Source organism: Bos indicus x Bos taurus, chromosome 9 (assembly GCF_003369695.1).
Source record: "Bos indicus x Bos taurus breed Angus x Brahman F1 hybrid chromosome 9, Bos_hybrid_MaternalHap_v2.0, whole genome shotgun sequence".
NCBI classification, from domain to species: domain Eukaryota; kingdom Metazoa; phylum Chordata; class Mammalia; order Artiodactyla; family Bovidae; genus Bos; species Bos indicus x Bos taurus.
The window spans coordinates 102,765,846-102,904,388 of record NC_040084.1 but is presented as its reverse complement, the minus strand read 5'-3'; the positions used below and the strand labels follow the sequence as shown (position 1 = coordinate 102,904,388).

The window sequence follows — 138,543 nt, the reverse complement described above, 5'->3', positions numbered from 1 at the left end:
AAACTAAGATAGAAATTAAACAGATAAGAATAGCTAATTCATAAAAATTAGAAAAAAACATGTAATTGTATCAGGAAGATACCTCAGCCATTTTATCAAACAGCCTTGTTTGATTTAAGGGAGCAGGTTTTTCTCCTATTACCACCTGAATGTGCTTATCCCCGGGTTCCTGCGCTGACCCCCTGACCTCCCGTGGGATGGCATTAGAGGGGGTCCTGGGGAAGAGACGAGTCCTGAGGTGGGGGCCCCGGGGGAACTGCCCACGTGGGAAGAGCTCACGCGGGCGGTGCCCCTGCAGATCCAGAATAAACCCGCGCCCACAAGCACTGCCATCTCAGAATCCCTGTAGTTTAAACCCCAAGAGGGGGTGGCTCCACACCCACAGCCCGTCAGCAGGCACAGAGCGGGAGGGGGAAGAGCTGAGGAAGAGAGCACAGACGGCTGCAGGGAGGACAGACTCGCCCCCTGCCTACTTCTCTCACAACCAGGGGGTGGCTGGGTGACCACCCAGAGCCTGTCTTCACCGCTGCCTGCACTCAGGCCCCTTCACTGAGCCCCTGCTGTTCACAGGAACCGCACCAGCTGCTAGGGCTTGGGTACGGAAACCCAAGACGCCGGTTTTGGGGAAGCTTTGTCCACTTGGAGGAAACGCAGCCAGCAAGGGTGACCTGCTGCCGCTGCTCTTCGGAGCTCAGTCGTGTCCGACTCTGCGTCCCCATGAGCTGCAGCACGCCAGCTTCCCTGTCCCGCACTGTCTCCCAGAGTTTGTTCACACTCATGTCTATCGAGTCGGTGATGCCATCCATCTCATCCTCTGCCGTCCCCTTCTCCTCCTGCCCTCAATCTTTCCCAGCATCAGGGTCTTTTCCAATGAGTCAGCTCTTAGCATCAGGTGGCCAAAGGATCGGAGCTTCAGCTTCAGCTTCAGCATCCGTCTTTGCAATGAGTAGTCAGGACTGATTTCCTTTAGGATTGACTGGTTGGATCTCCTTGCAGTCCAAGGGATTCTCAAGAGTCTTCTTAAGGATGACCTAGCAGCCCCTGAAGAGGTCAATGCCTGGCACCCGGGCCCAAAGGAACAGTGTTTGGACTCCACGTAGACAGCGCAGTTAGAGGTTTAGCTGGGGGAGATGGGGCAGTGGGGAAGGAGGCCACGGCCGAGCAGGCACGTGGAGCTGGGGTGGGAGGGAGGCTGAGTGGGTCCAGCGGGGTGCTCCCAGAGAGTCCCGATCTCATCCTGGACGTGGGAGTCCTCGAGGCGTGGGAGTGAGAGAAGACCACCCCCAGTGGGGGCTGTCCACGCAGGGCTGCTGAAGCCAGGGGTCAGCGTCCGGCAGAGGCTGGGCAGACAGGGGTGGGGGAGCTTCCTGGGAAGGAAGGCAGGAGTACTGGAGGCAGAGGGGGCGCTGCAGGGGTCAGCAGGAGTGGGGGTCCCATGAGCCTGGGAGGGCGCACTCGGGGTCCTCCGGTTGGCCCTGAGCTGGGAGCAGGACAGGAAGTAGGCAGCATCTGCCGCAGGTCAGTCCTGCGGGGTCGGGGCGGCCCGTCACAGCCACGCCTGGCACCCCGTCGTGGACGACCCGACATCCTGCAGGCTGGCCTCGGGCTGCTTCCTGGGATGTTTGCTGAAGATGAGCCGGAGCGGGGTCTTCCTGGCAGGTAGGCGCTGGCTGAGCCTCCAGCCCCGTGCTCACGGGAGGTCTGGCCGCTGACCTGTGCGTGTTCAGGCTCTCAGACACCGGGAGAACTTGCTAGGCTCGTGTCTGGAGAGGCCTGTGACCACCTCTGCAGAGGTGGGTCTGAGAAGTGTCAGGAGGTCTGTCCCTGTCGAGGCGGGAGATGCTGAGGAGAGGTGTGCTCGAGGCCAGACACGCAGCTCACGGCCCTTCTGTGGTTTAGGGGCGCGGTGCCCTGCAGAAGACACCCATGAGCAGAAGCGACTCAGGGTCCAAAGGAGACTGAAGCATTTTCCTAACGTCATTCCCTTACCCCAGTAAGAAGTGAGAATTCTCGCTGAAACAAGGATACGTTCTTATCTCTAAGAAGAACCTCCCTACAGAAACAAGAACTCCTGGCCAACATTTTTATTACCACGTTTGCATTTTATTTCCCTTTTATTATTTCATTCTCTTTTATTGTTCATTCCATTTTATTTCCCTTTTTATGTTTCTCTCAGCCATGATCTCCTAACCAAGGATAAAGCCCCCAGCAAACAGAGCAGCGAATCATTAACCCCCATGCACTTTGGAGAAGGAAATAGCAGCCCACTCCAGTGTTCTTGCCTGGAGAATCCCAGGGACGGGGGAGCCTGGTGGGCTGCCGTCTATGGAGTCGCACAGAGTCAGACACGACTGAAGCGACTTAGCAGCAGCAGCAGCAGCCATGATCTCCTAACCAAGGATAAAGCCCCCAGCAAACGAAGCAGCAAATCATTAACCCCCGTGCACTCTGACTTCATTTTCCTTAATCGTCTTCCTCCATCTCCATGCCGTAGTCCCATCAGACACCACTGGACCAGTTTCCACACCACTGGCTGGATGACGCACACAGCCTGGAGTCTCAGATCAGTCTCTGTGACACTCATCACCTCCTGGGTGGCCGGTGTGGAGGGGACAGCCGTGGTGTCAGCCGGGGCCCTCCCTGCGGCCTGCCCGCCAGCAGGCGTGTCCCCACTGCAGTTTGCATCCTCCTACGGAGAGGGAGGAGGAGCCTGGAGGCCGGCTCAGCGGGGCTGCTGCATCACAGGGAGGAAGCCTCTTCCTCTGCCACCCCCCACCAAGGAAAGTCCGTAGACAGAGTCATTTCTAATCCCCAGGGACACTGAACAGACGCACCAGGGGGCTTGTTTTAGCACTAAGTGCTCAGCTGATGCTCAGAGGCCAAGCAAGGACTCCGCCCCAGCTTGAGTAGGTCTGGTACCTACAGACGCCAGGGCGCTCCTGCCATGTTCATCTCGCAAAGCGCTTCTGACAGTGGCTCTCTGAGCCACATCTAGAGAGCAGCTTGTCATCAGCTGGAAAGCGCTTGTTCCCTGCCATTTGCTCGGCACCTGTATGGTCCTAACAGTCCTGAAGAGCACGCCTTCCCCTCCTTGACACTCCCAAACTTCACGTGTCTCCAGGCTGTCTCCCCGGGTCTCCGAGATCAAGCCTTGGAGCAGCCCAGCACTGCGGCAGCTTCCTCCAGAACGGGTTGGTGTTTGATGACCAGACAAGCTGCTGAGAAATCGTCAAACACAGAGTCTCACTTTGGGGCGTTTACAAGGACGGCCTCAGAGGCCACAGACAGCGAACGCCCCCTGTGCTGCCGTGTATGTCCTCGGGCTGACGGGTTCCAGACGCAGCTCCCTAAGGGCGCCGTGGAAACCCTGTGCTTGGGAGGACCAGCCATGGTGATTTGCTCGATTCTAAACCAACACTTGTTTCATCCGACTCTGTCACGGATCCTGAGACTCACTCCAAGTTGTGAGTTTCAGTTCAGTCGCCCAGGCGTGTCCGACTCTTTGCGACCCCGTGGACTGCAGCATGCCAGGCCTCCCTGTCCATCACCAACTCCCGGAGTCCACTCAGACTCACATCCATCGAGTTGGTGATGCCATCAGGGAGGGAGAATGATAGTTCCTGGAGTTGAATTTCATTTAAATTGTTTTTCTATTTATCTTATTTGCCATCAAATATCTTTTCATTTTGTCAAACTGTTGGAAGCAGTGGCGTGGTTAGGATGCAGAGATGGGCGGGTCCACAGAGTCTATTGTGTTTAAAACTGCTACTCAGGAGCTCTTATAAGTTCACTCAAAAAAGACCGGAGGTGGTCAGGAAAGACAGCAGAAAATAAAAGAGTTAACTTCTCTGTGCAGCTTACCTCCATCATGACTCACACGGAGGCTGTGGAAACCCAAACCGGCCCCTGGATTAGCTGGGAAATGGATGATATCAGAAGCCCGTTTAGGGTGAAGATTGTGCTTTTACATATAATTTAGGAAAAATAGTTAATCGGAGGATTATTAGAAGCCTATAGCTGAGAGGAAGTCAGCTCTCTGGGTTGAGAGAGGTATTAATTAACTCAGACTCACAGCGTACTTGGCAATGACCGGGGTGTATTATTTGCTGTTTATCTTTAACAAGTACCTACGGTTAATGATTAATGTTCACTTAGCACCTTTCACATGTTGTCTCCCCAGGGTCTCCCTGTGTCTCTCAGGACAAAGGTGTGAGGCAGACAAGGTGGATTCTTACCCTGACACCACACGGGAAAGCTGGGGGACCTAAAGCAAGCGCACGGGCGGGTAGTTGGGTCACCCCATCTGTCGGGGGCGTCTTGCCAAGGTCAGGCCGTGGCTCCCGGGGGAGGTCTGCAGGCCCACCTGGCTTTCACTAACCATGTAATGAAAGTTAGTGTGCATTCTTTTTTCATTGTAAAGTAAGCCTTTCTAATATCTCACAATTTTTGATTGATTTTTGGTAAATATATTATTTTTAGATAAAGGAAAAATTCTCTTCTGACTTGTATACACGAAAGATATTGAAAATAGTGTGAAATTTGAGTATTTTTGAGACAATCACGTTCTTTTCTCCTTTAATCTGTTAGTAAAATGAATTGCATTAAGGAAACGTTAACCCAACTGTGCGTGGAATGAAGAATACTGACTGTGAAGGTTTTGCTCACACTTGTAAATCATTGTGTTGTGGAAAGTTTTAAACATACGCAGAAGTAGAAAGCAGGACTTTCAAAATGCCAAGTGGTTTCAACAGAAGTCTTTTCATGTTGTTTAGTCACTTGGTCGTATCCAGCTCTTTTGTGACCACATGGACTGCAGCCCGCCAGGCTCCTCTGTCCATGGGATTTCCCAGGCAAAAATACTGGAGTGGGCTGCCATTTCCTGCTCCAGGGGATCCTCCTGACCCAGGGATGGAACCCAGGTCTCCTACACTGTCAGGAGGATTCTTTACCATCTGTGCCACCAGGGAAGCCCCTCTTTTCATCTTACCCCACCTTACTCCCACCCCTCATATTTTTGCCAAGTCAAGACTTGAAATGCTTATATGGGCTTTTTGAGTGCATTGCTGCAATCAGTCTGCTAACATTGTGCATCTCCTGCTCATAAATGAGACTGGCCTATAAAATCCCTTTCTGTGCTCTGCCAGTCTGATTATCACAACAAAGCTCTCCCAGTCCCTGGGCTGCTCCCTGGAGGGTTCCATCTCTTGCTTGTCAGAGAGCAGTCTTTGAAAAGCAGGAGCCCTTTGTTCGCCATCATACAGGTGGACCGCCGTGTTTAATCACCTGCGTGTGGTGGGGAGGGGCGCTTTTCAGAGCTTCTTCATTTTCTTTACGCTTGTCAGCCGCGTCCTTTTCTATTGCCTCTCGAGTCAGCTTGTAAATGTATACTGGGAAATTTTCCATTTCATCCAAGTTTTTAACCTTAGCAACAGACTTGCTCACATTTTCCCTTGAGATTTAAGCATGATGCCTGCACTCATGGCTCCACTTCTTAATTTGCATCATTGCTCATTTCTGTTTTCCCTGGTTTTTGTCCTTGTGTGGTCTTGCCAGAGGCCTAGCAATGTTATTCAGTTTAGCAAAAAGAAATTGTTTTGGTCTTTTAAAGTTTTTTTGTCTGGTGGACGTTGCCAGAAGTGGATCCATGGAACCCCGGTTTCCGAAGATCCCGCCTCACGTGTGCGGTGCTCTGGACATCACTTCCTGTCCTGTTTCGTTAACTTCTGCTCCCATTTCATCACCCCCTCCTCTCTGTTTTTCTTAGGGTTGAGTCTGTGCTCAGCTGAGGCTCAGCCTCACACTGCATTCACTAAATCCTGCAGCTCTGAGAAGCCGTGCATTCCCGGTGCCAGTGGGAAATGTTTTTAGTTTCCATTATTCCTTCTTCTCTGACCTGTGATTTACTCAGACGGCCTTTAGAAACTCACAAACAGCAGTGGGCTTGCCGGTTGCCTGGGTGTTGCTCATTCCTCAGGTGTTGTGAGGTCTGAGAACCAGCCTTGACTGCAAGGGCTCTCCTGTTTCGTTGCTTCTGGTTCCTGTTTGTGGAGGCGTCTCTGTGGCCTCCTTGGCCAGTTTTCGGAGACCCTCCAGAAGGTGTCTGGGGCAGAGCTCACCTGCCTCTACTCAAAGTGAGTCCCTGAAGAAGGTGTGATGACAAGTCCCTGACTGTGGATTGGCGGCTGCCCCGTCTGCTGGGCGCACTGAAGCCTGTCCTGCGAGGTCTCTGCCCTGGAGCACTCTATTTCCCTGGTGAATGGCTCCTTTCATCACTGCGCTGGAGGCTGATGTCGCTGATAAGGCTTCTTTCTTGAAAATCTGTTCAGCCCGTCGCCTGTCACAGCCCCCGCCCTCTGTGCTTTGTGCTTCCTGACAGATCTATTTATACGTTTACTTTCAACCGGCCTCTGATGCTGTTTTACACGGGTTCCGTCCCTCATATTTTAATGGCTAATTAAGTCCATTGAAGATTATTGAGTTTATTTGAATTTGTTTTCAATATTTTATTTTATGTTTCCTAATTGAAATGTTTTTTCTTGCTTTATGATGGCTTGATTATTATACTTTTGTTCATTCTACGACTTGGAAAAGGTGTGCTTTTCAAATATAACCTCTCCTGTGTCAGTGGTTAGCGTTCACATTCTGACACGCGAGCATGTGTGCTCAGTCGCTCAGCCGTGTCCGACTCATGGCGACCCCATGGGCTGTAGCCCACCAGGCGCCTCTGTCCTTGGGATTACCCAGGCAAGAGCACTGGAGTGGGTTGCCGTTTATATTCTGGTACACACTCTTGTTTAAGAAAGTTTAAATTTAACAACTATTTCTTTCCTCTCGTGATACAAGCGCCACAGACTGCTTTAAACCCACTCACTCCTCTTCCGATCCTCACTGCGCCGGTTCGCCGCATTTCAGCTCCGCCGTGTTTGAGTCTTCCCCGTCAGAAGGTGCCGTTGCTCTTGTGTGGTTCAGCCTTGTCTGGAATCACTGCATTTACAACATATTTGACCAACGTTGCTTCTTGTGCTCACTCTTTCCTTCTGGTTTCATCTCTCTTCATCCCAGTGAACACCTTTCAGAAGTCCTTTCCAGGGAGGGGTCACAACCTCACTCTTGGTTTGGCTGAAATTATCTTCAGTTCACTCTCAGCCTCAAACGATGACTCGTCTGGTGTAGACTTGCTGAAGGACTGTGATGGTTCCTTCTGTGTTCACACCGTCACCTCATGGCCTCCTGTCTCCATAGTCACAGGTTTCACTTTGAGATGGATGTGATTGCATCTTATAGTGAAGCATCTTCTTATTGTATAAAGTGCTAATGCTCCTTCTAAATGAGGCTGCCTTAGAGTTCCTGACATACAGCGTCACTGATGGGCAGTCTGTGGCTCATCCATTTTCCTGTCACTACTGGGAAAGAATCCACCTGCCAGGGCAGGAGATGCAAGAGACGTGGGCTCCATCCCTGGGTTGGGAAGACCCCCTGGAGTAGGAATGGCGACCCACTCCAGTGTTCTTGCCTGGGACATCCCATGGACAGAGGAGCATGATGGGCTACAGTCCATGGGGTCCCAAAGAGTCAGACACGACTGAGCGACTGAACATGCAAGAAGGAAATACACTAGACAAAGAGAAGAACAAAAACTCTGAAGCAATCTATCACGGCCGCCCGTGTGGCCTGTGCGCCCACCTAGACACCCCGCTGTGGGCCTCCCTGTGTAACCACCCAGGTGTCCACCCAGACATCCACCAGTGCCTGTACCCGCGCGTCCATCTGCCTTGGTTAGAAAGGGAAGCCTGGCGCCGCTGGACTCGAGGCCCCCCTGCGGTCAGACAGCCTGAGCCCCCGGCTCACAGCGCGGTCAGGAGCCACCCACGCTGCCGCCACGTGGTTTCCAGGGAGGTGGTGTTTGGGGCGACAAGGAACGTGAGAGCTGAGAGTCTGCAGCGCTGATGGGAGCCCCAGCAGGCGGGTGGGCGACAGGTGAGTATGCACGGACGAGTGTGTACAGGTGTGTGCACACGTGTGTGTGTGTGCGCGCACGGGTGAGTGTGTACAGGTGTGTGCTCATGTGTGTGTGCACGGGTGAGTGTGTACAGATGTGTGCTCACGAGTGTTGTGTGTGTGTGTGTGAGCACGGGTGAGTGTGTGTGCACGGGGGAATGTGTACAGGTATGTGCTCACATGTGTTTGTGCACGGGGGAATGTGTACAGGTGTGTGCTCACGAGTGTGTGGGTGTGGGTGTGTGTGCAGATGCCTTCCTGCCCTGCTGGGTGGAGGTCACAGCTGAGAAAGTGATTTCACAAGGCCCCTCCCTCAGTGACCCCTCCTGCCACCCCCACCCACACCAAGTCACCCCTTGGCTCCATTTGTGCTGAACCTCAGGGCTGGGCTGTGGGGCGGGGGGACCTCTGGCCGCGTCTGTGCTCAGGCAGGGCGGCCTCGCTGGACCTCAGGCTGTAGGAAGGGGTGTTCCTCCGCAGTCGGGGGCTGATATGGGGCCAGAGGGGAAGCAGCGAACATCTCCATCTTCAAGCACAGCCGTCCCTGTGGAGGTAGGGTGACGCTGGATGGGGCCAGGGGATGGACAGGGCATCCAGGTCCTGGTGGGGACTGCACGTGGCCCGGCCAGTGACGGCCCTGAGCCGCCAGCCCCCGCTGGTCCCCAACCCGCCCCACGGGCCGCGCCGTGGGCCGACCCACGCAGCTGCAGAAGCGAGTTCTGCTGAGCTCAGTGCTCGAAGCTGGCCGTGCCATCTGTGCGGCAGGACGACTATTCCTGTACGAAACTTCTTGTTTCCATGGCTCCTTCTTTTTAAGTGTTAACACATCAATGTGCTCTTCTCCCCCAAACATCCTCTAATCCCAGCACCGCCCTCGCCCAGAGGCCTTGCTTGCAGCTCCTGAAGCAGGACCTGCACTTACCGCGGACCTGTGGGACTGAGAGCCAGGCTCTGTTAAGAAGGAAACGTGACCCCTCGCTTCCAGAAGTCTTGGGAGGAAGGGGCCAGAACGCAGGGCACACGTGTGGCCCCACCCGCTGGGGACGGCGGGGGGTCTAGCTGCTGAAAGAGCTCTGAGTCGTCGCTGACCCCTTTGTATAGTTGAAAGGCAGTTTTCTAGAAGCAGAGACGGAAAGAGAGGGCAGTCAACCCCACAGAGAGCCAAAGGGAAGCTGGACGTAGGGAGGGCTTCCGTGTGGCTCTGTGTGGCTTTGGGGAAGTCGCTTAACCTCTCAGAGGCTCGATTTCTGGCTCAGGGAATGATGATGCTGGTCGTCTTGGTACAACTTTCAGAAGCGGTTTTGAGCCCCTTGCTGCACCCGTCCCACAGCAGAGCGTAGGGCGCTGTCACCAAGCCTGGTCTTCTCGGAACCCCTTGTAAGTTTCCTGGTCTGAATTTATGTTTGCCTAATGTTTACCAAAACAACAAAATACTCACAAGTTGGTTCACCCGCCAAAAGAAACAGCATTTCCAGTATCGAGTCAAAGGTGCCTACGAGGTTTGAAAAAACCCACATTGGCCGTCTACATCAGATAACCCGAACAGGCTTCTTTTGAAGTGGAAAGCCCTGTTCTGTGCACGGTTTCTCCTGGGCGGGGTGTCGATTGTCCGCAGGCAGCCCAGGGGCCCGGGAGGCATCTGTCCTGCTTTTACAATCAGCGCAGGAAGCTTTTGAAGGGGCAGAGATGCCTCTGAGGGTTTATCTCTGAGGCCCAGTTGGGTCCCATCTGGTTGTTTTCAGAGCTGGCTGGAAAGAGATCTTTCCGGATACAGCACACGGAGTCAGGGTGCACCCACGGCTCCCACTTTCTGATGAATCCCAGATGGTCAGGAGCACAGCTCTCCTCCCCGGGGAGATCACCAAGTGAAAGGACTTCAGACTTCTCACGCCAGCCCCAACCTGCCGCAGACCTGCACGTCCCCTCACCCTCACCGCTGCTGGGCGCCGATGGGCGGGGGTCCACACTGGTCCGTGTGGGGACCGAGGGGCCGAGAGCAGGACAGCCCCTGCCGGGGGCCCCAGGACTCTGAAGGGGAGGCGGGGTGGTGTGCACCCTGGGCCGGTTGGAGTGGGTCTCCGGACCCTGCTCGGTGGTCCCCCGACCCTGCCCTGCCCCGGGGGCCCAGCTGCCCCTCCCCTGGGGGTTTGCTCTCTCTCCATCTGAGGACAGCTGTAGTCTGGTTCTCAGCCTTCTTTCTCCGCAGAGTAGAAATGGGGGCAAACTGGACTGCTGGGTGAGAATGAAGGACTCCACTCGAGCCCACGAGGAGCTCCCCCATCACAGCGCCCTCGGAGAGTGGCAGCCCCTTGGCTGGGCAGGGCAGAGTCCGTCTCAACCCCAACCCTCACCCCACACGGTCCCCAGGCTCACCCACCCCGGGGAGTGGCTGCCTCTGCCTGGGTATGTCCTCTGGTGGGGGTGGGTGCTCCTAGTCCCCTGAATGGTCAACTGGACCTCAGAGGCCCTCAGGACCAGAGCCAGCCCCTCCCACACCTGGAGAACCTTCTGGAGGGGAAGCCCGTTTCTCTTCCACAGCAGCCTCTGCTCCAGGGGTGGACGCCTCTGCTCCACACACACACACGTCCAGCCCAAGATGGCCTCCCTCCAAGGACGGTCGTCTCACATCCCTGAGAATTGGGGATGTGCAGGAGACCCATGAGGTCTGGAGGTCTAGGAAATTCTTCATCCACGGGCAGGTCAAGATGTTCACTCTATACCTCTGGGGGTCCCCCTCTTGCCAGATCTGGGTGAACAGTGGGCTCAGGGGGAGCCCACTTTCCCTTTTCTGGGTGTCCACCGTCTTCCCCCTTCCTCAAGGACCCCACTTGGAGGGGTCTTGACGTGCTGGTCCATTCACCACCAGGAGGACAAGGGGCTGGACGACTGGCCCGGGCGTGGCTAGTGAGACAGAGGCCCTTAGCAAGTGGCCCAACACCAGGCAGACGGGGACAGAGGTGTTCTGCTGGGTCGCCTTTGAGTAGTGGGGCCGGATGAAAGAAAAAAAAAAACATATCAAAATGAAAATCAGCAAACATTTTAGCCAAAGGTATGAGATACTAGGACTTCCCTGGTGGCTCAGACAGTAAAGCATCTGTCTACAATGCGGGAGACCTGGATTCGATTCCTGGGTGGGGAAGATTCCCTGGAGAACGAAATGGCAACCCACTCCAGTACTCCTGCCTGGAAAATCCCATGGACGGAGGAGCTTGGTGCAGGCTACTGTCCATGGGGTCGCAAAGAGTTGGGCACGACTGAGTGACTTCACTTTCACTTTCTATGAGATCAGTTCAGTTCAGTTCAGTCGCTCAGTTGTGTCCGACGCTTTGCGACCCCATGAATCGCAGCACGCCAGGCCTCCCTGTCCATCACCAACTCCCAGAGTTCACCCAGACTCACGTCCATCGAGTCAGTGATGCCATCCAGCCATCTCATCCTCTGTCATCCCCTTCTCCTCCTGCCCCCAATCCCTCCCAGCATCAGAGTCTTTTCCAATGAGTCAACTCTTCTCATGAGGTGGCCAAAGTACTGGAGTTTCAGCTTTAGCATCATTCCTTCCAAAGAAATCCCAGGGCTGATCTCCTTCAGAATGGACTGGTTGGATCTCCTTGCACAGTCCAAGGGACTCTCAAGAGTCTTCTCCAACACCACAGTTCAAAGGCATCAATTCTTCGGCGCTCAGCCTTCTTCACAGTCCAACTCTCACATCCATACATGACCACAGGAAAAACCATAGCCTTGACTAGACGAACCTTTGTTGGCAAAGTAATGTTTCTGCTTTTGAATATGCTATCTAGGTTGGTCATAACTTTCCTTCCAAGGAGTAAGCGTCTTTTAATTTCATGGCTGCAGTCACCATCTGTAGTGATTTTGGAGCCCAAAAAATAAAGTCTGACACTGTTTCCACTGTTTCCCCATCTATTTCCCATGAAGTGATGGGACCGGATGCCGTGATCTTCGTTTTCTGAATGTTGAGCTTTAAGCCAACTTTTTCACTTTCCTCTTTTACCTTCATCAAGAGGCTTTTTAGTTCCTCTTCACTTTCTGCCATAAGGGTGATGTCATCTGCATATCTGAGGTTATTGATATTTCTCCTGGCAATCTTGATTCCAGCTTGTGCTTCTTCCAGCTCAGCGTTTCTCATGATGTACTCTGCATAGAAGTTAAATAAGCAGGGTGACAATATACAGCCTTGACGTACTCCTTTTCCTATTTGGAACCAGTGTGTTATTCCATGTCCAGTTCTAACTGTTGCTTCCTGACCTGCATACAGGTTTCTCAAGAGGCAGGTCAGGTGGCCTGGTATTCCCATCTCTTTCAGAATTTTCCACAGTTTATTGTGATCCACACAGTCAAAGGCTTTGGCATAATCCATAAAGCAGAAATAGATGTTTTTCTGGAACTCTCTTGCTTTTTCTGTGATCCAGCGGATGTTGGCAATTTGATCTCTGGTTCCTCTGCCTTTTCTAAAACCAGCTTGAACATCAGGAAGTTCACGGTTCACATATTGCTGAAGCCTGGCTTGGAGAATTTTGAGCATTACTTTACTAGCGTGTGAGATGAGTGCAATTCTATGAGATACTAGACGCGTAAACCAGTAAGATGGAAGCCACTGAAAGGTGGGCAGGTGCCGGGTGGAGGACTCTGCGGGACAGAGAGGAGGCCCGAGAAGACAAGGCTTGAACGCGAGGAGTGGAGGCTCCCCGGCTCACACCGTGCTGAGCAGGGGGGCCACACCACGCCTCTGTTCTGTAAACGTCTTCTCTTTACAAGCCTCCAGGTACTGCCAACCTGGGTCTTCCTCCCGCTCTGAAAGCAAAGTTAATGGTCATTTTTTAAGCTTTTATAAGACATCACATGAGACAAAGCTCTGGTGATAGTTCTGGTACTCAAAAATAGAGAAAATCTGGAGTGAATAATTGAATTTCTTCAGAAACTCAGGTTACCACTAAATTTATTTTCTTGTAATCCATCAGATATAGATGAACCCCAATGGCATAACCTTCAAAATCGGGGTTCCATGATATCATGGCAGACGAGGGCTTTGACAAGCCTCTAAATCTCTGCCATGTGGACACAGGATGGCCAGTGTCCTTGACCACAACCCCTCACGTTCCGTCACGTCCCCTTACCCAGCCCCGCCCCCGGCGGCTCTGGGAGATGAAGGAGCATGCCCAGTGCTCCTCCCTGGGGTCACTTCTAGGGTCTGATCACAGTCACAGAGAGCAAGAGGGGACTGGGCACCCCAGGATGGAGTTTAGGACGTAGGGGCCCCAGGACGGGATCAGTGGGGCAAGCCGCTTGACCTTGGAGGCCCCACGACTGCCCTCGGAACCCCGACCCAGGCGTCCGGCCCAGGCCAGGCGGGTCCCCAGCCTACGGGCTGCCACAGTCCTGGGCCTCCGTCAGGAAGGGAGGGCCGCTCTGGAACCGCGGAGCCTCTTCCAGAGGAGGTGAGCCCGAATGCCGTGGGCAGAAAGTGGCCTGCAGGGACATGCTGCCTCCCCACCTGGTTGGGGGACGGAGGAGCTGCCGTGGGCAGAAAGCAGCCTGCGGGGACGACGCTGCCACCATGGACTGGGGGGACGGGGGAGCTGCCGTGGGCAGGAAGCAGCCTGCAGAGACGACGCTGCCGCCCCATGGACTGGGGGGACGGGGCAGCTGCTGTAGGTAGCAAGCGGCCTGCAGGGACGACGCTGCCGCCCCCTGGGCTGGGGAGATGCAGGAGCTGCCGTGGGCAGGAAGCAGCCTGCAGGGACGACGCTGCCACCCCCTGGGCTGGGGGGACGGGGCAGCTGCTGTAGGTAGCAAGCGGCCTGCGGGGACGAGGCTGCCGCCCCCTGGGCTGGGGAGATGCAGGAGCTGCCGTGGGCAGGAAGCGGCCTGCAGGGACGACGCTGCCGCCCCCTGGGCTGGGGGGACGGGGAGCTGCCAGCCACATGGGTGCCCCTCCTGGTCCCACACCCCTGGTGTCCCCGGAGAAGACTCTGTCTCTCAGCCTCAGTTTCCGCTGCTGTGAGATGGCCCTGGCAGTGCCCGACGCGGGTGAGTCTGGGAGGGGAGGACAGGGCCCTGCCTGCTGCTCCCCCCGCCTCGTGTCCTCCTGCTTGGGGCCGGGGGGCTTGGCCGACAGGAGGCCCCACCTCTCTGTCCTGCCCAGGGATGCCCTTGGGCGTGGGGGCTGTGACACCAAGCAGGAGACGGGCCCACTCCCGACTGTGGCCATTCGGCCGACGGCATCCTCATCTCCCAGTTCCATCTCTGCACCAACAGGCGAGGTTCCGCCCAGCCGGCCGCCGCGGAGCCCAGCCCCACAGCCCCGGCTCCGAGTGCGTCCATGACAGGACATGGGCCAGCTTGGGGGCGCAGGGCTTCCTCACTGGGAGGAGCGGAAGCAGCCTGACCACACTGCTCAGAAAAGCAGGCTTCATCACCCAGCCAGCCGCTGCCCTCCTCAGGCTGTCAGCCTGGACTGCAGACCACCGCACTGTCCCGTCTCACCACTCCTCTGCTATCGTCGCCGGGGCCGTCAGGGTCACTGAGATGGACCCTCTCCTGAATGTCAGCGCTGGTACAACCCAGCCGGAGCAGGTCTGGGGCTCAGCAGCTGGAAGCCTCTCAAGCAGGACACTGTGACGTGTCCATCTGGAAGGCCTCAGGCCTCTGCCCAGGCCCCGGGGCTCAGCGTTCCGCCGCCTGCTCGCGGAGGCGCGCGCGGAGGTCAGGACTTCTACATTAAACAGTCGATCACACAGGGTTCGGGGTGCACTGTCTCACACGTTAAAGATTAAACCGTTCCCAGGAGGAGAACCATCCACAATGGAGCCCGGGCCAGGGCGGCCGTCCGCCCACCCCCACGAGGACTCCAGGGAGGAGGCGGCAGGAGCCCCCTTGCTGGGCTGAGAACTGCGTCTGCCCCGTAAGGCACCAGCACCCAGAGCTGGGGCGCGAGGTGGAGGCAGCACCTGCTCCTGGACCGGGGCTCTCAAGGGCACCCCGGACCGGCACCCGCGGGAGAGGGAGGGTCTCGGGGGCTCCGTGCTGGAATGGGCCGGCCCCCATGAGTGCTGGCTCTGCCCAAGGGGGTTCCTCCCAGTGCCGGGGCCAGGGGGCTCGGCCAGCATAGCCAGTGGCCTGGGAGGGGGCACGTCCCGGGGGCCCCAAAACTTTGTCTTCTCCCTCTGGATTCACAGAGAGACAGCTGGAGTGAAAGCGAAGTCCCAAGAGCACATCCATGTTGAAGGAAACCCAGAGGAGGGGAAACGGAACCCCACGGCACCTGCCCCTCACCAGCCAGGACCCAGGCCTGGGGACACGGCCAGAATAGAGGAGTGCCCACCAGCCAGGACCAAGGCCTGGGGACATGGCCAGCCTAGAGGACTCCCACCAGCCAGGACCGAGGCCTGGGGACACGGCCAGCATAGAGGAGCCCCCACCAGCCAGGACCCAGGCCTGGAGACACGGCCAGCCTAGAAGGGCCCCCACCAGCCAGGACCCAGGCCTGGGGACTCGGCTACCCCGAGGAGCCCCCACCAGCCAGGACCGAGGCCTGGAGACACGGCCAGCCTAGAGGAGCCCCCACCAGCCAGGATCAAGGCCTGGGGACACAGCCAGCCTAGAGGACTCCCACCAGCCAGGACCGAGGCCTGGGGACACGGCCAGCATAGAGGAGCCCCCACCAGCCAGGACCCAGGCCTGGAGACACGGCCAGCCTAGAAGGGCCCCCACCAGCCAGGACCCAGGCCTGGGGACTCGGCTACCCCGAGGAGCCCCCACCAGCCAGGACCGAGGCCTGGAGACACGGCCAGCCTAGAGGAGCCCCCACCAGCCAGGATCAAGGCCTGGGGACACAGCCAGCCTAGAGGAGCCCCCACCAGCCAGGATCAAGGCCTGGGGACACGGCCAGCCTAGAGGAGCCCCCACCAGCCAGGATCAAGGCCTGGAGACACGGCCAGCCTAGAGGAGCCCCCACCAGCCAGGATCGAAGCCTGGGGACACGGCCAGCCTAGAGGAGCCCCCACCAGCCAGGACCTAGCCCTGGGGACTCGGCTACCCTGAGGAGCCCCCACCAGTCAGGATCGAGGCCTGGGGACACGGCCAGCCTAGAGGAGCAGCCTGTTGGGACCCCTGCCCACAGTCCCCTGCCCCTACTCAGAGCATCAAAAAGAAAGCTTCTGTTGGTATTTTTCTGGAGCAGAAAAGCAACTTAAATGATGAAAATCAACCTGGACCGGGCCGCTAGGAGAAGCAGCAGTGGGACTTCCCTATTCCAGAAACCGGAGACGGGGACCCCAAGGCCCTTGCAGGCCCCCAGCGCCAGCCCATCCACCGGCCAACAGCAGCTCACGCAAAGCGAGGGGAGGAGGTTCGGGAGTCTGGGTGGAAATGGGAACAAACGCAGAAAGTGTCGCGCAAATTGCGTGCAGCCTGCTTATTAGTTCCACTCAAGTCCCCGAAGAAAAAAGACACGATTGCAGCAGCGTCTAACTGCTGTTTTATAAATAAGGGATTTAGCAGAAATAGCTTCCTTCTCTTAAGCCTCTGCTCAGACTTGCTGATGTGACAGAAGAGCCTAGAGTGGAGACTGATCGGATGCTGTTTAATGGGTCACAGCTTTCACGGAATTTCAGCACAAAAGTGCTCATCGCCACGTTCCATTTGGCGTGTAACGCCACTTACATCTCATGCACGGCTTTAAGATAAATTAGGAGAAGTTAAGCTCTGTGTGTAGGGAGGGTTTCACACATCTCTGTCCTCTTAAAAAATATATCTAATAAAATGTGAAATTTTGGCGCTAAAAAGAAAGCAGAAAGAAGGCCCTGTGCCTAGCGCGTTCCCGGGCTGCATCCTGGCTCTGCTCCAGCAGCTGAGCAGTTAGCCTGCTCTGTGAGAAGGGGCCTCTTCCAGCCTAAGTGCTTGGGTGCTTTGTGGTTTGATCTCTTACCAGCTGCCCCCGGGCGGAAGAGAGATGAACTAGCTGGTTTCTGTGGCTTTTAAGCTGAGACGACTGTGAAAATTCTCCAGAATGGCCAAGTAGAGCTGTCGACAGTAATTGGCTGAACTTGCAAGGAAAGGGGCTTTCCAGCTTCTGAAAGGGAGCAGAGGACAGTTTCAGCCTTTAGAAGAGTGCCTTTGTAGGGTGACTCGGGCTTACAGATCCCATCCCGTGTTCCGGCACTGTCTCTGCATCAGGGACTGTCCCCGCTCCCCGCCCCCAGCAGGGACCAGGCCGCTGGCCCACAGGAAGCCTCTCTCGGCTTCTCGCTGGGCTTTACGGTGGCTGGTCTGCTCTCAGTCTAGAGGCATCTACATTTTCCGAGGACGCTTGGGGTGGGGTGTGCTCGGGACAGAGAAGGTCCTGACAGGGAAGCACATTTCCTGAGGACGCTTGGGGCAGGGTGTGCTCGGGACAGAGAAGGTCCTGACAGGGAAGCACATTTTCCGAGGATTCTTGGGGCAGGGTGTGCTCGGGACAGAGAGCGTCCTGATGGGGAAGCACATTTCCCGAGGACGCTTGGGGCGGGGTGTCTCGGGACAGAGAGCGTCCTGATGGGGAAGCACATTTCCCGAGGACGCTTGGGGCGGGGTGTCTCGGGACAGAGAGCGTCCTGATGGGGAAGCACACTCTAGCTCTATCACTGATCTGGGCTGTTGGACGGTTTTCTCTCTGCAGCAGAAATGATGGTGCCGGTTGAACTGCCAGCTCTTCCACGTTGGTGGGTCCCCGCGGTCTGCTCTCTTCTGCACACAGCCAAGCGCTGTGCCTTCTGGACGCTGCGCTAGTCCCTACAGAGGGACCCGGGGGCATCGACACCAGGGCCCTCTTTACTTGAGTGCTATCTTCCAGGCTCTTTGAGTCCGTGCGCTTTCTGCGCCGTGGACATGTGGTCCCCCAGCTTCCCAACAGGAAATGTTTATGTAACACACGGGGCGTGGGAGAGAGAGAGGGGGCAAAGGGTGGGGTCATCACATGTCAGAGGTCCCCATCCCTGACGGAGCTTCAGGAAAACCGTAACCACACTGACCCACAGTCTGGATGATTGGACTCGAGAATGTTGAAGGACATGCTTTTTATTTAAAATTCTCAGAACTTCCCTGGTGGTGCAGGGGCTAGGACTCTGCGCTTCCAGTGCCGGGGGCCCAGGTTCAATCCCTGGTAACAGAGCTAGATCCCAAAGGGCACCTAAGACCCAGGGCAGCCAAATAAAGAAGCAGTTTTCAAAATAATAAATTCTCGTTTCCTCACTTTGGCAGTTTTAAAGAACCCTGTGTCTTTTCTTATCAAAGTGATTTTGGCTTCTCTATAGTATAACTTAATATCCAGCACTGGATAAACAGGCAAGGAAGTATGTCCATCAACTGGCTGGAGTCTTTGCAAATCTAAGGATCTCTAAGAAACACACAGACACCTGGACAGCAAAAGTGAGACCGATGGTGGTTTACAGTTAACCGTGACCACATCTGAGGAGAAACCTTCGCCGGGAACAGGGAGAGAGACAAACAGTTGCTAAAGTGATGAGCATACGAGGGGAAATGGGTTTTAAGGTTCATTTTGTTATTCGAAAAAAAGCTGTGTTTTTAAATCATGCCACAGTTCACAAAGCACGACTCAGCGCACGCGTGCTCTTTGGTCCCAGGTCGCGTGAGCAGGTTCAGACCTGCAGGTTCTGCCCCTAAAGGAGACTGCACTGCTCCTAAAGGGAAAAGGCAGAAGGGAGGACGCTGAGGGCCTGGTGCTGAGCAGAAACGAGCTTGGGATGGGAGGCGCAAACTCAGAGGCTATGTATTGGGCTTTCGTTTTCACGACGGCGGGGATTATTTTGGTTTACAGCTACCACAATCCCTCAGGGTAGCACCGTGCCTCAACCAGACTCTAAGGACAGGCAGCCTTGCGCCCCAAACTACGGTTCACGTCCAAGCCAGGGGACTCGGGCCTCTCACAATACTGACCGCGCTTTATGCTTTATTTCTCGTAAGAAGGCCCTCGGTAAAACATAATAAGCTTGTGTTTGCAGAGGCACAGGACACGCCATGAAGGGCTGTGAGGTGTTTGTGAGTGAGTCTCAGAAGGGGGCTTGGAAGAAAGGCCTGCCCGACGCGGTGATTCCAGCCGCTCCGACTGTGCAAGGACCCCAGAGGCAGAGGAGCTTGGCGGCCGTACGCTGCTGGCCGGGGTCCTGGTTAATTTTTAAAACATCTGTGAGCACTTAGGGACTGCTGGAGAATAAATGAAAAAGCCCTTTCAGCTTTAATCGTCCCCAAGGGAGAAAGCACCATGCCCCTAGGAAGGGGTCACGGAGGGTCGAGAGGAGTGAGGGGCAGGCTTTTCATGGCCCGGCCAGTGTTTGTGTTAAATAAATATTTTAAAAGTCGAGATCCACAGGCCTCCATTTGGGGACCAATTAGTCTTTTCATCTGCAGTTTGTTCAGCCGGACATTGTGCCCGGCCTGTACAAGGCCCCAGACAGCTGCTCAACCCCTGTCTTGAATCTACCCTAAGCCCCCGGCCCAGTGCGGCGGGAATGCAATGCTTCCTCTGAGTGGGTTCTTTGAAGAAGGAGGATTTAAAAGGAAAGTCAGATTATTTTTTAAATTGGGAAGTTTGGGAGCTCCAGAAAAGACTTGCAATTGTAGGATAGTTTATTTAAATTCAGCCTTTCCTTTTCATATTATAATAAGCTAACCTCTTGTCTGAAACTCCTTCCTGTCTTGAGAGCAAGTAGCTTTTCGAAAGGTCGCAGCTTATCCGTTCTTCGGCTCCTCTCCCTCTTCCCGGAGGTGCTCTGTGATTGAAGTGCAGCATAAGTGAAGGTCGTCGTGTCCGACTCTTTGCAGCCCCATGGACTGCAGACTGCCAGGCTCCTCTGTCCGTGGGATTCTCCGGTAAGCATACTGGAGTGGGTTGCCAGTTCCTCCTTCAGGGGATCCTCCCGATCCAGGATTGAACCCATATCTCTTGCATCTCCTGCACCGGCAGGTGCATCCTTCACCACTGTGCCACCTGAGACGCCCTCAGCTACATCGGCTCGGCCCATCTGATCCTCCTGGGCTCCAGGAAGAGAAAAGGCCAAGCTTTCCTTTCAGCAGCCCCTCTGTGGACATCCTCACCCCCACAGAGAGCTCCGAGTTCCTCATAAAATACAAACCCATAAATAATAGCGCGTCAGGGCTGAAAGAGCAGGCTGGGAGCGAGTACACTGTAAGGAAATGATCGTATGAAACTGCAGACAGTGTACTTGCCCCAGGTTGCGTCTGTCCCTGTTTTCGTCTCTGGGTCTGCAGCCGTGTAGGCATTTGTTCCTGGCAGAAAAGCAGCTGTAGTTTTCGTCACCCACTTCTGCAAAGGCCACACGCGGCCCCCGCAGCCTCCTGAGAGTGACTCGGGTGTCACTGAGGTGTGAGCGAGGGAGCAAGGGAAGGGCCGGCCTCTCTGTCCCCAGCGGGACTCCCGCAGCGTCACACACCACCCAAGGTCAAGTGTGCAACCGCGTGCCTGGAGACGCTGACCCGGGAGCCAGCTCTGGATGACACCCCGGCGTACACAAGAGTAGCTCTCATCAAAGCCAGACTCAGGGAGCTTGACGGCTGCCCAGGCCTCTCCGCAGGTGAGTGTCGAGCTTCTGAGCAAACCCAGTTCTTTCAAATTTCAAACCTCAAAACTGTAACGATCACTAGCTGGGACAGCCTCTAAAGGACTGAGTCAGGCAACGGCAGTGAGGTGTCACTGGCTTCCTTTTCATAATTTCAGGCTTTTCACTACGAGAACTCGGGGAAGCAGCATTCATGTTCAGATGCCAACTTGTCTTCAGATCATACGGTCCAGCAGCCGCCCCAGACCTGCCTTTTAACCAGGTGCCCCGGGACTCAGACGCACTGAGCGTCTGGGAAGCAGCTCCTTGTGTCATCAGAGTACACCCTTGGCAGCGTTTCCAATCGTATTGAGGACCGTCTGTGAAAAAGTGATTGATAAAAGGCAGTGACAGTGAATGGGAAGACAGTTCACGGAGCTCAGGTCATGCTTTGCTCCAAAGGGATTACGGTGACTTGGAGTTTTATCTCAGGTAAATTTGGCTTGAGATTGAAAATTTAAGTGGTTATAAATATAAAATGTTAAGATGATCAATAGAAATACTGACAGAAATACATGATTTTAAAAAGTGTCTCTTATTCAAAGGCAGACTTTGATGTATATTTCAATTGTCATTTATTTTCTTTCAATTTAGAGTAAGCGTTTTTTGCTTTAATTTTTTTATTACAAAACAGTTGAAACAGTTGAAATCACTGTAGAAAGTTTAGAAAGTACAGTTAAATGAAGACAAGGAGAGGAAAGGGGGGCGGGGGCAGTCTGTAGTCTACAGTCCAGAGCCGACGCACCCCTGGCATTCCCGTGCAGCTGATTCTCAAAGAGTGAAGCGTCTACATTTACAGATGAAGCGCTGGATAATGAAACTGCTTTAAGTAAGCTTTTCACTTAATAAGTGTAGCAAGAACTTCTTCCCACAGAACTTTGACTTTTTAATCCAAAAATGTTAAAACAGAGCTATCGGTATACTGGATTGAGAGCAGGAGAAGGGGCAAGAGGAGGAGACGGTTCGACGGCATCACCGACTTGATGGACACGAGTGGAGGAGCTCCGGGAGCTGGTGATGGACAGGGAGGCCCGCGGTGCTGCAGTCCAAGGGTCACAAAGAATCAGACACGACTGAGCAACCGAGCAACAACAACCACCAGTTTTAAGGAAATAAGAGGAGAAGAAAATGTCAGAAAAAGTAAAGATTTTTTGGCAAACTTCTCAAACGACACTGCCAGTCTGAGGGCCGATGTTGAAAAGTATTCACCGCAGCAGCTGAGGCCCTCCGTGATGGTCTGGTGCGATCCCGTGTCCGGAAGCAGAAAGCGGCACGTTTCTCCTCCTAAGGGTGGGCTCTGCTCCTGTGGATGCTTTCTCTAGAAGGATGGCTTTTCCAGCTGCTCAGTTCAGGACCTCCTCAGTGGAATCCTGTGTCCTGGCAGGAGCTGGGGTCAGAGTTCAGAGGTCAGCAGGAGGCTGGTCCCATGAAGCCAGATCCAGGTGGGGTGAAGACTGCCATGCCTGAAGCAGGGGGGTTCTGCCTCTGGTTCTGAAGCCAGTGGGATTCAGGGTGTGGATGGGGAGAGCCCCCTGCCTTTCATCCTCACCACCCCTTGCCCCGGGCAGGCAGATGGACTCTTCACCGCCCCTTCCTCTCTGAGCGTGAAAGGACTGCTGCGTCACATGTTCTGCCCATGAATCCTAGAGGTATTTGCTTCTAGATGTGAGTTTCCTCTAAAGTGGAGTCAAAGGGCCCAAGGGGACTCTCCTGATCTTGTCTGAGTTTGCAGTCTTATCACACTGCCCGCCGGCTGGTGACTGCCTCCCCCAGCTGGGGGCCAAAGGGAACTCAGGAGTGTTTGTTAAATGAAGCTAAACTCCATGAAATGAGGTTTCAAGGCAGCCAACTCCATTTTGCCTCAGCCTCCAGGACCGTGAGCCCACGGGCCCCTCATCTCTGCCATGCGCGGTCCTCTTCCTGAGGACGGTCCTAACCTCACAGCACACATCGCAGAATTTCAGGTGGGGATGGCAGGTCCTGCCTCCCAGGGTCCCGCCTGCTGGCCCGGGCCGGTGCCCCTCTGGGGGCGGTGTCTTTGTGGGATGGGGAATGCCGCTTCTCCCCTCGAGGGTGAGCGTGATGAGTGGGACTCGGGCTAAAGCGCTGGCGTGATCAGTGGGACTCGGGTTAGAAGCGCTGGCTTCATCGTCACCGTCTCTACACCAGTGCCTCGCGGTGGTCATGGGAGCCAGCTCCCTAACCCGTCCACCAGATAACGTGAGACTTCTCCTTTTGGATTCCTCTTTGGTCCACAAAAACACACCTGTTTGCAGATACATCTTTGCACCTGTGGGCCACTCAACTCCTGCACTGATTTTCCAGCCGCGAGCACACGGTGCCTCACCGGCTCAACACACAGTCGAGCTGGGTTGCCGGGGAGCACGGCACACACCCCTCCAGGGAGGGAAGCCGAGTTCGTGAAGGGACAGCCCCTGTGAAGGGAGACCCCCGCTACAGGACCCAGACGGTAGGGACCCCGCTCCCGCCCTCAGCATCAGCTTTCGGAGAATGAGAAGCCTGGTGGGCGCCTCCCCTCTCCTGAGCCCGCCTGCCCTGCGCGGCACACGCCTGGCCTGTGCAGACTCTCCTGAGCCAGCCTGCCCTGCGCTGCGCACGCCTGGCCTGTGCAGATTCTCAGGTGACGCTTATGGACCAGGAAGAAAGCGAAGTCGCTCAGTCATGTCCAACTCTTTGCGACCCCACGGACTATAGCCTACCAGGCTCCTCCAGAGTCCTCCTCTTACCAGGATTCCGTCCATGGAATCCTCCAGGTGAGAGTACTGGAGTGGGGTGCCATTTCTTTCTCCAGCTATGGACCAGATGCATTAATAAAAGAGTGAATACTGTCCAGACATCTGCACTCATCCAATAAATAATCAGACTGGTAGATTGAGGTCTGGAGTGGCAATGAGCCAGCTTCATTCTACAAAGCAATGCCTGTGCCTTCTTTTCTTTGATGCACAGCTTGCCTCAGGAGAGCGATTATTTAAAATCCTTCTCCGAGTAGTCAGTAAACATTCCTCTGAAAGTCACCGCCAAGCCTCAGGCAAAGCTGCCTCTTATCGAAGAACCTGTTTTGAAATCAATAGTTTTGAAGGGAGGCACAGGGTTCCTCAGCCACTGATCGGGAGAGAATGACAGCAAGTCTGGGGTCCTCACGACAGACCCCAGGCAGCAGGTCGTGGCCCTGGAACCTCAAGCGTCAGGCCCCAGGCGGAGAGGCAGCCCCCAGACCAGAGGTCGCAGCCAGTCTCAAGGGTGCACTTAGTTCCGGGCTGGCCGACTTCTAAGTAGCTTTGTGTGTTCCTTTAAAAAAAAAAAAGGTAATGATTCTTTCTACACCCAAATCCTAGACCATGCAAGGTTTACTTATAACAAAAAGCTATTTGAAGTTCTGCCCATAAATTGTTACTTAGAGATTCATGACCTACGTCCTACACATAAATTTCTGCTTGCTTCGTTGATTTATTTCCCAAACAGCACGTTTTTTCAAAGTTTGCCTTTTTAACACAAGATGCTCAAGGACGTGCAGTTGTGATTTTCATTTACGTGGCAGCGGGAGCGCTAACTGCACGCCGACCCGGAGGGCAGGTCCCGGCCGCCGGTGGCATCACTCAGCTCCGAATGGAGGCTCTGAGCATGCTCAGAGGCTAAGCCCGACTTGCATTCTCAGATGCTGGGGTGCCCTGGGTGCCAGCCGGGGCAGTGATCCCCTTCCCAGTGGTTACTACAATAACCGTCCCAGCTCACCTGGAGAAGGCAATGGCAACCCACTCCAGTGTTCTTGCCTGGAGAATCCCAGAGACGGGGGAGCCTGATGGGCTGCCATCTATGGGGACACGACTTAAGCGACTCAGCAGCAGTAGCAGCAGCAGCTCATCCTCGGTTTATCAAATGTGCTGAGACTTCTGTTTGAAATCGAAGTCCCGTGGGCGGGCAGTAAGCCGGTGATGATGTGGGTCACTGATAGACCTGGGCTCAGAATTAATCTCCCGATCTTGCCAAGAAGACTGCTGCCAGGGAGCCGCTTAACCCCAGTGCCACGGGGACAGGCGCTCCGCTTTCCTCTGAGAGCCACAACGGAGGATGAAAACGAGCTCCGAGCGCGTCAGGAACCCAGCGCTCGCCGGACCCAATGCGGGAAAGCCTCCACTCAGCAGATGAGACCCTGAGCGCCCCCAGGGCCGGGGAGGACAGGGCCCGGAGAACTGAGTCCTTACCTCTGGAGAGAGTGGTCATCTACTAAAAGTTATTCTTGTTCCACTCATTCTGCTGCCTTAGTAAGTGAAATAGAAAACTGACACTTTAAAAAACTTTTTAAAGAAAGCTGACACTGCTTGCTATATGTAGCTGGAGCTTGGCATCTCAGACCAGCACCGTGTCCCACAGACAAATAACTTTCCCAGGAAATCTTCCAAACTCAATAGACCATTTGGCCTCTCGGGTGACATTTTTTTTCCCTGTGAGTGAATTTTAAAATCTTAACGTCTATCAGCAGACCTAACTATATGGACTCTCCATACTCCCATCCCGGGACGCTCCCCAGGACCCCTACCCCCAACACCCTGCTCAGGAATCCTGACACTGTTGCGTAAGCCCCCACCTGCACAGATGCAGTGTGGTGTCTACTCCAGCCTGCAGCAGAGGCTGCCAGCCCAGCAGACAGAGGGCAGGGGTGGGAGACTTGCTGTCTCCAGGGGAGGGAGCGGCTCCCACAGGGAACTGTTTCTACCATGAAAGGACACAGGCTCTGGGGAGGCCCAGCGGTGGGCTGGGGGCTCTCCGAGCCTCTCTCTTCTCCTCCGTGAACCCGGCTTGTTCTTGGCCCTCATATGTCTGCGCCTGCCCTCCCGAGGCCCACGCGTGACCACAGACGTGTGACCGGACTGCTGGGGTGGGGTTGGCTTCTGGGGGCGCCACGGAAAGTGCCCCCAGGATTCCGCGTGCCCGGAGCAGACGTTCAGGGTCCTGGGCTCTCTCAGCTTCCCGGGCTCTCGGCCTGTTTGGCCCCCTGTGCCCTGCCTGTAGGAAAACCAGCGCTCACGGGCCACTCGAGGCCGTGGCTGGCGCTCGTGTGCAGTGAGCGCGTTTCTCCCGCCTCTCAAACGCACAGTGCACTTTAAATAGAAGAGCCATGTGTAGCAAGCAGACTGGACCCATGGACGGCTAATAAAGCACAGCTCCCCGCCACTGCATGTTGTCAGAACCCTCCAATCTGGGCTTATTTTTGATGACTGCAAACCCCCAAGCCTGGCCTTCAACCCCAGGCAAAGCCACTCTGCCCTGGGGTCTGCAGCCACTGAGGCTGACGGCCTGGCCTCTGGGCTGCAGCTTTCTGAGCAAAGTGGCCCCTGCAGGGCCAGCGTTTGCACCCAGCCCCGCGGCTCTGCGTGTCCCGAGCTCACTCGCCCTGGAGACAGCTGTCTGAGCCAGTGGGGCAGGCCTGCTTCTGCTCCAAGCTGGCCTGGGTGTTCCACGAGGTGAAAACCACTTTCTGTCCATGAGCTGCGATCTCCATTTCTGAAAGGACCACACCGCCAGACCCAGTTCCGTAGAACACTCTACCCTGTGGGCAGGCAGCTGGCTCCAGACAAGCCGGGTCGCTGGCGGCAAGAAAGGGCCTGTGATCCCCCGCCTCCTGGGTGCGGGATGCATGGGTGAACAGGACGAGCCTTCCCCCCCTGAGAAGCCACCCCAGATGCATCAGCAGGCTGGCATGGTTCTCCGGGCCCGGCGTGGTTCTGATGTAGCAGAAACCCACACCAGGAGCCCTCAGGGCCGGAGACCAGGTGCTCTGGGCTCTGAGCTGGACGCTGCCCTCTCCAGGGGCTCAGCCAGGTGGTAAAGGGGCGAGAGGGTCTACGCTGGGTGGCTGGAGGGCCGTGTGTGCAAAGTGATGTGGCAGGTCAACCTTTCCACCTAAAAAAATATAGCCTATTCCTTTAGAATAAATGTTTCCTCCAAAATCAGAAACACAGCAGCAAGGAACAAGAGCTTTTGCCCAAAACAACCTCGGCAGAGACAGAAAGACGATTGCCAGAAAGAGGCTGTGGATATCTGTGGTGGGAACGGGCCGTCCGCAAACACGCAAAGGAAGCGATGCGGGCCCTGAGTCAGGGAGCAGGCGGGCGCCTCAAAGGGAGGAGGCGATGCAGACCCTGAGTCAGGGAGCAGGCGGGCGCCTAGGTGGGGTCTGGGGCAGGCATCTCCCTCCCAGCCGAGGGGCACAGGGGCCTGGCTCTCAGCAGCAGGGAACGGGCTTTCTCTTGGAGATGCAGCGGTTCAGGGTCCAGCGGCAGCTCCGGCCTGAGTTCAGGTTAAATATCTACCCAGGCGTCTCTTTGCATCCGAACTTGCGGGTGGGGAGGCGAGTGGGGCATTCTGCAGGGTTTATCCTTTATTAGTGTCCCTGCTTTCTGCGCGTGGCTCAGTGTTTCACTGGGTGGAGGGTCAGTCGGGCAGGGTCAGGGCTGCCGGCAGTCAGCTGTAAGTGCAGGGCTTTCCCCTTTTTTCCGCTCTCTATCTTGCTCTTTCCGTTTATTTTATGCTTGTTTCTGGTGAGTCTGCTGTTTCAGTGACAGTTTTCGGTGGTGTCTTTATGAGGCACTGATCTGGAGGAGCCACAGCGGAGGTGCCCCTGGGGGTCCCCGAACAGGACATCGCGGCCTCCGCACTTCCCCAGAAGTGTCTGCGAACTGCCCTCGGGGGCGGGGAGTCCAGCAGCCGGTCAGCCGGACCCTGGGGAAGGAGGGCCGCTACCCACCCCGGCTCGGTGCACTTTAAATAGAAGAACCGCGGGGAGCAGAGCAGAGTCTTCGTCCCCAGTCACCGCTAAGGGGGTCCTTGCAGGCTCCGTGGCCTCAGCTCCCGGCCCTCGTCCTCAGCCTTCCCAGACCAAGGTCACCGCAGCAGCCTCTCCTCGGACGCCACCCGCTCCCAGCGCACGGGCGGGTCTGCGGTTCTGCGGCGGGAAGACCTGGACGGGTCTGGGAGAACGATTCCCGGCGGGAGGCCGGCCTACCATCAGTGTGGGCCGCAGGGAAGAAGTCAGCCAGCACCGTCAGGGTGGCTCCTCCGTGGGTGGACGAGGGGAGCTCGGCCTGAGATGTGTTCAAAGCATGTCTGTGAAATTTTACCGTAAGGCCACCATTCCTGAGGGAAAATATTTTGGATGACCTTGTTGAATCAACTTGGAACCAGAGAAATTTAAAGCTGGCCTTCGGGTCCCCTGGCTGTGGGTTTTTGTTGGTTGGTCGCCTTTGTCTCCGTTGCGCTGCGCCCCTGCAGGCCCTGGGCTCGCTCAGCTTCAAGAACCCGGCCTCCGCCATGGAGACAGCACGGTGCAGTGGATGGGGGGCAGCACGCACGTCGGAAGAGGGTCCTGGAGCGGCACCCACCCACCCCGTGCGGCGGGCAGCAGGCAGGGCGTGGGGGAGGTGTTCCCAGTGATGGGGGCACCAATCCCAGGTTGGCTCCTTGGTTACCAGGGAAACCGGCAGAGGGCGGCCCCGCCCCTGCGGTAACCTGTGGTGGGGGCAGAATCCTAGCAGGGCCTGGGGCAGGGCGTGGGCACAGATGGTTGAGAGGGGAGGTGGTCAGGTGAGGAGGACGTGGCGAGGCGGGCCTGGGGGGCAGGGGCCCCCAGGGAGGAGAAGAGCAGCCCTCTCGAGGGGCTGACCATGCACCTCCCCTAAAGCCTCTGCCGTTTCTCCAGGACCGTCTCAGAAATACGCAGCCCCCGTGGAGGCTACTCAGGCTTCAGCAAGCGTCCCCAGTGACAGACAGTTTACCCCTGAGGCTCCACAGACGGTCCTCTGGCGGAACCCCCTCGCCAGCCCTCACTGGCCACCAGCTGGAGGACCGACGCCTCGTGGCGGGGGGCGGGAGGACTCACGGAACCAGCCTGGCCGAGGCCCTGCCCCAGGCGCTGCTCCGGGCCCTCTCCCAGGCCTCCTCCGACTGCTCCTTCCTTCGGCGCCAGGGACAGACCCCAGCCTGGGCCCCCACACCCGGGAACTGGGAATCCCGGCCCCCAGCGCCCCGGATGCCAGGGCCCCGACCCGCCTCTCCGCCAGACCGCCCAGGCCACCCCGCTGCTGGGCAGGCACCCCAAGTTCAAGGCTGCCAATGGAGGAGGGCTTAGGTGCTAGAGGTGAGGATGCGCGTCGCCCCCTCAGGCGCATTCAGGACCCCAGTGCCGGAACGGACACACACGCAGAACGCCGGACCGAGCGTCAAACAAACCGCACCCCTGCGGCCAGCAGCTCACACAGCGGGCGCCCGAGCAGTCACTTCCTGATCGGTGACCCGCTCCCCGCCGCCGGCAGAGACACCCGAACGTGCGCCTCCCCACCGCGCAGCCGGCTTCTAGTGACCCCGCCCCTCAGCGACCCCTTCCCCTCCAGGGCGCCCGCGCACCCCGTCTGCAGTAGCCGACCCTGCGCCAGCAGCGCTGAAACGCCCCTTTTCTGGGCGAGCGGTGAAACGGAGCAGGCCCCGGCGGAGGGGCTTGCGTTGACATCTGCAATCTGGGCGCCACGGTCTGACCCCACCCTCACCCCACACCAGGCAGCAGTGAGACGAGTGACCTCCCGGTGTCCCTCCCGTGGGTCCCGCGGGCGGCACGTCTTCCCTGCAGGCCTGAAGGGAGGAGCGCCCCTCACAGGTCCCCGGCCGCACCCCCGCCGCAGGGGCTCTCTGCTTCACCCAAGGGGCCACCCACGTCCCTGTGCCCTGCTCTTCACTCTCAGTGGGGACCACGGGCCGGCGCCGGGTCCCTGGGGCAGTTTCCAGGCCCTGTCGCCCCTGACACGCAGATTCCGGGGGAGGAGGTGGACAGGCCTCCCAGGAGCGGGGCTGGGCGTCTGGGAGCAGGGAAGGAGTGAGGTGTCTCCTGATACAGCGGAGCTTTTAACCCGAAAACCGGAGGGTAGGTGTCAAAATTTCAAGAGCGTTTTCTGGCTTCCTTTCCCTCTATTACTTTGGGTTTCCAGCGCATAAGAAATTATTGAACCGAGCAGTGTTACATACACACAGAGTCCAAGCTGAATTTTAAGCATTAGTAGCCAAGACTAAAAACTTAGGGTGCAAACTTAGTGACTCATGAGCCCGAGGATGAAGGCATGGTGTATAGACTGCGGTCACGTCTTACAGAAAAAACAGTGTTGTAGATAAGAAGCTTGCGGGATTGAAATCCATTATTAGCTTTGGAAGAAAAATATTTCCAATTTCGTTTTAACACCACTCAGATCCTTCCAGTGTTCGTAATACAAATTCATCTTTGAGGTTCGGGGTTTAAAGTCTAATTCAGCCCAAAGACTTTACAAAAAATGGCAGTGTTTTTATGATTCAGTCCCTCAAATAATAAATGATTCTCTGCTGGTAAAAGTTCAGCATAATTCCCATACAAAAATTGCACTCATTGGTGTGCCAAGTTATTCAAAACTGATGGTAAATTCAGAGTGAGTCAGAATATTATTAACCACAGGATCGAAAGTTTTGATTTGTTCTCAGCATTTCAAAAGTTCTGCTTTTCTGAATTTTAGTCAAATTAACATGCCTGTGAAATTGACTTTTCTTCCAAAGATGAAAAATTCTTGGCCTGACCCTCAGGTCAAGGGAGAAAACGCTATTTAACCCCTCTCTACAGAAGACAGTTTCTAGAATATTCAGTTATATCAGCTCACTTGTTTCTCAACAGTTCTGACACTTGAAAGCATGTAGACTGGGGGAGGCGCTGAGGGAGATAAAACAGGCGTTTGGAAAACAAACAAGTCCCCCAGATGCTGTTAGTAAAACCTGCCATTTCTGGGCTCGGTGTTCGCCTTCCCCAGCGACCACAGTGAGAGATGCTGGAACCCTGAGCCCCAGCCTCGAGCTGTGAGCTGCTCTCCCGGGAAAGGAGAGGAACCAATTGTCTTTGCTCGTGTGGTTCCAGCCACTCACCCTGCCAGTGGCCCGGGATGAAGCCTGAACTGGCACCGAGAACTGAGCAGACTTCTCCTGCTGAGCCGGTGTGGACGCTCGCTCATGTCTTAACAAGCGCCGTTTTGTTGTGCCCAGAAGCTCCTTGAGGAGAATCAGCAGTGTGTGCCCAGAAGCAGTGCTGTCTGCTTGAAGCTGCCGTCTTAAAAGGCAGCTGCTCATCAGGGCCTGTGTTATAAAGGGTTTACGCAGGAGGTACAAGAAAATCACACTTACCTCAGGTATTGAACCGGGAGGAAATTCATGGTGATTTGCATGACTGTGCTTGTGTCTGGGTTACAGGGACCCTCCTCCCCAGACGTGCAGTTTCCCCCCCAAAGTGGAGATGGGGACCACGGGCACGTGGACGATGACCAGGCCGGGAGGGGACAGGTTACACCGACTCAGCAGTGGACTGGAGCTGATCGGAGGAAGCGGAAGCTTTCTGCGGGAACAGCGTGTGCCCTATTGTTCTTTGTGTTACGATACAACGGGCTTTTTTTCCTAACACCCTAATTGTAGAACTGTAAGTTGATCTCTTGGCTCCAGTCTCTTTGATTTGGGACGATTTCTGAGGGAGTGACAGCCGGGCTTTGACTCTCCGTGCTGGGTAAACTCGGGGGTGTTTTCCTTGGCACCTGGGGACCTCGCCTGTCCCAACTCCCGAGGAAGCCAAAGCCCTCTGGGTCTCCTGGGCAGAATGAGCCTTTGAGCTGAAATTCTACATGTAACGCGTCCTGTCAAGGTGGAAAGAAAAGCTTTGAAAAGCTGAATCCGCATGTTAAGTAAACGGGGGGTGGTTGTTCATCCGTGAGTCCCCGGAAGGCGGGCGCCGTGCAGGAGCGTCGAGAATGGCAGCTGTGTCAAACTAGAGTTGAAGAGTTTAAGAAAATAAATCACACTTTTTAAAATCGGGGTATAGTTGCTTTACAGTGTTGTACAACAAAGCGAATTAGCTATGTGTACACGTAGAAAAGACAACCCTCAGAATGGGAGAAAATATTTGCAAATAAAGCAGCTGACAAGGGATTAATCTCCAAAATATACAAACAGCTCATGACGCTCAATTTAAAAAAAAAAAAAACATCAAAAAATGGGCAGAAGACCTAAATAGACGTTTTTCCAAAGAAGACACGCAGGTGGCCAAGGCACATGAAGAGACGCCCCGAGTCACATTTTTTAAACAAAACCATCAGTAAAAGTGCCTTTTTTGACACTGTTCCTATCACATCACTGAGCTTTTATGTCCTTCATGGCAGAGCAGGGAAAGCAGTGAGCACAATCACGGGTTACACGGACAGATCCGGGTCTGGGCGGACACTCGCTGCATGTCTTACACGGACAGATCCGGGTCTGGGCGGACACTCACTGACCACAATCACGGATTACACGGACAGATTCGGGTCTGGGCGGACACTCGCTGCATGTCTGGACTGGGCTCCCCATCTCTGCAAGGCGGTAAGTCCCCTGGAGGCAGAGACGTGGTCCTGGGACGCAGGCAGCTCAGAATCCAGAAGGTCCGCGGCACAAGTCTCGTGTCTGAGGTCTCAGCAGTGCTGGCCTGGGGGCTGGACACGGCTCTGACCTGCGGGCTCACGTTCTGTGGCGGAGATGGGTGTGAAACCTACAACCCGCAGCTGTTTCGTCAGTGATTTACTAAACAGGCTCTTGTGACAGCAAAGGGAAGGACAGGGAACCACGAGCGTCAGCCGGGAGATCTGACTGGGCAGGAGCTGAGACTGAAGGCACCCCTGGGGTCAGGCCTGGCGGGGGCAGAGACGCCCAGGAATGGGAGCGAGGGAGAGGCCGTGTGAACCTGTGCAGGGGTCCCAGTCCGGTGGGTGCCACAGACAGACACGCAGACGATCAGCAAGGCGCTTGGGCGGGCAGGCACCGGGAGCCCAGCAGAAATTCAGGCAGCGATATGTCTCACCACCGACTCCCTGGTCCTGTCTCATCTGGACGCCTGCACCCAAGGGCCATCCCAGCAATGGGAGGTCTTGACCCATGACCTCCGAGTCAGCTCTGCTGGGGGTGCCCCTGGTTCTCCCCCATGGAAGGAGACCAGCTGCGCCCCTCTGAGGCCGCCAGCCCCCCACCATCCCTGGGGCTGCCTCAGTCCCTCCCAGTCGCCCCCTCCCATGCTCCCTCGGCTACCTCCTGCCCAGCGCGTTCCCCCAGCCCTGGCTGCTGGTGTGGCGTCCTCAGCCGTGAACCTCCAGAGGCTCCCCTCCTCTGACTGGATGAAGCTCCCAGGACGTCTGTAATCTGGGATCATCTCTGTTCCCTGCTCACCGACCCTGTCCCCACGTGAAAGTCACTCAGTCGTGTCTGACTCTGCGATCCCATGGACTCTACAGTCCATGGAATTCTCCAGGCCAGAATCCTGGAGTGGGTAACATTTCCCTTCTCCAGGGGATCTTCCCAACCCAGCGATCAAACCCTGGGTTCTATCATCTGAGATTTACTGTTCAATAACATTTTCCCATGGCAATAAATTGAGCTTTGAGTAATCAAATGTGTAGGAGACCTAGCTTTTTAAAATGACATCCACGTCCTCAGGGAGCTGAGTGCACTGTCAGCTTGCCATCCAGGCTCCCTTCTCTGGGGACGAGAGAGGTCAGGAGATGGTGCCCCCACCCCGGGGCCCTGGGACAGGGCAGACGGTACCTCCAGGCGCTGCGGCACTGCGACCAGAGGCCCGGCTCTTTTCCGTGTCCACATTTCAAGTACTAATCTGTTTTTCTGGCTTAGCTTGAAAAAATTAAGTTTGATCTTGTTAAGGGAAAAGAATGATGTGAGGGTGTTGGCTGTTCCTTCATGCTATAATTAAAGATGTCCTGGGATCACAGGCAGTTTAGACGGAATGTGATGTTTACAGGCTTACGGGCTTAAAAACAAATTTCCTGGAGGCGACCGTCTGTGAACACACCTCCTCCTTAGCGGGATCCAGTGGGGACGAGAAAACTGTAATTACGCTGCGGCCTGCTCAGGCTGAATCCAGCGAGGGGCACCCTCCTGCTGTGGGAGGCTCCGCTGAAGCACCGAGAGCAGGACGGAGAACCTCCAGGAAACTAAACACAGCTCCACGTTGTGAAGAGAGAGAATCAGGGGCTGGGGGGAGTCATCCCTGCAGCTCCACCAAGTCCTCCCAGGACGGCGCGGCCCACCCTGGGGTGAGGAAGGTGCTGTGGAGCCACCCACCCCAATGCTGGGCGCCGGGGGTGAGGCTGGGGGCCAGGGCAATGCTGGAGGGCTGGGGCAATGCTGCAGGGTCGGGGGCACTGGTGGAGACCTGGGAATGATGCTGGGGGCCCAGGGCAAGGCTGGGGGCGGGGGGATGGTGCTGGTGGGCCGGGAAGTAACGCTGCAGGGTTGGGCGCATTGCTGGGGGCCGGGAATGATGCTGAGGGCCCAGGGCACTGCTGAGAGTCTGGGGGCGATGCTGAGAGGCCAGGGGACGATGTTGCGGGGCAAGGGGCCAAAGGCTGACCAAGCCTCAGTGCTCACCCTTGAGATCCAGGCTGCTCCAAAGCTTCACCTCGCCTGGGGAGGAGGAGGGGGCACTTCAAGTGGGAAAGGAGACGCGTGTGTGTCTCACCCTCAAACATAAAGCCGAGAGGCAGCTTTCTCTCCAGGGATGAGGCGCAGCAGCCAGCAGACTTCTGAAGGCTGGTTCCCACGCCGGGGAGGGTGGCTCTGGGGCTGTGCTGGGCACGAAACTCAGCCATCCGCTGCTGGGCGCCCAGCACACACCCTCGGGTGCCCGAAGCTCAGGGACACACCTGCCTTGTCTCCAGGACAGTCAGGGCTGGGATCTCACAGCCTCTCCAGGGGCGTCTCCAGCACGAATCAGGTCCTTAGATGGACGCCTGATTCCGTTCATCCCGGCATCCCTGACTCCCACCCCTCCTTCAGCTTTGGCTTCTGTGGGAGAGACCTCTGGGACCCCTACACAGGGCAAGGAGCCACACCGCTCACTCTGTCCACAGACCCCAGGGTTTCAGCCTCAGAGTGTTTCCTCGAAGTCTCTGGGTCCTGATTTGTCTCCGTGCCTGCTCCTTGAGCCGTGGGGTCCACCTCGGGGCCACGGGCAGGCTCCTTGAGCCGTGGGGTCCACCCTGGGGCCACGGGCGAGTTCAGGCACAGAAGCCTACACAGAGCGGCGTTCCCACGACATCACAGGGTTTAAAGCAGCGCCTTAAACAAACGTCTCTAACACGTCCGCGTTCGCCCTCATCCTGCCGCAGGGTTCAACCTCCGGGAGCCTGGGCCCAGGCGGGTGTGGCTCGGGGACAGTTCCAGCGTGGCAAGCAGGGGGCTTGGAGCTGACACCGCCCTCTGAGCTGTGTGCCGCCCCCCATAAGGCTGTTATGATCGTAGCACTGTCTCATGGAGCAGGCAAGGAAAGGCGCTGAACACAGTGCCAGTCAAGTCCACTCAACACACGTCAGTCGCTTTCTTCCTGGCATTCACTGGGCACCTACTGCTGAAAAAATGTGGAGTGCCTCAAAGTGGAAGTCGCTCAGTCATGCCTGACTCTTTGCGACCCCATGGACGCTAATGTCCATGGAAGTGTCCAGGCCAGAATCCTGGAGCGGGTAGCCATTCCCTTCTCCAGGGGATGTTCCAAATCCAGGGATCAAACCCAGGTCTCCCACACTACAGGCAGATTCTTTACCAGCTGAGCCACCAGGGAAGCCCATGTCAAATGCCACCTCCCCAGTGAAGCCTTTATGACATGACCTCCCAGACTGCCAGGAGCCTGGCCCCGTCTCCCCACCCCCACAGCCCCACCTCTTAATGGCCGGTGCCATCACCAGCCTCAGTCGTGGCTCCAACCCCGGGCCTCCGAGTCCACACCCACCCTCCTCCCGTGCCCCTGAACTTGAAAGGTTGTTGTTGAATCATGCGAAGACACCGGGATTCTTGGCCCCTGGAGGAGAAGAATGCAATCTGGGGCCAGAGACGAGGCTTGATCGCTCAGAGCTTTTGTGTAATAAAGTTTTATTAAAGTATAAAGGAGTAGAGAAAGCTTCTGACACAGGCATCAGAAGAGGGCAGAAAGAGTACCCACTTGCTAGTGTTAGCAATGAAGTTATATACTCTCCAGTGAATCCAAAGAATGTCTGGAGGTTGTAAAAACCTCACCAGACCTAGTTGCATAATTTACATTTTAAGATAACAGAAGGTTTAATCCAGAGACTGTCCTTAATCCAGAGACTGTCCTCAGGTGGGATACATTATTGTTATATAATCCTAAGGAATGTAGAGAAGGAAAAAAAGTTTGTCCTTTCTTCCTCCTTGAGAATTCCAGACCCCTCTCTCCTTGGGGACCCCTAGACTCCTTATCAACCTGCCTAGGAAATGACTCTCTCAAACTCACGTTTACTGAGCAGCCACCCCTGCTCACAGCACGCTGGGCACGGAATACCAGGACAGATGAAGCCGTGGAAGCGGGTGGCCAGGCACCAAGCAAGCCGACCCCGCCGCCAGGAAACACAACAGCAGACACTGCGGAGCCACAGGCAGGGGCCAAGCCCAGAGGAGGGGCGGGGGAGGCAGACTGAGCGAGGCCCCCAGGCGGGACAGCGACACTGCCCACGAGCTCAGCCCCACGGGGAAGTCCGGGGAGAGCCCTGCTTCCCTGAACCTTGGAGCTGCCAGCCCCCCACGCCACAACCACCCCCCAATCGTCTACACACATCCACAGGTCCGTGGGGACCACCTGCGTCTGTGGACGGGGTTCCAACTCCACCCTGGGCCCCTAACCCAGAGGACTTCGAGGTCCAGGCTCCGGTCCCTGCCCCATGTGTCCAACAGCTGGCCGGACCCCCTCCCCGTCTCCAGTGGAGACAGCAAAGCCCCCCGCCCTGTTGAAAGTAATGCTATTTCTGAGACCCTCATCCTCCACGTTATCACATCCTTAATTAAAATGAGGCGGCTGTGACCTCGGGCGTCTGCGACCTCGGGCGTCTGCTCTGTGCTCCTGTCCAGTCGACTCTGACTTGGCACTTGCTGAGTGGTCTCGCTCCTCCTGTGCCCTTCTGCCCGCAGCGGCACGGTGAGGCTGGAGGCAGCAAAGGGCCCTAAATTCCAGGAGCTTGTGTCTCCTGACGGCTCTTCAGGGCATTTCCCATGTTTACAGCTTTCCCTCCACCCAGAGAGACCTCCCCTCCCAGCCCTTCCCCCACACCAAGCCCACCAGCCCCCGACCCTAACCTAACCTAACCCACCAACCTCCCCATTCTGCAGACCAGCCAAATGCATTCCCGACCCAGCACCTGGCCAGGCTGGCTCCTCGGAGCTCCCAGGGCCACCGGGGCCCCCCTGGCTGCTGTTGGGGTGTAAATGGGGGGCATGCTCAGGGCTGGCTGCTGTTGGGTGTGAATGGGGGGCATGCTCAGGGCTGGCTGCTGTTGGGTGTGAATGGGGGGCATGCTCGGGGCTGGCTGCTGTTGGGTGTGAATGGGGGGCATGCTCAGGGTGTGAATGGGGGGCATGCTCAGGGCTGGCTGCTGTTGGGTGTGAATGGGGGGCATGCTCAGGGCTGGCTGCTGTTGGGTGTGAATGGGGGGCATGCTCAGGGCTGGCTGCTGTTGGGTGTGAATGGGGGGCATGCTCAGGGCTGGCTGCTGTTGGGTGTGAATGGGGGGCATGCTCAGGGCTGGCTGCTGTTGGGTGTGAATGGGGGGCATGCTCAGGGCTGGCTGCTGTTGGGGTGTGAATGGGGGGCATGCTCAGGGCTGGCTGCTGTTGGGTGTGAATGGGGGGCATGCTCAGGGCTGGCTGCTGTTGGGTGTGAATGGGGGGCATGCTCAGGGCTGGCTGCTGTTGGGTGTGAATGGGGGGCATGCTCAGGGCTGGCTGCTGTTGGGGTGTGAATGGGGGGCATGCTCTGTTGGGTGTGAATGGGGGGCATGCTCGGGGCCCCTTCGGCTGCCCAGCGGGCAGGCGGCACTCCTGGCACAGGGCAGAGCGAGAGCTGTTGAGACAATTAGTTGCAAAGCTTGTAAGTCTAATAGAGCACAAGCCTTGAAAACAGATACTTCAAAGAGATCAATAATGTTGTCAACAATACTATTACTTTTGCAGGCTACTTTAGAAACTTAATTCTTAAAAATACATATATGGGGCTTCCTAGGTGGCTCAATGGTAAAAATACTTGCCTGCCAAAGCAGGAGACTCAGGTTCAATCCCTGGTCCAGGAAGATCCCCTGGAGAAGAGCATGGCAACCCACTCCAGTGTTCTTGCCTGGAGAATCCCACAGACAGAGGAGCCTGGAGGGCTGCCGTCCACAGAGTCAGACACGAGTCAGCCGGCCTCCCTGTAGACGGGCAGGCTACAGTCATGGAGTCGCAAAGAGCTGGACATGACTTAGAGAGTAAACAACACCACATAATAGATAACCCACTTTTACATGGTTCCCATCTTCTTGTGCAGAAAAGGTCGTGATGCATAGATCTTTACAGGAAGCTGGACAAAACACAAGAGATTTCTTCCAAGGATTTCAATCGAAGAATAAAGCGTGAAATAGTAAGGAATTCACAGAAAAGGGAGCAGTTTTCTTGCCAAAAAAAAAGACCACACACACACACACACACACACACTGCTCCATGAAACAACCCATCACCGATTTCCCTGCTTGTACTGTGGACAAGACGAAAATGACCCTTTTTCAGTCTCACTGGGAAATCCTATTTGGTCCTAAATGGAAAGCACATGACCGACCTCTGGAAACGAAATTCATCACGGGGTGGACTCGCACATCCCCAATAGGCAGGAGGAGGGCAGTCACACCGGGAGGGGCTCAGCGGCCCCCCGGAGACCAGGGCCCGATTGCCCGCTAATTGGCTCCGCAGGATCCTGCCACCTCCGACCAAGGCCTGTGGTGCGGCTAATTGGGGAGCTGCTTGGTGTCACTGAGCATTAGCGTTAAAATCAGACACGCGTGCCCAGGGGGCTGAGTCCTCGCTTGCAGACCCGGGGGCGGGGCTCCTCACAGCGCCCTGTGAAGAGTCACGTTTTATCCATGAGTCTGGGCACAGGCTGCCTGGTGACCATCCGTCACTTCAGCAGAGAGAGATGAAACCAGGAGTCCATCACGCCTCTACGGGAAGCTGAAGCAAACCCCCTTTGTGGGGTTTGTTTCCTGCCCGGGTGAAGCCCCTGCCAGGGAGGGCCGAGTTCCTCCTCTGGGGATATGTTTGGGCGGGTTTCCCCAAAGACAGAGGCCTGTCAGGGCTGGAGGGACACCCCAATCTCAAATGACCCCCGAACTTGGCTAGGAATGGAACAGCCGGGGCGGCAGGCACCAGGCTGAGACCAGGACCCTGCTCAGAGAGGGTGAAAGGTTACGTGACTTAAGTGTTCAGGAATAAGAAGAAAAGGCGGTCGTGGGAGCACGGGATGGGAGAGAGCCAGGGAGCGGCAGGTTCCGGGAGGTTCATCCCCGCGGCCACCCTGGTGACCGCTGCCGGAAATCCTTTCCTTACTGTTACTTCAGAGTATCCAGACACACACACACCACAAAATCTCTCCCCAAAACATCTTCAATTATTTGAAAAGAAGCTTTATCAGCAAGTTTGCAATGGCGCTTTGGCGCATGCTTGCGGTGAATTCGCCTGAGAAGCTGCTTCACTGCAGTCGGGGGCCAGGCCGGCCTCTGGGCCCCTCCTTCCCGACCCCACAGGACACACGCTTGCGCCGGCTTCCCTGATTCCCTCCGTCTCATAAGTGCCCGACCACACACCCGCCTCCTGGGGCAGAGGCCGTGATCTGAGCAGGTCCCGCCTGTGTCCGCCCTCGAGTCCAACTCTGAGGCCATCAGTCCCACCCAGGCCCGTCCCCGCCCCTGGGTACCGCGTTGCTCCTGGCGGACGAGGCGTGTTGTGGCCTGAGACACCGTGCCCGGGATCGGCCATCTGGGTGCAGCATCCAGGGCTGCCTGGCCCCAGAAGTGCAGCAGGGAGCCAGGCTGAGGGTGGGGAGACGCGCGGTCAGAGTCCAGCCGCTGGGCACGGAGCCCCTGCATGGCATCGCCGGGCTGCCCAGGCTCCGCTTCTGCGCGTCTGACTGGACTGGACCCCGGGGGTCCAGGAGATTCGCTCTCAAAGGTCACCCACTCGCTGGGCATCTGTGGGGAAGGAGCCCCCAGAATTAGCACGAGAGGTCCCACACTCACCCCACGACAAACCCCTGCTAAGATGTGAGTCCAGCCCCGGTTCCCACGATCCTCAGAGACACGTAAGGAAGCCCTGCTTCCCTGGGGGCCACAGACCTCAGGGCACCCTCTCACCCCAAGCGTCACCCTGGCCTCACACCCGCTACTGTGATGGAGGGGTCTGGGGAGGGGTCTGAGGGGCCTGGGGAGGGGTCTGGGGGCCTGGGGAGTGGTCTGAGGAGCCAGGGGAGGGGTCTGAGGGTCTGAGGGTCTGAGGAGTCTGGGGAGGGGCCTGGGGAGGAATCTGGGGTGGGGCCTGGGGAGGAGCCTGGGGAGGGGTCTGAGAGGCCTGGGGAGAGGCCTGGGGAGGGGGAGGAACCTGGAGAGGGGCCTGGGGAGGGATCCGGGGCGGGCCTGCTCTTTTCTTCTTTGTCTGCATCTTAAGCACACCGCCGCCCTGACTTCATGGTCTCCTGAAGGCTGAGCTCCGCGCTTGTGTGGAGCACGTGTGCCGTGATTCCTGGACACGGCCCTGCTCGGAGGAAACGCCCGGACGTCTGCATCCACCTGAGCGCGTGTGGACGGGCGCCCAGCAGAACCCTGCCCCGGCCTCGACAGTCCTGAAGGTGACTGAGCACAAAGAAGCCTGGGAAGAGCAGCCCAGGATTCCCTGCAGAGCGCGGCCTCCCCGCCTCTCCCAGCCCAAACACAAACATCTGCTCACAGACCCCTCAGACCCCTCCTCAGACCCTCAGACCCCTCCCAACCCCTCCCCAGGCTCCCCAGACCCTCAGACCCCTCCCCAGGCCCCTCAGACCCCTCCCCAGGCCCCTCCATCACGGTAGCGGGTGTGAGGCCAGGGTGACGCTTGGGGTGAGAGGGTGCCCTGAGGTCTGTGGCCCCCAGGGAAGCAGGGCTTCCTTACATGTCTCTGAGGATCGTGGGAACTGGGGCCGAACTCACATCTTAGCAGGGGTTTGTCGTGGGGTGAGTGTGGGACCCCTCGTGCTAATTCTGGGGGCTCTTTCCCCACAGATGCCCAACAGGTGGGTGGTCTTTGAGAGCAAGTCCCCTGGACCCCGGGCTTGTTCAGGCGAGCACTCCTCCGGGTGGTGGCCTGGTCTCAGGGCAGCCCCGTCCGGCACGGTCCACCGCAGAGGCCGAGGACGCGGCTTCATTTGAATGTGTCTGTGGTGGAGAAATGGCGATGACCCTGGAACGTATGTCCTCCAAAAGCCGCAATGCAGCTGGGCGGCCGTCCCTGTGACGCTCGGGCTTCACGCCGGAGCCACAGACGCTGAACGTCGCCCGGGTCGCTCGGGCTTCACGCCTGAGTCACAGACGCTGAACGTCGCCCGGGTCGCTCGGGCTTCACGCCTGAGTCACAGACGCTGAACGTCGCCCGGGTCGCTCGGGCTTCACGCCGGAGCCACAGACGCTGAACGTCGCCCGGGTCGCTTGGGCTTCACGCCCGAGCCACAGACGCTGAACGTCGCCCGGGTCGCTTGGGCTTCACGCCCGAGTCACAGACGCTAAAAGTCCCCCGGGTCGCTCGGGCTTCACGCCCGAGCCACAGACGCTGAAAGTCACCCGGGTCTGGGCTCAGAACGGCGCTTGGGACAGAATCAGATGTGACCCGGATGGAGCAACCTTTCTGAGGGTCAAGATTGTCCGGGGTAATACCGAAAGAGTGTGGCGATGCTTCCACTGGGGACGGTTGAACGCGGCAAGCGGTCTGGGCGTGAGGAAGCGGCAGTTGGGGCCACACAGAGGACGGGAGCTGTTGGCCCCTTTCCAGGAGGAGCCAGGCTGCGGCCCAAGGACACACCTTCCAGCTCACGTCTGCCCTCTGCCAGGGCCCCCTCCCCCGGCTCAGGGCAGGAACGAGTCCAAAAGCCCAGAGAATGTCAGCCCAGCAAAGTATGTTTTCCATTGAAAATAGACACCTTTGGTACATCTGGGCCAATAATAAAGTATTTTAAAGAAAAACAATCTGCTGGGAAAGACCACTAAAGTGACAGCTGATTAGTAGTGTGAGTCCGGGTTCAGGGCGCTCCCCGTCTTATGCTGGGGCGGCCCTCTCTCGGCGGCGGAGCCGGCCGCGGGCTAGGACACCTGTGAAGCCCTCCTGAGGGTCCTGTGAGGGCCAGGACTCCTTCGTGGGAGGGTGTCACCTGTCATCTGGCCGTCTGACCCTGGCGTCACCAGCCAGGCTGCACGTCCACGTGGCCGTTTCCGGACTGGCTCTCGCCTCTGACTTTGCACCGCTTGTCGCAGACCCTGTTTGCTCCTCAGAGAAGGCATCCGACAGCCAGGAGGGTTAAGAGGGGAAGCCCTGGCACGTGAGATGATTCAGCAGGAGACACGAAGGCAAAATGCTCAGCGAGGTGCGTCTGTCACGTTTGGCCCGCAGCCCGGAGAAGGCCGAGGGCCACTGAGTGCCGAGGCCAGCGGCCCGGAGCTCTGAGCCCTGTCTGAGAAGCTGGCCTGAGCAGGAACGTGGGGTCCCTCGGGCGGGGGCCTGGGGGCTGGCAAGGGTCAGAGAAGGCCTGGGGTCTCTGCTCTCTCGGGAGACGGGGAGGAGACCCCGTGTGTCAGGCCGTCTGACTGACGAGGCTGTTTCTCCCATTCAGACTCCACCTCTGACTCCCTGGCGGTCAGCCGGCTCTGGTGGCCTGAGCCTCCGGTGTCTGTGCCGAGGTCCCCCTGAGGCACCGACGCCATTTCCAGCTGGGCGGCCGCCGTGTTCCCTGTGTCTAGTGAGCACACAGCCGCTTTGCATCTGACCCGGTCTCTCCCTGGCCGCCCCGCCCATTGTTCCCTGCTCTCTCTCTCCTGTCGGCCTCTCAGGTCCAGCCGCGCCCAGGATGTGAACAAAAACAATAACCCAGATCCCGACGAAGACTTTGCCGGGGGCCACAGGCCACGCCAGCGATGCAGGCGCGGATTCCAGGCTGCCACGGGCAGAGACGCTCTAGGGCACTTGTGCCCGCAGGCGGGTGAGAGCCTCTGCTCACAGCTTCCTGGCCCAGCTCCCCCAGGGGCTGTGGGGCCGCAGCCCCTCTGCCACATTCAGGAAGCTTCAGTACAGCTTCTCCCCTTCTCTAGCATTTGTCAGTGCTGACCACGCACTGCTGGCCACTTTCGGGGGTCAGACGTCCACAGTCCCCTCCGCTTCCTCCCCTCATGAGCTGTGTGGTCTGGGCAGTTGTCTGTCCCCTCGTCGGTTGCACGGCTCTAACCTCGTGCAGCTCTGTGAGGATCACACAGATGATGCCCATACAGCACCGGGCATCTTGCCCGAGATCGAAGCGTTGTCTGCACCTCCATCCGTGTGACCCACGGAGCAAGGCCTGCTGGTCCCGTCTTGCGTGTCCCGCGCAGAGCGGGGCTCGTGGGAGGCCTTTGTCTGCAGAACTGCAGTGTTTCCAGCCCAGTCCTGAGCCCAGGCCGTATACCCAGCGGCTTTCCGGGCATCTTCACCTGGCTGTTCCGGCAGCTGGCCCCCCAGGGTGCCTGCACTGGCGACCGGCATCTCCCGGCCTCCCTGTCTCTTTTCTGCAGTTTTCACCTTGGGAACAGACACAAGTCCCCCATCTGCCCCACAGGACTTAGAATTAGCCCTGGGCCTCCCCCTCCTCCTGTCTCCAAAGGACTTGGGCTCTGCCGGCGACGTGTCCCTGGTTCCGCCCTGTTGCCCCTTCCCTCCGAACGACAGCCCAGCGGAAGTCACAGGAGGTGAGGGGAGCGGGGGTCTAGCACACAGAGTGTCTCCCGAGCCTCTATTGCCACCCCGGCCCGGCATGCCCACGTCCTCAGTGGCCCCCGCTCCCCGCTAGTGCCCACAGAGGCCCTGCGAGTGACGCAGCTTCCAAAACGCCTCCGCTCTGGGCTCAGGGCCACCCCAGGCACCCGAGGCCGCCCACCAGGGTCAGCGCCCACATCCATACCAGCCTCGGACCGTGTCCTGCGGGCGTCCCTGTCCCTGCTACTTCAGCTGGAACTGAACCAAAATGAGACAAAATCGATTGCAAGTTTGAGGGGCCACCAGACAATTTTTAGCAGACTTTTAGCTGTTGATTTATTTTTGACTAATTACTGTTATGGGGACAGATGAAAGGACATATTTATCATAAACGGCCGCCATCAGGGGCAGGACAAAACCCAGGCCAAATGATCAAAATTTAATAATAGAGCATGAATTTATGTACACAGACTTTATCTCATTTGATCTTTACTGGCACCAAATGAGCTCAAAAACATGTTATTAGTCACAAAAGAGCACAGAGAGCAGGATTCCATTTGTGTGAAATCTGCAGAACTGGCAGATCCACAGAGAGGGAAGGTTTGTGGTTCCCAAGACAGGGCCGGGAGGGGAGGGTGACAGCCGGCGGGGGCGGGGGTGGAAAGGTCCTGAAGCTGACGGGGGCTGGGCGTCTAGAACACCCCCGAGGTGCACGCTGTGGGTGGAGGCCTGTGCGGCCTCTTAAGGGGCGTGTGCTGAGCCCAGGGCAGCCGCCCCGGTCACGCTTGACACTGACCGAGAGCCATCTGGGTGCCGGGGCCTCACGCGCACCACGTAACCATTGGACTCCCAGCACCCTGCCCTCGGGTAACACCCACACCTTCAGGAGGAGCCCAGGGAGACGGAGTGAGGAGCTTGGGAATTTGCCCCGCGTCGCAGAACCAGGGTGCCCGCCCCCCGGGCCATCACTGGCCTGGCCGCAGCCTCCCCGCCCAGCCTACCTGCTGCTGCCCGTCCCGCTCGGCAACCGAGGGAAACTTGGCGGGATTTCGAAAACCTGTGCATCTGACACTTTCTCACAGGAGTCGGCCATCTAGGTAGCAACAGGAGAATTTTCTTGATTCTCTTTGGGGAGATCTTCCATAATTGGCCCTTTTTTGATACATGGGCCTTATTTTTTCAAATAAGGTGGACATAGTTTTAAAAGTAAAGTGCAGTTTGGGAAAACGTTCTCTTTGTGGTGAAAACAGTGAATGGAATATGCCAGGAGGCCATGAAAATTCATTTATTTCATTTTACAGCATTTCATGGGGGTGTGACGGACATACAAAAAACTGCTGAAATTTTAAAGACCTTTTCACGGGGACCAAGTGTCTGAGTGGGCACTTTCAGTTCAGTTCAGTTCAGTCGCTCAGTCGTGTCCGACTCTTTGCGACCCCATGAACCGCAGCACGCCAGGCCTCCCTGTCCATCACCAACTCCCGGAGTTTACCCAAACTCATGTTCATTGAGTCGGTGATGCCATCCAGCCATCTCATCCTCTGTCGTCCCCTTCTCCTCCTGCCCCCAATCCCTCTCAGCATCAGAGTCCTTTCCAATGAGTCAACTCTTCACATGAGGTGGCCAAAGTATTGGAGTTTCAACTTCAGCATCAGTCCTTCCAGTGAACACCCAGGACCGGTCTCCTTTAGGATGGACTGGTTGGATCTCCTTGCAGTCCAAGGGACTCACAAGAGTCTTCTCCAACACCACAGTTCAAAAGCATCAATTCTTCGGCACTCAGCTTTCTTCACAGTCCAACTCTCACATCCATACATGACCACAGGAAAAACCATAGCCTTGACTAGACGGACCTTTGTTGGCAAAGTAATGTCTCTGCTTTTGAATATGCTATCTAGGTTGGTTATAACTTTCCTTCCAAGGAGTAAGCGTCTTTTAATTTCATGGCTGCAGTCACCATCTGCAGTGATTTTGGAGCCCCCAAAAATAAAGTCTGACACTGTTTCCACTGTTTCCCCATCTATTTCCCATGAAGTGATGGGACCAGATGCCATGATCTTCCTTTTGTGAATGTTGAGCTTTAAGCCAACATTTTCACTCTCCTCTTTCACTTTCATCAAGAGGCTTTTTAGTTCTTCTTCACTTTCTGCCATAAGGGTGGTGTCATCTGCATATCTGAGGTTATTAATATTTCTCCTGACAATCTTGATTCTAGCTTGTGCTTCTTCCAGCCCAGTGTTTCTCATGATGTACTCTGCATATAAGTTAAATAAGCAGGGTGACAATGTACAGCCTTGACGTCCTCCTTTTCCTATTTGGAACCAGTCTGTTGTTCCATGTCCAGTTCTAACTGTTGCTTCCTAACCTGCATATAGGTTTCTCAAGAGGCAGGTCAGGTGGTCTGGTATTCCCATCTCTTTCAGAATTTTCCACAGTTTATTGCGATCCACACAGTCCAAGGCTTTGGCATAGTCAATAAAGCAGAAATAGATGTTTTTCTGGAACCCTCTTGCCTTTTCCATGATCCAGCGGATGTTGGCAATTTGATCTCTGGTTCCTCTGCCTTTTCTAAAACAGCTTGAGCATCTGGAAGTTCACGGTTCACGTATTGGACCGGACCAAATGTCCTGCAGGTCTTCAAATAAATTATCTAAACCTATCAATAAGATAGCCGTGCCTATTTGAGAACCACATGTGACGGGTCCGGGGGGAGCGGGCACTGTGACCTTCCCCGGGATCCACAGGCCCGTGAGGCAGGTCCAGCGCACGTCTGTGACCAGGGAGGGGTTGACACTGCTCCGCGCACGCCCCACCCCCGGCCGTGTCCTCACCCTGGGGACCCGGGAGAAGAGGGGCGTGACCGGCCGTGGCCTCGGCCGGCTCTGGTGCTGGCCGGCTGGGCCTGGACGAGGCGGGATGTGGCCCGAGTGGACGTCCTTTCCCCTTGTGGCCCCCACGCACACCTCCCTGCCCCGGGACCGCGTCTGGGCAGGCTCCCTGCTTCTCCTGCCCCTTCCAGGTACGGATGCAGCTTCATCTCGGGTCTTGGATGGTTTAGTTCGAGCTGAGTAAACTTTCAATGGGCATCTGACCTCAGCTCATCCCTCCAGCCCCCAGCACCCCCACCCCGCCCAGGGCTGCCTCCAGTGCAGTGTCCTCAGAGTTGAGCCTGGGGTCCCCCCAGTGTCTGTGCTCCCCTGGGAGGCAGCGCAGGGCATCCAGGGGAGATGGTGAGGGGGCAGGATGCCAACCTCCCCTCCTGGGGACCCCACGCCCCTACCTCTCTGCACACAAGGACAGACAGGAAATGTTCCAACTCTTCTTATTCGAACAACGCTCTTCAAAGACGCCCTCACTGGGCGGGAGGTGGGAGGGAGGGAGGGGACACAGGTGCACCTATGGCTGATTCATCTTGATATATGGCAGAAATTAAACCAATATTGTCAAGCCGTTATCCTTCAATTAAAAATAAATAAAAAAGAGGAAGGCCTCGCTTTCCAGGCAGGTGGAGTGTCCAGTTAAAGTCCCAGGATGGACCCTGCTGACCCTCAGGAGTCTCTCTGCAGGTGGCTCATCCCTGGAGACGTGGGGAGGGCCCTGCTCCCGCCCACCGAGCCTCTGGCCAAGCAGCAGTGCGCCCTCCCACCATCCCCTCAGAGACCCTCTTCCCGAGGCCTTGGAGCATCCATTTAGAGCCGTGGTCACTGGGGCCCAGGCTGTTCTCAGGGGAGTCTCTGGTTCTGCCCTCAGGCACGCCAAGCTCCACCCTACGTCTTCTGTAAATAAGGAAAGCAGTGGACCTTGGAATAGAGACCCTCGTCAACAACGTCGTGAAGAGGGTCTCACCGCCCCACTCCCAAGGAGTCACTTCTTGCCCCCAAGGAATTAAGACGCCAGGTTAGGGCTTTCCCCGGTGGTCCAGTGGGGAAGACCGCCTTCCACTCAGGGGACAGGGGTTTCATTCTTGGTCAAGGAACTAAGACCCAACATGCTGTGCGCTGCGGCCAAAAAGTCCAGTAAGACTCAAGGCGGGGCCACCTCCCCACGTGGCCCCTCAGGAGACGCCGCCCAGTCTGACTGCATGGACCCTCCCCACGTGGCCCCTCAGGAGACGCCGCCCAGTCTGACTGCATGGACCCTCCCCACGTGGCCCCTCAGGAGACGCCGCCCAGTCTGACTGCATGGACCATCCCTCTTATTCCTGGGAACTCCCTGGAGCTACAGCTCTGGACATAACTGTTTCCAGGTGACCTTGTCTGTCCCAAGACTGTCTTATGTCTCATCCGTGTTGTGTACAGACATGTATCACTGCATTTACTCAGTGCATGTTTACTCTACCATATAAATGCACCCACGCTGGGGGGATAGACACACAAACCAAATGAATTTCAACCAATGTCAACAAAACACTTCTGACCAAGAACTGAGTCAACTTTCAGTCACATCAAGCTGAAATGAGATGTATGGCCATGAACGCTGTCGCATGGTCCCTAGACACAGGCCGGATGCACTCAGAGACCCCGGGGGACACGAAGAAAGCCTTCCATAGATGAGCTTCCCCCTTCCCCGACCCCCAGGAGGAAACACCAGCACCATCAGCCTCACAGCTACCCCGAAGAAATCATTCTCCTAGCCCCAGATGTGCCCTGTAACGTGCAGTAACGCTCACACTTGAGGTGCTCAGAAATGGCCTCTAGCCTTTGTGTCTTCTGAGATGAACATCAGTCTTTTATTTATAAATGATATCCGAGACCCTGACTCTGTTGATGCAGAGGCAAACTGCTGCATGGTAGTTTAACATTAGTAGGAAGTTTTGAAAGATGGAAGGAGCCAAGTAGCCTGAAGAGGCAGGCAAACCCCACCCGCAGCCACGCCAGCACTTTGTTAAGCTTCCAGAGCGACGCCCCAGCGTGCTACCCCCAGTACCTCACTAATCCCTCACCCATTTTGTTGAAAGACAAAAACACCACCTTGAGCCAGTGGTGGCAACTGAGGTGTGAGCCAGGAAAGCCCTCACGCTCCCCTACACAACAGTCATGGGGTCGCCAGACCTCTGCCTGCTCGCTCCCCTACACAACGGTCATGGGGTCGCCAGACCTCGGCCTGCTCACTCCAGTGCCCTGTCTTTCTGCAGAGAGAATTACACCCCAAAGACCAGTTCTCACGTGAGGAGTTTCCATCGATTCTAGAGTCCTGTCCTAGCCGTTTCAGAAAGGTCATAGTTACAGAAGCCAATTCCTTCTGTTTCACAACTAACATGTCTCGGTGCCTCCTGGCCACTCCTGTGATGCAGGAAGCTGCCAAAGGGACGTGGTGCGGCATCAGGCTGCAGAGCCTCTCCTTGGTGAGACAGGTGCCTTCTGAGTGCAACTTTATCAACCTGGAAGATGCAGCAAAGGGGCCAGTGAGGCTGCAGGACCTCCTGGACCTGCTGGGATCAGCTTCTTGGGTGAGAGGCGTGGGTTGTGCGTGAGTGTGGTCACGTTGGGTGAGAGGCATGGTTTTGTGTGTGAATGTGGTCATGCTGGGTGAGAGGCATGTTGTGTGTGAGTGTGGTCGTGTTGGATGAGAGGCGCGGGGTGGTGTGTGAGTGTGGACACGCTGGGTGAGAGGCATGGTGTTGTGTGTGTGGTCGTGTTGGGTGAGGGACGCAGGGTGGTGTGTGAGTGTGGTCACCTTGGGTGAGGGATGCGGGGTGGTGTGTGAGTGTGGTCACGCCCTCGGGGTACCTGACCTCCCACCGCCCTCCCTGCCTTCTCGTCGCTTTCCTCCAACAGGTGACGGTGCAGCCTGGAGGAAGCCCCACTCACCCAGTTCGCGTGAGGGCGTCCTTCCATATGACAGAGGTGCCCTTGGGGGAGGACGGGCAGAAACGCCCACCTGAGGTGACCCTCCTCACGCCGCCTTCCTCCCCATCCCCTCACAAAACCGGGAGAAAACCCGGACGGGGGGGACCCCGGCATAGCCGCTCCCCAGGAAAGCGAGGGGTGGAAACGTCCCGCTGTTCCCCCCACTCAGGTCGGGAGGAGGCAGCCGGTCATTGGCTGAGTTTTGAGGGCAGAAAGAACATACTCGGACCTCATAATCACAGCACCACATGATTTAACAATGCTAACGGAGCTCGAATCACTGTTATTCAGGACCTCAGGTATTTCTTCGCACCTACGTTTTCTCCTTCTAGAAACCACCACAGCACATCTAGAACCTTCCACCATCCTGGAGATGCATATAAGAAGCTGACCGTCCTCTGACCAAGCAAAACCCCTGAGAGCGTGACTACTGCATCCTTCAAATACCACGTGGTGAGTGCTAAGAATCATTCTTCAAGGTTTTCCTTCCAAAACTGACGTGTCAGGGAGGAGCACCCCCTCCACCCAGGGAGGAGGAGGCCACGTCAAAGTGAGGTCCCGCCAGAGGCAAGATGAGGTCAAGGCCGCGCCCTTCTGGCCGGGGTGGCAAGAGGGCTGAGTCCCATGATGACAGAGAGAAAATATCCCCCATGAAATAGAAGTGAAGTCACGCGATATGTGGCCCTGCGGCTTCGGGGAATTAAAGTCTTTCCAAACCGTCTTCCGTACTCACGGGGAATCATTAGCCAAACCTTGCATCGTTCAAAATCCACTTTTTAATTAGGCGTCACCGTGTGATGGCCTTGTTAGCAACTAGGACGGTAGGTTAAAAGTGGAAAAATACCGGGTAGAAAGTCAATGCTTCCAGTAATGAGCAAGTGGAATTTGAAAATAAAAACACATTGCCGCTCACATTAGCATCCCGAAAAGAGAATGTGTTGGTGCCCTGTTGACAAGGTACGTATGAGACACTCGTGAGGAAAACAAGGCTCTGATGATGAAATCAAACAATATCTAAATACATGTCCACGGATAAGGGGATTCTGTAGGGTCCAGTTGTCGGTTCTTCCCAGCTTCATCATCCCAACCAAAACCCCAGCAGGTAACTTTACAGAAACTGACAAACTGACTCGAACGTTTACTGGAGACGCAAAGCCCCAGAAATCAAAACTTTTACATCAACCCAAATACGGGCCCCTATGGACCCAGAACCTTTTGAGCTGTCAGGCGATGAGGCGATGCAGCCATGACAGGGAGAGCAAGGCGAAGACAGAGTTGCCCTCCCTCAGGTCCAAGAAACAAGGCCAAAGCCTCGAGATGCCACGCTCTAGTCAGCACCACAGAGAAGGGCCTTAATCGCAGCCTCAGCTGTGGAATCGCAGCCTCAGCTGTGGAAACACACTCTTCGATCCGTTTTCTCCAGGCTCTAGTCAGCACCCGCAGAAAAGGGCCTTAATCGCAGCCTCAGCTGTGGAAACACACTCTTCTATCCATTTTCTCCAGGCCATATTTTCACAGATATCATTCCAGGCTGCAGAACCTGGATGGTTCATGCCAGCTGATCCGTCCGTCCTGCAGCTAAGTCGCTGCTCCTTCAGCTGATGTTCTGGGTGCCTTCAGTGTGTTAGACACTCACCAGACCCCGAAGCCCAACACTGAGAAGACGGACACGGCCCCAGGGGCAGGGGGCGTTGGATTCCTCATATTCAAGGTAGTGGGCGGGAGTGGACACAGGGGGTTCACGACTCACCTCCTCTGGACCCCAGGCTTCATGTCTGTAAAGCAGGCCTAACATCAGTACCCAGCCAGCGTTGTTGCGGAAGTGTGAGCCGGCGCTTGGAACGATGCTGTAACACTTGGGCGCTGCCCACAGCTGTCACTGCTGTTCATCAACACCACAGTTGCTTTCCCGGTACTGGGACCCAGGTCATAATATCCTGTTGAGTCATGATAATCAGCAAAGGAAATATATAGAAAGAAAAGTTGTACTGATGTGGCTGAACAGACATAATTCAAATGCCTTGTTTTAAAAAGATAAATACTTTTATTAAAATTGGTCGATTTTATGAATCAGATGATTTGCAGTTTAATTTTAATCGTTTATTTTCCTAAGAATAAGACTAACAAAACCTACTTTAGAATTGTTTAGTTAAAAACCCAAATGTAACCAAATAATCCAGAAAGTAATGCTCAAAGTAGGAAGAAATAAATTTGCTGTTTCTCACCATCCTTGAAGGTCTAAGGAAAGGCCCAACTCAATCCCTGGTTTTCGTGCAAACGAGGAAGGAGGAGATGGGGTGCTCTGTGACCGAACCCCGAATCAGGACACCTGGAACCTGGAACCTCGGGAGCATGAGGGGCTCCCGACCCCAAAGCTGCACTTAGGATTTCAGGCTCATGGTCACGGAGCCACCTGCCCAAAACCGTCATCCAGTCACGTGAGGTCATCTTCTGGGCTCTCAAAAGCTGCACATCACCCAAAGTCCTCCGTAGGAAGAGGGTGGCACCCACCCCCTTCTGCAGCATCCGCTGTCTGCATCGATTCTCTAATCTTTACCCGGGAGTGATGGAAAAGTGACTGGAAAATTCCCCGCACAGCTGGGTTTCCACGACACTGTTACAAAAACGATTGCGTTTCTACCGTCTCTCAATGTTGGAAGCGAGAAGCCCCGCTCCCCCACAGTCCCCACTGCCCCTGACCTCGCTCCCCAGCTCCCCAGTCTCCCCCACTGACCCAGAGCTGTTCCAAGGCTCTGCTCCTGTAGACAAGACACCCGCCTCTGCCGGGGTCTGGCCCTGACACTGGGAACGCTCCGTGAGCATCCCAGGGCCCACGGAGCCAGGAGCAGCATCGGAGTTCCGTGCTCTGAGCAAAAGAAGAGGCCCTTTCCCACCACGCCCCACCACCCCGCCACCCCGCCCCCCAGGCCCTCCTGACCCCAACACCTGAGACTCTGCCGTGAGCCGGGTCCTCGCGCAGACTTCCCACCCACCTCCGTGGGCCCCAGCCGTGGGAGATGGGCTCGAGTCTGCTTCTGCCCTCTACTGGGGTCCAGTTCCAGACCTCGCGTCAACAAACGCGGGTGGACTTGGATTATACCTGCAAGATGAAAAGGAGCCCCCAGGCCACTGCTGGCCCGAGCTGAGGCATACCCATGTTACCTCTGACCGCCAAGGTCTCACTCTCGATTCTTCTGGAAAGCAGAGACGCAGAAAGAAAGCAACCTCATGCATAAACGTTCTGCATCTGAGCTGGGAGTTCTGAAATAGAGACGCCACAAAAACACACCCTCTCTCTGAACTGAGAAAAGAATCAAGCCTTTTCTCTCTGTGTGTTGGAAAAACAAGCCCCAGGATATAGGCTGGAGTTAATTCTCTCTGTTGGACGACACAGACACTCACCAGCCTGTGGAAATACAGCAGACTCAGGTGCTCGACCCCCCAGCTGGAAGCCTCGCACAAGGTGCTGGGAGGGGTTTTCTCCTGCTTTTCTTTTTAAACAAATGTGAGCTACAGTAGGGAAAAACGATCTGTCACAACACAGAGGATGTTGTTCTAGGAAACAAAGCACAGGGTACGACAGCATCATCACGTCAAATTCTGAAATGAGAGTGGGCAAGATCACGAGGACTAGGGTGGTGTCCTCTGTCCCCTGAGGAGTGGCAGCAGCGGGGCGTCCTCCACATCCCCACGGGTTAGCTGCGACCCGTGGACCGCATCACAGGCTGTGCGGACATCCCTCCCCCCGCCAAACCTCAGTGGCCGCTGAGCGGATGGACCCGGCACCACCGCCTGCCCAGGATGTCGGTGTAGGACCCGCTCCTGTTGGGGGTGGGGGGTGGCCTCTCTCACTGTCCTCCCTGGGTCTGAGCACAGGAGATGCCCCAGGGGTATTTCAGGGCCTCAGAGAGGAACCCGGAGACACCCCCTTGTCCCATGTCCCCCTGGAGGCTGAGGGGCTTCGCCTAGTCTAAATCTTGTAAAATTGGGGGAAGCCAGTCATAAAGTTGGATTCCCATGTGGCGCTGATGGCACAGAGCCCACCGGCCAGATGCAGGAGGCGTGAGAGACACGGTTTGATCCCTGTGTCGGGAGGATCCCCTGGAGGAGGGCATGACAGCCCACTCCAGTGTTCTTGCCTGGAGAATCCCACGGACAGAGGAGCCTGGCAGGCTGCAGTCCATGGGGTCGCAAAGAGTTGGACATGACTGAAGCAACTTAGCACAGTTATAAAAATAGAGAAACAAAGTGAATGTTTTTGGAAGGAGGAAAGGAATTTTACAAATCAGGAGAAACGTGGAGATGCGGGGCCTTTTCTTCTGAGATCTCTGTAAGTAATTTACCCAAAACGTCTTCTGGCTGCAAACACCCCGCCCCCGGGGTCCTTGACGGTGCCCAGCAGCGGCCAGCTCTCCCGGGGCTGAGCCTCACGCGCCTGCTGCTCTTGCACAGTCTGCTCCGGGTCCTGGGCCACAGCCCGAGCCCTGCACACCTGCCCTCCTCCTCGGCCCCCAGGGGGTGGCGGGGTGGGGGGTGCTGGGCTCCGGGGGACGGTGGTCAGCGCTGTCACGGGTGCCGCCCAGGACACTCACTTTAAAGCGCCCTGAATGGACCAGCACCTGACGCTGAGTGGACGCTGGACGGACTCGAGGCCAGCGTCCTCTGCGGCCAGAGTCTGGCCTGCATGGTGAGCCGGTGACGCCTCAATAATGTCTCTGATGCCGTGTGCCTCAGTGAATCACGCTTGGAAATGTTAAGTATATTCTACTTAGAAAAGTGTTAAAACAAAGCAGGTGGAGCCCGGGGCGGCCTCGCTGGGTCTGCGGCTGCCAGAGACTCAGCATCACTGCAGGATTCGCCCCGGTGGCTTGTGGCGGGCCGAGTGTGTGTGTCCCGTATCTCCCAGCTGGAGCTGCTGCACCGCCAGCAAGCCTAGCCTTTCAGTCAAGCTGTGTGAGCTGCATCGTGATGCCTGCTGGTTTGCTCCTGAGACTGTGGGACAGCAGCCAAGGAGAATTACTGGGGATATTTGGTATCTCCTGCATGCAAAAGAGCAGGAGAGAAAAGGAACAAGCCCGCCTGCTGTGTTCAGTAACTCAGTCGCTTTCTTTTATTCTCATCTGAAGGGAGCTTTTAGAGAGAGCAATTAACATACTTCCCACAGGCGTTCAAAGTTTTTGTCTTGATTGATGGACTTAAGGTGTTAAAAGAAAATCTCTAACGGTGGAAACACCATGGAGATACAGCACAAACCGCCACCTCCACCTGCAAAGTCAGTGCTTTTCATGGGACAGGGCCGACCTCCCCCCGAGGGAAGGGAGCGTGTCCTCAGAGAAAGAGGCAGAGTTGTGATTAAGAGCAACACACACGTGTGTGTGGGGGCGGGGGTGGGGAATGTGCATGTCTGTGCATGTGTGTGTGTGTGTACTATTGTTAGTCGCTCAGTCATGCCTGACTCCTTGTGACCCCACGGACTGTAGCCCGCCAGGCCCCGCTGGCCACGGGATTCTCCAGGCAGGAATACTGGAGGGGGTCTCATGCCCTCCTCCAGGGGATCGTCCGGACCCAGGGATCGAACCTGCGTCTCTTACGTCTCCTGCATCGGCAGGCGGGATCTTCACCACTAGCGCCACCCGGAAGCCATTTGTATATACGTCTGTATACATAAGGGTGTGTGTGTGCGTGTGCAAGTGTGCATGCACGTATGTGTGTGTTCATAAGTATGTCTGTGTGTACATGTGTGTGTGTGTGTCTGTGTGTGTGTATGTGTGTCTGTGTGTATGAGTGTGGATATGTAAGTTTCTGGGTGTGTGTCTCTCTCTATATGTGTGTGTGTGTGTGTCTGTGTATAAGTAGGTTTCTGTGTGTGTGTCTCTATTCGTGTCTGTGTGTGTGTGTGTGTATGTGTGTGTGTGTGTCTGTGGTATACCACGGTCTGGGGCTCAGCAGTGCCTGGAAGACAAAGTGCCAGCTCACTCACACTTTAGTCACACTGAGGGAAGGCCCGACGTGAAGTCCCAGGAAGACCTGAGAGGACAGGACTCAGAGGCGCTGCAAACAAGAACGGCTCACCACCGTGACCGGGTCATCCCTCCCCGCTCACTCCAGCTGTCAGTGTTCACAATGGGGAAGGAACAAGTCTCACCCTGAAGCCACTTTTCAGAAACCGACCTCACACCACTGTCGTCTCAGCCCAAAAAGAAACTCGGAGCTGACTCCAGGCAAAGGGTCACTGATAGGCCTGTCCAGGGAGGTGGGGCCCCAGGGGGTCAGGATGAGAGAAGCGTGGGGCTGAGGGGGCCAGGACCGAGCAAGTGGGGGACCAGGCTGGCGCTCCCCCTCACACTCCTCTCCGGGGGCTTCGGGCCAGGCTGGGACTGGGGCTTGGCGGATCCTCCCCCTGGCTGCCTTGGGACAGGACCTTCCTCCACTGGACAGACACTTGGCCCCTGAGAGGAGACACATCGTTCCCTCTGCGCAGAAACAGGCTAAGATAGGAGCTGAGATGCCTGGCTGACCACCGCCCTGGGGTGTAAGCTCGGCCATCAGTCTGTCTCTGCAAAGCTCGGGGTCTTTCTATCACATGAGGGTCCTCAGCCAGGGCCTCAGAAAGCTGGGCGGGGGGACAGGGCGAGGGCAGGGCCCTCAGAAAGCCGGGCCCCTGGGAGACAGGCCGAGCGAGGCCCGAGGGTGCGCCCGCCCCTCCCTGATAGCGCTTGAAGCTCCTGGTTACCGAGATGAGGCTTCTCTTCTGAGGCGGACGTTTCCAGTTGAAAGACGCTGTTGAAGCAGAAGGCGCTGGGTTTTCAGCCAGCATTGCCTGCAAGGGCCCCCACCAGCAGGGGCTTACCTGGCCCTGCCTGGCTCATCCCAGATTCTCAGGCCTTGTGAATTCACGGGGAGAAGGCGTATGACGGCTGCGGGGCACAGGACGCTCCCGTGGGCCAGGCCTCGCTGTGGGCCAGAGGAAGCCCGGGGGTCTTCACACCCACACCGCTTCCTGAGCAGAGGCTGCGGCTGTGCCGGAGGGTTAGCCGCCTTTGTGCAAAGCTGTTGGGTTCATCAGACACAATAGACAGCTTGGTTACTGGACGGCTTCGCGTCTCTGGGCAGCTGACTGTCCCACGGCAAAGCCGGTTTACCTGTGCCTTGGCGTCCCGTTCTAAAGGCCTGGGGTTGCGTCTGCAGTCCCTGCTTAGCACCAAGGCAGGGGGCAAGCCCTGCTCTCACTGTGAGGAGCAGAGGTTTTGGCTGCAGAAGGCGGGGCTGCTCTGGCCGGCTGGAGGGTCTCCTGGGGGCTCGGTTCCTGGGGGCTGGGCGGAGTGGTCTCTGCTCTGTGACCAGCGCCTCCCTCCGTCTGCAGCCATGGGGCTGCTCCTCAGGCGGGGCAGTGGCCGCCGCGCTCCCACATGTAACATAAGGCAGGGGCACCTTCAGCCAGCGGTGTCTCAGGAGTTTGCAGATTTATTTCGTGCGGGGTTGGGCTGGGGGATGTTGGTCCATCCACAGAACTGACATTACAGCGATGAGCTTTGTAAAGTTTTAACTACGTTGGAGGATGCCTGGAGGGCTTCCTGGAGGAGAAAATGGCAACCCAGTCCAGTGTTCTTGCCTAGAACATTCCATGGACAGAGGAGCCTGGCGGGCTGCAGCCCTGGGGTCACGAGGATTTGGACACCACTGGACGACTGCACTTGCTTGCCTTCGTGCATGGAGGACCCCCTACTGATAAAAAGCCAATGCTCGTCTCAGTTCACCCAGGCTCCCATAGCCTCAGACACACGTTTTTCTGAATCCCCCCGTCCTCGCCTCTGAAAGAGACCTCTCTCCTGGAGCTTTCCTGCCAGCTCTTACTCCTGATAACCACAGCGGGCAATGCTGCCAGGCACCTCTGCGCTTCCCTGCCTTACCTGTCAAGGGCTGAGAGGGAGAGGCAGCCCCGTGCCCGGGGTGGGGGCCAAGCCGTGAGCAGAGGCGCGCCAGGGAGTGAGTGCGCAGGGACCCCGGTGCCGAGCTGGAGGGCGCCAAGGGGACGCAGGGGCGGAGCGCAGGAGGGGCCCCAGCCCCCCGGGGAAGCTGGGAGCGGCGCCCACGCTGTGACTGGTACAGGTGAGTCAGCAAGACCGGGGGAGAGGTGAGCTCCTGACGGAGAGGCGGAGAGGCGCAGGCAGCAGTCTCCGGGGTTGGGAGAACTGGGAGGGGCGCTCGGCAGGTACACCCCGAGCTGTCCGGGACACCCGGGAGGAGCCCGGAGAAGCCGTGCAGGGAGGAGCATTCGCATAACGCCCAGGCCATGTTTCCGGAAGGGACTCTTTCACTTAGTAGTGATCGCCCTGGAGCAAAACCTGTGTCCTGTGAATCATCTGCAGGCTGACCCCAGACCTGCTGGGGCCGCAGGGCCGAGAGGGAGATTCGGAAAGCAAGCTTTCGTGGACACTCGCCCGCCAGTGGCCACACTGAAGGGAGGACTTTTTGCTACTCGTTCAAGATGGTTTCAGTCACTCAAGCCAGACTTATCCAGTGGTATAATATTTCCCCCCAAGAACCACCCTGCGAAGCTGAGAAATGAGGCTAGAAGTGATGTCATAAAGTTTAGACTGGAGACATTGGAGGTAAAGCTCAGGATGCTTGGGGAACTTTTTCCTTGAATTCATGCAGTCCAGACAGACCCAGGACGTGGACACTTACCAGGTGACGAAGCCTCCAGGATACAGGGCTGTGATGAATGTGTCATCAGTCAAAGGACTCGCCCTGCACCTGGCTAGGACATCAGACAGAAAATGCAGCAAAAATCTATGGTCGCCATATGGCTGCGGACTGCCTGCCACCTCATCCACATCCCCCTTCCTCGTGGTCTCTCTGAGGGGGCCCAGGAGGCTCCATGCCCACCCCTGTGCAGGTAGCCATGGCGTCCTCCATGGAATGTCCCTCTTCCTCTTTACACTTTAGAAACTTCCTCAGTCTTTCCAGACCCAGCTCTTTCCAGGGCTCCCTTCCTCGCCTCCCACCTTCCCCATCCCCCCAGTCCTGCCCCTGCCTTTGGAGTTCCCCAGTCTTTCCCAGTCGACAGGGCAAGGTAGGTCCCTCTTCATCCTCAACTACCGTGGTGGGAAACGGCAGACCTGAGAAAATCAGGCGGCGGCCCTCCCTTACTGCGGGGCCTCAGCCCAGGGGGACTTCTGTTTCTCCTCTGCCCTCCAGGCTGTCTGCTCAAGTGGGCAGAGACCTCCTCCCACTCCCAGCATCCTCATGCATTTTCCCTTCTCTTTCTTTTATTTCGTGTTTTTTTTGTTAAAAGTTCACCCGTGAGCCCGCGGCGCTGAGCCTCAAGTGAAGGAGTGGAGTGTGCGGAGGTGTTTCAGAGCCTGGAGCACTCACTGCAGCTTGCAGCTTGTCGAGATGCAGATCTTTGAAAAACCAGAGACGCTACAGACTCTCTATCATGCTTGCTAAGTCCCTTCAGTCGTGTCTGACTCTTTGTGACCCCAGGGACTGCAGCCCGCCAGGCTCCTCTGTGCATGGGGACTCTCCAGGCAAGAACACTGGAGTGGGTTGCTATGCCCTCCTCCAGGGGATCTTCCCAACCCGGGGACGGAACCTGTGTCTCTTGTCTCCAACATTGGCAGGCGGGTCCTTTACCACTAGAGCCACCTGGGAAGCCCGTCTACCACTGTAGATTTTCCCGTATAACTAAACCCAGAAAGCGCAAGGAACAGTGCTGTCCTGCTGAAGGCAAGTCCCCCATGGACCGACCTGGGAGGGACCGCAGCAACTGCAGGACTTCGTGGGTCCTGGACCGGTAGAGAGAACCCCGCACCCCCAGAGGCCCCAGCACAATGCTATTTGCAGGCTTGGACTGCCACCTGCTGGAAACAAGCAGAAAGACGACAAAAGGAAAGTAGGTTCTGCCCAGAGAACCTTCCACTCTGGGCCTTTTGTCCTCGGAAGCCTGGCACCAAGGTGACAGGTGCACGAGTCAGGACTTGTGGGACGGGGAGGGGGCCCGGCTCAGAGCTCAGAGAGACACTGCACCGCCCTACGACTCAGCCCAAACGCCAGGCCAAAGGACCAACCGAACACGAAGAATCCATGAGGAAACCGATGGCCGGATAATCTTGTCACACGGGGAAATGCCACAAGCCACACGGACGTGTGTCCTGCGTAAAATCTAAGCACGCGCGTCTTTAGCCTCAGCAGTTTCTCGTTATATGGTGGCCTTTTGTAACCTACTGAGGCATTTTAAGTACCCTTAGAAATAGGATCCAAATGGCACAATTTACAAAATTCCCAGCAAGCACCTCCTTTACCCTGAGATTGAGTTCTGGTGGAGGGTGGGGGGAAGGTATGACAATGATGATTCTGGCCACAGTGGCGGCCGTTTGTAAGAACTTCCTTGGAATCGCTAACATGATGAAGGGGCTGGTCCTGGGGTTATCTCCATTCTATAGATGAGACTGTTCAGTCACTAAGTCCTGTCCTCTGAGACCCCGTGGACCTCAGCACGCCAGGCTTCCCCGTCCTTCACCAACTCCCGGAGCTTGCTCAAACTCATGTCCATTGAGTCGGTGATGCCGTCCAACCATCTCATCCTCTGTCATCCCCTTCTCCTCCCGCCTTCAATCTTTCCCAGCATCAGGGTCTTTTCCAATGAGTCAGTTCTTTGCATCAGATGACCACAGTATTGGAGTTTCAGCTTCAGCATCAGTCCCTCCAATGACTATCAGGGTTGATTTCCTTTAGGACTCACTGGGTTGATCTTGCTGTCCAAGGGACTCTCAAGAGTCTCCTCTACAGGTGAGGAAACAGGCATAAAGGAACTAAGAAGCTTACCGAGGGTCCCGCACTCCTGGAAGTGGCAGAAAGGGACTCTCCACTTTGGCTAAATTTAATCCTGAAGCAATTTATAATTTTCACAGGTGTGTGAATCTGAGAATCACGATGTTCCCAATCTGATCCAACACTTCGGAAGATACTTTCCCAAAAGAAGACAACTTGCAGAATGCATCTCCAAATCAAATATAGGATTCGCTTACCTGTGCCGTTTAGGTGAGGGACACTTTGCTTTTCATCAGGGAGGGGCTTGAAGTCCACTCCAGAGCTCTCCCCAGACTCACAGCACAGCCCAGCTCTGCATCGCGTCACATCTGTTTACGTTCTGGGCGGGAGGGGTTAGGTTCACTTCCTTTGATATCTTCACTTAATCTTCAAAGCACTCACATCATTATTCAGTAACTTCTAAGACACTGCTTGGCAGTTCTATTTAATCCAAGAAATTTAATTAATTCAGGGTTTAGGGTTTGTGGAGACTGGACGAGCTGCGCTATTTCATCTCAGATGGGAGGCACTGCGAGTGCCCCACAGAGGCCACACCGTGGGAATGTTTTCTCACTTCCCATTTCCGAAGCAGGAACCTCACATCCTGTTCAGATTAGGAATTAGACAGGAGCCTGCCACGGAGCTGACAGCTCTTGTGCTTCTTAGGAAAATGTTTGGTAACCACTTGGCAGCCAGAACGTACAGAAAAAAGTCATTTCAGCCCACCTCTGTGTTCTCCACCATCCCTGCTGGGCACCACAGAGAAACCAACCCCAAGCAGACCCACGTCTGAGCTCACACCAGCTCGGGCTTGATGGGCTCATCGAGCAAAACTCCCAGCCCCACGCTGGACCCCCAGCCCTCCCTGCAGAGCTGCACCACAGCCTCCCACATACAGGAAAGGGCCATGCGTGTGACAGAGAATGATGGACGCTGAGGGACGACGAGACCGGGGGCTCGTGTGAGCTACAGACTCAGGTGCCTCCACCTCTCGAGGGCCGTGTGCTCTGGGGCGTGGGCGCACAATGAACGAGGCAGCCCACGGCCCCCACCGCCTGTGCCTCCCTGCCCCATCTGTAAGCCCAGCAGCAGTGGGCCTTCCGGGACCAGATGGTCAGCCTGAGGCCGGAAGTGGACACAGTGTTCACAGGACAGACGAGCCGGGGCCCAAAGCAGATCACCAAGAGCCAGGGAGAAGGGTGCCTAGGCCAGGCTGTGCAGAGGGAAGAGGCGACCCCTGGGGCCACCCACGCTGGTGGCAGGAAGGAACCCAGGGTAGACACAGAGCGACCTCTGGATAGGGGAGTACCCGGGGCCCTGCAGCCAACAGACAGCTGCTCTGCAGCCCAGTACACGGGGGACACCCTGCCACCAGTGCTCTTGGCCCAGCAGGGAGAACAAGTGTCCCAGCTCTTGTCCCCTGAAAGTCTAGAGGTTTCTTTCTCCATCACTGGTTATCCCATGAGAACACATATTTGAGTTTGAAACAGAAGCTATTTCACACATTTGAGATGTGCTAAAATTATTGGTGGATAATGTTGGCAATTTGATCCCTTACTCCTTGGAAGAAAAGCTATGACCAACCTAGACAGCATATTAAAAAGCAGAGACATTAGTTTGCCAAAAAAGGTCCGTCTAGTCAAAGCTATGGTTTTTCCAGTAGTCATGTATGGGTGTGAGAGCTGGACCATAAAGAAAGCTGAGCACCGAAGAACTGATGCTTTTGATCTGTGGTGTTGGAGAAGACTCTTGAGAGTCCCTTGGACTGCAAGGAGATCCAACCAGTCCATCCTAAAGGAAATCAGTCCTGGGTGTTCATTGAAAGGACTGATGGTAAAGCTGAAATTCCAGTACTTTGGCCACCTCATGTGAAGAGCTGACTCACTGGAAAGACTCTGATGCTGGGAAAGATTGAAGTTGGGAAGAGAAGGGCATGAGAGAGGATGAGATGGTTGGATGGCATCACCAACTCAATGGACATGAGTTTGAGTAAGCTCTGGGAGTTGGTGATGGACAGGGAAGACTGGCGTGCGGCAGTTCATGGGGTCACAAAGAGTCGGACACGACTGAGCGACTGAACTGGATAATGACTCCTCTGTGAAGAATGTCACGTCTCAGCTTGGATTCTGCAGCTGCCCCCTCCCGTGTCCTGGGGTCTGGGTCATGGCAGCACTTTGCCCCTTCCCCGCCCCCCTCCCTGATGGGCAGGTTCTGAGCTGTCCGAGGGGTCTAGATGTGCAGAGCCCATGTTTCCCGCAGCCCCGGGTGAGGTCAGCAGCAGACTGAAGGCTCTGTGCCCAGGTGTGGGGGAGGCATGTGCCTGGCTCTATAGTCAGCTCCGTTCACGCGGCTCCCTCTCTCTTGTCCTTGCACTAATTCCCCCTTCCCAGTAGCTGCGCTGGGTTTAAGAAGCTCCTTCAGGGTAAAGGAGTACGTCAAGGCTGTATATTGTCACCCTGCTTATTTAACTTCTATGCAGAGTACATCATGAGAAATGCTGGACTGGAAGAAACATAAGCTGGAATCAGGATTGCCGGGAGAAATATCAATAACCTCAGATATGCAGATGACACCACCCTTATGGCAGAAAGTGAAGAGGAACTCAAAAGCCTCTTGATGAAAGTGAAAGTGGAGAGTGAAAAAGTTTGCTTAAAGTTCAACATTCAGAAAACGAAGATCATGGCATCCGGTCCTATCACTTCATGGGAAAGAGATGGGGAAACAGTGGAAACAGTGTCAGACTTTATTTTTCTGGGCTCCAAAATCACTGCAGATGGTGACTGCAGCCATGAAATTAAAAGACGCTTACTCCTTGGAAGGAAAGTTATGACCAACCTAGATAGCATATTCAAAAGCAGAGACATTGCTTTGCCAACAAAGGTTCGTCTAGTCAAGGCTATGGTTTTTCCTGTGGTCATGTATGGATGTGAGAGTTGGACTGTGAAGAAGGCTGAACGTCGAAGAATTGATGCTTTTGAACTGTGATGTTGGAGAAGACTCTTGAGAGTCCCTTGGAACTCTCTGAGTTCCAGCCAGTCCATTCTGAAGGAGATCAGCCCTGGGATTTCTTTGGAAGGAATGATGCTAAAGCTGAAACTCCAGTACTTTGGCCACCTCATGCGAAGAGTTGACTCATTGGAAAAGACTCTGATGCTGGGAGGGATTGGGGGCACGATAAGAAGGGGATGACAGAGGATGAGATGGCTGGATGGCATCACTGACTCGATGGACGTGAGTCTGAGTGAACTCCGGGAGTTGGTGATGGACAGGGAGGCCTGGGGTGCTGCGATTCATGGGGTCGCAAAGAGTTGGACACACTGAGCGACTGATCTGATCTGATCTGATCTGATCAGGGTGACTGTGCTTAAACGTTTCCATCAGCGTCTCTAAGGTCCCCTCTCCTTAACCTCTCAGTATCAGTTTGGAAAGTGGCCCCTCACTCATCTCCGAGCCGTCCTGGGGCCTCCTGGACACCGGACAGTGGTCCAGGGAGCCGGGGCTCCGAAGAGCCACAGGAAGAGCCCGGTGCCCCGCCCCCAAGGCCCGGCCCCGCCCCCAAGGCCGGCCCCGCCCCCAAGGCCGGCCCCGCTCACCTGTGCGTGCAGCCCTCCAGCCACTCTGTCCCCTGGGGGCTGCAGTGGCCATTGACGCCGCTCCCACTCACACCTGCGGGCCCAGCAAACCCCGGCTCCTACCAGGCCCGAGCCCCGGGTTCCTGTGAAGTTTGGAGACCCAGCAGGTCCCGGCCTGGTGCTCTGAGTGAGGTGGGGTGGTCCGACCCTCAAAGGGAAGCTCGCACCCCCAACAGTGCATCCCCCCATTCCCCATCCTGGGGCTGGAGGGACCGCAGCCCTGTGGTGGGTGGGGCCTCACTCCCTGGTCCTGTCCAGTGTTTGAAGGAGAAATTCTGGGACACAGGGAACAAGCTTGCAGGACGTGCGCAGGGCATCAGCTTCCGGGCTCTGGTTCAGGAATGCCGCCCGTTTGACTTGTTCTTTGCATCCTTATCGAGCACTTTATTGAGACACTGCAGGCTGAGAGAGTCTGGGGTGATAGAGTTGCAAAGGTGAACAGAATGCCCTGGATCCTGGCTGGGGGTGAGACCGACACTTACCAAACCAAACATGGGACTCAGAAGCTGGAAAGTTCTGGAAGGAGGCAGGAGGGACGGGGACATGGACAGGACCGGCCTTCAGAGCCCGGTGGCCCTCCCGCCTCCCCTCCCCTCCCCTCCCTTCCCCTCTCCCCTGCCTTCCCTTCCCCTCTCTCCTCCCCTCCTCCTCCCTCTCCCCTTCCCTCCCTCCCCTCTCCCCGCTGCCCCTCCCCGCTCCAAATGGACCCTCCCCAGCTTGCCCGTCTGTCCCTGTCTCTCTCTCCTCAGCGCCAGGCCCCTGGCCTTTCTCTCCACCCTAAACCTCTCCTCTCGCTTCTGGATGTACTGTGGACCTGACTATGGCTTTACATCCCCAGTCAGGTGTCTGGCCAACTCCTCAAACAGGGGACGCAAGGAAGTCCCCAGACAGAGCCCTGGACCTGCTGGTCTGCCCACTGTGGCACTTCTCCCAGGTGCGAGGCCCCCAGGAGGCAGGTTCTTCCACGGCTGTTGATTGTTCAGCCGGAAAGGAGGCAGGGGTGTGGGTCAGGGTCTGAGAGGCTGGCCGTCTGGAAGGAGCGTGGTTTCCTAGAGCCTTGCATGTCAGTGCTGGTGCCTGGGGTCGCTCTTTCTTTTCAAAGCTGCTCTCCTTTCTCTTGGGTCAGGTATTCCACAAGAGAGGATGGGGATGTGGACCCCCAGGAGGTGGGCCCGCAGAAAGGGACTCAAAGTGTGGACTGTGGGGAGAGGGAGGCGGACACGTGGACGTGGACCCAAGAGAGAAGAAAGTTGAAAAAATTCCCCAGAGTGGGTAAAGAATTGGCCTGCAATGCGGGAGACCCAGGTTCGATCCCAGGGTCAGGAAGATCCCCTGGAGGAGGGCATGGCCACCCACTCCGGTATCCTTGCCTGGAGACTCCCATGGACAGAGGAGCCTGCGGGCTGCAGTCCACGGGGTCACAGAGGAACACGGCTGAGCGACTGGCACTGTCAGTCTTCCTCAGCTGGTCTGCTGCCACTGGAGGGGCCCGCACCCACCCACCTGCTGGCTCTAAGTGTGATCCCGCTTTTGCAGCCAAGCGGCGAGTCGAAAAGAGCTGGCTGGGTCTCTTGCCTTGCAGGAACTTCTTTGCCACTGAGCCACCAGGGAAGCCGATGGTTGACTTCAGTGGTGGGCGTTGTGGGTGCTTACGGGAGATTTTCTCTTTGTGTGTCATCTGTGGATTTGTTGTCGTTCAGTTGCTAGGTTGTGTCCCGCTCTTTGCAACCTCGTGGACTGCAGTACAGCAGACTTCCCTGTCCTCCACTGTCTCCCGGAGTTTGCTCAAAGTCATGTCCGTATCTGTGGATGATCGTGTTAAAAAACGATTTTCAAGGTCTGCGGGTCTATGTAAAACATGAGGACTTGTTGGAACCACGCTATGTGTAACTGAAATTTTCTAAGAGAGCAGAACTTTATTGTTCACCAAAAAAGAGAAAAATACGTGAGGTGATGAATGTGTTAATTAATTAGATTTCTTGGGGGGGGTCTTTTCACAGTGCTTATGTTTAAAAAATCATGCTGTATACTCTAATATCTTACAGTTTTATTTGTCAATAATACCTCGATGAAGCTGAAAAATATGTATAAATGGGAAAATGTATACATTCCTATGAACCAAAAAAATAATAATGATTTTCAGAGGTTTGAAGGCAAGTGCTACTAAGCTGCCTTGATTTCAGAGTTCTATGTCCGTTTTGAATGCATTGGTATGAACCTAAGGATTTGAAAAGAAAGACATTTTTGTGAAAATCCATGTTGACAAACACTGAACAGCAAAGTTGAACTGTCAGCTAAAACGCATGTCTAGCCTCTGGTCACCTGCTGTCACCGAGGCCCCGGCCACCGTCCATCCGGCTTTCTCCCCCGTGCAGGGCCCGGCCAGCGAGCTTTCCTGGACCAGCGCCTGGAGTCGGGGCACAGGCAGCCTTGCAGGCCGGTCCCAGGGGCTCCCACGTGACCTGAGTCCACCTGCGCCTCGGGGAGACTGGGGCCATCTGTCTGTCCATCTGTCTGTCTGTCGGGCCGGCGCTCCTGTCTTCTCACGGGTGCCTGCAGGTCTCTTCCCAGGATGACAGCCTGACGCCCATTTCAGGGCCTCCCCCACCAGCCTCAGCGGAGACGGGATCTGAGCGGGGGGCCTCAGAAAAGACAGGTTCCAGGGCCTCAGTCCCTGAAGAGTCTGACCAGCGGCTGTCCTTTCTCAGTGTTCCGCAGACCCGAGGAATCGTATGAGACGCTGGGGAGCGACCGGGGCTGCAGTGTCCATGCGCTGGCCACCGCCGGGCTTGCGGCTTTTCTGAAGGGCTCAGAAAGCAAACTCGAAGCTAAAGAGACGTGTCTGCAGGCTGCCCCCCCAGGAGCCCTGGCCTGCAGAGGATGCTTCATCCGGCCCCCACCCCGCTCGGCCTCCACACGGACCCTGCCTCTTCTGGCCAACAACCACCTTCACTGAAAAGAGGGGTCGGAACTCGTGTCACTGCAACCCAGCGGCAGGGCCTGCGACTCTGGCTCACCTGCCTCTGCAACGGGGGAGCTGCCTCCAGGACAATGGAGCGCTGGGCAGCAGGGTCCACCTGCAGGCCCGTCGCCCCCACCACCCCTGTGGCCCGCCACCTGCTCCAGCCAACTGGGCCTGGCTCCAGCAGCCTCTGTGGGTCACCAGGTGGCACTCCCCTCCAGGGAGGACACAGCCCAGACATGTGTGGGGCTCAACCTGTGCCTTTGGGGCTGGAGGCAGCCTTCACGTGCTGAGCCGCTGGCTGGCCCACGGGCTCCAGCCCTGGCCGAGGCCCCCAGGGTGGTGCCCAGGGACCCCCCAGGCACCGGGAGCTGCAGGAAGCAGCCTGCTGTCCCCACCCTCTCCCCTGCCCCCCTGTGCTGGCCACAGGTCCCAGGAGTGGCCCAAGTGGTAACATCTGGGCCAGGCCTGGGCACCTCTGGATGGACGGAGTGGTGGTGTGCTGAATTGACCCCCGGGACCTGCCTGTCCTGAGTGCTCACCCCCTTCCTCTTTCTTTTCAGCACGTCCTTAGAACTCCCTGCTGCTCTGCCAGCCCCTTAGGAGACACCACACCCCCACCCCAGATGTCTGAGCCATCCTCTAGGTGGGGAGCCCCCCGCCTCCCACTCCCATCTCCCTGGAGCTGGAAGCAGCTCTGGCCCTGCTCTGCTCTGGCTTTACCCTGAGATCCTCTGCTTGCAAAGCTCTGGTTTAGAAGGCTGAGTGCCGAAGAATTGATGCTTTCCTGTTGTGGTGCTAGAGAAGACTCTTGAGTCCCTTGGACTGCAAGATCAAACCAGTCAATCCTAAAGGAAATCAACTCATATTCATTGGAAGGACTGATGCTAAAGCTGAAGCTCCAGTGCTTCAGCCACCTGATGCAAAGAGCCAACTTATTGGAAAAGACCCTGATGCCGGGAAAGACTAAAGGCAGGAGGAGAAGGGGGTGACAGAGGATGAGACGGTTGGATGGCGTCTCTCAATGGACATAAATTTGAGCAGGAGTCAGTGAGAGACAGGGAAGCCTGGCGTGCTGCAGTCCAGGGGGTCACAAAGAGTCAGACACGATGTAGCGACTGAATAACAGCAATGAATAGTTCACCTGTTTTAAAAGCTATTTTTTTGTGATTCCTCTAACCCGGCATTTGTATTTGAGACTTCTAATTCTACCCTTGGTATCTCTACTTTTCTTGAGCAGCTTGTATTTCTTTACTCCTTCCTGCAGACTCCTGAGGTCTGTCTTCATCTGATTCCTACTTTATTCCTTCATCCTGTATCTACCTGTGATATTGTGATTCATAATGAAAAATATGTATTTGGTCTATTCCTGGCACAGAGCTCCTCAAGCTCTTGAAGATCCCTAAGTGATAAACTGTAAAGCTGTCTTTTGTTGTTCAAATTACTTGACTTTAGCAAAGCTTCTAAGGGTGTGGGCTGGTTGCCAGGAAATCAACCAAGTGATTAGAGGGTTAGAACTTTCAGTTCCGGAGGTAAGAGTCGCTGGAGACCCAGTTCAGTCACCAATGGCCCAGGACTGAAGGAATCCTGCCTGTGTAATGAAGCTCCCTAAACCCCAAAGGAAGGATTTGAAGTGTCGGGGTTGGTGACCCTCTGGACGCAGGCGCTGGGAGGGTGGGGCACCTGGGCGGCACGAAGCCCCTCCCCCAGCCTAGCCCAGCCCATCTCCTCTGGCTTTTCCGAGTTACAGCCTTTCTTAATAAACCCAGGAATCTCGTCAGTTTCCTAAGTTCATTGGTCACACCAGTTTAGCCGGTTTCCTGAAACCTTGCGCTACTCAAGCAAATTAATAGAAACCAAGAACAGGGGTCCTTGGAGCCCCAGATGTATATCCTGTGGGTCAGAAGCACAGGTGAGGAATTGGTGTCTGACGTGGGGGCCGGGGGAGTCTCCTAGGACTGCGCCCTTACCCTCGCCATCTGCAGGCTGTCGTTCAGCGGCTCAGATGGTGCCAGAACTGAGTGGAACGGGACCCCAGCTAGTGCTGGGGAGGGCTGGTGGAGGACGCTCCCCACCCCAGGAGCTGGGACAGCTCTCCCTTCCCCAGCGATGCTACCTACCTGTTATTACAGCAGCTGCATTTTCCCACGCCGGGTTTCCAGTCAGGCCTTCCTATGGTTTCTTGGTTTTATATCATTTTGATATCTCTTCTTTATCTGCTTTGATACATTTAACATAATTATTTTAAATCTTTGGCCAATCCACTTTAATAATTTTGATTCAGATCACACTATTGTCTGTTTCAGGGTATTGACCAGCTCATCCTGTTTTATGAATTTTAAAAGGCAAAACTCTTTTTCAAGTAAATCTTGTCATATCAGTATATTACTTATTTATCAACAATTACTATAACAAAATCAATTTGTATAATTGTACACTTGTTAAGCATGAAATAATACAAATTTAAATTTTAATCACAATAATTAGAAACTCCATGCCACTAGATTTATAAAAATATAAAATAAATATTAAAATATTTATTGAAATATGCTTTGCTTTGGCAGAGAAAATGTTTTAAGTGCATTTCATTACTTCCTGGCTTCAATATTGCATCTTATAAAATGGCACTTGATTTGAAAGTTTTTATGATGCTGTGGATCACAAGCAATTTTAAGTAAATTTTGAGAAGCTATACTTTCCACTAGCAAATGATAGCTGTATATGTCCCGACAGATTCAAAATCATCCAAAGATATATCCAATAAATCACTGCTGCAAATAGGTCACAGTACTTTAATGGGAGTCATCCGATCTTAGAAAATAGCCTGAAACTTTTATTTATTTTTTTTTATTTATTTTTTTTTACCACTGAGCAGGCAGGGAAGCCCTCTCTTCTTTATTTTAGCAATGGATTATGGAAAATGTGCGATTTTGTCTTGACATGAAAATATTTCACAGCACAGTGTTCTTACCTGATGGGTTTCGTATTTTCTTTTTTTTTTTTTTGTATGTATTTTTATTTTATTTTTTTTTTAATTTTTTATTCCTTTATTTCTCATGTGTTCCCCATCCTGAACCCTCCTCCCTCCTCCCTCCCCATACCATCCCTCTGGGTCGTCCCAGTGCACCAGCCCCAAGCATCCAGCATCGTGCATTAAACCTGGACTGGCATCTCGTTTCATACATGACATTTCACATGTTTCAATGCCATTCTCCCAAATCTCCCCACCCTCTCCCTCTCCCACAGAGTCCATAAGCCTGTTCTATACATCAGTGTCTCTTTTGCTGTCTCGTATACAGGGTTATCATTACCATCTTTCTAAATTCCATATATATGCGTTAGTATACTGTATTGGTGTTTTTCCTTCTGGCTTACTTCACTCTGTATAATAGGCTCCAGTTTCATCCACCTCATTAGAACTGATTCAAATGTATCCTTTTTAATGGCTGAGTAATACTCCATTGTGTATATGTACCAAAGCTTTCTTATCCATTCATCTGCTGATGGACATCTAGGTTGCTTCCATGTCCTGGCTATTATAAACAGTGCTGCGATGAACATTGGGGTACACGTGTCTCTTTCCCTTCTGGTTTCCTCAGTGTGTATGCCCAGCAGTGGGATTGCTGGATCATAAGGCAGTTCTATTTCCAGTTTTTTAAGGAATCTCCACACTGTTCTCCATAGTGGCTGTACTAGTTTGCATTCCCACCAACAGTGTAAGAGGGTTCCCTTTTCTCCACACCCTCTCCAGCATTTATTATTTGTAGACTTTTGGATTGCAGCCATTCTGACTGGTGTGAAATGGTATCTCATAGTGGTTTTGATTTGCATTTCTCCATTTCGCACACAGCAGTCTCTCTGCGATGGTCTGCACTGTTGCATGTTGCTGTGTCAGGCAGAAAAAAGCAGAGAGACCAAATCTCACGGAGCCCTTACATGCCAGGCAATTTCTGAATGTTTTACAGATATTAACTCAATTAACCCTCAAACTCCTCCTTAAGTTCTATTATTACCCCCATTTTAGGCAAAGAGAGATTAAGTAGCCTCAGATCACATAGCATGAAAGTGAAAAAGACAGAGTTTGGACCCCAAAAGTCAGAATCTCTATGCTTAGCCATGGCATAATACCTTTTCTGCCAATTTTCACTTTGGCCAATTGCATGAGAGGTAAGGCTGTTTTGAAGGGGCTTCCCTGGTGGCTCAGTGGTAAAGAATCTGCCTGTCAGTGTAGGAGATGCAGGAGACGTGGGTTCGATCCCTGAGTTGGGAAGATCCCCTGGAGAAGACAATGGCAACCCACTGCAGTATTCTTGCCTAGAAAATTCCATGGACAGAGGAGCCTGGCGGGCTGCAGTCCATGGGGTCACAAAGAACTGAGTACGTGTGCGTGAACATACACACACACTGTTTTGAAAGATATTAAAGTTAAATAAATGTAAGGGAATAATTTATAATGATTTGCTAATCAATTTATTCAACAGGTTTCTGGCTGTGGAAAAGCCTGCTTCCTCTTTGCTGAGTGGTGCCACCTCCCAGAGTGTTGATCTGCTTTGGCCTCAGAGTCCTCCTCTGTAAAATGGGAAGGCTGGTCCTTGCCTTGCAGAATTAAGCACACTACTGAATACGCAGCAGAAAACCAGCATCGTGAAAAAACAGCTTGTCCTCAGCCAGCAGGCTCTCATGGTAGAGTTGGGGCTTGGTGGGGGAGTAGTTCAATTCAGTTCAGTCGCTCAGTCGTGTCCGACTCTTTGCGACCCCATGGACTGCAGCAAGCCAGGCCTCCCTGTCCATCACCAATTCCCGGAGCTTGCTCAAACTCATGTCCATTGAGTTGGTGATGCCATTCAACCATCTCATCCTCTGTTGTCCCCTTCTCCTCCAACCTTCAATCTTTCCCAGCATTAGGGTCTTTTAGAATGAGTCAGTTCTTCCCATCAGGTGGCCAAAGTATGGAAGTTTCAGCTTCAGCATCAGTCCTTCCAATGAATATTCAGGACTGATTTCCTTTAGCATGGACTGGTTGGATCCACTTGCAGTCCAAGGGACTCTCAAGAGTCTTCTCCAACATCACAGTTCAAAAGCATCAATTCTTTAGCGCTCAGCTTTCTTTATAATCCAACTCTCACCTCCATACATGACTATTGGAAAAACCACAGCTTTGACTAGATGGACTTTGTTGGCAAAGTAATGTCTCTGCTTTTTAATATGCTAAGTTGGTCATAGCTTTTCTTTCATGGAGCAAGCGTTTTTGAATTTCATGGCTGCAGTCACCATCAGCAGTGATTCTGGAGCCCCCCAAAATAAGTCTGTCACTGTTTCCATTGTTTCCCCATCTATTTGCCATGAAGTGATGGGACCAGATTGCATGATCTTAGTTTTCTGAATGCTGAGTTTTAAGCCAGATTTTTCACTCTCCTCTTTCACTTTCTTCAAGAGGCTCTGTAGTTCCTCTTAGCTTTCTGCCATAAGGGTGGTGTCATCTGCATATCTGAGGTTATTGATATTTCTCCCAGCAATCTTGATTCCAGCTTGTGCTTCATCCAGTCAGGCATTTCTCATGATGTACTCTGCATAGAAGTTAAATAAGCAAAGTGACAATGTACAGCCTTGACGTCCTCCTTTTCCTATTTGGAACCAGTCTGTTGTTTCATGTCCAGTTCTAACTGTTGCTTCTTGACCTGCACACAGATTTCTCAGGAGGCAGGTAAGGTGGTCTGGTATTCCCATCTCTTTCAGAATTTTCCAGTTTGTTGTGATCCACACAGTCAAAGGCTTTAGTGTAGTCCATGAAGCAAAAATAGATGTTTTTATTGCATTTTCTTACTGTGATTCAACGGACATTGGCAATTTGATCTCTGGTTCCTCTGCCTTTTCTAAATCCAGCTTGAACATCTGGAAGTTCTCCATTCACATACTGTTGAAGCCTAGACAAACAACAACAACAACAAAAATCACACTGCAAATGAATCTGTGACATACATAACCCAGATCTGAAGTGAGCACGGGCAGAGTCCCAGGGAAGCCGAAATCTTCACCCCAGTGGGCGGTCTTCCTGTGGCCCTGAGGCTGAACAAACAAACAGCCATGGGGTGCCAGCCACTCCTCCAGGTGTTCGAGTTTCAACAGCAAACAGAAATACCCGCTACCTGATGGAGCTTACACTCTAACCGGGGGACTCCGTCAAAATGAGAGTAAGTAACTGAAATACTAGAAGCCCACACGAGCTGTGTAGAGAAGCGAGGCTGGGACCTGGTGATGCTGGGCTTCGGGGTGCACACTCGCAGGGCCCTCACCTGCTTCTCTCCGGATCACGACCCCTCCCCTCCCCCGCCACCTTCCTGCGGGCCCCAGAGCGGTGCCCAGAGCACGGAGCCGCGCGCATCGCCGGGCGGTGGCACCCCGCCTCGAGCGTCCCCCCGAGGGAGCCAGGCTTCCCGGACCTCCTCCGCGCGCCTCCGCGGTCTCCGCTGCGCCTCCAGTACCAGCCGAGGTCAGGCGGGACCTTTCCACTGGGCCCCCCGGTGGGCCTGGGCCCGTGTGACCCCGGGAGAGGGGCACCAAAGACCTCCGACCCCGTGCAGCTGCAACCCTGGGAAAGGGCAACAAAGCGGACTGGGCAACCTCAGGAAGGTGGGCGGAGTGGGCCGGCGAGGGCGGGGCCTGCGGAGGAGAAGGCGGGCGGGGCCGGGGCGCCTGCCCCTCCCGAGCCCAGGCCCCTCCCCCAGGGTCGCCCCCAACCGCCGCTGTCCCCCGCGGGTTCCACCCTGACTTCAACCCAGCGGCGGCCAAGTTCACGCTGCCGCCAGGACCCGGACCTGGACTCCCGCCCTGACCCTCGGCCCCCCGAGCCGGACCCAGATCCGGACCCGGACCCGGACCCTGACCCCCACCCAGACCCCGACCCGGACCCGTGAGCCCTGCCTGGACCCGGACTCCCATTCCTGCAGGTGAGCGTGCCAGGGAGCGAGAGGCGCCCCTTCCTGCGCCCTGGCCTGGACCTGGCCGATGGCTGTCGTCTCCGCTGCGACTAGCTGGGTCCAGAGCCGAAGCCTCGGGACCGCCCCGGGGCCTGCTGTAGAGGCGGATTGGGCCGGCTCTGCTGTGGAGACGGGGTCGGGCCGGGCTTGCTGTAGGGGCCGGGTTGGTCTGGCTCTGCTGTATGGACCACGTCGGTCCGGCTCTGATGTAGAGGCGGCTAGGCGCCACCTGCCCTGTGGTCCTTCGGGAGGAGCCCCCGGCCCCCGCCCCGGCTCCCCGACCTCCACTCCCCTGTTGTCTCCTCTCAGCCCAGCCTCTGCTCCGTCCCCAGTACCCCGGCCCCCACCCTCCATCCAGGGGTGGCCTGAAATGCGGGTTTTCGGAGCCTGCTCCTGAGGGCTAGACTCTGAAAGGGCAGAGATCGTCCTGCAGAAGGGGCACCCAGGTTCTAGGCAGAGTTTCCTGTCTCTTGTTGCCCCCAGAAGCATGCAGAAGGAAACGCGGGGTGCGGGGTACCTGCAGGCCAGGAGGTCGGGTGGTCTTGGAGGTTGTGCATGGGGGCTGGGTGCGGGCAGTGAGCAAGACTACAGAATGGCTCAGGCAGCAAGTCGCCAAGCGGGGGGCTTCGGGGCTCCCCTGGCTGTCCAGAGCCCGTTTCTCCTTCAGGTCCCGGGAGGCGGCGGGGGGCTGGCAGGCTCTGTGGCCTGGGGGCTGAGGTGAGCGCAGGGGTACAGGAGGTGGTCTGGGGTCTGTGGGCCACAGTCCCTGCTTCCACCTGCCAGGTCTCCTTGAAAACAGAGAGGGCTTTTCTAGGACACTGTCAGCAGGGAGCTGGGCCCTGAAATGGTCCTGTACCCCCGTTTCTGTGGAACCTTGCCCCCCCCACCTCCATTAAAATGTGCCTGGAGACAAAGTGTACCCCACACCCACCCACCCAATCCTGGCGTGGGAGGGGCAGGCGGGAGGGGGAGGGGCGTGCCCAGCCTGTCCCCCCAGAGGTAGCCAGGTGGAGGGCACCCACATGAAGGCCCCACCCATGCTGGGGGCTTGGTCTCACCTGGGGGTGGGGGCTGGCTGTGGGGGCCAGCTGCTTGTTGACAAGAGGAGGCTCCCCGAGTCGCCCCCGCTTACCATGGCCGGGTCTGGCTCCTTCCTCCTGGACTTCCAAGGGTTTTCCCGCACCCAGGATCCTGGTGACACAGGACACAGAAGCCCCGGCTGCCCGCTGACCTGGGTGTGGTTAGGCAGAGCGGGGGCCTTGGGGTTGGCGTTCTGTTGCCCCCATTCCTGGCCCTGGGTTGGGCCGGGTGCCAGTGGGGCTGGGGGCAGTAGGTGCTGGCGGAGCCTTATGCGGTTCCTCCGAGAGCAGCTGTCATCCGTGCTCACCCTCCTGGACATCGGTCTGGCACCATTCCCTTCAGGGGATGAGAGAGGTGAGCCTAACCTTCAGGAGACCCTTGGCCCCCAAGACGGGCCCCTGGGACCTCACTGTGCTTTGCAGCAGGATGAGGCGGGTGGCAGCTTGCCGGCTGCTTCCAAGGGCAGGACCTGGTCACCTGCCACCTGACCCCAGCCCCAGGGTAGCCAGGACTGGTCTGCCCCACAAGGACTGCTGATGGCACCCTGCCCTCCTCCCAGAAGGGCCTTTCTTCTCGAAGCAGTAACTGCCTAGGAGCCTAAGTCCGCCAGACCTTTCTGTGCCATTCTGCTTTCAACAAGGGTGGGCTGAGCACCGGCCGTGCGGACAAGGGGCAGGCCTGTGTCCCCCAGGCTTCGGCCACCTGACCCCCAGGGGATGCTTGTGTGTCGTAGTGGGCGTGGCTGGGGCTGTCTGGCGGCCCGCCCCCCCGCCTCCCCCAGCAGAGGGCTGACCCTGTGCTCGGGCCTGGCAGACCTGCTCCTGTACTCCTGCCCCGTCTGTTTCAGGCCTCGGTATTTTCAGGAAGGTGGTTGGCTTGGAAAAGTACAAGAACTGGCCTCCCCAGAGTCGCTGGCTTCCTCCAAGTGTGGCGTGTCCTTGGCACGCCGACTGGGCACTTTGTACTTGACAGGACCTGTGACCGGTGTGCAACGTGGCTGGATTATGAGGGAGTGGTCGAGTCTCTGGTCTCACAGGCAGGACCTGGGGCTGGGACGTTCTCAGATGACACCTGTTGTCCCAGGGCCGGTGTCACTCAGGAGAGGGTCGAGGTCACCTGATCCTCCCCTCCCCCCATCCTTAGACCTGAGCAGCAGCCTGGGCCAGAGGGTGGGTGGCAGGTGGGGACATCTCTGACTCTGGGAGCCTCGCATTTCCCTGCACCCTTGGGTCCGGGCTCTCCCTTGTCCCTCCCCCTGGGCTCCGCCCCCTTCCCCCTGGGCTCAGTCCCCTCCCGTCCTTCCCCACTGGACTATGCACCCCCCCACGTCCCTCCCCCCTGGGCCCCGCCTCCTCCCCCTGGGCTCCGCCCCCCGTCCCTCTCCCTGGGCTCCGCCCTCTCCCCTGTCCCTCCCCTCTAGGCTCCGCCCCCTCCCCGTCCTTCCGCCCTGGGCTCCGCCCCCTTCCCTCCACCCTGGGCTCGGCCACCCCCCTCTCCGTTCCTCCCCCCTGGGCTCCGCCCCCTTCCCCCTGGGCTCGGCCCTCTCCCCGTCCCTCCCCCCGGGCTCCGCCCCCTCCACTGTCCCTCCCCTCTAGGCTCCGCCCCCTCCCCTCCCTCCGCCCTGGGCTCCGCCCCTTCCCCTGTCCTGCACCCGGGGCCAAGGCACCGCTGCCCTGCGGTCCACGCCCTCCTGGTCTCCTGCTGGGAGGCCCTGGGCGGCCCGGGGCAGGGGGGGAGGGGGGTTGTTCGGTGAATCAGCTCAGTGAGCAAGCGGGAGGGCGACCGTGGCCGTCACAACACAGACGCGTGGACGACCGGGAGGAGAGCCGGGTGCCCAGCGCCTGGTCCAGCGCTGCAGGGACCGCAACCCTGTGGTCGCTGCACGACCCGGAAGCGGCCGGTGGTCCTGCTCACTGCCCTGCCATGGAGCACCCCAGCCCCCAGCTGCACCCGCCAAGAGCCCTTAGATGGACACGCGGTGGCCACGACCACGTCCCCTCTGGACTGGCCTTGCGGGCGGTGGCATCACCAAGGGGGCTGTTCTTGGGGTTATTTCACTCAATAACGTAAGGAGGGGGAAGGAGCAGAGGTTTGCAGGGTGCCCATAGGCACTGGCCCCCCAGGCCCAGCTGTCGGGACACGGAGAGCAGGACCGAGACAGTAACTGACACCGCGAGGCACACACGGGAGGGAGGCCAAGCCTCTGCAAGGACGCGCGCCCCCAGGCCCGCCCCCACGGCGCCACACCCTGCCCCAGGGGACCCTGCCCCCGGCTGCTTCCTCCTTGTCCTCCGAGGCCTCCGCCAAGACCCACTGGAGGCAGCCCCCTCCAGACCCAGCCGCCAGGAACGGTCCGGGGCAGGTGAACAGCACAGTGGATGTTGCCAGTCGGTCCTTTCTTTGAGGGAATCTCCCGGGGTGCACGCCTTGTGCCAGGAATGGGGTGAGCGGACGCCGCTCTGGTGAAGGAAGCCATGGGTAGTTGGTGACAGTACAGCTTGTTTTCCGCCCCCCAGAGAGTGACATGGCCCCTTGGGCCTCACACGTGTCCACCAAGCAGCTGGGCCCAGGCCCACTGAAACAGTGGGGCACGGACCTGTGCAGGGAGTGTGGGGCGCTAGCCAGGAGACCCGCCCCTGGGACACGGGAGACACAGAGTCTGGGACACAATCGAGCCCCAGTGTCTGCGAGGCACAGGGTCGGGCCAGGGTGACCGGCTGGGAGAGGCCAGTGGACCGTGGGAAGGGCTGCTGCCGGAGGGAGCGTGTCCCAGGCCAAGGGGACGGTGCTGGGGGAGGTGCAGAGAGAGGTGGGGTCCCCGAGGTGGGGGTCTCGGTAGAATTCTGGATGAGGAGGGGCTGGGCAGGAGAGAGGGAAGGTGAGGTGATGGAGACACGGTCAGGGTTAGAGGCCCCGGGGGGGCAGGGGGCGTTAGGAGGGTTTGCCTGGAAGTGACTCCTCATCCGTTCTCAGACGTCCGGGGTGCGGTGAGAAGGGAGGGGTGTCGGGGAGCAGCCGCTCTGGTGACCTGAGTGGGGAGCTGGGGGCACAGGCCGGGGCTGCGGGAGCTGAGTCAGCGAGGGCTGTGTGGGGAGCGCGGGCTGGTGCAGGGAGAGAGCGGGAGGAAGCCTGCGAGGGAAGGAGGGAGGGGTCTGCTCCCTGGACCAGGCGGGCTCTGGACCCAGGAGGAAGGAGGGCAGGGCCCCCGCCCCGCGCTGTTCCCGGCATCACCAGGGAGCAAGGAGTGTCCCAGGTGCACACAGGAGGTGTGCAGCAGGTGGGCCGTAGGCAGGGTGCTCTGGAGAGAGAACCAACGGGAGAGACAGAGACAGACAGACAGACAGACGCACCTTGAGCTGGCCCACGTGACCGTGGGGCTGGCAGGTCTGGACCCCACGGGGCGGGCGGCCGGCGCTGCAGCCCAAGTCGGAGGCCGTCTGGGGAGGGGCGTCCTCTCCCTCCAGGGGCCTGGTCTTTCCCAGCCTTCACCTCCTAGGGGGCAGCCCACCCGCGCCGTGGAGGGTCATCGGCTTTAGCTAAGACCAGCTGATCGCGACATCTGAGAATCCCGTCACAGCAGCACCCCGCGCCGGGCATGTGGGCCTGCCGGGAGGACACACAGGGGCCACGCGGCCACGCGGCCAGGCGTGGTCCTGAGCCCTGTCGGCCCCTGCAGGGTTCTGGGCCCTGGGGTCGTGGGGCGGCCAGCTAACGTTTGTGACTGGGCCCTGATGAGGTTCCCGCTGCCCCAGCGGACGCCCACAGATCGGGAACAGTGATGAGGGGAGCGCGCTCTCCACCACTGACCACGCTTTGCTTGGTTGGTTTGCAGTCTCGGGAGTTTGCTGGGTGAGACTTGGGCCGGCTCAGTACACGGAGGGCTCGGAGAGTCCCGGACGGCAGGCTCACTTGATAAGCGGGGGACTCAGATGCCGCGCTCGCCGTGGGCAGCAGCAGGCGGGACCGGCCCGCAGCCCACGAGCTCAGGTCCACACAGAGGCCGTAAAGGGCTCCGTCGAGGTCACCTCCCGGCCGTCTCAGCCCTGCGGAGTTGCTGCAAGGCCACCTCCCTAACATGGTCCCCGGTGCGCGAACGGTGGGCAGAGGCTGCGTTCCGAAGACAGGGGCATGTACGGTCTGGGTCCAACCGGTGGTCAGCCAGCAGTCACGCCCTCCACCACGGGGGGCCCGCTGGAAGCCTCACACTCCCTGACAGCCCACACGCATGTGCGTGACCTGGATCATGGAATAAACGGTGTTCTTCCAAGGGCTATGACTGACAGGCTGGCCCAGCCCTGGAGGTCGCCAGGCAGGGCCAGGCTGGGACTCAAGGGAGGGGGCCCCTCCCATAACCTTGCAGGTCCTCGTGGTAGATGCAAAATAAATGGTAATGGAGACCCTTTGGGAGAGGGCATAGCAACCCACTCCAGGATTCCTGCCTGGAGAATCCCACGGACAGAGGAGCCTGGCGGGCTGCAGTCCACGGGGTCACAAAGAGCTGGACACGACTGAAGCTACAGCATGCGGCATGCAGGCCTTTGGGTCCCCCAGTGTAGGAAACCTCTGCTTCCCCAGGAGTCAGCCCGCTGTGGGGGTGAGGTTCCTGCTCCGTGGAGCTTGGGCCCTGAGCCCTCCCCTGCCTGGGGGCCTCTGTGTCCTGGGCTGACCCTCAGATTCGCTCTGGAACGAGCATGTCAGGATAGAAGCCCCGGTGTCCACCGTGTGGGCAGAGGGCTCAGGGGCAGCACACGCCCTCAGCACATCGGGGGCCCCCGTCCCCGGCAGCACCATCACTGATAGAGGAAGGCAGGAAGGAAGGACGTGTTACAGGGTCTATTTCAGGGCTTTGGAAGGCCTGGCAGGGTTCCTCCAGGAAGCCTGGGAACCTTGAAGGCAACAGCCACTCCCCTCCCCTCCCCATCCTGGGGACCCCCCCACCTTCCCCCAGGGATGCTGCCCCCCCAATCCCCCCTGGGGCTCCATACAGAATCAGGCCTGCCCCGTGGGGTCCAGGCACATCCTCCGGGCACACCGGCCAGTGGGGACAAGTCACCTAGCTCGCTGGAGGTCCCTGCCAGCAAGTGGGGGGCAACCTGATGTGTCGAGGGTCCCACGCGGAACGAGGGGCCCTGGGGTCACCGCACACGGCGCAGGGACGGCAGCCTCGTTTCACGCCACCCGCCCACAGAGGGGCCCGTCTGTGGGGTCCGCCCGCACCAGAACTCGGCTTCCCTGGGGCAGAAGCAGAAAGCGCGGGAAGAGCGTCCACCCGGGTGGCCGTTCCGAGAGGCTCCTCGCAAGGGCGGGTCCAGATGACTCCGTGGTCTCTGCTCCCAGTGCGTGCGGTCAACGAATGGAGGGTCTGCGAAGCGGCTCTGAGTCCGTGTGATTCGTGTCTCTCGTGTCCTGCTGTGACTTCGAGCAAGTGGAAACCGTGGGTCAGTCCAGGAAATCCGAGGCACCTTGTAAAAGTCGAGAAACCATAAACTCGGAAGGATCCTGGTCAGGGTCTACAGTGACGTACTCCTCGGGGCATAAGTGCAACGCCCAGCGCGTTGGTCCACCGCCTTTGACAGGGCTTCTCTTCAGCCGGAAGAAAGGGACACGGGAAACGACCAGACGGCCTTGACCTTGAGTCCTGGGGGCACACACGCAGAGGTTCAGGGGCAGAGAACAGACAGGGATGGCCCTCGGAGGGGCTCGAAGGCCAAGGACCCCGCTTCTCTTTGGTGGGAGGTGGGAGCCTTTCTCGGCTAGAGTCATTTCTGCAAGAACTCAGGGCTGAGGTGTTGAGGGTCCTGGGGTGGGGGGAGCTGAGAGATGAGGATCTGGGAGCCCCCCCGAAGTCCACACTGGAGGTGAGGGGGCTGTGGACCGGGAGGTGTGAGGGGAGCATGGCCTGAAGGTGAAGCCCTGAGCATTTGCTGCCCTCTGGACTTGGGGTGGGAGAAAGACCCCAGGCGAGCCCTGAGGCTGCTGTCCTGAGCCGAGGGCAGGAGGGACGGGGTGCCCAGGCCAGGGGGGAGGGGTGGCCGCAGGAGGGGCGGGGCACCCAGGTGGGGGGCGCGGGAGGGGCGGGGCGCCCAGGCCACCCCCAAGGCTGCTGTCCTGGGTGGAGGGCGGGGTGCCCAGGTGGAAGGGCTCGTCTTGTTTTCCAGCAATGGATGGCCCTGCGGGCTCCGCAAGAGGCCTCCTGAGAGAATGAAGGAAGGACCCGCCAGGCGTGGGGCGGCTCGTATCTCCTCCCCAGCAGGCACCACGTGTCCCGAGAATTTCCTTCTTCGCCGAGACCCTCGCACCGGTTTCAGGGCAGAATCCTGCTTTCAGATGAGCAGGCCCACTGTGGCCGGGTCTGCCCTTGGTTCTGCTCAGCCCACGCGGGACTCCCCCGGCCTCACAGGACCCGAGAGCAGGGGCCGCGCCTGCCGGGCACTGCTGAGAAGTGCCCTCCAGCGTGCAGAGGGCTCAGAACCAGCAAAAAATCATGCTACACCCGTCTGCTTTCAGTTCACCCTGCACAGAGTAAACGACACGCCCCTCCCCACCTCCCCCTCTGCCCCACACCCACCGGGTCACTTAGGCCAGGACCTGTGGGGCCTCGGGGACCCAGGGACCCCTCCCCACTCTCTCGCTGCCGGCGGCCAGTCTGGCTTTGAACCAGCGGCCAAGCGCCAGCTCCGTGCCCAGTGCAGCCTCTGAGACCAGACAAGGCCCCAGCGTGAGGCCCTGGCACCTGGCAGCCTTTTGCCAAAACCCAGGGCACTCTATGCTGAGGGCAGGGGGCCCCAGTGGGGGCAGGGGCTTACTCTGGAGAGCTGGGCGGCGCCTCAAGCTGGAGAGAGGTGCCCAGCCGGCAGACACAGGTGCCTCACGGCCGTCTGTTTAAATAACTCGCTACTCGAAGCTCTAAGCCTTTGCTAATCTTCGCTGACCTTCCCTGTAGCTCAGAGGGTAAAGAATCTGCTTTTAATGCAAGAGACCCGGTTTCCGTCCCTGGGTCGGGAAGATCCCTGGAGAAGGGAATGGCAACCCACTCCGGTATTCTTGCCTGGAGAATCCCATGGACAGGAGTCTGGCGGGCTACAGTCTGTGGGGTTGCAAAGAGTCGGACACGACTGAGCAATAACACTACTGCTAACCCTCGCTAAACGCGGGAGAAGGCACGTGCTTCCGCAGCGGAGGGTGTGCCAGACGCCCGCAGACCACGGGCCTGGCTGACCTGCCCCCAAAGCCCCTCGCCCCCGGCTCCGGCTCCGTGCGGTTGGGCAAACTGCCCTCTGCACACAGCTGGCCTTTTCTCTGGGTGGGGAGGGTGGGGTCATCGCGGCTCTAAATCCTAGGTTCACGGTCCTGGCCGGGTCAGCAGAGAGGAGGCTCCCAGAGGGAATTCTAAGAATCTGCTATCCCAGCTGAAGGGCAGCTGGAGCCCCGGGTGGGCCCGGCCACCGCTCGGTGACGACCGCTGACTCATGTCCTTTCGGCACCTCCCTGCTCCCGGGCTGCATTGCCCCGGGGGTCAATCCCAGGGGTCCTCCGCCATCCTCACGGGGCTGGTGAGGGTGATGGGGGCTGGTGACTGGAGTGGTCGCAGGCCTGAGCACACCCGGTGTGCCCCCTGCCGCCTTGGCCCCCGCACCCCCAGCTCCCCTTTCTCAGCCTTGGGGGTCGGGCTGACATGGGTGGGAAGTAACTGAGAGCCTCGGGGACCCTCTGCCCCCTGGCACCCCGCCCCCTGCGCCCCTTTCTCAGCCTCGGGGGTGGAGCTTGGGGTCTCCACCCTGTTTCCCCCGTCAGCACCCCCCTACCCCGGTCCCCGCCTGCTGTGCTCCTGCGAAACTGGGAGACGGGAAGTGGGGGTGGGTGTGCAAGTGCTGCTCAGGGGACAGCGGCCAGGACGTGGGAGGGGCCAGGACCGACAGGCCCCCAGGACCGCATTCTGGAAGCGGCACTGCCAGGCTGAGTGGTGGGGGGCTGGGCGGGGGGCCGTGGGGAGGGGGCAGCAGGGGGCAGTGATCACGCCCAGGGGCTCTATCCCAGACGTGGGCCCAGGCCCTTGGTGGGGTGAGCTCTACCCGACCTCAGGGGCCCCGCCTGTTAGGGCCCTGCCTCCTCAGCCAGGAGAGCTACGCTCTGACCCGGGCGCTGCCTCTCAGGTCACCTCTGCCCCCGCCGACCCTGTGCCCCTCTGTTTGCTCTGCCCTCGGTTCCAGGCCCCCGTTCCTGAGAGCTGTGTGGACTGGAAAAGGCACGTGCCCCCACCACGGGCCCTCGACCCAGCTCTGTCACCCAGCCCAGTCAGGGCGGGTCCAGGAGTGGGTCCACCTGGGCCCAGGTCCCTTCGCTCGCGGCTGCTCCCGGACAGGGCTGGTGGGACCCGGAGGAGCTGCGGGCCCGGGCGGGTTACTGGGGTGGCAGAGCATCGGGTGTCTTGGGCAGCAGCCCCTGGCATGTCGTGGGCAGCGGCCCCTGGTGTGTCGTGGGCAGCCGTCCCTGGCGTGTCCAGGGCCATCCCTGCTGCTGTGATGGACATGGCCCTCGCCCTAGCGTGTACACTGTCATGGGGTCTCTGGCTCTGTGGGTCCCCCGGGCCCATGCCTGTCACCGTGGTGTCCCTGGATCTCAGCCTGAGAGTTGCGCCCAGAGGTGCCCTGTGATGTGCCCTGCAAGGGTGGCGGGGTGAGCCCAAGGCTCGCCTCCACCTGCAGGGGTGGGGAGCGGCCCCCCAGTGAGTAGCGCTGATGCTGAGACGTGAGGAATTCCAGCGCGTTCCTCCCCGCAGGGCCCGCGGTGGCGCCTGGGCCGGAGGTCAGCAGAACAAGAGGCGGCTTGTGCGCCGAGCGAGTGGACGGCAGGTGCTCTGCCCTCACCCCCGCCGGGGCACTGGGTTCTCACTGAGGTCCGGAGGCATACGGGCGCGCGGGCAGCGGGGAGAGCGCCCTGTCCCTGCCCTTCCCTCCCTCCGGCCGGCTCTCCTCTTCTCCTCAGCTGCAAATGCAGACAGTCCTGGGCACCCTCGGGGCATCCCGCCCGTGTCTCATCACCAGGTCGGGGCTGCTGGGGGTCCTCAGTTCCCAGCAGGGATACATCGGGGAGGCCCCAGCACTCTGCACGCCCCGCATCCGATGGCAGTGAGACCCCTGTGCTTCCCATCAGGCTGAGTCTGCCGCTTGGAATTCAGAGCCGCCCTGGACATGCGGTGAGAGCTAGCGCACGTCCCTGAGTCCAGCGAGGTCTGCAGTGGGGGTCTCAGAGGCACTGGAGCAGGGGCCTCTCTGCCTCAGGCTCCCCACGGATACAGTCAGCAAGCCACATTGCCTCTGGCCAACTGCCCCTCCAGGAAAAGTGGGAATAAAAGTAGCAGCTTAAGAAGCAGCAGGGGCTGGACCCGGCTGCTCACTGGACACGGGGTGGGTCAGGCAGGTGACCCTCGGGGGGGCAAAGTGCACGTGGCTGGGCTGGGCTGGGGGGTGGGGGCGGGCGGGGCTGTCACGGCCACTCAGCCAGCAGCTCCTCCTCCGGACTCAGGTTCCTTGTCCATAAAGCAAGCCGTTGCGACCATCAGAACCGGCTCCCTGAGGGGCAGGTGAGGCGCTGGCCACAGGCGGCGCTGACTCGTCTCACACACACACTGTCACACTCGCAGACACAGGGCACGCACACACACGCTTCAGGCACGCTCACGCACGGCACACACACTGTCACACTCACAGGGCTTGCACACACACTCACACTCACAGGGCTTGCACACACAGTCACACTTGCGCTCACAGTGCACACACGCACGCTCTCAGGCACACATCAGGGCACACAGACGCTCACTCTGTCACACTCGCACACGCAGGGCACACACAGGCACACACGCCTGCTAGAAGCGGCTTTCCTGGCAGACGATGGCATTGTATTCTGTGCACCTGTGGAAGGACTTTTTGTGGTTTTCTACCATTTTATAGCGTATTTTAATGGCGTGATTGAGGTATGATTTACATGTTAAAAATACATTCAAATGAACAATGGAGTGCCGTGCCCCCGCGTCTGACCGCGGCCCGTCCCCGCCTGCGGCCGCCTCCAGCCAGGCAGCACCGACCTGCTCTCTGCCTCTGCTGTGGCCTCGTGCACGTGTCGCGGACTCGTGTAAATCGTGTTCTCCGGTTGGCGTGATTTTTTGACATCTGTCCACAAACCAGCCCTTTGCTCCTACTTACTGCTGAATGGTTTTCCTGAGTCGTTTTGTGAAACCTGTACTTCATGGGCCTGTGTTTTGGAAGCTTTATTTCTGAAACACTCTTGGCAAGCCCATCTCGTCGTAGAGGACACGGACCAGGATCCAGAACCCGGGGCAGAGCCCCTGTGCTGTGCTCGTTAGCTGCCCGGTGGGGGCTGCCGTCCGTTCCTGGCGCCTTCGCTGGAGGAAGCCCCGCTTCTGCGCCCCTGCCTGCACCCCCGCGGGTTCCCGTGCGTGTGTGTCCGGGTGCGTGGCTGCCGCCGCTCGGACACTCATGGAACGGGGCCATGCCCGTGTCTGTTCTTCCACATGGCAGGACCATCTGTGGCTCACAGGGCATCACGGGCGGTGAGTCGGGCACCCAGGCGAATGTGCAGGGTCGGGGGGCAGCGTCTGCTTTCCGGCTCTCCAGCCATCTGAGACATCCTTAAGTTGCAGGTTAAAGGGACACACATCTTGGAGGAGAGCAGGGCTGCATTGACCCTGGAGACAAAAGGCAGGGCAGCAGGCTGTTCAGATTCCCTTGACCCCCACAGTGGGCGGGGGCAGGGTGGGCAGCGAGGGGCAGACAGAGCCCAGGCCTTTGCATCTCCCCGCCCACGGCCCACGCCTTCCAAGCCCTGGGGGGCGGGACGTAAGGACAGAGGGAACCAAGTTCCCCAGAACGGCCAGCCACCCTCCGGGGCCTCCTGTCTGTGGCCTGGAAGCCTCTCCCAGCCCCACTCAGAGGGGCAGCTCAGGGCCCCCAGGCTCACCCGGGGTCAGACACTCAGCTTGCTGGCCGGCGGCGGGGGCAGAACCCACCTGTGGGCCCGCCCGTTCCCTGCGCTCCCAGCAGCTGAGAGGTCAGGAGCTCCACTCTTCAGGGCCTCCGGCCGGCATGGGACAGTGATCCCAGCCTGAAGGCCAGGGCGGTCTTCGGGGAGACCTTGTCTGGGGACTGGCCTGGCTACCTCTGGGTTCACCTCCCTCCAGGTGTGAGGGCAGGCGGGGAACCATGGAGACCTGGGGCACCTGCCCCCGGGATGCCCCTCCAGCTCCTCCAGGCTTCCCCGCGGTGGCCCTGGGTCTGCGGTCCACGTCGGGGGCCTTGCGGCCACGATGGGGCCATGCCCAGTCCTCGACCTGGAGGAGGAGGTGGTCCGCCGGGGAGAGGGGTCAGCGGGAGCAGGGTGGAGCTAGCCTCTGTGTTTATTTGCATTCCAGGCATTGCAGCTACTTAGGAGCCTGGACCTTGGCCTGGCCCCATTGCCGGTGTTTTCCCAGCCAGAAGCTCACAGGGCGCTCATCCCCGGAAGCTGGCAGCTGGGTGAGTCTGGGTGCGGCGCCCTGCCTGCAGCCATACGGCAGAAGAGGGCCCCGTGCGTGGGGACACGCAGCCCCGTCCCTCTGGGGGCACGCCGGCTGCCACCGCTTCCCGGCCCTGACGAGTCCTCCCCACAGAAACAGACGGAGGACGCTGGTCCCGAGAACCGCGTGCACCCAGAGGGATGACAGCAGAGCTCCGGGACGTCTTGGTGCTGCTGCCCATGCGGGAGCAGCTGCGGCTGGCTGTGGGGGTGAGCGTGGAGGGGAGCAGGGCCTGGGGACGGGGGGGCCGTGAGGGTGAGCGTGGAGGGGAGCACAGCCTGGGGTCAGCAGGGGCCGGGGGTGAGCGTGGAGGGGAGCAGGGCCTGGGGATGGGGGGCCATGAGGGTGAGCGTGGAGGGGAGCAGGGCCTGGGGATGGGGGGCCATGAGGGTGAGCGTGGAGGGGAGCAGGGCAGGGCTCTACCTGGGGACAGCATGGGTTTGACCTATACCACTGGCCGCCCCACACCCTGGAGAAATGGACTCTGGCTCCGGCCACCTTCATGGGGCGTGTGTCCCTCTCGCTCTGCAGCCCCTGGCTGTGGCTGAGGCGGAACACAGCCTGGAGCCCATGTCAGGCTGTGTCCTGGGGCTGAGAGCTGCCCTCTCCCCCTGCGGTGCCCGCGTCCTGCCGTCTCCCCCTGCGGTGCCCACGTCCTGCCCTCTCCCCCTGCGGTGCCCGCGTCCTGCCCTCTCCCCCTGCGGTGCCCGCGTCCTGCTGTCTGCCTCTGTGGTGCCCAGCGTCCTGCCTGGTGCCCCTGCAGTGCCCAGTGTCCAGCGTCCAGTGGGCTCATTTTGTTCCGAGGGTCCCATCCCTTCTGAAGCCTCATCCCGCGACCTGGAGGGGCTGGGGGTGGACTGCAGGCAGCTGGGTCATAGGCCTGGAATAAGCGCTACAGCTGGTCAGGGGACCAGGCTGAGACCTGGGCGATGAGAGTCAGGCCCCTCCCGCCCTGTCTGTGAGTGACCGTGAGGTCCTGCCTGGGGGAGGAGACCGCGGTCAGTCCTCCCAAGAAGGGGGGAAGTCGCGTTTACACAGCAGGTGTCCTCCCCAGACCCCAGAGCTTCCTGACTCTCAGAACAGGTGCCGTCACAGGGCCCGGGTCCTTCCTCCCTCCAGCCTTCACTGTCCACTCCCGGCGTCCCTAGTGGCCAGGCTTCCCCCGAAGTCTCATCCCGAGTCTTCAGGGAGGGGCTCTCACACGAAGCCCCCCCCAGCCCCGCCACCGCATAGTCTCGCCCTCCTCAGCGATGCCCACTGTGCGGGCCTCCCGTGGACACGAGGCTCGGACCCTGGAGCCCCCGCCTTCCCTGCGAAGGGCAGCCCCTGCGTGCTGAGCCGGGGGCGTGGGGCAGGGCTCCATCGGACGGTGTCCTGGGGCTCTCACGGCTCAGGCCGTCCTCTCAGGAGCCATGTGCACTGCCACTTATGAACGCTCAGCAGGCACGGGGGCACAGCGGGCGCGGGCCCCGGGCGGAGGCTCTGAGGCAGCGAGCAGCCCACGGGCTCCCAGCAGACGGCCCCGCGGTCTCAGGCCGAGAAGCCGCTGTCTGTCCCCGTGGCAGGGGTGATGTGCGCCGATGCTGGGTCACGAGTCGTCTGTGAGGACCGGCACAGCCCTGGGGACCAAGCTCACCTCCCCACCGCCTGCCCCAGGGACCCTCCGCAGGCGGCCTCGGAGCCCTGCGGGCGGCCAGCACCGGGCACGCAGGTGGGACCCTGCTCGCTCCGCCGTCCCTGGAAGGGGCTCCTGGAACACAGGAGGGACCGGAGACCGCGCCCTGACAGGGCAGCGGCTGGCGTGCGGGGCGCGTGGGGCCTGGTCTGAGCACACTGGTCTGAGCTGGGGCACGCTGGGCAGGTGGCCGTGGCAGACTCAGAGCCGCCCCGGGGCCTCCGGCGCTCAGCGGCTAGGGGGTCAGTGATGGGCGGGCGGTTCCAGCCGGGACCTTGTTGTGGCTGTCATGGGACGGGGTCTCCCACTCGCCCTGGATGCTGCCTTCAGGTTCTTCTGCGCCCCGTGTGGCCCTCGGGGCGGCCGCTCTCCCGGGGGTCTGAGCTGCAGGCCCCTCTGACCCGTCCTCTCTTCACCGTCCGGCCCAGGGCAGCCCCTTCCGCACTGACCTGAGCCCTGCTGTGTCGGGCTCTGCCCGCTCCCTTCGCCCTCCCGACACGCAGCCCAGGGGCCCTCCCCAGCACTGGTGTGACTTCCCAGATGGGGAAACTGAGGCCCAGGGTTGGGGGGAACTGGGAGCCCAGCTGGGAGCCCAGCCCTGTCCCGGAGCCTGTGTGCGAGCTGGCTGGTGCAGGCCTGGCTGCCCCTGCCCACAGGGCGGGGCGGGAAGCGGGGCGGGGCCCCGCTGCAGTGGGCTGCTGGGGAGGGAGGGGGCAGCCCTCACCTGGCCAATGAAGGGATTGATTCTGATGGCCATCCCTGACCGTGAGGAGGAAGCTCCTGCTTCTGTACCTCCTTCCTGGGAATGCAGGGTGGAGGGGGCATGGGGGACGGGGGTGCAGGAAGCTACTGTCCACAGGGACGCGTCTGTCTCGTGAGCTCAGCTGGCACGGGTGCTCGGGCCCCATCCATGGACTCTGTCTCTCTTTCCTCGCTGCTCCCCCCGCCGGCCCGGCCTGTCTTAGTCAACTTTAGAGGCACAGAGACGTGTCTAGGGAGCTGGCTGCTCCCTGAAGGGGAGTCCTCAGGGAAGGGTTTTTGGTGTTGGTGGTGTTCTGTTGCTCAGTCGTGTCCGACTCTTTGCGACCCCATGAATCCCAGCACGCCAGGCCTCCCTGTCCATCACCAACTCCCAGAGTTCACTGAGACTCACGTCCATGGAGTCAGTGATACCATCCAGCCATCTCATCCTCTGTTGTCCCTTCTCCTCCTGCCCCCAATCCCTGCCAGTATCAGAGTCTTTTCCAATGAATCAACTCTTCACATGAGATGGCCAAAGTATTGGAGTTCCAGCTTTAGCATCAGTCCTTCCAATGAACACCCAGGACTGATCTTTAGGATGGACTGGTTAGACATCCTTGCAGGCCAAGAGACTCTCAAGAGTCTTCTCCAACACCACAGTTCAAAAGCATCAGTTCTTCAGCGCTCAGCTTTCTTCACAGTCCAACTCTTACATCCATACACGACCACTGGAAAAACCATAGCCTTGACTAGACGGACCTTTGTTGGCAAAGTAACGTCTCTGCTTTTGAATATGCTATCTAGGTTGGTCGTAACTTTCCTTCCAAGGAGTAAGGGTTCACTGTGTCCTTAGAGCTGCTGCAGGCCGTGGGGAGGGGGCAGCAGGAGGACCTGGGGGAGGAGGGGAGGGAGGTGCTAGGTGTGGCCCCGCCCACGTGAGCCTGGCTCCACAGGGACCCTCGGGGGCAGGTTCCCTGGAGGACGCATGTCTAGAAGGAAGGTGAGCCCGACAATGCAGACACGGAGCTCGGCTGTGGCGAGCCCCACAGGCTCCCCGCCCGGGCCTGCAACCTGGGGCCAGCTTAGTTCCAGGCACGTGCACGCCGGGCTGAGCGCACGGGCGGACCCCGTGTTTACCTGCACTGCGGCTTCACACCGAGCGTCAGGAGACAATGGCTGGGAAGACCCAGATGCTGAATCACCATCCTGGCAGGCTGAGGGACCGACCCTCAACAAGTCAGATGGACAGTGGCAAGGCCAGCCCCCCAGGAACTGACCACTAAGAGGCGGGACGCCCCTCTGAAGACGGTGTGGGTGCCCCGATGACAGAGCTTCCCGACGTCCCAGGAGCCACGGCCTCCCCAGGAAGCCTGCAGCAGCATCCTCGGACACCCCGGGCCAGGCCCCACACTCAGCACGCAGGGCCACTGCGCTCCAGCCCCACGGCCGCCCTGGGGTGAACGGGTCCCTGACCTGCGGCCTCCACAGCCAGCCTCCCACGCACAGACTCAGCGCCACAAGGTAGCTTCCATCCGTCGGGCCCAACCACCAGCCCGGGAAACGCAGACGGAGGCCCAGAGGCACCCAGGAGACATGTTGGCCACGGGGACAGCACCTGGGTGCCCCGAAGTCGAGGCCTTGAGCTCTGTCCAACCAACAAAGCAGGAAAACGCTGACATTCGTGAGACCACTGGAAATTTAAACCTGTGGGATGTTTGGTATAATGGGCTTTTTAGGCAGACTAAAGCGTTTTTGGACTGAAGGATTTTTGGACAACGGAAAGCAGACCGAGCGAGCGCATGCCCTCCTCTGGGCACACGCGGGTGAAGGGCCACTTGGGTTCTGACGGTGCAGGGTGGACACATACCCAGGACGGGCCGCGCGGAGCTGGGAGGGGCACAGACCACCCCCCCGCACCAGAGGCTCCTTTCAGGGGTGCCCAGGAGTGGCCTAGCGACGTTGGCTTAGGGTGGGGAGGCGTGGGGGCACCCAGCCTCCATCCCTGGAGGAGACGGGCTCTCTCTGGGGTCGGGAGGCGTCGGGGGCACCCAGCCTCTGTCCCTGGAGGGGGCAGGCTCTCTCTGGGGTCGGGAGGCGTCGGGGGCACCCAGCCTCCATCCCTGGAGGAGACGGGCTCTCTCTGGGGTCGGGAGGCGTCGGGGGCACCCAGCCTCTGTCCCTGGAGGGGGCGGGCTCTCTCTGGGGTCAGGAGGCATGGGGGCACCCAGCCTCCATCCCTGGAGGGGACGGGCTCTCTCTGGGGTCGGGAGGCGTCGGGGGCACCCAGCCTCTGTCCCTGGAGGGGACGGGCTCTCTCTGGGGTCAGGAGGCGTCGGGGGCACCCAGCCTCCGTCCCTGGAGGGGGCGGGCTCTCTCTGGGGTTGGGCACCCCCTCCATCTTTCACAGGAGGCCCACTGCATGCAGGGACATCTGGTTGTCAGCCCGGGAGCCTCCGGGGACCCTGAGCGCTGACCCCGCTGGGTGGGAAGCCCCTGAGCCAGGCCCCTGCGCACCAGCTCTGCTCGGTGGAGCCCCTCCTTGCACCCCCGCCCTCCCGGGGCTGCCCTGCTCTGCGCCCTGAGGGCCTCCTGCCCCTCCCACAGGTGCAGGCCACCGGGCGTGAGCTCCTTCAGCAGGTGTGCGACCAGACCGGCATCAGGGAAGCCCACTTTTTCGGCCTCAGCGTGGTCAGAAGTAAGCAAGCACCGCCCAGCGACCCCGGGACCCCGGCCCATTCCCAGGGCAGGGGTGGCGGGCGCTCGGGGCAGACGATCCCCGGCCTCTGCCTGGTGCCCGCCGTGCCGTGCTCCAGGGGCATGGGGGGATTCCTCCTCACTGCATCAGAGCACACACGTGCTCACACAGGCAGTCACACGCACACTTGCACACATAGTCACACACATACTCAAGTATCCACATGCACACACGATCACACTCACGCACACCATCTCACGCTTACATGCTTCTACATTCATACCCATGCACCACTCACACACTTGCATTATACTTACATGCACATACTCGCATGCACACACTCACACGTGTTTACACATTCTCACACTGGTGCACACAGGCACACTCACGGTGGCACTCATGTGCACGCACACACTCACACACTCCCAGCACGCTCTGCCCAGGCCCCGCCTCTCTTCGTAGACAACGAGCACGTCTTCATGGATCTGGAGCAGAAGCTCAGCAAATACTTCTCCAAGGACTGGAAAAGAGAGACATGTGGAGTAAGTCAGCTCCCGGGCTGCTGGCCCTCGAGTGGCCCGTCCCCTGGGTTGTGGCATGGAGTTAGCCCTGAGGGTGCAGGCGAGTGCCCCGACTGTTCTGGACACTTGCTTTCCCTTCTACCAACGTGACATAAAGCCACGAGCAGCCCGCAGGACGCACGTGGGCTCGGGCTGGTCTGCGGGGGTGGGGGTGGTGGCTCCGTCCGGCGCTCCAGCCGGCGGTCAGCCCCCACCCCAAGGCCTCACTGCGGCCTGCGCTCCACGCTTCCAGCCCCAGGGCCGTGGCAGGCCAGGCGCCCCCTTCGTGGCCTTCCTCGGGGTGCAGTACTACGTGGAAAACGGAAGGCTTATCAGGTAGGAGCTCGCTGTTCTCATGCAGTCCTGGAAGGTGATGAGCTGTCAGGCCGCGGCCGCTGAGGCTGGAGGGGAGGGTGGGGGGCAGCCGGCGTTTCCAATCAGATGCGTGTGAGGACCAGGGTACAAACGAGCGCATTTCAAGCGCACAGGTCTTTGTGCCCTGGGCTTAGGCTTTTCCCCAGGGGGTGGGGCAGGGTCGGAGGGTTCCTGCACAAGTCGGGGGCTGCTCTCCTGCCGGTGCCCCCCTGGGTGGGCACACTGCAGGCTCCTCCTGAGCTCCTGGGCTGGGTTCCTGAGAGAACCCCCTGGAGCCTGTGTGGGGTAACAGGGGCCCTGGAACCTGGGCCTAGGCCTGGGGGTGAGCAGGGCCTGGGTCACACCCCCCAGCGTGTGAGCTGGGCCCCCACGAGCCTGCCCAGGTGTGCCAGGTTCTGGAAGAGTCTCAGGGTGCGATCAGGCAGGTGGGGGGAGGGAGGGCGGCCCTGTGCCATGGGGCCAGTCACGCCAGTGGTGTTAGAAGTGGACTTGGCCCTGGGTGCCCTGCCCCCGGCGGTGCGAGGAGTGAGCAGAGAAAAGGGGCCCACCCTGGGGCGTGGGCGGCTGCAAACCCATCTGCAGGCCGGTCCCTGGGCCCCACTCACCCGGAGTCTCAGGAGCCGCACGTCCACCTGTGCCTGCCCCGCCGCCAGGCCCCGAGGGCCCGGGGTGACCGGTCGGGGTCCAGGAGGCCGAGGGACGCCGGAGTGGCCCCTGAGCCCACCCGCCCGCCCGCAGGGACCGCGCGGCCCGGCACCTGTACTACCTCCAGCTGAAGGAGCGCGTGCTGCGCTCGCAGTGCGCCCACCGCGAGGAGGCCTACTTCCTGCTGGCCGCCTACGGGCTGCAGGCCGACTTGGGCAACCACCGCCGGTTAGCGCACGCCGGCCGCTACTTCCAGCCGCAGGCCTACTTCCCGCAGTGGGTGAGGGTCTCTCTCCCTCCCGGGGGCGGGGGTCCACGGGAGGGAGGAGTTGGGGTGAAGGGCAGGGGAGCGGGTGGGGGTCGGGTCCGGGGAAAGTTCACGGAGGCGGGAGAGTCCACTGGGGGCGGGGGAGGTTGGGGGCGTCCACAGCGGGGCGGAGCCCATGGGGGGCGGGGTCCACTGGGGGGCAGGGAGTCCACAGGGGTGGGGGGGCAGCATCCACGGAGGCGGGGGTGGGAGGATCACGGGGGCGAGGGGCGAGGGGGGAGTCCACCGGGGGGGGGCTGGGGGTGGAGTCCACGTAGGTGAGGGTATCCACTGGGGGCGGGGTATCCACGGGGGGCGGGGTGGGGGCGGGGAGCGGGAGGAGTCCAGGGGGGCAGAGTCCACCGGGGGCCAAGGCGGTTCATCGGAGAGGGGCGGGCGCAGGCTGGACCAGGCTGCGGTCTCCCCACAGCTCATCGCCAAGAGGGGCAGCGCCTATGTCCTCAGACACGCACCCGCCCTGCACCGCGAGCAGCGCGGCCTGAGCCCCCGGGAGGCCGAGCTGCGCTTCATCCGGGAGGCTTGCCGGCTGGAGGACGTCCCCGTGCACTTCTTCAGGCTCTACAAGGTCCCTGCCGGATGGGGGGGCACGCCTCCCCAGGGCCAGGACAGGCCGAGCCACCGGGGCCCACCAGGACGAGGGAGGAGGGGCAGTGTCCCCACAGCCATCCCAGGACCATGACCCAAGGCCAGAGGGGAAGCGGGAGGAGGCCTGGGGACCCCAACTCAGCCCGCAGACTCCCCGATCCACCAGTGAGGATCTGTGGGGAGGTCCGCGGGCCTCGACCTCACTGACATCTGTGTACCTTTAGGATAAGAAGGAGGACCGACCCACCGTCGTCCTGGGCCTGACGCTCAGAGGGCTGCAGGTCTTCCAGGTGACTGCAGGGGCCCCTCCCCCGGCCCCACCCCAAGCGCTGGCCTTGCCCCTCCCCTGGCTGACTGTGGACGCGGCCGACTCTGCTGTCTTGCAGGAGGTGAACCGCACCCCGCAACTGCTCTACGACTTCCCCTGGCCCCATGTTGAGAAGCTGGCCTTTCTGGTGCGTGTCCGAGGGTTAAGGTTAGGGGTGGGCCTCTGCCCCCAGGGGAGCCTGGCAGACGCTTGTCCTAAAGGGCATTGACCGGGCACGTCATCACCCACGAGTGCAGGCCCAGCCTGAGGTCTGCGTCGGGGGCAGGGGGTGGTCAGGCCTTGTAGACAGCACCCGCCCTGGAAGCGCCCTCCTGAGGGGCCAGCTGCCGGGTTCTTGTCACCAGGAGAACTTCTGCCTCCTGGGTGGGGACAATAAAGGAGTCAGCAAGGGGCCATGGAAACCCTGTACCACGGGTTCCACTTCTAGACCTCACGGCTGGGCCTGCACCCGGCGGGGGCGGAGGGTGGGCACTGGGGGCGGGCGGGCCATCGGCTCCTTCTCAGGCCTCAGGCGCCCCACATGCCGTGGGCCCAGGGGTGCAGACTCCCCCAGCCCAGAGCAAATGGCCTCACGCTACAGCTGCTCTCAGCCCCCCACCCTGCTCCAGGCGAAAACGGAGAGCGACACAGAGACTGGGAGGGAGCCTCCCAGCACCAGGCCTGGCGATGCCGCCGCCTGGTTTCCTCGTGAAGTCACACCCCGGACTCCTCTCTGCTCAGGGCAAGAGGTTCGAGCTCTGGCCACACGGGCAGCCCGCGGCCCGGAGGCTTGTGTACCACACGGGCTGCGCCTGGCGCTCCCGCCACCTGCTGCGCCTGCTCCGTACCAGCCACCAGCTGCACCTGGGCCTGCAGCAGGCGCGCCAGCAGCTGCAGCTGCTCGAGGAGGCGGAAGGTGGGTGCCATCCCCGCCCCGCCCGCAGGCCCTGCGCGCGAGCATGCGCGGTGCGCCTGTGCGTGCGCTCAGGCTGAGACGCGAGAGCCCTGGGGCAGAGACGACGAGGCCGGGTGACAGCTTCCGCCTGGGTTGCGGGCGGTGACGGCGGACACGGGGGCCCTGCTCTCGGGTGGCACCTCCCTCCCCGCCACCACACCTCCGGGGAGGCCTTGGCTCGCAGGGCCTGGCGGCGGGCTGGACCCCAGGGCTTCCCGCGCTGTTCTCACGGCCGCTGCCCCTCCCCGCACAGAGAAGCCGTGCTACCGGGAGTCCTACGTCAGCGACGCGCGGGACGGCAACCAGGACCCGGAGCCGGCCGGCAGCGGGGACCACGCAGGGCCAGACCAACGTCCCCCGAGTCTCTGCTCGCTCCTCTCGGCCGGCAGCTGCTGCAGCTCCCACGCACCGGCCTTCGAGGTCCACCCCCAGCGGGCGGGGCCCGAGGAGCCCGGGGAGATGTCGGTGGACGAGCCCGAGGGGGTCGCGGCGCTCCCCACAGAGGAGCCCCCCTGCAGCCCAAGCACCAGCCGGAGCAGCCCTGGCTGCGGCGGCAGAGGTGGGCGCGCGGGGTCCCCCCGGGGCCAGGGGAAACGGAGCCTGCCACCTGGCTAGACCCCGGCTGAACCACCGCTGTGGGCACCACTGGAGGCCAGGGTGTGCGTGACCCTGGTTCCTGGGCACTCGGTCACATGGGAGTCCCTGCACCAGGGGGCGGACGGGGAGGGGCAGGGAGGACCGGGGCTCCCTGCAACCACGGCAGGTGGCTGCCCCTGCCCCCCTGCAGCCGGTCCCTTGTAGGGAGCCGGGCCCGGCCATCACCCCTCGTTAAAGACCCCACCGCGGGAAGGCGTTCCACCAAGAGCCCACCCAGCTTAGCATGGTCCTGGTCCTCAGAGATGCTTCCCCAGTAGGTCTGGGAGTGGGGGGCCCTGAAGGGGTCACCCCAGGAAGGTTACACAGACTCTGCCAGTCCCTGGGTGTCTGTAGCACCTTGGAGAGTGGACGTGATGAGTGCAAGGGACCCGCCACCCAGGTCCACCTAGAGTCACCCAAGGTTAGGCAGGGCACACAGCACCACCCAAGGCCACCCAGAGTCACTCAGGTCCCTAGGGTCACCCAGCATCATTCAGGGTCACCCAGTGATCACTCAGTGTCACACCCAGGGTCACACAGTGGGTTTGCGTCAAGCCGCCCTGTCCACTTCACCTTCTGAGGGTCTGGTCCTCCGGTAAAGGACAGACTGGCCCCATCCCTGAGGTGTTGTCCGAGCGTGTGGTCTGTGACCCAGCGTGAGCAGTAATGTTAGTAATAGTAACGTGGCATCTTCCTGGATGTCAGAGCTTGGACAACCTCAGCAGCCAGTGTGGAAGGACGGGCAGCGGGAACTGGCAGGCGGGCATGGGGGTGGGGGGGCTCCTGGGGAACCATCTGAGGGGAGGAGCCCAGGTCGCCCACAGAAACCATCGTTTCCTAAAGGTGCTCTGACCCCTGGCATGGGGAACACGTGTGATAGTCTTTGGGGTTGCAGGTGACCTGCAGGCAGGGGTCCGAGGTCACAGACTGCCGCTCTGCAACCCCAGGCCTGGGGGTGGGCGGTGTGTGAGCCACAGACGTGCCCAGTCTGGTCTCCGAGGTGGGTCCTGGGGGAGGCCCCCCTCTGCCGGGAGCAGGGGGGTGTCCCCAGGCCCTGCTCACACCCCCTTGCCCCCGCAGCCTCCCCGCAGCAGCCGCTGGCCGTGGTGCAGGTCACGCTGGTCAGCATGAGGGCCCCAAGCGCGGAGGCCACCCTGCACCAGGTCGGTCCCGCCGTGGGCCAGGCAGCTGGCTCTCTCCCTGCTCTCCAGTCAGGCCAGGGGCCCCCCAGAGGGCCTACGGGAGACTTGGTGGGCAGTGGAGGGCGGGTGAGGCTTTGGGGGCGAGGCAGGTGGGGGACTGAGAGCTTGGCCTGGAGTATGGGGGTCTTCCTGGGTGTATGTGTGAGTTAAGGGGGCGGGAAGTGGAAGGAAGCCGGACCACGACGGGGCAGCTACGGGACAGCCTCGTGGTCTCTGCCTGCAGGTCCTGGAGGCCAAGGCGGCAGCTGGACACGCAGACCAGCACAGCCGAAGCCTGGGCCACACGCGCCCTGAGCCCGCCCCGCGCCCAGCACCCCGCAGCCGTGCCCTCGGCCGAGCGCTGGACTCCGGGCCGAGGGGGTCCGTGAACTCCCTGTCCCCCAGCCGGCTCCAGAAGGACCAGCTCCCGGAGGAGTTTGTGGTGTAGACGCCTCCAGGGGCTGCTTCACCACCACGGGGCTCAGTCCACGCCACCCGCTCTACCCGCCTGGGGCTCTGTCCCTGTAGCGCGGCTCTATCCACTCGGGGCTGCACCCACCCCCCGGCTCAGTCCCTCTGTCCATCCGAGCCGCCACCCCGAGGCCCCCACCTCCCTGGCCACACTGAATGCGGCCTCTGGCGCTGCCCCCTTCTCCTGCAGAGGTGTGGGCCACCTCTGACTGCCAGGCCTGGAGGTGCCCAGCAGGCCTCACCTGCCCTGCCGTGGGGACCATGGCCAGTCTGAGCTCCTTCCATCCGCCTCCAGGAGGCAGAAGCCAAAGCTTGGGGGTCTGGTCCCTGCTCAGTGGGGTGTGTGCTGACTCCAACCTGCAGGGAAGGGGTCTTAGCAAGCTTCCCAGGAGCCTGGAGCTCAGGGTCACTGTCGTGGTCGCTGCACTGGCCACAGGCTCCCCAGCCCACCCTGTCTGCAGCGCCTGCCACTCACAGTCCTGGGCCCGCTGGACAGAGGCCCCTGGGGGAGGTGTGGGCCCAGCTACGTAGGCCCAGACCCCCAGCGGACCCCACCCTGTCTGCCGTGTGTACACAGGAGGCACTGGGCCTGGAACCGCAGGGCTGCGTGGACACTGGTCCGGGAGCTTGTGAATCTGGTGACGGGAAGTGGGAGGGACAGGCTCAACCACGGTCCCCTCTGAAGGCACGGAAGGAATGTTCCAGAAGGAAGCCTTGAGTGTCCTCCTTTCGCGTCACAAGTCAGGCTCTGAAGGAGCCAACCCCCCCCACCTCCAGCCCCAGTGTCCGTCCGGCCCCAGGCCATCTAGATGTCAGGCAGCCCCGGCCTCTGGTCAGGTCAGCCCCGGTCACCACCACCCCTGGGCCGTTTGTGGCCACCGCCCCCTCCCCGCATCAGGAGGCCGGGCTGGAGGTTGGGGGAGATGGAGCGAGACCTCCCCCTGAGCTTCACCACCTCTTCGCTTGGCATCACTGGTGGCTGAACGGCTGAGTGGAGTTTCACAGGGATTTCTGGAAAAGCACGCTGAGAGACTTTGACCCTCGCTGGAGGCTGCACTGTGGGTGTCTGAGAGGCAGGTGAGGCCCAGCGTCCTGCTTGGGGTTGGGCCCGCCGGGTGAGGGGTGCTGGGAAGGCGGGCTGCAGGTGTGCTGTCTCCCGTCAGAGTCAGGGCGGCCGCCCCCGGGCTGAGATACAGCCCCCGCCATCCCACCCGGAGGGCCCTGCGTGTGTGGGCCCTTCTTGAAGCCGTCCACCTGAAGGCCAGTGCAGAGGGGCTGGGCTGGGCCCAGCTGGGGCAGGGACCCGCCTCGTGCTGGCGTTCTGTCTTCCCAGACGTTCTGGTGCACGTCTCACCTGCCTCCTCACCCCAGATGGGCCCCTGCCTCCCTTCCAGAGGCTCTGGGGGGCCACTCTGGGGGGTGGGACTCCACGGGCAATGCCAGCCTGAGGCAGGTGACAGGCACCTGGGTGTGGGCGGTGTGGCTTAACCCACCACAGGTCCTCCGGCCTTCCCCCTTGCAGCCCTCCGCCCTCTTTGGTTGCACTGACCTGTGTGGTTCCAAGCGCTGTGCCCGAGATGGCACCGTCCCCCCAGTTCAGGATGGAACCTGAGCCCAGGGGGCAGAGGGTGCAGCCCAGTCTTAACTGGGCCTCTGGATCCTTTTTGTGAAAGCAGTCTTGTTTGTGCACACACCGGGCACAAATAAAGAGCTGGATGCTGGCCCATGTCTGCACCTGGACGGCCCGTGCTGGGTGGGCAGGGAGGCGCGGCCACACTGGTGCCCAGTTGCCCTGATGAAGGTTCCTGGGCTTCACCCTGTGAGGAACCAACTCTGTGTGGCAGAAGGAGCTTGGCAGGAAGGCCAGCCCTCGCCATTGGAGCTTACATTGACCTATTTCCTTTTTTGAAGAAGTGTGACAAGAAACCCACCCTCACCTGTGGTGTGGGGTTGCTCAAGGAGCTGGCCAGCAGGATGACCTGGGCCAGTCAGGGCAGCCTCTCCCCTAGGCGGGGGTTACCCAGGAGGTCAGCTGCAGCCCGGGGAGGTGGCACACGGGGGCAGCCCTCCCAGTGCGCAGCGTGGTCAGCACCAGGGTCCGCTGTGGTGGGACTGGACCTCCGGGGCTGCCCGTCAGTCCTGGGAACAAGGGGTGCCCACACGCCCGGCTGGGCTCCTGCAAACAGGGCTCCCAAGGACACCCATGCTGTGGCCACATGAGCAGGCGGCGAGGACGGTGAGGCGGGGCACCGCTTCTCTGCGAATTCCTGAGGTCACACCAGGACGGTCCTCGTGGTAGAACACGAGGCCACATCTGCCCTGATCCGGGGTCCACAGTGATCTTTTTTCCTTTAAAGGAGCTTGTGGGAGCGAGAGCCCAGCCCGATGAACTGCTTTGCTGTCGCTCAGAGCTGAGTGTCAGGTTGGGGCCAGGACCCACACACACCCCTAGGCGTGCCCGCGTGTGCACACGAACGCAGGCACACGTGATGAGTGGACACGGAGCAGAGAGGAGGAAAGCCCTCTTTAGAGCTCCCGCCCCAGCACGTGGAGTGGGGCCGCCAGCACAGGGCGCTGCGGCCCTGGGGGCGGGGCTGCCTTGGAGGGGGCGTGTCTGGGCAAAGGGGCGGGGCTCGGGGGGGGCCTGTTGGGGGCGGTGCTGCCTGGGGAGGGGGCGTGTCTGGGCGGAGGGGCGGGGCCTGTTGGGGCCAACGCATCCAGCCTGCCCTTCTGTTACCCTGATCCAACCCAGCCTGGCGGAGGGTGACCAGCGCCAGGGCCGAGGGAGGCTGGCCCAGCACCCTGTGTCCTCGCAGACGGAGGCACCAATGCTGACCCGGAAACCACCAGATCTCCGTTCCTATTTCTGCGCTCCCTCTGGGCCTTGTGGAGACTGGGCAGAAAACTGTGCCCAGTGTCCACTCAGCAGCAGGCCATCTGTGGTTGGGCAAGTACGGGATGGTCAGAGGCCGGGAGGGGCCTCACTGTGGTCGCCGGCCCCTCCCTCAGCGGCCTCCCTCCGTCTCTGCCCACCAGGGGGCAGCAGAAGGCCAGGGCTGGAGCAGGAGAGGAAGGAGGCTTCTTGAGGACATCAGAAAAACCATCCTTTCATTTTGCCTAAATTAGACCAAAGGCCTTTCAGGCAAAGCAGATACTGGAGAGACCCAGGAAGACAGCTGTGAGTGGTGGACGGGCTGTGGTCTTCACAGAGAGCCATCAGGGCTGCTGGTGGACCGACTCACCGTCACCCGAGGGCTCTGCGGGCCCCAGGGCTGTGGCGGGGGGCTTCCTCACATGCTTCCCTCCACACTTGTCAGGACAGACAGGGAAGCCCCCAGGTTCCTTCTGGACTGTGAAGCATGGGCAGATGGCTCAGGAAGTACAGGCCAGACATGACCACAGCTCCCCCAGCCTTGCCAGCTCGCTTTTGATGGATGCAGAGACTAGCTGGTCATCCTCACGAGAGACCCTAGGGCTTGCTCAGGGCTCGCTCTCGGGCCAGCCACCAGCTGCTGGGGCCTGGGAGCCTGCATGCTGATGATTCCTGCCCATTTCCCCGGGGGAAGCGGCTTCCCAAGGTGCCGCCCCACGGGAGAACCGGGAGGCGTCCCCCAGCTATGCTCAGGGGACTCTGGGCAGCCATCCCCCCACCCAGGGCTCCTGCGGTGTAGACTCCCCAGAGCCGGCAGGCGGGGCAGGGCGGGCTGACCGCCAGGCTGGCAGGGCTGGGCCTTGGGCCCTGCTGGCATGTTCACGGGGTGACACCGTTTGGAAAAATTTGCAGAACCAGGACTTTTCTAACCATTAAGTGATTAGGCTGGCTGTGTCTCCACCTAGCTTGCATTCCATGACCCTCCCCGTGGTCACGGTTTGGTGGGAAATACCCGCAGGGTTCACAGTGACCGCCAGGAGGGCCCCCTGGCCGCAGGCTTGGCCAGGGGGTCTGGGTCACGTCTCGTGAGGACCTTGACCTCCGGTGCCCGGCTGGAATGGCAGGAAGGCAGGCCCTCCCGTGGGGGCTGAAGGGGGCCGGCCCAAACCTCAGCATCAGGAGACTCGGGAGAAAGCAGTGTTTTCCTGGGTCAAGGACTCGTCAAAGACACACCAGAAAGGGCGGGGGTGCGGTCAGACAAAGTGGTGGAATGCTGTGCTTATTTGTGCTATTCGAAGGCTTTTTAGAAGCTTTGACGTCATGACCTGATGGTGTCAAGCTTTTCTCTGTGTCTGCGTAGCCCGTTCTCTTCCCGCAGGAGGCCGTCTCCCTCTGTTTACTAACGTGAGATCAGGGGCAGGCCCAGACCCCCGGGCCTACCAAGATCCCGGCTCTCGAAGGGATGGGTCCCAGTGCCTTCTGCTCCCTGCTTCCCCCATGGGGCTGGATTCCCGTGAACACAAACCCCACTTTCCCCCAAGAGCAAATGTAGAAACATACCCACCATTCATAGACCTCGGCCACTGGGAACGGCCACGGCGCCTCAGGAAACTCATGGGCGTGGCTGGAGGTGGGGGCTCGGGGAGGTGGGGTGGGGTAGGGTGCATCACAGGACTTGGGCGCCGGGCAGGCTGCTCGGCCTGGCACTGGAGGAGCGTGTCCAGGAGGCAGGTTCCCCAGAGTGATGACAAGGCCCCGAAGCAGGTATCGGCATCCTGAGGGCGGGCAGCTTCTCCCTCAGCCATCCCTGCACCAGGCCCTCCCGGGACGGCAGGACAGGGGCATCTGGGTCTAATGGGAGGTTCAGTGGACACGCCTGCTCTGGTGTTCGCTGTGCCCTGTGCCCGTGGAGGCTCACTGGGAGGGTCACTCAGAGCCTGGCCCAGGGCCGCGCTGTCCCCTGGGGGCACAGACCACCTTGGCAGCCCGGCCCCGAGCGTGTTCTGTGGGCAGCTTCTTGGCCCCACGGGGCCCAGGGTGGCCTGTCCCTGTTTCCGGGCGCCTGCGGCCCCAGCTCCCTCTCCACAGCAGATGCAGGACCGGCAGCTGTCCTGCCTGGGAAGGCTTCCAATCCGCCCCCAACGCCTGGTCCCACTAGTGGGATTCTGAGCCTTGGCCAGCAGGCAAGGAGCCGTGTGAGAACCAGGCTCCCTGGAGTCACTTCCACCTGCTTAGGGCCGAGCCTTGATGCCTTCAGGGCACGTCTCAGAGCCGCGGGCAGGGGTCTCAGGCTGGTACCGCGGCAGGGCTGGGGTCCTAGGATCTGCAGTGCCAGGAAGGCCTGTTCCTCAAGCCCGCCGCCTCTCATCCACACCCGCTGCTCACACCCCACCGGACACTCCTGGGCGGCGACCATGCAGGCGCTGAGCCCGGGGCACCGCCCTGCAGGGTCAGGCAGGATCACGCCCGCCGCTTCAACGCCATTCTTGGCAGGAAGGCCACCGTCACGTGAATCAAGGGAAGCTGACACGAGTGTGCTTGTCACCGTACTGAGTTTTCACCGTTGTAGAAAATTCTGTCTCCGTGGCTACACTGCTCACGACGCCTGAGTTGTGAACATGAAACTCCCCCGTGGCGCTCTGCTTTCGTAGCCACGTTTGTGCCGATGCCGCACACAGAAGCACATCACGCAGCCCTTCTGTGTAAACTGTCCCGTCTCACCGATCCACCTCCTGTGGAGCTGACTGTCTATATTAAAAACCGCGAGTGCAGACTGGTCCCTTCAGTTCCAGCCCAGCCCCGCCACTGGGGGCGCCTTCTCCCCAGGGCACCCCGGCTCCCTCTGTCCCGGTGCCCCTGTCTGTCTGCCCGCTGCCCTGAGTGGGCCTGGCCTGCTGGCCGCCAGCTGGGCGAAAGCACAGCCTGGAGCAGCAGCAGGAGGGCTGGGAGGCCGGTCAGTGACCTCGCCCTGGGCCCGGCCCGTCAAGCCCGGCATCCTCAGGCTGGTAGCTTCCATCAGGGTCCCACCAGGCACACCCGCGCCCAGACAGGCTCAGACTGAAACGCTTTCCCCGACGCTCAGCGGGGACGGGCTGGAAGCAGGACGCACTGCAGCCATTTGGGCCAGCAGGGCCACCATCAGCCGTGATAGCTCCAAGCCTGTTTGGGCCTCACGTCCACGCCAGAACCCACCGCAGGCCCAGGGCTGGTGGTGTCTGCGATTTCCCCGGGCAGCCCCCTTCCGCCCCCAACTCGGGCCCCTCCATTCCCCAGGGAGCCATGTCCTGGCAGCCGGGACACGCGGGAAGCAGCCCCTGGCCGTCCCCTCCAGCGGCCACCACCCTCCCGTCGTGGGAACCCTGGTGGGGTCCAGCCTGAGACACTGGGGGTCACTGTGGAGAGGAGCCCCCCTGGGCTGGGCCAGCGTGTGCCCCCTTCCCGGAGGTGCTGGCTGTGCCAGGCGCTGACCTGGGCCCACGTCAACCCACCCCCGAGCAGACACAGCGTCTCTGCCCGGCCGTCAGCGTTTCACCCCATCACTCTCCCGTGAAGAAAAGGGTGCAGATCTGAACCAGAGCCGGACTCCTTCTGGCTCTCAGATCCCTCTGTCCCAAGCCTGGCAGCCCTTGAGGGGAGGGGTTTCTTCCCACCTGCACGCCCCTCCCTCCCTCCCCCTCCCCTGCCCCTGCCCCTCCCCTCCCCCTTACCCCCCTCCCTCCCCTGCCCAGACTCCAGCTGCCTCCATGGTTTGTCCACACTTGGCTCAACTTCACAAGCACATTCAACGTGTTTATTTCTACAGCACGTACATTATAAGGAAAAGCCAGGAGCACATTTAAGGGAGAAAAGCCCTGAGCCCGTCACTGCTCCTTCACCTGAGCTTTCTGGGGGCTGGATGGCCTCGCTCCACTTGCCTCGCTCGGGCGCCAAACCCCAGGCTCTGCAGCGTCTCGGCCACGTGCTTCTGGCCTGGGGACACGCACACGATCACCTGTAACTTTGCATCACCTCCTTGGAGAAAGAAGTGACAACGTACAGTTGGGAAGAGCCCCAGTGAGAGAAGAGCATCTCCGAAGCCCAGCTCCGGAGGGTCGGCCCGGCCCCCCGTGGCCTCCACACAAGCGCTGAGACAGAGGCCTGGGTGCAGGGAGGCTGGGGCCCCGCCTGGTGCTCTGCGGGCCCTGGGCCCCCTCCAGGCCCTTGGGAAGGGGCACCTGGGCTTCTCCCCGAAGTGGAAGCCCCCTCTTGCGTTGCTTGAAGGGCCAGCAGTAGGGGAGGAAGTTTAGAAAAAGACCTGAGATGGGAATAACAGCAGCGAGGCAGAGGAAGGAGGGAACCGCAGCTCGGCCGTGGAGATGCGAGCGTGGGCTGTGGGTGCCCACCCCCACCCAGCCCCGCGCACCCCGCGGAGCGCCAGCCCCGGTCGGCGTAGATCAGGGGCAGCAGCAGAGCTGGAAGCGGCCCCTTCCTCATCCTGTGGACGGAGCAAGAGGAGACCCTGAGACCAGAGGTGGAGCCGCGTGGTCCCACGGCTCAGAGAAGCACTGCAGGGGCCACACCCGGGGAACATGGGACCCAGCCCGAGGGGCCGGTGGTGCCCACGTTCCACAGCCACCGAGTCACACAACCCTTGAGACAGCCACCGTGTTAACAAGAGCTGCGAATCCTGAGGGAGGGAGGCAGAGACCCCAAGAGCCAGCCAGCCCCCTGGGCAGTGTGGCAAGGAGGAGCAGGCCCAGGGGCAGGGGACAGGGGCAGGGGGCAGGGTAAGGGGGCAGAGCAGGGGGCAGCGGCCCCCCGGGCAGCCGTGGCGCAGAAGTACCGAGTGCGTCCTGCAGGAGGTGGGTGAGCCGGCTGTTGCGGTAGGGGATGTGGCCTCTGCCCTCCGCCAGCGCCCCCAGGACGTCCGAGAGGGCTGCCAGGCTCCGGTTTATGCAGGAAGTCTCCCTCAGGGCTGGCCCCGTCACTCCAGACACACCTGGGGGATACAGAGACCCCTCATACAAGATTCGCATGAATCCTTGCTGACATCAAGAGGCATCAGAAAAGCAAAACAGAGGCAGAATGGGGAGACTGCACTCTGCAGGGCTGCGTGGAGGAGACCCTGTCACTGGACGTCCCCCCATGATGACCTGTGGCCCCGGCAGGGAAAGCCCTGGGGGAGCCGGGCTCCCCTCCCTGTCGGGAGCCTGCGGGGCGGCATGTGAACTAACACTCTGGGCCTCGGTGCTGAGACGGCACCTGGAGGGAGGGGCGAGACTCAGAGGGCATGGGGGGGGACGCCACCCCTGCAAGCCCCGCCTGCTCACGGTCAGGACCCCGAGGCCTGGCCACCCAGGGGCAGGCTCCCCGCACTCACCTGCACACTCGCTGCCCGCCAGGTCCACGAGCTGCAGGGTGGCACGCACCTGCCCCAGGCGGTCCTGGGCTGCCCGCCCGAGTCCGTGCCCGCGGGTCCTCAGGGGCACAGGCGGGCTCTGCCTCCTCCCGGTGGCCGGTGACCGGGGTCCAGGCTGGCAGGGCTCTGCGGACGCTGACCGATCTGACCGTGGAGCTGCAGCAGGGGTGTGAGAAGAGACGAGAGACGGTGCCCAAGCTCCCTGGGTCTCTCCCCAAAGGCGGGAGCCCCCCAGCTCTGCCCCGCAGGCCTGCACCTCACAAGAAGTGAGACTCTTCCTCTTGAACATGGACAGGAAAAGGGCCCAGAGACCCTGAAAGGGTCAAAATGTGAATTAAAGTCTAACTCTGCGTGCTCAGTCGCTAACTCACATGACCCCGTGGACTGCAGCCTACCAGGCTCCTCCGTCCATGGGATTCTCCAGGCAAAAGCACTGGAGTAGGGTGCCATGTCCTGATCCAGGGAATCCTGCACTGGCAGGAGGATTCTCTACCACTGAGCACCCATGAAGCAATGCCTAATCGGTCCCAAGGAAACTAAACAAGCTTTCTTAGAAAGATTTGGTAATGCCCTGTGCTTCAAGTGGCCTCGGGACAAGCTGGGTCAGGACGGTTTCTGCTCCCTGGCCTGAGTCTGGAGTGTGGACGCCCTTTGGGGGTTAGCCCCTGGGCCCTGGGCTTCTCCGTGGCCTTCGTTCCTGAGCACGGGGGCAGCCCTCCCCCTGGACGGATGGTCCTCCACAGGGCGCTGGCTCCCTGAACTTGGAGAAACGTGTATTCAGGGCTCCAGCCCTGCCCCGGGGCCCCGAGGGCGGGAGAGGTGGGGGGCAGGAGAGGGTCCGCGCTCCCACCAGCCCCGCAGGTGATGCCAGCGCCCTGCCCTAGAGCTTCTGGCCAACGAGGACCTGGCAACACGCGCGTTATCTTCTTACACGGCTGGAACCCTTTGTATACTGGCGCGCGCCTCTATACCAGCACGCACACCTCTATACCAGCGTGTGCCTCTATGCTGGCGTGTGTGCCTCCTTAAACCCAGGTCACAGTCAGAGTGTCATTCGTGATGAACATGTCGCGTTTCCCAGGAAGACGCGCAGTATGTATCCTGGGCCCCCTCGTTCTCGGCCTGGGTCCCCCGGCTCCCGGAGCCCGGGTCCTGCAGACCCTCCCCGGGCTCTGGGCGTGGCTCAGAGCCTGCAGCAGGCAGGCTCCTCCGGCCCTACATGCATTTTTAGCATGGGCACTGACCGGGCGTGGACGGCCGCCTGCTGGGCCCGCGGCGGGAGGTGGCTGTGGCCAGGGTCACGGTTATCACCAGGTGGGATCGCGAGGACTCGGCATGCACCGAGGTGGGCTGCTTCGCCCGCAGCTTCAGACCCCTGCCCACGAGCATCAGGAACTGCGCGGCACTGCGGACCGACCTGCGGGTGCACGAGCGGGTTATGAGGGGCCGGGGGTGGTCAGGGAGGCCTGCCTGCACAGACGCCTCTGACATGAGCCACGTGTACCTGGCTCAGGAGAGCAGTGCGTCTGAGACAGAAGAACACATAAGAAATCCAGCATTTCACTTAACGAGGTCTGTTGACTTATCTCGTCTCATTGCTTTACCCTGAAGTAATCAGCTGTTTTCGAACCAAATGGAGCTTCCCAATCTTCTCAACATCAAGCCTACTTGAATTTATGGTGCCCTCAAGGACTCCGAGATTTTAAAATATTTGTCTATCAAACCAAATTTCATCAAATTTATGAAATGCAAACTTAATTTACTTTCTTCTTCTAATTGACGAGATAAGCAGAACTTCTGATCTGCAGGAGAAAACGTTTTGATCATGACATCTAACTGATCGTGTCAGTTATCATGTCATAACTGATCATGACATCCGTTAAAAGTTGGCAGTTTGGGTTAGCTCGCGTAAACTTATGGTCAGAGGTGTGACTTCCTTTAGGCTTTTTCAAATGTTAGAAATGACTCGCAGCACGGACATGTGTATGGCCGAGGCCCTCTGTCCACTTGAGACTATCACAACATTGTTAACTGGCTACACGCCAATACAAAATGGCTTTTTTAAAAAAAGACACAGCCTGAAGACCCTGCCTCCGCTGACTTTGAGACCCCAGAATGGGCAGCATGACCTTGACCTTCGTGCCTTCTCCTTCATGGGGGTCAGTCAGGTGACCCCTGCCCAGAGCAAACCTGATTCCTGAACGTGAGTTTAAGAACACGAAGCTCTGGAGGAGAAGCTGATTCCTTGGTGTATTCGGTAAAATTCTGATATGCCAAGGGACTGAAGGACACTGGTGTCTAACCGAGGGCCTCTGGAGGGTCCTGGGGCTTCTCCACGCCCGTCCCTCAGCCGAGCCTTGGGGATAACACCTGTCCCACCATCTCTTAAAGAGGATATTTTAAAGCACCATCTAATTTGTCTTCATTATGACTTTAAAAGATCGTTTCTAAAGCAAATTGAAAGTGGAGAACCACACCCTGGGCAAATGAACAGTGAGCCCTCTCTCGGGAGGAGCTCCGAGTCCAACGCCCCGCCTGGCTCTCCGTGGGTCCCCTGGCAGCTGCTGCCACTCACAGAGCTCAACACCGGCTCACTCACTGGTAGGTCAGCCCGCAGACCACCGTCTTTCCTTGCTGGGTGGGCAGCACCTGTCGCTTCGCCCCAGATGCCGCTCGACAGCCGTCGTTAGCCAGAAGGTCAAAAATGTCGTTGTTGTAAATTTCCACTACAGAAACGCCCACCTCCGGGCTCCTGGACGGATCTTCTGAAATAAGCCTGGAGGAGGGTGAGACACACAAGGTAACTAAACCGTCAGAGGAACATAGATGACCCCGGGGAGGCGGGGGTCAGAGAGTGACTTCCAACATGTGGCAACCAGAGGCTGAGAAACGGGCTGCAAAGCTCAGGATTCAGGAGCACTGGGCGGCGCCTCACTGGCCACGCAGGAAGAAGGGAACATCCTCTTTAAACTGCAGAGAAAATGACTGTCTTGGGAACACAGTTATTTTATCTGAGTTGTACCTAAATCAATGCTTTCTGCCCTCAAACTCTAAATACACTGTAAAGACGCTTGAGGAGCCCACAGTCGTGACCCAGAAGTCACCACGCCCAAGCCGAGTCCCACACAGAAGCCCAAAGCAGGCTTTGAGCCCTGGTCCAGCAACCAGGCTTGTTTATTTTTAAATCTGTTCCATTTCAGGAAGCTTAAGCCCATGGTGTTGAGTGAATCCCCCTCCTACAATGCCTTTCAACTAAGCCCTCCCCATGACCTCTCTAAAACCCACCGAGCCGCTAAAGAAAACCACCACTCATCTTATTTTGTTTCAAGCTTTAAAGTACTGCATGCAGACTGCAGATTCATGTAAAAGTAAGGACAAGATACACTTGGAGCGAAACCCACGGTCCCGCCCAGGAAGCAGTGCCTGCTGAGCCCGGCTCCCTCCCAGCCCCAGTGTCCTGGCTCCGTCCCTTGGACCTAACGCCCCACACCATGTGGTCACTGAAGACCAGGCGGTCTTCTCGGGGCATGACCGTGTCCCTGGCGCTGGCCCAGGAAAGCCAGTCTGATTCTGACTGTGTTTCTCTTGTAAAGACACTCTGAGCCCTGGCCTGGGCGAGTCTTCCATAAGCACTGCTAGATGGGCTTTGCATCCGCATCCACAAGACGTCTAAGGATAAAACCAGGATTAGCCTCGTCTAAAGACGAACAGCTAAGGAGATGAAAAAGGAGAATGTGAGCTAAGCTCTCTCGTGAAAGCAATCGCTGGCAGAGTTCATATCTGGATAGTTCTGAGCACTAGGTTTTGCGAATGTCTGAAAAGTGAAAAACCAAGGGGAGCTAATCTACAGACTGTGTGTCCCTCCCGACACGTCAGGAAAAACCCTCCATCTCTCCGAGGGGCCCCAAACCGGAATGAGACGTCTCATCTCTACAGTACCCGGGAGCTCACGGAAACAATTTTCTTCTGTTTGATTATTTGATTTGTTTAATGCATTGATTCACTTGTCCCACAAGAATTACTCAATTGGTGGCAAATTTCAGCAAACAGTGTTAAAAGCTAGTCCTCAGTCTTGGCTTCGAAGAAACAAAGTGCTTATAGGCAAACGACTCCAACAGAGCATGATACGCTTCATATAAAATACGAATAGGCTTCCTGACACGGCACTGCCGGGCGGTCGCTGGGCCCAGAGGCGGTGGAGAGAGGCGGCGACCCCCGTCCACAAGCGGCCCTCCAGGCCTCCCGGCTCTGTGTCCCGGGCTCTGTGTCCCGGGCGTCTGTTCCCACACATGTGCCCCTGGGTCCTGACCGCTTCCATTCTGTTGAGGGCTGAATGCGCTCACATGCACGGTTCATATTCCCTGTGCCTCCAACGGTGACTGTGCATGTTAGTCGCTCAGCTGTGTCTGCCTGTTTGTGACCCCATGGACTGTAGCCCGCCAGGCTCTTCTGTCCATGGGATTCTCCAGGCAAGAATACTAGAGTGGGTTGCCATTCCATTCTCCAGGGGATCTTCCCAACCCTGGGATCGAACCTGTCTCCTTCATTGCAGCCAGATTCTTTACCACTGAGCCCCCAGGGAAGCCCTCGGCGGTGTCTAGCAGGTAGGAAAGTGAAGTGAAAGTCGCTCACTCGTGTCCGACTCTTTGTGACCCCGTGGATTATACAGTCCATGGAATTCTCCAGGCCAGAACACTGGAGTGGGTGGCCTTTCCCTTCTCCAGGGGATCTTCCCCACCCAGGGATCGATCCCAGGTCTCCCGCACTGCAGGCAGATTTCTTACCAGCCGAGCCCCCAGGGAAGCCCGGCAGGTAGAAGAGCCTTGCAAATGCCTTTCCCGAGGGCAGCTGACCTTAATGTGGAGGGTGTGGAAGGAGGTGGGAGGGGAGGGCGCGGAAGAAAGAAAGAATCCCCCCGGACTTTATTGAAAATACCTGGGACACTTTCCTTTGGTCCCGTCCGCAGTTTTGGATTAGTCATTTTAGGGCAAGAGGTCATATAAACACCCTCTGACGCCTGAGGTCGTGGTGGTTTTGTGCTGGGTTTGGCCTCAGGCCCAGACTCACCCGCCAACATGGCTGCACGCGTTCCTTCCCGGGGTTTGTCTACTTCTGATCAGAAATCAAAGAGGTAGAAAACTTCCCTTGTCTGGACCATTAGTCCTATTTTTGCAAGCGATGGCAGTGAGTCCTGGGCGGGGGGCAGGGGGGCGGGCAGTGAGCCATGCCCACGGCCACCACTCGGAAGAAGAGTCAATGTTGAGCTGGAAGGCTCTGACTCATTTCATTCCCAAGACTCAAAACGTAAGAAACCCGCTCTAGAAGCAGGTCATTTAAATGCTCGTCGATGGGAGGCCACCGTCAGGCGAAGCCGTGTGTCCTGTCTCTGGAGACGCTGACTGTCCGAGCGTTGTCCAAACAGCCTCGCTCTGGCGTTTCCAGGGCCCGCCATCCCGCCCTGGGCCCCAGGCCTCTGCTTGCCACCCTTGGGGATGAGCTCCGAGACTTGTCAAGGGAACACTGCCCACGCTGGACTCGCGGGACGTTGTGTCTGCAAGTCCAGCTTTGGCCTGGACCGGACCCTCGAGCAGGCACGTGGCTCGCACTAGGATTCAGTGAAGGCAAACTCAGGGGAATGCCGTCGGCCCATGTCCCCGCCGGTCAGGGCTTTGCCTGCCCCCTGGGGCCCCTGCTCGAGAGCGTGGCGGGGGCGCGAGGCTCAGAGCGGGCGTCTCTGACTCCCGCTGTCCCGGCCCCAGTTCTGGCCTGAGCTCGTTCGATCGCCTCCTCTGTCTCTGGGCCTTGAAGGCAGGCTGGGCAGGGAGGCATTGCCGGTCGATGGTTTGAGGCCTGCCACAGCCACGCTGTCTCCACGGGTCTGGACGGTTGTCTCAGCAGCACAGGTGCAGCCGCTTTAAATGTGGGCGGGGGAGTCAGGGGCTTCTCCCCAGAGACCTCTGGTCCGCACCGCCCTCCCACCCACTCCCCACATCTCCGGGTCCCTCTCCCAGGACGCCCAGGAGAGCCACGTGGTCCTGCCTGGCTCTCACATGGCGACGCCTGGCTTCCAGCCAGCTGCCTGCTGCGGGTCCCCAGGGAGGGACCAGGAGACTCCCCTGGCAGCCCTGAGGCCTCGGTCTCTCGAACTAGTAAGAAACACTTCACGTGGTCTGTGTCCCCAGAAGGAGGCCTTCGCCCTTGAACGGTGAGCCCTGTGTCTTCGAGAGCGGCTCTGCTGTTCACAGACGTCCCGCCCGCGGAGCTCAGGCCTGGCCGTCGCCTGCCAGGGCTGATGAAACAGCATGGGGTCCCCCGAGCTGGCCTGGGTCCCCAGGCTGCCCCGTGTGCTCTGACGGTCGCCCGAGCAACACCCTTGAGGGCCGCATCCCATGGATACCTGCAGGACGCTTGTGACGGCTGCCGCTCCCCAATGCTGACAGTCTGACCTGCTAGGAAATGGTCTCATCCTGAAAATCACAAGGGGCAAGTGGAAAAAGAGAACGACCAAAAAACTGGGAAATATTTTACCAAGGTTTATTTTCAGAAAGGGTTAGTAGAAGCGAATTAACAAATGCATCTTTTCTGTGCACCAATAATGGAACAATACTGGTTCCAAGAGGCACCAAAACATCCGGCTTTTGTGGGAGTTACGTTTCGCCTGATTTTGAGACACTGGAGGATGCCGCAAGGAGATACGGAGACAAAACCTCAATTCCAGGGGTCGGGAGCTCAGAGGGCACCCGGCCGCGCGGCTCCCTGCTGCGGGAGACGCCTTCCTCCCGGGACTGACGGCTTCCCTGCAAACTTAGGGCGCATGCGCAGAAGCGAGGCCCGCGGCGCACACGGGGCTCCCGGGGCAGGAGGTCACGACGCGCGGAAGGAGACGTCGGACACCGTCTCAGCCCCGGAGCCCTGCCCCCTGGGCCGCTGGGGCCGGCGTTCCCGGTTTCTCCTCGGAGCAACGGTCGGGGCAACCCCGTGACAGCGCGGAGGATGCGGCTCCGTGACCCCCGGGCCTAGTGGGACGGGAGCCTCTCCAGTCGCCCGCGAAGAGGACCCGCGTGTCTGCCTCCCCGGGCGGGGTGGGCGAGACCCCTCAGCGGCAGAACGGGAGCCCACCTCCGCCCCCGACGCAAGCAGCCGGCCACCGGGGAGCCCTTTGAGAAGCGCTGCCTTACTTGGGACAGTCAGCATTACTGACGGACGTGCCGTAGGACTCGCAGCGTCTGCGGTGAAATGCCCCGTCTGACGGGTCCTACGGCAGGACGGGAGTGGCCTCCCGTCTCAGGCCCGTGTCTGCCGCACCCGCCCTGGCCCTCGCCGCCCGCCCGGTACCTGAAGAGCTCTGCAGCCGCCCTGGGGATGATGCCCGTGTCGCCGCGGGGTTCCGACGGCAGGGCCGGCTCCTCCTGGCAATGCGGGCCCAGCATGGTGAAGCTCTTCCTGCTTCCCGTCTGCCCGTAAGCCATGATGCAGACATTGTACCTGAAATGCAAGCCAGACTTCAGGGCAGAAGGACACGCGGAGGGCCTGGCGGCGCGACCGGACTGAGAAGAGTGTCTGTGTGAGTGATTCCCTGTGAATCCTGCTTCCTGAAAAGCCCGTCCTGCGTTTAACTACACCTGTCTTCGGCATAACCCGCCCCTGTGGCTGTCTGGGTGCACACGGATGGTCATATCCGTGTTCACACACACATGCATCTCGGGACACCTGTGTCTCCTAGGCAGCTCTGCAGTTCCTCACGGGAGACCACGAGGAGACCACAGCCTGCCCGAGGAGTCCTTCCTGAGCCAGGCCCTCCTCCCAAACTCCACTCATTGCAACGTCTGGAGTCACCTGAAATAAGTTCATCTTCATAAAATCAGGCTAACGAGAATGCACACGAAGTTTGCATGTTTGCCTTTGATGTCTTAAACATATTTTCCCCGTTACATTTTTAAAAATAATTTTGCTTGTTTTTGGCCCTGCCGGGTCTGCACTGCTGCTCGGGCTCTTCTCTGGGGGGCTGAGCCGGGGCTCCCTGCTGGGTGCGGAGCACCGGCTCCTCCTGGCGGCAGCTTCTCGAGCAGCAGAGCTCGGGCTCAGGGCGCGTGGCCTTCAGTACTTGTGGCCCTGCGCTTGGTTGCTCCGAGGCTCGTGGGACCTTCCCGGAGCAGGAATTGAGCCTGTGTCCCCTGCATTGGCCTGGGAGGGCCCTGAGCGGAGTTGAGCGGCGGGATCAGAACCTCCGAGTGTGGGGCCTGCCTTTAGGGTCTCCTCCCCCCGGAAGTGGATGGGAGTCTGGGCTCAGCTTCAGCCACTTGCGGGCCAGGGCCCTGCACCTCTGTGGCCACGCGTGTAAAGCTACACCACAGACTGACTTCACGTATTCCTCTAGATGCTTCCCCTCTTCTCACGGACCTTCTGGGCTAACAGCACAGGTGGAAGAAAATGTTGAGATCCTTCAGTGGCCCTCGTCTTCTGTGAGGCCACGTTCCCTCAATTGAAAAGACGATGGGAACCAAATGCGAGGTCGAAAACCCATCAAGGGCCTCTCTGCCATCACCCTGCGTTTCTCTTCTCCCAGAGCCGAGAGGACTCCAGGCATTTGTAACAAACCCCCCAGCATCCCACCTCTCACACCTTCCCTGAGAGATGCGCGTGTTTGGGGGTGGGGAGGGGAGTGCCTTTGCTGGGACAGAGGGGCATCTGCAGGGACCTTCCAGACCACTGAGGGATAGAGAGGGGAGACACAGCCCAGGACTCGACATGCGCATCTGCTTCATATTTACAACAGGCAGAGACCATGTTAACCACGATGACATTTTTTATTTCTGGAATCTGCTTACTTGAAAGATGCCTACTTAGGAAAAAAAAAAGAGAGAGAAAAAGATTCTCCTGTCGTTTCCAACAGAAGAGCTCTTTTTGTCAGATGGACAGAAAAACCCCAGTGCTCCAGCGGGTGGGCCAGGTAGGCGTGAGCAGTGGGCGACACGTGGCTTCTGCGCTGACCTGACTGTTGGGGTCACGGGTCTCCCCACACCCCCTGAGGTCAGAGGCGGCCACACTGTGGCTGGGTCCCACCCTGCCATTACAGTCCCCATTTCACTGGTGCTGGGCAGGCACAGATCTGCCTTCTTCCGGATGCTAGATGTCAACTTCCACATCAACCCCAGATTCCTCAAAATGCCCTGAAGTGGAAAGTCTTGCTCTACTGGGTCTCGGCACTGCCAAAAGTGACCTTTGTCCCTAGGTCATGGCCACTGCCTTGGGAGCCAGCAGCAGTGTCCCCGGGGAGACGCTCCTTCCCACCGGGACAAACCCCTCGATTTGGTGTCAGCCTCCTTAACAGACTTTACAGGAGGGCTGAAAGGCACAAAGAATCCTGGAGAGAAGGCAGCTGCCCTCTCAGTCTGAAGACAACACGTGAGACACGTGACTTGAGGGGAGGATCGTCAGTGTTCCTGCCTGGAGGATCCCATGGACAGAGGATCCCGTGGACAGAGGAGCCTGGTGGACCACGGGGCACAGGGTCTCAGAGTGGGACCCGACTGAGAGTGTGCGCTCTGCATGCGACGTAACGGGATGATCATCTGGACCTAAAGCACCGTGTTCCTTTAACAGTTACTCCTCCAATCATGTCTCCACCTCCTCCCAGGAAAGGGCCGTGGGTGCCAGGCCGTGGGTCTGGTCTACACGCGCACAAGATACTCCGACACTAATGCCAGACCCTCATCTGTAGCAGGGGTGAAATCTGCTGCCGTTGACCTCCCACTGCGATAATCGGCCTTGGAAACGTTTGCACTCACCCATCCAAGAAGGACGTGAGAAGGGGGCACACGTCCTCAAACACCGCTCTCTGAGACTCCGCTGGGCCGTAAACTCTGAGAGGCAAAGGGAACATGGTGCATTATTGGAAGAAAATGTAAGTAAGTAAAGCAAGTGTGAGTCAGTCAGTCACGCGTAACTCTTTACGACCCTATGGACTATAGCCCACCAGGCTCCTCTGTCCATGGGATTCTCCAGGCAAGAATACTGGAGTCAGTTGCCATTTCCTTCTCCAGGGATCTTCCCAACCCAGGGATCGAACCTGGGTCTCCTGCATTGCAGGCGGATTCTTTACCAGCTGAGCCATCAGGGAAGCCCTGAGCTTAGCTTTATTATCCAAATACAGAAACCTGAGAAAAACATCCTTGCGTACTTCTCATAGGAATCCCAACACAGTCAATATTCTTTTTTTTTTCAGCAATAAAAGATTAATTTTATTACTTTTCAAGCTAACAGAGGTTAAAGAAGAATGAGAATTGCTTCCTCTGTTATAAAAACGTAATAAGCATAAGCAAAGTTATAAATGCTTGCAAAGCAGAAAGAAAAGCAAGCAAGAAAAAAAGGATATCATATAATTATCCCATAACTAAATGAGTTCCACTTAAGTGGGTCCAACAGTAAGGATGTAAAAATCATACTGTGGAAACATTTGATATGTAAAACTTAATTTTTACGTTCACGCTCTTAAAAATGTTTTCCTAGGCCTCAGGTTGGATCAGCTGAACGTTAATACACAAAATGGGACTGGAATGCTGGCTATGACAAGGCAATCCGGTGCGGTTATGTATTTATAAACATGTACGAATAAACCAAAGTAGGAAGTGACTTCCAGAAACCGTGGTTCACTGCACAGCATTGAACACGATGGGAACAGCGCGGGCTGGGAGAGGCAGGGCCGGCGCCCAGAGCTGACGAAGCCATGGTGGGTCGTGCGTGAACCAAACGTGCTTGGCTTTTAAGCTTCGTTTTCTGAAACACGGGTTTTTATTTCGCTGGAACCAAAGCTTTCTCTTCTTTCGCTTTCAAACTGTGTCCTAATGCCCAGTGGAGCCAGTTTATCTCTAGAAGCAGGGCTGGTTTTCCACTTCAGGGGCCTTCCTCATAAAACGCTGCTCGCTGAGCGTGAGGACGTTTAGAGCAGTGGACCATCTGAGCTCTTACTTGTCACCCCAAAATCCCACCAAATAGCAAAAGCAGGAAGAACGGTGAATGCGTTCAGTCTGTGCATCGCCAGCTCCGACAGTCACCCGCCTCCTGACCTCATCTGAACCCCGCCTGGAGCCCTCTGCAGCTGACTCAGGTCCAGCTCGTCCATAAGCGCTCCCTGCCTACCTCCGAGGGATGATGACTCTTCAGTAAGTCATCACAGTGTTACCACCATCACACTTGTAAAACCTAACACTAACTCCTTAATGTCATCCAAGAGGAGGGCAGTATACACATTGCTCCAGTGTTCTGACGGTTTGTTTTTCCCATCGGTTTTTAAGTGTCATTGCAGCTGGTCGCACAGAGTCGGACACGACTGAACCGACTTAGCAGCAGCAGCAGCAGCAGCAGCAGCTGGCCGAATGTCTTCACAGATGTTCATGGGTGGCAAAGTCTTTCTGAATGGGAAACATTTTAGGCTTCATGCACATTTTATTTAAAGAGACACTGGAGTCCTTCTCACGAAGGAGGAAAGGCCTCTCACAGGCCTGCTGCCTGCTCCGCTACTCAACATAGTACTGAGCCCTGTCAGCTAACTCAGGGACCCTCGGATCGCTGAGCAGAAGGACACGCTGGCTCTGCTCAGAGCCGATTCGGCCAGACATCCCAGCAATCTGAAGCTGAATGATGAGACAGTTACCAAATCAACAAGAGGGTTTAGTAAAGTAGCAAGTGGTGCAATTCGTGAGCAAAAACCAACAGCATTCAGGCTTACTAACTAAACGAGCTCCCAGGTATAACGGGAGAAAGATGGTACACGAGATAGGAAAACGAAAATTTAAAAACCCTAGGCAGGAATTTGAAAAGAAATGTCTAAACCCTTTATGAAGAAAACATGAACCACCCCTGAAAGACACGTAATTCCACGTGAATGAGCGAGCAGGCATTCGGCACTGTGTTCTTGGCTATGAAGTCTCACCATGGAGATGTCCCCACCTCACCCAGTTCACTGGGTCCCGTCCCAAGTGGGTCGTGAGATCCGATCCACGTAAGAAATCGGACCGTGCAAGTACCAGAGCCTGTGGGCGTGTTCCTGTGTGACCCAGGAGGCTCCCAACTATGATTACGATAAAGGGAGGAAAAGACCTTTTAGGTGGCTGGACGCTATCAGGCGCAAGGAAAAAGATACAAGTGACTGTGAGGGAAATAGAGGCAACTCAATCACAGACAAAAGGTTGATTTCCCTAATATATAAAGTGCCCCTAAAAATAGAGAAGAGCAAATTTAGAATATAATAGAGCATTCCTTAAACTTCTAATCAATTCCTTACATTAGAAATCCTTTCTATACTTTCATGGAAAAACAGCTAGAGATAGGAAGACTTTGTAGAAACACGTCAGAGTCACAGGAAGGACGTTGGACCTGACCTCCAGGGGCACAGAGAGATGCCGTTTCTCCCCACGGCCAGCAGCCAACCTGGGGCCCACACGGGCTGGGGACACGGAAGGTCAGGACGGGGGTGGAGCGGGGGGCGGAACGCAGGCCGGGGTGAGGGGACCCTTCTCTGCTCCCGGCTCCTCCCGGTCAGCTGGCTGTGGAGGCCCAGGGCCTGTGCCTCTGCCCGCCCCGCCCTCCCCTGAGCTGGATGCTGGCCGAAGGGACGGCCTAGCCTCGTCCGCTCCGTGGGCCCCTAATAGCGTCTTGCTCGTAATGGGCTCAGTCGACGCTGGAGCGGCTACACCTAGAAACTACTGCAAATATGTTGGCAGATACATCACAGCATAAAGAGACACACAACAGACAAGCACAGCCAGGAGGCCTCAGCTGCCTGCTGCACAAATTATCCTCAAACAATAAAAGTGACCGATTTTTCCCACTGCATTTTGGGTCAGTTCCTGTCACTTTAAAAATAATACTATTTTCTGTACTCTGGAGAGACCACTTTCTCCTGACCCTGGGTCCACTGACACTTTCCTGAAAGGCAAGGAGTTGAGTGGGGCTTCCCTGGTCCCGTGGCCAAGACCCTGCATTCCCAGTGCGGGTTCCATCCCGGCTCAGGGAACTAACTCTCACGTGCTGCGTGCCTCAGTGAAGACCACGGATCCCACGTGCTGACTAAAGCCCAGCACAGCCAAATAAATAACTGGACGTGACCCTGGAGCCAAAAGCAGCTGCGTCGGTGCCCTCGCAGTGTCCTGGGTCAGAGCCGGGCGGGGCTGTGCGCCTCCCGGTGGCTGATCCCCAGGGCAGCACCGTGCCTGCGTGCTCCCGGGGTCTAAACACCCAAGGAGCCCTGAGCAGACAGCACGGGGACGCCCACCCTGAGGGCCCCTCACCCCCGACCAGACAGCAGGGAGACCACCACCCTGAGGGCCCCTCACCCCTGAGCAGACAGCATGGGGACCACCCTGAGGGCCGCTCACCCCACCCGAGGGAGACGGGGAGATGCTCCCCTCCCACGTCGTGAGGGCAGACATTTGCACTGAGCCCCGTGTCCTCGCCCGTCCAATGGTGACAGAGATGTGCTAGCATCTCTGCTTACAGTGACAGATCTTTTTGACTCTCCTTCAGGTTCTTTCACATTCGTCTCTTATTCTGAAGCTCTGTCACTTTCAGGGCTGTGAGTCCTCTCAGCGTGGACTCCTTTGTTATTAGGAAATGACCCTCTTGCTCCCGGGTAATATTATTATTTATCTGAAATCAAGCCAAGAGGAAACAGACAGCCTGCTGATGAGGGCGAAAGAGGAGAATGGGAAAGCTGGCTTAAAACTCAACATTCAACAGGCTGAGATCATGGCATCCAGTCCCATCCTTTATGGCAAATAGATGGAGAGACAATGGAAACAGTGAGAGACTTTATTCTCTTGGGTCCAAAATCACTGTGGACGGTGACTGCAGCCATGATGTCAAAGATGCTCGCTCTTTGGAAGAAAAGCTGTGACCAACCTAGACAGCATATTAAAAAGCAGAGGCATCACTTTGCCGATAAAGGTTCCTATAGTTAAAGCCATGGTTTTTCCAGCCGTCACGTACAGATGTGAGAGTTGGACCATAAAGAAGGCTGCATGCTGAAGAATTGATGCTTTCAAGCTGTGGTGCTGGAGAAGACTCCCAAGAGTCCCTTGGACTGCTAGGAGACCAAACCAGTCAATCCTGAAGGAAATCAGTCCTGAACACTCACTGGAAGGACTGATGCTGAAGCTGAAGCGCCAATACATTGGCCACCTCATGTGAAGAACTGACTCCTTGGAAAAGACCCTGATGCTGGGAAAGACTGAGGGCAGGAGGAGGAGGAGGATGAGAGGGTTGGACGGCACCACCGACTCAGTGCACACGAGTCTGAGCAAGCTCCGGCAGACAGTGAAGGACAGAGGAGCCTGGCGGCTGCAGTCCGTGGGGTCACAAAGAGTCAGACACGACTCAGCAACTGAGCAGCAACAACTTTGATATGAATAGAGTCACTCCAGCATGATTTGTTTTAAATGGTTTGTTTATTTGATTAAATCAGGATCCCCCTATCACAAGTGACAGATAGGTGTGTTAAAGTCTCTCTGAAAAAATGTCTGGTATTTTAAAAGTCCTCCAACAGTGCAGTCTACTTTCTGGGGCCGCAGCCCTGTGCCCGCCGACCAGCGCACTGCGTTGCCGCATGCCCGGGAGGGCGAGCCCTCACTGGGAAATGCCCCAGCAGCCCCAGCAGACACACTAGCCCCGCCCCCACCAAGTGCTGCCCTGGCGGTAAAGCGTCTGCCCGAAATGCAGGAGACCCGGGTTCAATCCCTGCGTTGGGAAAATCCCCTAGAGAAGGAAATGGCAACTCACTTCAGTATCCTTGCCTGGAGAACCCCATGGACAGAGGAGCCTGGCGGCTACAGTCCGTGGGGTCACAAAGAGTCGCACATGATGGAGCGACTGACATTTTCTCCCCCATCACCTCCCAGCAGCCACTAGAGTTCAGTCTTGTCCAGAACGTCTGTAAAGGAACGAGTCCCAGTGAACCTCTGGGTCTGGCCTCCGCTGCCCACGACGGTGGTCTGTCCTCCCTTTGGGCTGCAGTCCATCCCCGGGGCCCTCAGGCTCCACCTCCCACCGGCTGAGGACAGCTGGCTTGTCCCCGGTTTTGTCGGTCGTGAGTGAAGCAGCTGTCAACACCCACTGTCACGGTTTGTGCAAACATGAGTGTAAACATTTCCGTGAGTCTTGGGTGAATGCCCGGGAGAGGCTGCTGGGTCCAGTGGTCAGGGGTTTACTGCTCCGCCTGCCATCGCCTTGGGCTGTCAGCGCATTTCCCACGTAACTGGACCTTGAGCCTCCGTCCTTGGAGTGATGTCTGTTTGGGTGTTTTGCCGGCTTGTTCACTGGGCTGTCTGTTCTCTGATTTTCCAGGGTTCTGTGTGTATTCTGGATCCGGTCCTTTGTAAGCTATGTGATTTCCAAATATTTTCTCCAGTGTGTGGCTTATCCCCTCATCCTCTTAACAGTATCATAAACAAAATAGAAAGTTTAACTTCTGACTCTCTCATGGATCATGCTTTGGGCACGTTTCTGAGAACCCCATCTTCACCCAAGGTCACAAAGTCTTCCTCTATGCACCTTCTAAAGCTGGTGGTTTCAGGCTTGACACTCAGCTTCCACTTTACTTCATTTTTGCCAAAGCTGTGACATCTGCACAAAGACCCTCTCATTTCTGCCCGTGGACGTCCAGTGGTCCCAGCATCACCTGTGGAAAAGACTGACCTTTCTCCACTGAACTGCCTTTGCCCCTTTGCAACCAGTCAAAATGACAGGATGAATTGTGCCTTTTGTTAACCAAACCCTGGTGCAAGGTTTCCATTTGTGTAACTTTGCTCTACCTGTCCTCTTGAAAAGCACTTACCTTTCAAACGTGTATGTCTTATTAATCAAAGCGTGGCCAGGCCGGTTGCACTCCACCAGGACAGTCTCCTAGTAGAAAAGAGTTAAAAAAAATCAGGCTGTCGTCCCCGAAGGGCTGCATTAATAGTGCTGAGCAGAGGGGGCAGAGCGCGGCCCCTGGGCCAATCGGGCCGATGGCCGCTGCTGTAAACAGGTTCTGCAGGGACACAGCCCGCCCTGTCTGCAGACGGTCTGTGGCTCAGTTTTCCTCCATAGAATGAGTAACTGAGACACAGGCCAAATGGTCCCAAGGACGGTGAGGTTCACTCTGGTTTTTTAGAGGGAAAGCCTGCCAGGCTCTTGATAGAAGCGAGTCAAGTCTACAGAGAGACTCGCACACCACTCCTCCTCTGCCCCGGCCCTGGGCAGCCGGCCCCGGCGGCTCTTTCAAGTGAGGCGGCGTCAGACTTCCCGGGGCCAAAGGAATCTTTCTCAGATATTGTTATAATTCAGTTACGACCGGTGGATTGTTGTTCAAACACATCAACTTTTGATCTGGCTAAACTATTTTCTTACACAACATCCTGTACGGAGAGAAGCCAAGGCGATCTGTGAGCAAGAAAGGAACCTGAGTTTCTCTCGAGCAAAGGAAGGACAAGCCACTGGAGCCGGTTCCACTTCTAAAACAAAACGTGAATCATGCGATCACAACATAGAAAAGGGAAGAATGAAAGCCCCAGAGCTGCAGGGATGCGAGGCCCGGGGGCACCTGAGGTTTCCGTGACAGCAGTCAGAGACGCTAGAGGGGGGCGCGCTCCAAGTCTTACTGACATCGTCTTACCAGTATCACCAACTAACATCAGTGTGCGTGGCGGCCGACTCACGCAGTCGGGTCCGACTCTTTGTGACCCCGTGGACTGCAGCCCGCCAGGCTCCTCCGTCCATGGGATTCTCCCGGCAAGAGTACTGGAGTGGGCTGCCATTCCCTTCTCCAGGGGGTCTTCCCTGACCCAAAGATCAAACCCAAATCTTATGCTTGGCAAGTGGATTCTTTACCAACTGAGCCGCCAGGGAAGTATACACACACATTAATATTTATTTTAGTAACGCTGGTGTCACACCTATATACGTGTGTGTGTCCAGGCAAGAGTGCTGGAGTGGGTGCCATCGCCTTCTCAATACACATCCAAAATGTGGCCTATTTGGGTTTTTTTGCAGGCCAAAATGGTTTGCCTGTCACCCCGGCCACTGGACCTGGAGTCTGCCCAGCAGCCTGGGCCCCGAGCCCCCGCCCTGCGGCAAGCCTTCATGTTCCTGCTCCCCGACTGTGGGGCTGCTCCTTTAGCACCAGCCAGAATGAATCCCGGTGCCCCAGGAGGTACGGTGCAGGCACGCCCCCCGTCTGAAGACAGGCTGAAGTCTACAAATGCCTCGGGCTTAACCACATAGAATTGTGTGAGAATTGCTAAGGTGTACAGTCTCACCCCAAAGCTCCAGGTCACCATCTGAGGACCATACAAAGCCATGAAGACCAGCCCTTCCCCAGGAGGTCCCATGACCCCTCAGGATGCCATCCCTGGGCGTGATCGCTGGATTTAACCAGCATCCGAGAGGCCGCCTAGGGCAGGGCTTCATTTTCGCAGTCGCCGCGTCCGAGTTCTCCCCGGCCTGTCCTACGTTGTCCCCTCACGACACCGCACACCCCGCCTTCTCACAAAGAAGCATCCAGAGTAACCCCTCGTATCCAAATCCTCATGCCCTTGAGCCTTAGACATCCTCTCGGGTCCAGACACCAGGGTTCATCCCCAGAGCTCACTTCACAGTCCCTGCCTTGTGCAATCACAAGGCTCCGAAGGAACAGCATGCTCAGCGTCAGCCATCAGTAATGCTATCTCCCTTACATTCAGCTGCTTCATCATCTATTTCACTTGGATGCAATTCCCTAGGAAACTTTCAAAGCATATAGGGCGTAAAATTCTTACTCATCAACTCAGTCCTGTAGTCGTAGAGCTAACAGCAAATTTTAATTGTGCTCCCACGTTTTACAGAAAGAAATCTGGGGCTGAGAAGGGTCTCCAGGCACATTCAGGAGGGAAGCCAAGCCTCTGGTTCCCTCGCCGCTTCCCCCCGACCCTGGCCGCTGTCGGGCTGTGTGGGCGGTTTCTAAGCCTTGGACACCTTTCTCTCCAAGGTCAGGGGTCTTCAGTCACGCCCTGGCCCCCCTGCAGCAGGAAGAGTGAGCCCACACTTTCTGGGACGTCACGGCAGATATTGGGGATCCCCACTGCGCAGCACACGGCCTCGTGTTTGGGGGTGCTGCTCCTTCCCCTGTGACAGGCCATGAGTCTGCAGAGCTGGAGTGACAACCTCTCCCAGGAGGGGACACAGGGTACCTTGACCCCCAAAAGACGGCCTCTGTCACCTCGCCCGTGCCGGGCCCCCCGCACCAACGGTTCCAGCACTCATGTGGCCAAGTCTCAGCAAACCCACGAGGCTAAAATACAGCTGAAGCCAAGCAGCGACTTCCTGGGAGCAAATACAGGCTGGTTCGTACCAGGTGATAGACTCAGAGAAGCTCGGGAATTAGTGAAATAAATACGCAGGCACAGATGCTGAATCACCTTAAATCTCCACGTTCAAAAACAGAGCAACCAGATAGCAAAACCAAAGACCCACAAAACTCACTATAAAAGTGAGAGACAGGCTTCCCTCCAACCTGCAGGCCCCGAGGGGGTGGAGAGGGGTCAGCTGGACGTGAGCCCGGGATAAATCCACAGCAGCAACAGGGTCCTCCCTGAGACTGGACGAGCGGGACCTGAAGCAGCTCCTGGTGGACAGAGATGGACCGTTCGGGTTCCAGGAGGCCAGCAGCGCATGAAAACCCAATGACACGCTTCCCTCCACACGCTCACGACCTCAGCAGGAACTTCACCGATGGCCTCCGCAGGACGCTGGGAGCTGCCTCTCGGCTTGAGAGCCGATCAGTTACAGGGAAGGAGCAGTGCGTCATCCAGCGTCCCTGGTGGAGGGCACCGCCGGCCGGCCAGGAGTGGGGACAGTGGCTCGGTCAGAGGCTCGAGCGAGAGCCCACAGCCCCAACCACCGCCTTCTTCATCCCCACGCTGCCGCCCCACCAGAGCCCCCGTCTCCTGGGATCGAGCTGCCCAGCCAAGCCTGAGGTCCTGACGTCCACTCCTCGGACGTGCAGAAGATACAGCGGTGCGCTGGGCGGCAAGGGCACACTGTCACGTGGACGGTGGGAGAAGCCCAGGCCCTGGGCCGAGACTGCTGGACAGACCACCGGTCAGGGAGAGGGGGAGACGAGGGAGGAGACTCAAAGGCCAGGCGGCTCGAGGACTCGGCCTGAACGCGGGCGAGACTGAGCCGTGGGGTTAAGGGAGGTACCTTGGGCAGCAGAGCACAGGGACCCGGAACCAGGCGGCCCGGCAGGCGGGTTTGTAGGAGCTGGACCCGCACGCAGCTGGGGAGGCTGCCCTGCCGGAGCCAGCTTCCAGCGAGGCTCGCCTCAGCTCCGCCAGCACTTCCTTTCTTTCGTCCCCTTGCCTGGAGCAATGCACAATCAGGCCATCATGTTCGTGTTATGTTGCTTTGTTTTTAATCTTTCTTATTTGGTCCGAGACACGTGAGATGCTCCCAGGCCAGGGATGAAACCCGTGTCTCCGGTGTTGGCAAGCAAGTTCTTTACCACTGAGCCTCCAGCCCTTGCAGTGTGTTACTGCTTAATTGGCTTTTTAAGAGACATTATCCTGTATGCGAAGGTGAAGCTGGGTTAAGTCAGTTATTGGCAAAAAACTGTCTCAGTCTCTGAATACAATCTGCCCAGAAACAAATCAAGCTAGAAACGTGCTTCCACCTTTTTATTCCCTCACGACAAGTATGTTTGGAGAGCTGCCCGAGCCGGAAGCTGAACGGAGCCTCCAGGGAACAGAAGGGACGTGCGCCTGCCTGTCTGGCAACACAGACAGGCTTCACCACAGAACTGCCTGAAATACCACAAAGAACCTCGAAGAGAAATACAGATGCGGTGAGACTGCAAGGGAGAGCGTCCTCGTGAGGCCGGACAGCAGGAAGGGCCTTCCTGAGGCCGTGATGCTCACACTGTGTGCTGAGGATGCGTATGGGAGCCAGGTGGGGGTGGGCATCAGGATGGGACGGCATGTGCCAGGCCCTGAGGCGGTGCGGGGTGGGGTTGACGGCCATCGGAGGGACAATGAGAACCCTCTCTGGAGCATTTGTGTTTGAGACGCAAATGGGCCATCTCACGCTCTCCCGGCCAAGCCAGAATCTCTTCCTCCACATCAAACAAGCAAACCAAGCAAGAGACACAATGGGCAGCCCTGGCGACCCAGAGCCGGCACAGAGGCCGACTCCGTCTGGGACGGGCTTTATTTGTAGGCTGAATCCAGAACCCTGCAATGTGGAATCGGATCGCAAATCAAAATCAAGCGCTAAAGGACTTCCCTGGTGATCCAGCAGTGAGCAGTCCGCCTTCCAATTCAGGGGCACGGGCTCGGTCCCTGGTCCGGGGACTAAGATCCCACCTGCTGCAGGGCGACTAACCCACGAGCCGCCACAAAACACCCAGCTCAGCCAAAAACAAGAAACGCAGAGCTGCGCTACACGCCCAGGACAAATGCAAACTCGCGCCGGACTCTTGGGAATAAAAGCACAACGCGGGAGCCCAGAGGGCCAGGGTCACGGGCAGACCACTTGCGTCCTCAGCACGTTCAGTGGCAGGAAGGCCTTTAACAGACGGGTCAAGTGAAGGTGAAGCGTGACTTGGATTCTGCGGGTTTCCTAAAGCACAATCCGAAAGGCCCCAGTGGAAAGAAACTTTATCTCATCTTGATGGGTAAAACATTTTCCTAAACCCTCCAAGTTCCGAGTGTGAAGACTCAGTGGAGTCTGCCAGGATGGGCGGGGACCACGAGGAGGATGAAGATGTAACCAAACCACAGAGGGAGCCCCATCACTGGGGGCGGGGCTGGGGGGCGGATGTGCCCCCACAGGAAGCTCCCCGCAGGGACCAGATGCCCTCAGAGCTCGGGAGACGTAGGAAAGGCAGTAGCTTAACCACTTAGAAACGGAGGTGGGGGCCGTACGGTCGTCCCGAGGACTCCCTTGACTCAAACTCCTAATGATGAGGATTAGCTGGTCTTCTGCTCAACCCCACGACACTCGTACTGAAAGCAGCCTACAAGGCACCGAACAGCAGAAGGAAAAGTACTGAAAACAAGGAGTTTAAAATGCTTATTTTATACGGAATTTCATAATCAGCTGCAACAATTTTCATGGTTTCTTTATTTTAAAAAATTAAGCTATTGATCCATTAACTGAAACTACTTTAAAAAGAGTTGCTGAGACTTCCTTGTCAGTCCCGGGGGCAGGGTTCGACCCCTGCTCAGGGAACTAAGATCCCGAATGCCTGACTGTGAGGCCAGCAAAAAGAGTATATTTTAAAACAATAAAATAAAATGAAAACAAAAAGAGTTGCTCAAGTTTATAATATGTTATCACAATAAGACTGATTCAGACAACGGGCCTGGCAGACGAGCACCGAGCCTGAGGGCAGTCGATGCAGCCCAGGACTGGTCGCCTTCCAAGAGGCCGCTGTACTCTAAAGGGCCTGGACTTTCATGTTCAGTGACAGTGGTCAATAAAGGAGCTAAAACTGTAGCAATTCATTTTGTGATGGTCATAATACAGCTAGGACATCTTTTAAAACTTTAATTTATGGAGACTTTCAGACAGACACAAAATTGGATAGGGCAGGACAGAGGACCCTCACCCAGTATCTTTGGGCTTCCCTGTGGCTCAGACAGTAAAGAACCCGCCTGCAATGCAGGAGACCGGGTCCAACCCCTGGTCAGGAAGATCCCCTGGAGAAGGGAATGGCTACCCACTCCTGTACTCTCGCCTGGAAAGTTCCATGGACAGGCTACAGTCCACGGGGTCGCAAAAGAGTCAGACACGACTGATATTTTTCACCTCCAGGATGCGTTCACTAGAATCTCCAGTGAAGAACCTTCCCTCCTCAGTGATGCGTTTGCCCTGAAACAAGTTCATCAGGAAGGGCCACAGAAGGTCTCCTTCTTTCTTTATCACGTCTCAGAGTAAAGGACCCACATGCCAGCGCTCTCCCAAGCTGGTCAACGAGATCTAAAAATAGTAATAGCTGTGAACTGAAGGTTTTCGTAAGAGCATGTTATTTTGGTCTGTGTCATTCACCCCCTAAGCTCCACTGTTCCGTCTGACACCCGTGGGCGCTCTGTTAAATAGGCTCTGAGTCCTCCAGCAGGAAGCCCTGACCCTTCCCCTTCCCCTGTCCCAGGCTCGTCAGGACCTGTGACCCATGACCCCTTAAGGAACCCCACCGCCCTGCACCCACTGCTGCTTCTGGCCTTTTCAACGGATAAATGTGAGCAAAGAAAGTGAAGTGAGAGTCGCTCAGTCACGTCCCACTCTTTGCGACCCCATGGCCTACATCATCCATGGAATTCTCCAGGCCAGGATACTGGAGTGGGTAGCCTTTCCCTTCTGCAGGGGATCTTCCCAAACCAGGGATCAAACCCAGGTCTCCCGCATTGCAGGCGGATTATTTATCAGCTGAGCCACCAGGGAAGCTCAAATATGAGGAAAATTGGGCTTTAAAGGGAAAAGACAATTATGAGTTCATAACAGAAGTGTCTGTTTCAAATTTACACGACTAAGTTCATTCTTAAGTCTATTCGTTTTATACTTGCACTTCTTTCCTGCAAACGTTAGGACTCACTCATGTGCATGGATTGACGTGGGGGCTGGAGAATTAATGAAAGGGGTGTGGCTTCCCTCCCTTAGAGCTACAGGCGAACAGCCTTATGGGCTCACATGGGACAGGCACCCAACGCCTCACGAATTCCACGTCTGATAGAAATCAAGAAACAGAAACATTAACTAAGAAAGCATCAATAAAGGAAGAGGTGCTTCCTATTCACTCAGCCTCCAAATCACTCAGCGGTGGCATATTTGAACCGTCAGACGGAACGCTCCCAGATACAAAGTGTAAGGAAAATTCACTCACGTCATCGACTGCGTGGACCACTCCTCCGGACACGGAGCTGAGGGATAAACAGCATGGAAGACACGCGTTACGATGGAGCTCCTGCCGCCCCCATATCCCAGACTTCGGGCTCGCTTCCGGCTCCCCCCTCTCGGTCCCTGGCGTCCTGCGTCTGGGTCTCGACTTCTCTGTCCTTTCTTCCGCTCCCGCTCCCCTCCCCTTATCTTGGCGCATTTTCCCCACACACCTCCGCTCTGTTGGGTACTTTTGCATTCTCTAGCTGTGCTGTGGGACACGTACGTCTACATGTAAACGCCTCCTACACAGACAGCCTGAGTGGGGAGCTTGGGATGACCGACACAAAGAAAGGCCTGCCGAGGTCTCTGCCTGCAGGAGCCCCAGTTCGCAACTGCAAACCCAGAGAGAGGCGACACGCGCCAGCGCTGGAAGTGAGTAACCGCAAATGACAGGAGAACGTGAAACCCAGTTCACGACGCCTCTCGGGAAGCTTCACCACGCTGAACAGCCCAGGGCGGTGCTGTCTGACAGACTTCTGTGATGATGAGCCGTCCAGCGGCGCACCTGAGACGTGGCCGGAGCAGCTGAGAAGCTACGCGTCCAGATTACTTAACTTTAATTCATTTAGTCACAGACCACCTGAGGCAGGAAGTGACCCCGTCAGGCAGCACAGAAGCAGATTAGTAATGCGACGGGGCCATCTGCAAACAGCACCCAGAGCACGTTCACGGAGACGCCACGTTTCGGGACCGCTGGCTGCTGGACCGCACTGCAGAGCTAGACACTCCACCACTTGTTTCACGCGCAGGACTGACCGAGGGCTTCCTAAAGGCCCTGCAAGGCCAAGCGCTGCACTGTAGCTCGTGCGGAGAGCAGAGCGGACGGGCCTTCACAGAAGAAGGACGTGCGGGCGGGGCACGGGGAGGGCCTCGGTGAGCGCAGTCACAGGGGCGGGTGTGAGCGGCCACCGCGAGCCCTCGGGCGGGCCTGGCCCGACCCGGCGGGGCAGAGGACGCTGTGGGCTGAGCGGGACGCGGGCCGGGGAGGCCCAGAGTCAGGAGCTGCTCCGACGGGCCGCCCCGTGGAGACGGCCACCGGGCATGTGTTTCATCGGAGAAAGAAGGGAAAGTCAGGGTTATGATTTTCAAGGAAACGAACTTCAGGTAACTTGATGTCACCCGTCACCACGGACACTTTCTCTCAGTCGGGAGCTGAGTAGTGACCACCCCTGATCTCTGAGGGGCTCTGGGGGCAATCAGAGGGCAGGGACCAGCAAGAGCGGCCTGCACCACTAAAGGCTGCCCGAGCGCCTGGGCAGCAGGGCCCCTACGACCCCTCTCTTTCTTGCTCAGATGTTTTGGCCGCGTTCAGGCACATTCCAGAGAGACTGGCAGCCACTCACTCACTTAGCAAGTCAGCTCCATCCAGAAAAGGGCCTCATCCAGAGACCAGAACATAGGAGGCAGGTGCCGCTTCTGTGCTCTGTCCCTAAACACACACACGCGTGTGCACACAACACACATATGCAGACAACACACAACACATGTGTGTCCATAACACACACCACACACGTGTGCATACAACACACACACAACATACACACCACATGTGTGTTCACACACGTAAACACACATGTGTGCACATGTACGCGCACAGAGTGAGGAAGCAGGTTACCTGTCTGGTGAGACCGGCTCCTGAGCCTCGTCATCGAAGGGCAGCAGAGGGCGGATCCGACAGTGGACTCTGATGTTGCCCTTCAGCTCCTGAAGCAGCAGGTTTCCTGTGAGCCTGGGAGCGCGTGGAACCCAGGGACCATTTCCTCGAAGAGCGTCTGCTAAGGACTTTCCCGAGACGTGAGCGCTGGACTTTCCCACAAGCCTCAACGAGTGAGAAAACCCCTCGGAGCAGGGAGTGTCTGTGTCACCTCAAATGACACAGATGTTTTTAAAAATTCACTCTTACATTTGCTCACGTGGCAGATGATTACCATGGGGCTGTGCACATCGAGAGGCTGCCGTGTAACCGCGCCCCGGGCTAATCTCTCAGGGATTCGAGAAGGCTTCTGAGCGGCTTGTCACCCAGACCCTCCCAGGGGTAGATGTGAGGAGACGATGCAGAAACAGAGACGAAGAATAAGGCCCTGAACCTCCACCAGCACAGCCCGGGAGCCACAGCTGCCTGCACCGGGACTCACAGAGCTGAGGCACCCGCTATCTTAGGAATTCACAGCAGGAGCGTGTTGAGTGTAGCCCCGTGGACATGGCCACGTTTCCACAGGGCTGTGCCTGGGTCCCTCCAACAGGGAGCTCCTGTCTCCTGGGTGAGCTGAGTCACCACTACACGCTCCTTACTGGAGCCTCTGACCCGCGGCCCTTTGACGCCTTTGGGGCCACACTGAGGGGGCCCTTCCTGGAGCCTCTGACCCGCGGCCCTCTGACGCCTTTGGGGCCACACTGAAGGGGCCCTTCCTGGAGCCTCTGACCCGCGGCCCTCTGACAGCTTTGGGGCCACACTGAAGGGGCCCTTCCTGGAGCCTCTGACCCTCGGCCCTCTGACAGCTTTGGGGCCACACTGAAGGGGCCCTTCCTGGAGCCTCTGACCCGAGGCCCTCTGACAGCTTTGGGGCCACACTGAGGGGCCCTTCCTGGAGCCTCTGACCCGAGGCCCTTTGACAGCTTTGGGGCCACACTGAAGGGGCCCTTCCTGGAGCCTCTGACCCGCGGCCCTCTGACAGCTTTGGGGCCACACTGAAGGGGCCCTTCCTGGAGCCTCTGACCCGCGGCCCTCTGACAGCTTTGGGGCCACACTGAGGGGCCCTTCCTGGAGCCTCTGACCCGAGGCCCTTTGACAGCTTTGGGGCCACACTGAAGGGGCCCTTCCTGGAGCCTCTGACCCGCGGCCCTCTGACAGCTTTGGGGCCACACTGAGGGGGCCCTTCCTGGAGCCTCTGACCCGAGGCCCTTTGACGCCTTTGGGGCCACACTGAAGGGCCCTTCCTCTCCCAGCTTGTTGGAAGCCCTGCTCCTGCATCCCCCGGAAACCTTCCTGCCTGCTCACCCTGCCAGCCCTCGCTTCTCCAGGGCATGTCCACCGTCCTCCTGACACGGCTGAGATCAACCCAGCCCTTCCGCGTCCTTCCTGAAGCGTCATGTCGGGGACAAGAAGCACGTCTCTAGGCAGAGGGAGCCCCCTCCTTCTCGGAGGGGGCTTCTGTCTACACCACTGGGTAAACCAATAGCTTCCTTGGCAGCCATGGACACGAATGGCCAGCCCCCACCAGGACTCCACGGACACCTTGTGCCTTGGTGCCCAGGGGACTCTGGAGCCATCAGCTCCTCCTCCTCAGCTCCTCAGCCTTTGGAGACAGTCCCAGAAAGCAGGAGAAATAGCTGCAGGCTTGCCAGATGCCCACAAACATCCCAGGCCAGAAATCCGGATGCGGGGAAGAAGCCGCGGCTTCTCAGGGAGCCGTGCGGACCCTTGGGACCCAAGAGGCCTGGGGAGAGGTGGCCGCTGGACGAGGTGGGGGATGCCCGGAGGTGGCGGCTGAAGGGAGACCACCAGTCATCCGGGGGTTATCACAGCTGCGAGTGACAGGAGCGACCTCCCAGGACAGGTGGACAGCCAGAGGCAGGTCAGAGGAGCCTGGAGGCCAAGGGACAGCGACCCCGGGGGACTTGTCACCCGAGCTTGGGCTGCAGGTCGGCCAGAGGGCCCACGAGTAGCCACAGTAACGGCGGCTCAGAGGGTGGGGGGACACCGGCTCTAACTGCTGGTCTGCCTAGAAACGGACCTCGGCCCAGCCAGGTGGTGCTGGCGCTGGCGGGGCCACACCCGGTCCCCACACAAGTGCCCGGTGTTCTGGGGACAGGCCAGGTGCAACCTGCTGAAATATTTTGCTGTTCAACCTGTCTGCGATCAATTCCTTCCAAACTGGTATCTTCAAAGTCATCAGCCTGCCTGCTTATTTCTATCGTCACATGAAATTAGGGCCCAAAGAGTCCGGGTCTGGACGGAGGCCGGAGCACATCCCCAGGCCTTGCCCAGCTGTCACCTCTGCACAGACACTGGCTGGGTGGACAAGAGCTGGCGAGGAGGCAGGGCCTGCCCCCTGTGCCCGCGAGCGTCTCAGAGGCGGCTCAGGCTTTACTGGGCTCCTGTCCTGCTTGGGGGTCTCCGCCTCTGCAAACTGCTTCCCCACCCACGCCCGCCGGCCCGCCCGAAGGCCCCCCAGGTGCTGGGTGGTCACCTCCCGCCACCGCATCGCCCAGCCTGGCCTAGGGGCCCAGCCCTGTCCCCGACAGAGCAGCCAGAGGACCGGGGAGGCGGCGGCCCCCGCGGGGGGACAAGGACCCCCACCCACACTGCCCCCGTTGTCAGGGTCGGGCGGAGGGTCACCCACCGCCAGGGCGTCCTGCAGCCGCCGCCGCTCCCGCAGCTCCCGCTGCCAGCGCTCTGTCACATCCCTCAGGGACTGCTCCAGACGCCCCGCCTCCGCCGAACAGGCTGCTGCAGGCAAGGTCACCCCGTCGGAGCGGCTCCCGAGGGCCCGGCCCCTTCCACCAGCCCTGGGTCCAGTGCGCTGCAGGCTGGGCCCTTGGCAGCCAGGGCACCAAAATACAGCCTGTGCCAGCCTCAGGGAAGGCCCTGGGTCTCAGGACAGCGGCCATGGATGCTCATCTCCATCCTGATGGCCTACACCATGGTCTGGACAGGGGTGGGGGGCACAGGGTGGGTTCCTGGGGTGCCATGGTGGGGCAGGGGGCACTATGTGGGTTCCTGGGGTGCCATGGTGGGGCAGGGGGCCACAAGGTGGGTTCCTGGGCACCATGGTGGGGGCCCTTACACAGAGGGCCCTGTTCAGCCACAGGTTAAGGTCAAGAGGTCAAGCGGTCACCCAGAGAGCAGGGACTCAGTCCTGCCCGTGAGCTGTCAGGCCCCCAGCACTGAGGGGGCTGGATGCCCAGGCCCCAGGCGGGCTGCTCGCGGCATCTCGGTCGGGGTCTGTCTTACCCAGCAGAGCCTCGCAGTGGAGCTGGGCCGTCTGGACGGCCTGAACTATCTCAGAAAGACAGTCCCGATACTCCTCCCGGTAACTCTGGAGAAGCCCCCGAGAAGAGGACCGAAGCGCCTCCATCTCTCGTTTCAGCTTCTGCAAAACAAGGACCCACACGACTAACATGATGGGCATGGCTGCTGCTCATCACAGCGCACTCACCGGACTTCCACAGGGTGAGGACACAGCCCGCCCCGGCACAAGGCACAACCACACACGGTCGATCAGACCCAGATCTGGTCAGGCCGTTGTCCTCAACCCAGACCCAGGCACGCTCGCCAGGCACACAGACACGCCCCGGCTCCCTCCCAGCACTGAGCCCAGACCTGGGGTCTGCACTTCACAAAGTAGCCTGGGTGGCTTTACACACTTGTGCAGCTGAAGTGCTTAAGAAAATCAGGTCTTTCACCAGCTTCCGTAGGAAGCGCAGCCCATGGCCCAGTGGAGAGTTCGCCTGTAACGATTTTCCGCCTGCTGTTTACTTCCTGCGACAGGGGGCTCCCCTCCCGGGAACAAAGCTCTAATCTACTCCCCAGGCGTGAGAACAATGCCCGCCTGGGTTATAAACGTGCACAGCGGAATTCCAGGCACGCAAACACTGGATTCCAGAGCCCCGGGAACAATGCGACAGCCCAGCTGAACAGCACTGAAATAACTTGGAGGTATGCTGGCGCGAAGACCGGTCCATGAAGTGAAAGGATGGAGGTGCTGCCCTTTAATACCAAACGCTTAACTCATGGAGCCCTAACTGGGCTGAAACACACGTTCTTGGTCCCTTTCCTAAGTCTTTCTGGCTATAAAGTGGGGACCGTTTCAGTGTGTTTAGGAAACATTTTCATAAAACATCAAAACTAAATTGAATTAAATTATTTTCACTTTGTGGAATGCAGATAAAGTTATATACTTCACTAAAGGATGGATTAATTTTACCCAGTTGGAAGAGAATGAAGAATTAATTCCATACAAACCCATTCTAAATAAACTAATGCAGCTCATGCTGGGGGCGGGGCGGGGAACCACCCCAGGGCAAACTAACCCTATTAACAGATGGTGCTTCTATTGCTGCAATGATGATCTTTTTTCCTTCTAATCTTTACCCAGGTCACACTGTTTGTAACAAAAGGGGAACAGCGCTCGAAAGGCACCCACCCTGGAGAATCGCCGGCGGACTGTGTGCCTCGCCCCCCGCTCCTGCCAGGAGCCGCAGTGCTTTAAAGGAGGTGCTCTCTTGGATAATCTGCTGTGCTGCTGCTAACTTGCTTCAGTCGTGTCCGACTCTGTGCAACCCCATAGACGGCAGCCCACCAGGCTTCCCTGTCCCTGGGATTCTCCAGGCAAGAACACTGGAGTGGGTTGCCATTTCTTCTCCAATGCATGAAAGTGAAAACTGAAAGTGAAGTCGCTCAGTCGTGTCCGACTCTTAGCGACCCCATGGACTGCAGCCTACCAGGCTCCTCCATCCATGGGATTTTCCAGGCAAGAGGACTGGAGTGGGGTGCCATTGCTGTACAAACACCATTTAATGAGATGTGTACGAGCCAGTTTTCTGACATTTGACGCGAAGCGTGGGTGAGAGCAACTGTGACGTATGAAATTCCACAACCAGGAGCATGCAGCACTCCGCCTTGCGGCCAAGACGCGTTTCCTTCCTGTCTCTGCACGAGGCCTCAATCGGACTCTGAGGTTTAGCCTTCTCTTTAGTTTCGGAAAGCAGAATGCCCACGGTGAACTGCGTCTACTACTGATTATAAAAATGGGAATCATTTTGTCGTTTAATAAACAAGACCACGCAGTCGCCTGTGATGGAAAGTCCACACGTAACACCCTGTGGGGCTTTGCTTCCTGAAACGAAGGCTGCTTGTGATTCCATGAGAGTGGATCGTCAGGCTTCCCTGGTGGCTCAGTGGTGGAGACTCCACCTGCCAGTGCAGGAGACAAGGGTTCGATGCCTGCCCGGGGAGGATCCCACATGCCGCAGGGCAGCAATGTCCGTGAGCCACAACTGCTGAGGCTGTGCTCTGGAGTCTGGGAACTGCTACCGCTGAGCCCCTGAGCCCAGCTCCTGGGGCTGGTGCGCCCTGGAGCATGTGTCCACAGCAGGAGAAGCTGCTGCAACGAGGAGCCCGAGCACTGCAACACGGACTCCGGCCTGAGCTGCTGGTGGGGAGGCCAGAGGCTCCCATGGTCTCTGGTGGGGCAGGGCCCACTTGCCACAACTGGAGAAAAGGCCGAACAGCAACAAAGACCCAGCACAGACAAAAATAAACAAGGAAGTTATTTTAAAAGAGCAGATCCACCGTGATAATCCACAATGGAAAAGAATATTTAGAAACCCGAACGTGCGAATGTGAGTGAATCACTTCTCTGTACAGCAGAGACTAACGCGACATTGTCAGTCAACTAAACTCCCATAACACAAACGCCGCCCCAGCTGCTGCTGCTGCGTCGCTTCAGTCGCGTCCGACTCTGTGTGACCCCATAGACGGCAGCCCAGCAGGCTTCCCCGTCCCTGGGATTCTCCAGCCAAGAACGCTGGAGTGGGCTGCCATTTCCTCCTCCAGTGCATGAAAGTGAAAAGTGAAAGTGAAAGCAGAGCACATCTATCTTGACCCGCACGACTCACACAATTCCCCAGAAAATAACCACTCTCTCGACTGAACACAAACGCTCCTCCCGCGAGTGAAGACGGACCCCAGGGAGTCCTCACCTGGGCAGCGAGGCAGAGCCGGGTCAGGGCGGAGAGAGAGTGTCCTCGCCAGGGCATCTGCTCCCTGAGAAGTGCGTGTGTCTCTGCCCTGCGGTCCCTTCCGGTCACTTTCCAGGACTGTGGCCCAGAAGAGAGGAAAAGACAACTTAGAGCATTGGGACAGACACAGGGGCCTTTTCTCTGACGGAAACACTTCCTGATTGTCCGCAGGATGCCAATCTGCCCACCAGGAGCCACTGCCCAGGCCACAGGCAAGCTCAGGGGCCACAGGGCATCAGTTTAGTCGCTCAGTCGTGTCCGACTCTTTGTGATCCCATGGACTGCAGCACGCCAGGCTTCCCTGTCCATCACTAACTCCCAGAGTTTATTCAAACTCATGTCCATTGAGTCGGTGATGCCATCGAACCATCTCATCCTCTGTCGTCCCCTTCTCCTCCTGCCCTCAATCTTTCCCAGCATCAGAGTCTTTTCAAATGAGTCAGCTCTTCGCATGAGGTGGCCAAAGTATTAGAGCTTCAGCTTCAGCATCAGTCCTTCCAATGAACACCCAAGACTGATCTCCTTTAGGATGGACTGGTTGGATCTCCTTGCAGTCCAAGGGACTCTCAAGAGTCTTCTCCAACATCACAGTTCGAAGAAATCAATTCTTCAGTGCTCAGCTTTCTTCATGGTCCAACTCTCACATCCATACATGACGACTGGGAAAACCACAGCTTCAACTGTACAGACCTTTGTAGGCAAAGTAACGTCTCTGCTTTTTAATACGCTGTTGAGGCTTGTCATTGCTTTTCTTCGAGGAGAAGCGTCTTTTAATTTTATGGCTGTGGTCTCTGTTTGCAGTTCTCCCCAGAACTGCCAGCAGTGATTCTGGAGCCCAAGAAAACAAAGTCTGTCACCGTTTCCATTGTTCCCCATGGATTTGCCATGAGTGGTGGGACTGCAGGGCACCGGCCACCGAAACAAGCCTGCAAGGACCAGGCTGGGCGAGCAGGGCCCAGGTCAGTGCTGCTTCAGGGGCAGGGAGGGCGCAGCGGGAGCAGCAATTAGGAGGCCCCGGGGTGAGGGGAGCAGCCCACGGCCGGGGGCCCAGCGGGGGAGCCCAGAGGCCCCCACCATCTCCAGCGGGGGCGGGGCCTGCGGGCGACTCCCTGGAGGAGCCACAGGTGGTGGACGTCGAGGAGGACTTGTAGCCCAGGCGCATGTTCTGAAAGCTCACGCTGGTGCCTGCGGGGAGGACGGGGGGAAGGGGACAAGGCGCTCAGACTGCGGACGGCGGGCCCTCGTGGTCTGGACGTCAGAGCATCACCGTGTGAACAGCGATGGGTCAAACTCTCAGGATGGGACGGAAACACGGGCTCCGGCCTGAGCCGCTGGCGGGGAGGGCAGGGAGGCCCTGGGCACAGCCAGCCAGCTTGGGCTTCCCTTCGTTCTGTTTGACTCCCACGGGCTTCTCTAGGTGTTCGCACTCTCGCACTACGTCCTCACGAGCCAGCGGACGCTGCAAAGTTTCTCCGCAGAACAGCAAGCTCACGTCCCCACGCAGTGAGAACGCGTGGTTAAACCACCCACGACCCTGCCTTACCACCTGCCTGGGAGACAGACACACAGCTCAGAAGCCACATGAGAGGTGGGCGCGCACTCCATTCCATCAGCGGAAACCGCTGCTTGTCTTCTGGGGCCGGGCAGAGGGCAGAGGAGATGGCCGGGGGTCCGGTGGGGCATCCCGGTGAGGACACAGGCCCGTCCTGTCCGGAGAGTGTGCTGGGGGCCCACACCCGGCTGGTGGGACTCCAGCCTCTGGGCAGGGGCACAGGGGACACTGGAGGTAATGCCATTTGCAGGGGGCACCAGGACAGAGGCCCCGAGGCGTGTGCTTGGAAGAGGGCACATGGACCCCGGAGGCCGGGCAGGACCGAGCGAGGGCGGGACCAGACGCTGAGCTCTGGGCAGAGGCCAACCGCCCAGGGGATGGGGCTCGGCACCTGAGCAGCCGGTCTCGCGGGAAGGGCAGCCCTGCCCGGAGCGCCAGGGGACGCAGCCGACACAGTGTCAGACCCCGGAGGGGAGGAGGCCCCCACTGAC

The 138,543-nt window shown here is 58.3% G+C and overlaps 2 protein-coding genes and 2 long non-coding RNA genes across 13 annotated transcripts; 1 reads left to right on the top strand and 3 right to left on the bottom strand.

Annotated features, from left to right (window-relative positions):
* Positions 1-50,117: 50,117 nt before the first annotated feature.
* LOC113898855 lies at positions 50,118-52,233 on the bottom strand. Its single transcript, XR_003512760.1, has 3 exons — positions 52,086-52,233; positions 51,577-51,965; positions 50,118-51,288 (listed from the first exon to the last, which is right to left on the bottom strand). It is a non-coding gene; the product is annotated as an uncharacterized LOC113898855 (long non-coding RNA).
* A 21,249-nt stretch (positions 52,234-73,482) lies between these two features.
* Positions 73,483-103,186, top strand: FRMD1 (FERM domain containing 1). Of its 8 annotated transcripts, none has more exons than XM_027552061.1 (16): positions 84,605-85,387; positions 86,246-86,348; positions 86,483-86,598; positions 91,410-91,500; positions 91,963-92,042; positions 92,314-92,396; positions 93,174-93,360; positions 93,818-93,973; positions 94,218-94,283; positions 94,380-94,448; positions 95,042-95,216; positions 95,509-95,814; positions 96,972-97,054; positions 97,317-98,620; positions 99,901-99,965; positions 100,296-103,186. In XM_027552061.1, exons 1-14 carry the CDS (start codon positions 85,349-85,351, stop codon positions 97,518-97,520), a joined length of 1,758 nt encoding a protein of 585 aa, XP_027407862.1. In that variant the 5' UTR covers positions 84,605-85,348; the 3' UTR covers positions 97,521-98,620; positions 99,901-99,965; positions 100,296-103,186. The 8 variants fall into 8 exon arrangements, with proteins under 8 accessions (XP_027407865.1, XP_027407863.1, XP_027407862.1 ...); XM_027552060.1 differs by having other exon boundaries at positions 99,066-99,965; XM_027552059.1 differs by having other exon boundaries at positions 97,317-99,965; positions 100,296-100,494; positions 100,670-103,186.
* Positions 85,070-86,239, bottom strand: LOC113898688. The gene is made up of 2 exons (XR_003512722.1): positions 85,844-86,239; positions 85,070-85,522 (listed from the first exon to the last, which is right to left on the bottom strand). It is a non-coding gene; the product is annotated as an uncharacterized LOC113898688 (long non-coding RNA).
* A 992-nt stretch (positions 103,187-104,178) lies between the features above and the next one.
* Positions 104,179-134,482, bottom strand: KIF25 (kinesin family member 25). Of its 3 annotated transcripts, XM_027552056.1 has the most exons (13): positions 134,081-134,482; positions 133,712-133,850; positions 133,101-133,207; positions 130,373-130,461; positions 128,702-128,738; positions 121,643-121,710; positions 115,602-115,676; positions 113,149-113,298; positions 108,413-108,589; positions 107,058-107,230; positions 105,775-105,969; positions 105,238-105,393; positions 104,179-104,426 (listed from the first exon to the last, which is right to left on the bottom strand). In XM_027552056.1, the coding sequence occupies exons 2-13, from the start codon at positions 133,833-133,835 to the stop codon at positions 104,287-104,289; spliced, it is 1,491 nt and encodes a 496-aa protein (XP_027407857.1). In that variant the 5' UTR covers positions 133,836-133,850; positions 134,081-134,482; the 3' UTR covers positions 104,179-104,286. The 3 variants fall into 3 exon arrangements, with proteins under 3 accessions (XP_027407857.1, XP_027407855.1, XP_027407856.1); XM_027552054.1 differs by lacking the exon at positions 134,081-134,482 and having other exon boundaries at positions 133,712-134,028; XM_027552055.1 differs by lacking the exon at positions 134,081-134,482 and having other exon boundaries at positions 133,101-133,204; positions 133,712-134,028.
* Between the last annotated feature and the right edge of the window lie 4,061 nt (positions 134,483-138,543).

Coding starts and splice junctions, on each gene's coding strand:
- FRMD1 (XM_027552061.1), top strand. CDS start 85,349: ATGGCAGGACCATCTGTGGCTCACAGGGCATCACGGGCG. Junction 92,043..92,313: donor GGAAAAGAGAGACATGTGGA/GTAAGTCAGCTC, acceptor CCACGCTTCCAG/CCCCAGGGCCGTGGCAGGCC. Junction 93,974..94,217: donor ACTTCTTCAGGCTCTACAAG/GTCCCTGCCGGA, acceptor GTGTACCTTTAG/GATAAGAAGGAGGACCGACC.
- KIF25 (XM_027552054.1), bottom strand. CDS start 133,889: ATGCCCATCATGTTAGTCGTGTGGGTCCTTGTTTTGCAGAAGCTGAAA. Junction 133,208..133,711: donor CCACTGCGAGGCTCTGCTGG/GTAAGACAGACC, acceptor CCTTGCCTGCAG/CAGCCTGTTCGGCGGAGGCG. Junction 121,711..128,701: donor TGGTCCACGCAGTCGATGAC/GTGAGTGAATTT, acceptor CTTTTCTACTAG/GAGACTGTCCTGGTGGAGTG.